We start from the raw sequence: 127105 nt of genomic DNA, 5'->3' as shown, positions 1-127105 counted from the left end.
TTCTGGAAACACACTTGCAGCAGCCCTGTCGTACTGTAATGGGACTTAATGTTTTTTTTTCCCCCCTTGATTTAGACCACACCCTGTGGTTGTTTTGATAAGTCAGTGTTTGTTTTTTGCAGATTAATATCAGTATTGTTTACGTCTTTGTATTGGACGCTGTCACAAATAACAATGACAATTTCCTGTATTTGTAGGTACAATGCATGCATCATTTTTCTGTGAGTCATTTTTAAATTTCTCCTCTGTTGTGAGATACTAATTAAACTGTAAACACAAGATGTATTATGAACCTAAGTCAGACTGTGTAAATTGTCTATTCAGATGTTATTAATAAATATTTCTATATATAGCATGGATTGATTTATGGGGTGTGTGAGAGACACAGAGAAAATTTTTCACTGAGAGTCATAGAGAGTCATTGAATGAAACACACACACACACACACACACACACACACACACACACACACACACACACACTTCCCCCTCACGTCTGTTTTTCCCACCTCACACCTGCACTGTGAGCGCTCCCAAAAGACCGCTGTGATTGAAAGACCTATGAAGAGCTTTTGACAACACACACACACTTTCTGTGGCAGACATACACACCTACAATGAGGCCAGCACAGAGATAGGACCTTTTTTGTGGTTGAGTTACTGAAAGGCAAAATTGTCCATGTGTCTGTGAGTTTGTATTAGGATGATGGTCCTAGGACACTTGGGAGCTGCTCTCTGAATACGGAAGGAACACAAGGAGACATTGTGTTTGGGTCTTTTTGGCCACCCACCACATATAAGTCCAATATTCACTCTGCTTTAAGCTCATCTTTGGTCTTTGGTCAACTCCTTAAGGGAAATACCTTTCACCTTAACTCTTAAATGCCTCACTGTGGTCTTCTGTTTGGTGCTGGGTAGGAAGTGTTTTCATCGGAGCTTTTTAACTTCATACAGCTTCAAACATCTGCTGCAGCTGGGGAAAAAAAGCGTGATGACAATGGTGATAGAAAAGTTGTGGGTCATGAAACCAAGGTCTCTCTGTGAATTTGTCACTACAAGTGAAACGTTTCACATTACACATAATCATTTGATGCATTCTTTATATAACAATAGTGATTACAGCTTTAAGCCCGACGTTTCTCCATCCAGACTGTATAAAGCTCCCTCAAACCCTGGTTATACGTAAATGTACTTGGGCGGTGGTGTTTCTTTTCCTCGTGTTCTGCAGCTGCCTGTGTCACTTCTGGACTGTGCATATGCAGGTGTTTCATTTCCAGACTCTCAGATCCAGTTTTACCAGCAGCTGTAGCACAATCTGCCAGCTACAATCATAACATCATCAAGATTCTCCAGGCGGCATTTACATTTTCTACAATGGTAACCTACTTTCCACAGTAAGTCAAGGTAAGATCATTAATTTCTTTGTTGTGAAGATCTCTCTCCAGCACCAGGCTGATTAATGCTGCTGCCTGCTGCTCTGCATGTGTGACTCCTGGTGGTGAGATTTTTGTCAAACCTTTATCACGCTGCTTCCTATTTTGACCTCACTTTGTCCTACTTGATTCCTGTGCAGACCCACGTGCTTCAGCATTAAAGCATCTGCATGCTTCAAAGTGCTTGTCGGATGGTTGAACAGTGTCTGAAACCCGCTTCCCCGAAACTTCAAGATAATACGCTTAAAGATAAAACATTGTGTTTTTCTGCTGTAACACTGCAAAGTTTAGCATGTCTGGCTAACTAGCTTACTACCTACAGTGGTAACTATACACTACAGTACTCTCAAGCCCAAGAGTTAGCATATTGTTAAGTAACTACATTAGACTGTGGGGTCCGGATGTAAAAAAAGAAAAAAAAAAAAACATGTTCACAACTAGCACATGCACTGTATTGAATTTTCTCCGCAGTGTGAGGGCCATACCTTAATATTACGCCTGTTAGAGATTACAGTAATATTAGCAGCTCTGTCTTGCTCTGAAATTGATTTGGGAAACAATAAAAGCAAAACTTATTTGTTGCTTTTCAAAGTATGGCCTTTGACAAGTCAACAAGTCAGAACAAAAGAACTGCACAATTATGTTCTTTTTTTTTTTATATAATTATTTACCATAATACTGGCACTTAATAGTTAGCTACTGTGCAATATAAGAGCAATACTGCTCTTTGAACTATGATAGGTCACTAGCACTAATTAGAAATTGAAAGGACAGGTACCTCCACATCACTGCATAGACAGCTTGTGAGGTGCAGCAACAGAGTTAGCAAATAGTCAGGAATACAAAGAGAAAACATGTTGCCTCAGTGTTGTCTATCTGAAAATGGAAGAACGTGGAGATTACTGCAAAGTACACAGTTCTTGAGGCACACAACTGTATTGGAAACTGAGAGAAAAAAGCCACAGAAAATCCATCTGAGCTATGAATATATATATATATATATGTGGCTATAAAAGTAAATACTTTATATGTGTGACCTTACAGCTTTTCTAAACACCTGACATAATCTGTGCAGTGTTGCATAACATCACCACATACAAAGTATTTCTCACACAGAACAAGGAGTTCTGTTGATATCTGCAGCAGGACAAAGACAACTACAACACAAATGAGCGTTTCACCTAATTTACTGAGTTTAATAAAACAGCATTCAGAGAAGTCTCTGGATGACCACAGTGTGCCGGAGATTGCAGAGGATAAGGTTAGAATCACAGCGCAGATGTACATGCAGCCTTTATGATACACAGTGAATTCATCTGTGTGACACACACTGAATCATGCAGTGCGTATGTGTTTGAAGAAGTTTTGTAGGTGTGAATTATGTTCACAGTCTCTAACACTGGGTTATGTTCAAAGAAGAAAAAAGGCTTTGTCTTCACAGCCTTCAAGAGACGTGCTAAAAAGGCACTTTGCTGTTTGACCTGTAATAACCCTCTCGCTGTCTGTTAGTTTGCCCCTGTGGAATACCCATGCCACATCGGTGAAGCAAAATGTGGAGAAAATGTTCCGAAAAAATATATTAAGCCATTCAACAAGATTTCCCTTGTTGTCTTGTGGTTGAAAGTCTGACAATGCAGAGAGGACAGGAACAAGGCTCTCTGTGTGAGAGATAGTGGAGCCAACAGACTGTGGAAGCAGCAGCAATGTGGAGTCTGAGTGATGTTTGGGATATTCTGTCTGAGGTTTCCTGTGTTACAAATACAGTGGGATGACACTTCAATTTCAGAGTGCACAAAGGCACCAGGGGAACTGAAAAGTGCTTCCATGATGAGACCGCTATAGATAAAACCAGCTGCAGAATGCTGACACAGTATTTATGCTGATCGTGACAACATTATCAGTCATTTAGATTCACAGTTTTGAGCCACAGATCACAGAGGAAACTGGGTCCCATTTAAAAAATAAGGGACAATTGTGAAGACAAAGCACGTCTTGGATGTTATTCAACGTATCAACAGGCAGTGGAAATGATTCAACACTGAGGCACCTTGAAGCTGCATACAGTGCCTATTTGTCCACCTTATTTATCCCTCTTGAGCCCTGGAAGGCAATTTTCAGAAAGCTGTTGCAAAGCACTTTTGGAGAGGTTTGTGTTGCTCTGTGGATATTTTGTGCAGTTCTTGTGATGGCTGCTGTGGGCACTCGGAGCAAGATGAGATTCCTGGAAATATCTAAAGCCCAAAAATGGTTAAGGTTTAGCAGCTTTGCCAGAGGCTATGCTGTATTTTGTCAGTTGAAATTTTGTTCATCAGTAAGCTGCTGCTTACTTTACAGATGTTTTTCTTGTGCTGTAAATATGCTATTTCACCTCTGTGTTAGGGCACATAAAGTACTGAGAGGTTGCTTCCATTGTTTTCAATGTAAGCATGGCAGCAGCCTCGGAGCTCGGCTGAAGCTGTGTGGCAATCAGAGAGCTGCTCTCGTGAACTTTCATTTGCCTCTGCCCTGTGTGTTCATGAGGGTTTTTTTTTTTTTTTTCTTCCATCTTGCTGCAGCAGCTCACCATGGCAAGCACAGAAAACACAGAGGAACACGATGAGTGAACTGTACTTATGTCTGTACTCTCTAAATTACAAATGTCTTCACTGTGGGGAACTAAATAAGTGAGTCAATAAATGACCATGATGAAAATGAATAATGCCAAAGAAGAAAAAATAAATAGAGCATTGTGAAATGAATCATGAAAAAATGTTAGATTTTTCTCTATGTATTTAATCAGGAGACACGCTTTTTTATTTTTTTAATATATCATGCCCATAAATCACCAGCATTGATCAAACATAAATTAAGTGAGATCATGAAGCAACTCTTCTGCTTTCTGTGATTGTTGATTTTATGTTGTTTCATCTAACTTAAAGTTGGAATGAGCAATTCTAATCCAGTGTACTTTTAGTCAAATTCAGCAAATTCTGTTAGCTAAAAAAACAACAAAAACAAATAAATAAACAAACAAATTAATTAAAAAAAAAAAAAAATCAGCTGTTTGCACACAGTCCTGGCTCTGTATATAGGAAACAAATGGGCTTGGACCAGGCCACACACATGGCTCTGCGCCCATGAATCTGGAGGGCGTCGAGTGCTGAAGTAAGGGAATTTGTTTTGGCTGTTCAAATATCAACTGTCCTTCTCCAGAATGACTCACCATCTTTATATGTGTTGTGAGTTTTTGACCTGGACTCTCTTAGAGACGAATGTCTCAACAGACCTCTGTGGTTAAGTGTGGTTAAGTGGAAGTTAAACACAGTAAATGCAGCAATAAATCAGCTCCCCGGTCGTCTTGCTGGCTCAGGAGACCTCTGCTCTGTAAACACCATAGACCTTACCTCATTTAGCTGATATTTGAACATCCAAGAGGGACTAAATTTGTAACAAAAACTACAAATTTATCTCAAATTCTATCAATGTGTTGGAGTACTTGGATGCTCTCACGCTGTCAGTTACACTTAGGCTTGTTGTTAATTCTACTTATGCAGACGTGTAGGTGTTCAGCTATGGCTTAATTTGAATACACTCCCACACACTGTTGCTTTGTGCTGTTTATCTCCCCATTCCCATTTTAACAGATCACTAAGGATACCACATTCAACCAGCGAGGGATTTATTTAATTCATTCAGTCAGTTATTCCCAGGAAGTAGCTAACTCAACACCATCAAACTTTGATTACTTAAGAGACTCTTTCACTCAAATCTTTGAATACAAAGTCTCTTGAACAACAAGTCTAAAACCAGTAATTGCTGGTTTTCAATCAATTGATCAATTTCACCTGTGTGTGTGTGTGTGTGTGTGTGTGAGAGAGAGAGAGAGAGAGAGAGTGTGTGTGAAATTGGCATTTTACCTGACACTGTTGAGGAGGGAGTGAATGAATGAATCAGTGAATGAATGAATAGATATTTGTATATTCTATTAAGGACCTTCATTACCAGAGGACACGGGAAATGGTGCCCCATGTTCACCATCTTATCTAAATGGAAACACATTACCTCTGAGTGTGCGTGTGCATGTGTGTGTCCATCCCACCAGTAAGAAGCATTTATGTTGAAAGAGCAGCAAATGAGATCACTTAGTCTGCAACTGCATCAGTGGGACTCCAACAAACACCAGCTATGATGCGCACAAACATATGCTTGTGCACAAACACACGCACACACAATGTAATGGCTCAGGCATGCTAATGGTACCACTGTAGAGCTCTATTCTCTTCTTCCTGTCACTGAGCAGTGAATTACTGGCTTGTTTGTGATCTCATGGTGAAAAAAATGTGTAAACATGAGCCGCATACACTAAAAAACATGCAATAACGCAAAAATGCATTGCTATGGAACATAAACTGAACGCATGGAAACATGAGCATTCAAAAGACCATGTAAGTAATATTATCATTTATTCATTCATAATCATTTTTCATGATTCACCTAACATATATGCCACAAGGAGCGTTGAGAATAGATTGACACGAGATGAGATCATGAATATTTCACATCTGCTGGTAAATCAGAGCACTACTCTCAACTTTGAGTCGCTTTCAGCTGTCCACAAGAGCAGGCAAATTTAACTAGATAAAGCTGAACCCACAGGGACCAGCTGACTGATGACAGAGAGCATTCTGGGAAGGAAGCCCTGAATAAAACAGGGACTCCACTGTGGGAAGCAGCACCGGAGGTTCAAGGAGCTGCATATTTACATGTACGTGGCGCATGGTCTTCTCGGGGGATCGTGGTTCTGATTTACATCTTATTTAATCAGCATCCTATAACCTTGTCAGTAATTGCTTGACAGTTCCGCTAGATTTCAGCTGAAATGTTCTACCTCTATATGAGGGGACTGAAGAGCAAAACTGCCCAACAAAGCTTAAAACAAACATTCCCAAAAATATGTTGTTTTTTAAAAGGCTAACAAGGACTCGCTCAGTGGCAGCATGAAGATGGATGATATAGCAGTGGACCTTTATATAGATCTTTTGCCTGTTATTTTCACACATTTCCAGCTATTTCTCATCTAATAATGATTCAGATACTCAGAGAAGCTGCTGATACCCAATTCTGATTTGAGACCAAAATCCAAAGACTTCACTGCTAGAATGGTTTTATTGCTGGCGATGTCAGTGAGCCAGTCGGTCCACCACTTTGGTCCAGCTTTAAATATCTTAATAGCTATCTGATGCATCACTATGAAATTTTGTACAAACATTCCTGGTCGCCAGAGGATGAACCCAATGACTTGACATTTCCTCTAGTGCCACCAGCAGGTCTCATAAACTATTAAAGAGATTCATTCTATTTGGTAGATGTTCCTTTCAGGATGAATTGTAATCACTTTGGAGTCACTTAAAGCAGGTACAAGGGCTGTTATTTTGTGTTGATTTTGAAGGCCCCTGTGGAAAAAAAGGTGGTAATGTTTCCCAGAATGAAGACATACACTTCCCATGAGCACCACTGCCTCATGTCGTAAAGATTGTGATCTCATTGTTAATCAGGAGTGTTAGCTAGCGTCTTGCAATGGATTTCATAAATAAAAAAGACATGTATCCATCTAGGAGGAGGAGGGTCAATTCAGCATCAGTCCCCAGAGGGGACACTCTCAGCTGACTCTATGGAAATCATACATTTTGATAGTGCATGTTTATGAGCATAAAGAATAATGCACAATAATGCACTAAAATCAAGGATGACATCATTTTGGGTTAAAGTTAGCATGACTGTACCTCCGCATAGTTTAAAAGAAAGGTCTCATGTATTTTAATCAATCACCAACTAAACACACCACCCAGTAAGGAAGTAAAACACATCCTGGGTGTTGCGTAATGAACAGGTGCAGGCTGGGTTTAGGTAAATGCTAAATGCTAAAATGCTCATGGTGGATCCTCCAGGGTGATACAAAGCCTATCTCCAGACAGATTATCAACAACTGGACTGTGAATGGAACTATCATTGCTGATAGTGCGGGTGATGGTAGTGATATAGTATGTCATGTCAGGGTGTAAGTATAAAGAGGAGAGTCACAAGCGACAGTGCTGCAAATTCAAAGTCTGGTTTGGAGACGGGCCGCATGGGTGAAGTGAAGATTACAAAGACAAGTGAGAGGATCAAACGCAAAGAGTAACCAGCATTACATTAGCATACTGATGTAATCATTCAGCTCAAAGCACCGCTGTGCTGAGCCACATCCTCACACAGCTGCGGGCAGTATGGCTGTAGACTCTTTGAATTCACCAGGCTCTATGTGACATCACATCTGCAAAGCCGTTTTGTTCCTTCCTGTGTACAGCTTCATACCCAATGGGGAGCATTTCAGAGGCAGAGTGTTTTGCCTGCAATATTTTGTTGACTTGCTCATATTTTATTGATTTTATCATTTTTCCTTGGTTTTTGTGCCATCCTGAATAAATACCCAACATAATTAAATGGTTTCACAGGGTGTTTTATTTTGAAAACTGACTGGATTCTCTATGCCATTCCTATGTCTGACTTCCTGCCTGGTTCAACCTGCTCTGTGCAGCTCGACGTGGCTTCAGTCAAAAATAGACCTGTGGGTATTTTAGGAGGAGCAGAACAGAAAGTCGCTTCTGGGACACATCTGAAAAACATCGCCACGCATCGGGTGGAATCACAAGCATTGTCTAGAGTGGATGCAATCAACTCCGGCAGCTGTGACGCAGCCGGAGCTCGAGGCAGCTGTGCCTGGTGGAATCAAGCCTTTAGTCTTTTTATGAAAGGTAACACGAGGCCATGGATTGGTACTAGATAATGCAGTGGTTGTCCACCTTGACTTAATAAATATAACCAACAGCAGAGACACTGAATTTTATAATTGCGTTGACAAAGAAATTGACCAGGCAGGTCATGGCTGATACTAAATCTATTTAACAAAGGCAGTATCTGCATTGATACTGATATGGCATATCGGATGGGTGCATCTCTACTTGAATCAGTTTTTGTCTGTTAATTCCATTGTTTGGTTTGCCAGCAGCAAAAGATGAGCAATTCAGTTTATGTGAAAAATGTAAACTCATTAATATTGCAGCAAGTAATATTTTTTTATCTCTTTGCACAAAATAGTCATAATTGTTGAGTGGGTGCACACAAGAGTGTTGAATCATCTGCATCAGCTTGCATAACCTCAAATGTTTACATTCTATTTTTAGTTTGTGTTCTATTTTCTACTTTGCTGTATCATCTTACTATTGATGCTGTAATATCCAAGTTTCTGTTTCAGGGCCAGTGTCTTCTTCTCCTTACAGGGAAAAAGGGGAAACACAATGAGCAGGCACACTGACGCAGGACACAATTAAAGCTGAGGACGAACAATGTGAAGTGTTGTCCACTGCTACAGCACAGTCCTCCATCTGTCTATTCAGTTATTCATCCATTACCTCTTGCCAGTACTTTTGCGCTACGAGCACTGTGCTCGTAGCGCAAAGGTGGGAGGAGAGGGTCAACGAGAGAAGAGCCTCGTGCAAAAGAGGCAACACAAGACAAAGTGTTGGTCTTGTGGTGAAAACTGACTTTTTGATGTTGCGCTGGGAATAGACAATCTCAACAGTGTCAGGAGTAACTAATAAAATATAAATGTGTGATGTAATTACATTACAAAATGGATGACATTTTAATCTGTTACAGTTACAGAAAAAGCATGGAATTAAATTACAGTTACTAATAACGTTGGTGATTACAAAGGGGTGACATCCAAATATATTGTTTTCAGTAAAAAGCTTATATATAGAATGTAACATTCATTGTTTGGCTTTGTATAGTTTCACTGTGCAGGAATGTCTTTTTTTGGTCATGTGTGGACAATGTGGGCCGACAGAGTTGTTGGGACAAATCTGAGTGCAACATCATCCAGGGTAGGATGGCTTAAAAAGAGCTGTCTCTACATCGAGGCAGGCACAGTGTGCACTCCAATTTTCAGATCAGTACTTATTGCTCTAGGCAACCATCTGACCATGTAATCTGTAACCTCTTACAGCTCAAAAGTAGCCTGCCCTACACTGATCCACAATAAACGGATCTAACAAATCTGCTCACCTGTTCAGCCAGCACTCTTCACGGTGTAACCACGCCCACCCGCATCACCTGATGCACACCTGCGACTCATCACCAATCAGTTCAATACTTAAGCGACTCTCTCCCACCCACTCAGTGCCAAATTGTTCTTGGTCTTCCTGCCAGACTCTCCAGTGTTATTCAGATTGATCTCCAGGTGCCAACCTTGCCTGGATTTAAGATTCAGTCGAAGTGTTTGTTGTTTGGTTTACCAAAGACTTCCTGGATCAGCTCCCGTGGCTGATGACAGTGGTGGTGGTGGTGGTGGTGGCGACATTGAACAGGGACATGCAGTAAAACCTGCGGTAAGCTGGACTGCTTTCAGCACACTTGTAATGAGTAAAGCAAGCCAACCCCTTGGTAAATCTGATAATGATAAAACGTCAATAACACATTTTTGGCTAATGGTCTATGGCCAGGTTAGTTTGTAATACCTGTATATGCAGGTATTTATAAGACATTGTGTATGTAGCCCTCTCCCTCATTCATGTGTCATCATACCTTGTAAGTTTTCAATTTCTACACTGCTATTTTTATCTTGAAGATTGACCAATAATTAAATCTCTTTCTCTCTCAAACATACATACAGAGTTCAAAGTTCATCCAGGAGTTCAGCTACATTCATCCTTTTGGACTGGGTAAGTTCACAATTTATTGAGTACGACTCTTGGAAGAGTTAGCATCTGATCCATCATTTCTCATCTCTGTTCTTTCTCTTTTCTTCCTCCCTGAAACGCGTAGGTACACCCAATAGGATGAATTCTGCTTAAAGATCCATTACTGTGATGGAGTGGTGGAGTATACTTTTTTTTGTAATGTTAATAAATTACACTTTTTGGAAGTATTTAATGTGTCCACACTCACTGATTCCCGTTAACTCATGGCATGGCTTAAGGTTCATGGTTTTAAAGAGTTGCACAGTTGGTATAAACATTCAAGAGACCGAAAAAACCAAAAAGGTGTGCATTATCGAATGTGGTGGGCCGATCTGGTCCAAAATGCCAGGGCCTATTATTATTATTATTATTATATATATATATATATATTTTTTTTTTATCCCAGTCCGCCCCTGCCATCAAATCACTATCAGAGTCTGACCAATATTTACCAATTCAGCTACTTAACTGGACAAAAGAGGATTAATTTAAACACATAATTTACAAACTATGCAGTGTGACATTTCTAAATTACCTCAAAAAGAATTCAGTTGTTTTGTTTTTCTGTTAATTTTTGTTACTTAAATGCCAATACTGACATTCATGATTAGCTAATATTGGTCAATAATATTGGCCAGCTAATGAAATTATTCATCTGGATCACAATATGATGATTATTATTGATAACTGTGGTTATACATCTGCACCAAATAAAAGAGCAGTCTTCATTTATTGACTGCGCCTACGTGATACGCAATATATAATGTATACTGTAGGCAAGTAAGGAAAGGGTAAAGACCATAGGAGCCTAGTTGTGTTTTGAAATGGGGGGAATAAACATGAAAAGATATCAGAAGATTAAAGTAAACCTGATGCTGCATATGAAAAAATATTAGCCATGTTACACTTAAAACAACCTCTCTGATTCTGTGTTGATGAAAAAATGTGTTGATGTCTGCTGCTTAAATATATTCACCTGATTGCGTAGACTGTATTGTGATAAGTTCATTGTTAAAAGACAAAAAGTTGGGAAGCAAAACTCTAACTTTGTTCTCTCTAAGTGAATAATGGGTATGGATTTGCTCTGCTTGCTCCAATGCTCCATGGTAAACATATTCAGTAACGTTTCCACACCTGCGCGAAAGGTCTTTTTTCACAACTGACATTTTGACTTGTCATAGTAGGAAAAGTACCTGGTATTACTAAAAACATCAATAGAAAATTTTGTCACATTTTATGTGGATGTGCAATCAGTGCTGATGGTGAATGTAGTCATTTGAAGAATGTTTTAGGAGTCTCACACTATTTGTCCTTATATAAGGTTTCATTTGCTCATTTCCTGAATCTGCACAGCTTTGGTGAGTGGAAATTTACCATTTAGGTGAACAGCAAAAGATACAGGTTGAAAATACATTCCCTTTAAAGCAGTTTCTTTAAGAATTTTCTTGAAGGGGTACGACATGAATACAACCACGGGCTGTAGTACTTGGATGCCATCCTCCTGTCTTCCCAACTCCTGTCTTGCCCCCTCCTCCTCCTGTAACACACTCGTGCGTAGGCATACTGATAATGCACACAGCACTGATATTGTTGATACTGCACATGTGTAGATTCTTCTATCTTTGCGCCCCCTTTACATCTCTGGTGGGGTGCTGACCCCATGGGTAATTTTCCTTAATACTGGCCCTTGTATTCCCTAGAAAAGTCATGGTAATGCAGTTTAGTATGCACAAGCAGTGTTGTATTGGCCCCAGGATCACAGGAATGTGAGGGGAATTATGGTAATAAGAAGACAGAGAGCCATGCTCAGAGGAAGTACACATACACTGGAGGAAAAAGACGAGTGAGGGAGAGCAGCATAGTGAATCTTCCCTCTAACACGACATGTTACATAATACTCAACTCATTATGAGCGTCCTAAAAATGGCGGATTGGGATAGTTTATACCAGCTCGGAAGAAACGGATACTGGATAACAGATATGAGCTTTCACAGAGGATGATTCATGTTCTTGGTGGTCCCTTGAGCCTTAGGATTTTTTCTCACTTGGTGCTTTTCAGCCCCCCCAAACAACTCAGAGCGATCAGTCATTTTTTGCATATATGTGAACTAAAGAACTCAGACCCCTCTGAAACAAGGTCTAAGTGAGGTTCGCTTTAAGTCCGCTCAGTGGTTTGCTTAACCTGTACATTGTGAACACAAAGCATTCCAGGTTCGCTTGGTCTTTTGCCATTGGATTTCAGCTCTCCTGGCTTGCTGTAGATCACATACTGTGCAGGAACACTGTAACAAACAAATAGACAGAGCCATGACCATTGTTGGCGCTAGCTAGACAAATGGATGAGTAGTCAATTGGTCTGGGGAAGGAACTACTGCACTTCTCCAGAAGAGGCCATGCTCCCCTTCCCTCCTTCTCTGTGGTGACTCTGCATCAACCATACAAGAAGCTGAAGTGGAGAACAATGAGGGAGACACAGAGCAGGACACGGTCTAAATTCTTCCAATCCATGGCAAACACATTCACTTTTAAGGAGTTTATTATAAGCTTTTCGGAGCCTCTTCAGGTCTAAATCAGGTATGTTTTATACTCTGATGATTTTGGGTAAAATATGAAGAAGCTGTCAGCATGTCCCCTCTTCCTCCAATAAGGAAAACAGTGTTTCCTCTTTGAAACAGGTGGAAGCTGTATTCCTTTAGGATGTCATAGTAGTTCAACACCTGAAGGCAGAGCAGGACACTTGTTACGATCCTACAGACCTGTCCTACTAGTCCTAGTATGTCTTTTCCTGTTCCCCTGTGTTATTGTTGCCTGTCTGTTCTCCTGTGTCTGTCTAGCTGGGTGTTCACCTACACTCAGCCAGCTCCGCCCCCTCAGGTGCACACCTGCAAATGATCCTGATTAAGGCACAGTATAAAAGGGGAGAGTTCTCTCCTACTTGTGGCAGGTTTGATTGCCACTCATAGTGTGCTTTTTTTTTGTGTTTCAGTGTCTTCTGCCATGTCAGTATGTGCCTTGCCTCAAACCCGCTTTGACTGAGCTTCCTTTGTTTTCCCCACTCCTTTTGAGTGCACCTTGTGTTAGTTTTTGCATCCACTCCTTATGAGTGTGTTTTCTGTTTCACCTTTTGGGGTATGAAAATAAATTGTTTTTTTTAATATCTCTGTCTCTGGTCTGCATCTTTGGGTCCTAACAAAATTCTCAGGCGAAGGTCTAACACAACTCATCTCAGGGAAACAACTGACCCTTCAGTAAACCCTTCCTCCAAACAGCAACCATCCAATCTTAGCTCAGTAACCGTAAGTAGTCACCAACAGGCCTGTTAAGCTTTGCATTTCTGTCACATGAGGTCCTATGAAGAGCAACACTCGGGTATCCCAGGAGTCTGAAAAGTGGCATCTTTTTTGGAGCCATTCAAAAACTCAAAATTAGTCTTTATCTGATGTAACATACATTACAAATGTTAGCATGTCTAGTTAACTAGCTTAGCAGTAACCAAGTGTTGCATTCAAAAACAATTAGCTTTCTACATTATTTTGTGAGGTTACAGGCTACGTTAGAAAAATACCTGTTCCAATGTTGATCATTTTCCAGGACAGCACAAGATTTTACTTTTTCTCTCATTTTCGATGTGTTTTCAGTGAAAACAAGATTAGAAAATTGGTCAACCGTTTTCTAGGTTTTTCAGATTTTGCCTCTATTAAAATTGCTAGTGAGAGTCATCATTTCAAGCTGACAAAATCCATGGTCGTCAGGTAGAAATGCTTTTGTCTACTTCTGTGAGGAATTGAAGACTACTTCAAATTTTGATGGTAAATCTTCGTCCTTTATCACTGTAAAATCTTCAGCCGTGTCCAGCTCAGGGGCTGCATCCTTCTGAAAACAGAAGGCTAAACCAAGTGTTAAATGAGATAGTCTGGCCTTACTTTTGCTTTGCAAAGTGCCTTGACAGCTGCAGTTGACAATCAGCGACTGGCTGTGTCCAGACTGTATGTTTTACATGCACACACACACACACACACACACACACACACACACACACACACACAGTATGATATATTGATAATAAATAATCTAGCATTGTGAGGTAGCTAGGCAGACAGAGGAAGAACAGTTAGGAGGCAATGTGCATTTGAGCCCAGATTTATTTCCTTGTTGCAGCAACAGCTAACCCAAGGATGAGGTGGCCCCGGTAAAACAGGCAAACCTGCTGGTTATCTGAACATGCTGGCTATTTCTCTGTTAGCTAATTCTCCATAACATGTCCTGCATCTCCTCTCTCCAGTCATTTTGGTGTGTGAAGTAGCAATTTGCTCAGATAACCCCCTTTCCCCTCCCCGCACCACTCACCAATTACCCACTCCTCAATAAACCCAATGCAAAACAATACACATAAACAGGAACTTACACTCAGTGTTAAGATTCTGTATTCAGCATAAAGGATGATGTCTCTGGTAAACACATTTTGTAATTTCTTATATTTACAGAACTGAATTAAAGACTTTTTAAGGACACCCTGTTTTCCCACTGTATGTACTTAATGTTGTTAATAGTTGTGAATACTGCCGTAAATGACACAAACAATATATTCAAAATTTGTTTTATTCTTAATCATTCATTAAATATTCATTTTAATCCTTCAACTCCAGAAGAGTCTTTCCATTCACTCTCTGCTGTCCTGTGTTCTCTGTCCTCTGTGACATCATATCTTCCCTTATGTGCTGAAGACGTTCATTCTTTTTCTCTAACTGCCACTGGCTGGCTTCTGTCCCCCTCCTGGTCATCCACTACTGTATGTGGCCCTTGTGTGTCCTCAGGGGTGAAGGCAATTAGGACATTTTCTCCAGATTTGTCCCAATCGTGGAGAGAAAACAAGAGAAAAGGGAAACACACAGGCCAGACACAAAATCCCCTAGAAATTAATTTAGTTGGATGCTCTATTGTGGGTTTAAAAAGAAAAAGAAAAAAAGGTGACAGTCACAGCCTGCATCCCTCAGACCGCACTACAAACAACACAACTGAGAAAAAAGGGTATTGCTCCATCTACTGGTTTATTATGGTCTTTGTGTAGGGTGAGGGCTAATTTAAATGAAAAGTACAAGATGGTCAAATGGAGATATTACAAATGGGCTATTACTGCCTTATCTCCAAGTTACTCTTAATAAACTGAGCATTATGCTCCTTGCTCCCTTAAAAAAAAGCAAAATATCAGAATACATTTTTCTTCATGCCACCAAGCAAAAGCAACAATAGCCAAGTTCAAGTTCGCCATGTAATCAATCACTACATTTGTTGTGGATTCTGTTAGTGATATTTAATTGCCTGAAAACCAAGCAGGGTTCTGAAATTGTTCAACTTAGTCCATTTATGTACATAATATTAAGTATGAATTATGTATAAAATCATTACATTCTGAGTCAGATGTAAGCCAACCTTTGAACCTCCTAAGTTTAAAAGTGAAGGCTTCAAAGGTTTTTCTTTCAAAGGCTGTCAGTGATTATTTCATTTTGACGTTTGAAAGCCCCTTGATTTTTTAACCAATGCTCGGAGGATCCAACCATTGCATCCTCCAAAATCAGGAAAAGAACGCCACATTTAAAGGACCCTTCAAAATGGGACAGCCTTGTAGCGGCACTGTGACACCGTCGGTCTGTAAATGCAGCCTTTGAAGGGTGTGGCCCCTGAATTGAGAAACTGCTCGTATGTGCAGTGCTACAACGGTAAGGTTGTGGTCACAAACTGACCATTACATAATGGGCCCTTATGAACCTATCAGCCTGTATTAGTGATTCATTCATATTCTAATGAGCCATATAATGTGCGGCTGTAAATGTTGATAATGTAAGTTGTTAATAAATGGACTTTGTCTCCGATGGTCTTCTTATGCATTGTCGTGCATTAGCTTTTTAGAAAGACAAAGCAAGTTGGTTGCCCAAAAGATATCATTATTAATGGCTTATTACTGATCTATAAAGGTTAAATAAATGACCATTTGGACACCTAGTATATCTTATAAAGTGCAATTTGAGAATGTGGTTTATGGCATTTTTACGTCATTCATGTGGGACGATAACTATGGAACATATGGACACATATAACAATGTATAAAATGACAGTTTTCATTAAAAGAATAGCTTAACATTTTGGGTAATACACTTCTATAAGAATATCAGTATCGCTATCAGTATCGCTGTCATGTCTGGGTGGTGAAAGTATGATTACAGCCAACAGCCGATTAGCTTAGCTTAGCATAAAGACAACGACTTTCTTGCTCCTACCAGGCTGTTAGGATCCTGTTATTTTGGTAGCCTTGTTCCTGTTTTACTTTGGTAGCCTTCCCTTGTGTGTCTTAGTTTCTTTACTTCCTGTAGGTTTCCCGCCTTTGTTAGGTTGATTGGGTCCACCTCTATTTAAGTCTGTGTGTTTCTTTTGTCTTGGTGGGATCATCCCCTTGTGTGTGGTTTCCTTGTTCCCCGTGACTTTAGAAGGTATCCTGGCCTAGTCCTTGTTCTTCTAGTTTGGTTATGAGTTTGTTTTCCTAGAACTGCCTTTTGTTTTTTGGATTTTGTATGTGGTGGATTTTGGTTGCCTTTATTTTTGGCTGAATAAATTACTTGGACTGCCTCCGCTCAGCCTTTTTGTCTTTGTCAAGTCTGCACTTTTGGGTTCACTCCTTGTTTTTGCTCAACGACCACTAATCGTAACACAGGCACCTCTAAAGCTAGAGAAATAGGTCAGAGCCAGGCTACCAGTTTCCCTCTGTTCCGAGTCTTTTTTCCCAGCTTCATATTCATGGGACAGATATCAGTTTGTTTGTTTTTTTTTCTGTTCAACGCAGCCTCTCAACTTTTTGGGTATCACGGTTGGTATTTTACTTGAGTTTTTTTTTTTTTAATGTAACTTTATACTTCTACTCCAGGATCTAGAAGCTTCCTCCACCACTGCTTCTTGTTGTTGAGCTTCTTGTCATTTTCACACCTGACCAAGCGGACTCAGTTCGATTGGGGAGCTAAAAGTCGCAACATTTACTATGTTTACATGCAGTCAAAAACCCTTTCATAACCGGAATATCAGTAATAACCCGGTTGCGCACGGTCATGTAAACACCTTGAATAACCGGAATGTGCTCATATTCCGGTTTTTAAAAACCCGAATATGACCCCTGGGTTTTCTCCTTTTCTAACCCGAATATTTGGTCATATACGCCTATCGGAATATCCCCATCGAACGGAACATTAATTTGTGTTCTGCATGTTCTATTCGCAAGGAATCTTGATCTTTTGAGTGCAGGAACTACTTGTTGAAAACATGGTGAAACAGAGGACACCACACTTTTGGAGCGAGGAGGAGACAAGTCACCTTGTAAGTGTGGTGAAAGACATGAATATTATGTCTTTTGTAGACGGTAGCAAGTACCGGGATAGTGAGATATACAAGAAGGTCAGCGAAAAGTTACACTACGTTAAGCTGAAATGACACGCATTGCGTCATGACGTTCTCCGTGCATCGACACGTTGTCCGTGTTCTGATCGGGATATCCCAACTGATTATAATTACCATGTATACAGGAATAACCCTGTTTGCTCACGCATGTAAACAGGTTATTCTGAATGTTTCAGAAACCGGAATATTGACCATAACCGGAATATTGACTGCATGTAGTCAATATTCCGGTTAAGGTCAATATTGCGGTTATGTAGCATAACTTTTCGCTCACCTTCTTCACTATGCCAGTACTTTCTACCATCTACAAAAGACATGACATTCATGTCTTTCACCACATTTACGAGGTGACTTGTCTCCTCCTTGCTCCAAAAGTGTGGCGTCCTCCATTTCGCCATGTTTTCAACAAGTAGTTCCTGCATTCAAAAGACCAAGATTCCTTGCAAATAGAACATGCGCAGAACACAAATTAATGTTCCATGAAAGACATGAATATGATGTTTTTTGTAGACAGTAGAAAGTACCGGGATAGCGAGATTTACAAGAAGGTGAACGAAAAGTTCACTATGTAAAGCTGAAATAACGCGCATTGCATCATGATGTTCTCCGTGTGTCGCTCTTTTGATCGGGATATCCCAATCATTATATCCCAATGATTACAATTATCACGTATACAGGAATAACCCTGTTTACTCACACATGTAAACAGGTTATTCCGAATGTTTCAGAAACCGGAATATTGACCATAACCTGAATATTGACTGCATGTAAACGTAGTCAGTGTTGCATTGTGCACCAAACTTTCTGAGCAGCATCAAGGAGAGCTTTGAGCTCTTCATTTGTCCATGTCTGTCCTCTCGCTATGTTTGTTTTGGTTTAGAGTGCGTTCTGTACTTCCTCTACCCTAGATGCACTGCGTATGCACTGCGAATAGCATCACTTCGTACGTTTGGTCCTGTGTTTGGTCCGGTGAGCTTTCACACTGCATACGAACCAAACCAGGGTTCACTTGCAAGCGAACCGAGACCCACGTTTTCAGGCGGACCAGAGTTCGGGTGAGCTTTCACACCTGCCCAAACAAAGCGGACTATCTGAGGAAACGAACTCTGGTCTGTTTAAAGCGGACCAAACAGCTCTGGTGTGAAAGCGACCTAAGTAATGTCGGCATGTTGAATGCTGTAAAATACTTGGGCATGCGCGTCGTTAACTCTTTGCGGAAGTTCACGTTCATTAGTTGTAAACTGATACATTCAGTTCACCATTCACCAAAAAGGTGAACACATTCATGAACACGTGTTCAGAGTGGTATGTGAGGCAGTTTGTAGAACAATGTACAGTAGGTGTGTTGTGTGACTCAAGTTGCTAAACCGCCTGAAATAAATTTGCTTACCCAGGTTCTAGTTGAGACTTTAAGTTGCACTTGATGTTCTAAAAATTTCAGCTATTTCTTTCTCTTAGCAAGAATAAATCTCCACTGGCACAAACAATGTACACTGTGAGCACTTAAAGGGCAGATGTTCCCAGTGTCCTTATTTTATTCACTTCAGAGTACACTTTTTGACATCCCATACATGTACACTCCACCATCTGCTGTGAAATATTAAAATCCAACAAGTCATATTTCAAGAGCACCCTAAAAACACTCTAAATGTTTAATGCAACATTTTATACACATTTACTTAGAATTTTAACATTTATTGTATTTGGTATATTTGCAGGAAAATTCTGCTGGTTTGAGCAACATAGAGTAAGTTTGTAGGGTTAAAGATGTTAAATTAATGAACATCTGTACTGACTGTTTTTTTCCCTCCACTGCTTCATGAAGCACATTCTCAGGGAAAGAAAATATTTCAGTCTCAGAGGTTTTCAAGGACACAGACTGCAGCCATTATCATGGGAACTTTCACAAAGTGCTTTTGTCTGATACTGACTATGAGGATTCTCAGTCATCCAGGTCATTGTTATCCAAGGAGGGTTGAATCAAGGGCAACTGGACTTGGGTTGTGGTATCTGTCTGATACTCTGTTTCAATCTAAAAGCATATCTGCAGTAGTTGTTGCTCTCAGCTGAAACACCATGCCCACAACACAACTGCTGCAAAACATCATTCAATATTGATCATTAGATAAAAATGTATTGCACTTCATCTCACATTCATTATTCATGTGCATCCTTCGCTCATAATATGTGGGCTGACTTCATAACACTTAATGTCAAATTGTATTTCACAGCTCGCTTAAACAGACAAAATTTGACAACACTGGCAAAGGTGCAACAGAAACTCTCCGGGTTCAACAGGTTCGTTCTGTTTTCCATCTCTGTTTTTCTGAATTCTCTGTTTTACAATTCAAGCACATTTTGTGATCCAGAAAATATCCAGAATTTTATGAATATCAATGAAGTTGAAATCACATTGTGCTATTTCTAATCAAACAATCTCCAGCAGGACAGCCTAATCAGCTAGCCTGTCCTCAGAAAAAGGTGAGCGCCACAGAAATGTATTCGGTTTTCTACTTAAATAATGGCTTAACCTTAAATTTGTTTTGGAGTGCAACCAAGGATCGTAACTTATTATTAACGTACTGATGTTTACTTTCATCATAACACACATCACAGATCTTAATGTCGGAGATGATTTTGTGTTTCAGTTTAACGGTCTCCTGGTGCACAGCCAGCTTGGTAAAGAAATTATTAAACCAGTGTTTGTTGTGGAAGAGTTTGACTGGCCTGCACAGGGGCCCCCGACCTCAACCCCATCTAACCACTGTAGGAAGAACTGGATAATGTATTAGTGGCCATGGTTTTGTAATGAGACAAACATAAAGTATGGGTGTACAATTTGGGTTTCTATTTAGTTTTGGCAGTGGAGGGTATCTTTTCATTTCCATGTTCCTGAAAAATGAATGACTTACCAGACAGTAGACAGCTAACCACAAGGTCACTGTAAATGACAAGTTTGTATGTGAATCATGTGAAACCTTCCCATAATGTCCTGTTCGGAAAAAAACAATGTGTTTGGATGGTTGGATCTGTGTTCGAATGAGAGACAAGATATTCTTTCCAGTTGAGTTGCTTTGCTGAGCATAAAGGCGGCTGTTCTATGAACCTCGTGCTGATGGTTGAAGGACTTTGTGGTCTCTTGTCCTGCGAGTTTCTGATTTAAAAAAAACAAAACAAAACAAAACAAAACAAAACAAAACAAAACACTTGGAAGTGTAAATGTATCCATAATGATCCAGTGATACCTAATGGATATACAGTTTATATATATACATTTCATATAAATAATTGGAGACATGATTGTATTTTCAGATTGTTTTATTGAGTGACACATGGTTTCACTTATTTATGATTATTCCCATGATTATATCTACAAGCTTGTTCTCACGCTGTTTTGAGGAGACGTAGTTTCCTTCTCTTTTCGGGTCACGCACTTCCGCCGCCTTCTTGACAATGATGGATGGAGGCTCATATGGCCCCGCAGCCTTTTCGGAACACTCACGAACAAGTTTAAGTTCATCAAGCAAAAGACAAAGAAAGGACAATTCCCTCATTGTGGCATGCAGCCAAAAAGGTATTTTATTATTTGTCTGTATATTGTTTCGTTCTGTTGTAAGCTAGCTACATGCAATGTACATTGTGTGGTTTGATGATGTGCTCAGTAGCTAATTTTGCTAATTGTGTTAATTGTATTGTTCTGTACAGTTTTTATGTGTTGATGAAGATTTGGAGGCTTCATTAAATCAGTTCAAGAAATCTACTTATGTTCGTCGTGCCTGGGGGGAATTACAGGACGCATGATTATGTCTTATCACAAGTGTGAGTTTGTAGGTTACAACAACATGGTGGCCCGTGCAGACGCAGCGGCTCCGCTCTGTCCCGATAATGTGATGTTTACATGTTTGTCTTCATCAGTGTGCCCGAGTGATTGTTTTCATTACATACAGCCATGGGACTCTTCTTGACATCGGCAACACTACAACCTGAAAGTTAAACCCAGCACACTCTAAGGTCGCTTTCACACCAGACCTGTTTGGTCCGCTTTAAACGGACCACAGTTCGTTTCTTCGGATAGTCCGCTTCGTTTGGGCAGGTGTGAAAGCTCACTGGACCAAACACAGGACCAAACGTACGTAGTGATGCTATTCGTAGTGCATACGCAGTGCATCAAGGGTAGAGGAAGTACAGCGCGCACTCTAAACCAAAACAAAGATGGCGAGAGGACAGACGTGGACAAATGAAGAGCTCAAAGCTCTCATTGAAATATGGTCAGATGACCACATAAACCCACTTCTGACATCCACTCACAAAAACAATGACATTTTTAAACAGTTTAGTGAGAATATGGGGGGAATGAGTTTGAAACGAAGGAACTTCACATGATGCTCCATGTTTACTGTTGTTTTTCCGGGCCGGGAGGAGGGATTTCCCCTCCTACTTTGTCCAATCGACGAGCGCCCCTTTCAACCACGTGATGCTGCTCAGAAAGTTCGGTTCGCTTTAGAAATGACAGTGAAAGCGGAACCGAAAGAAGTGATAAATGCAACAATGTTGCGACTTTCAGCTCCCCAATCGCACCAAGTCCGCTTGGTCAGGTGTGAAAACGACCTAAGGAGTTACTCTACCTCGGCCTACTCTGGCGGCCTGTTTCGACATCGACCCCCACTACTGCAGCGCACCCGCAGATTTCCATGTGTTGAATGAAAGTATTATTTGACAGCCATATCAGAGCATGCAAATGATTCTTGGTGTGTACCTGATCATCTTTCTGGGTACACTCTGGTTGCCTGTGTTCTAACCCATTCCAGTGTTGTTGTAAGTGGTTCTGCCAGCATTCATCAGTGAAAATTTCATTAAAATGTAACTCCAGAAAACACACCCACTGACACTCGGACCATTGCTCCATGGCTGCATTTCCTGCTTGGCTGTTGTGTGTTTTGGGTTGTTGCTTGTGTAGATGTAAAGAAATGAAATTTAAAAAAAAAAGAAAGAAAACATCACAATGGCAGAAAAGACAGAGATGCATAAAAAATATGATCTCATGAATGTAAAATTATGGTATTATGATAATGTAAGTGATAAATGTGCACTCATACCAATCATAGATAAAATTTGACTGCTACATGAAGGGCCATTTGGGAGCTGACCCAAATGATCTGACTTAGTCAAAAGAGGAAGATTGCCCATCACCACATTCCAATGATTGGAATAAACAATCATGGCTGAGCAGTAGAAGTAAGGTGAGTGTTCTCTGTAATTTGATATTTATGCAACCGGTTTGCATCACATGGAATATAAGCCTTCAACAGGGAGACTGCTCTGGAGCGTTTCCTGCACTGCCTCATTAAGTTTTAGCTTCCAGAGGGGTAAAGGCACAGGTAAACGTGGCAGGACAGATGTGTCAGATATTTTGTGTGCTGTGTCAGGACGACCAGTCCAGAGCATCAGCCACTGGTATCACAAGATCACATTACCCTCTACAACTCGTAAATCATCATGTGGCAAAGTAAACAGTCATAAAATCTGTCTAAATCATTGTCCGTGTGTGTATAAGATGACAAAGAAACATGTTGGAACTATCAAATAAGACACACTGACCGAACAGCAGAGAAAACTGCATAGTTCCACCTGGACAGGTTCACTGTGACCAGTTACTTGGACTTATTGGTTCAACATGCTTACACATCCACATTGTGCCTTTGTATCCAGTTTTTATGGTGATCCCAATATGTACTATTCATACACTGAACAACTGACAAAACTAAACTGCTACTGCTTGTAGCTGCTGGAGAATGATTTTAACAAGACACAAGATCAACCCTGCAGAGGCTGAAATATCATGACTAGTCTATTAATCTATCAGTCTATAATAATGGATCAAGCCTTCGTCCTCCTCACATACGAGAAACAGCACACAGTTTATGGTCTGAAGGGTTGGTGGTGTAGCCCACACGTGGAGTCAAATCAAGTTCATCTTCTGAAACTCCAGGTGGAGGAGTGAAGCGAAAGTGCTGCAGGAGGCTGGCAAAGAAGATGAAGAGCTCCATCCTGGCCAGACTCTCTCCGAGACAAACCCTGCGACCTGTGAGAGGGAATGAAGACAGACGTGAGGCCCACTGCTAAAAAAAATGAACATTGACAAAAAGTGACGGCAAAATTCAACAACCTGCAGAAAAAGGCATGAAGGCATCTCGTTTGACAAACTTTCCATCTTTGTCCAGGAAGTGGGCAGGATAAAAGCTGTGTGGCTTCTCCCACTCATCCTCATCGTACAGGACGGATGTCAAGAGAGGAAACACCGTGGTCCCCTGCGGAAAAAAACACATATTGAACTTTTAAGGATATAGAAATAAAATCAAGTGATGCCTATTGAGAAATCACACTTCAAAAAGTGAATCCTGATAAAGACAAATAAATCATCAGATAGAATTTAAGTTAAAGAAATAATGTGCCTTATTTACTGGTTTCAGTCACACTACAGGGTATAGACACCCAACTGTCGACCACGATCAGCCATGACGCTTGAAATTCATCGCCCACCACAAAATTGTCTCGAAGTCAAGCTAGACACATGTAATCTGACCTTCTTAATGAAGTAACCCTGGAAAGTGACATCTTGGCTCGTTCTGTGAGGAAGTGCCACAGGGCCGATGTTGGCCACCCTCTGCGTCTCATGGATGACAGCGTCAGTAAAGGGCAGGTACTTCCTGTCCTCCACCTGCACCTGACGACTTCCTATCACCCTGCTCAGCTCCTCCTGGACCTGGTCTGGGACATGAAAGGGACAGATGACAAAAATGAAGGAACTCATAGTTTATGTCATCATTACTGAATCGCTGTAGATGAAGAAAATACGAGTAAGTGCCAGCAACTCTACTTTTGTGGGTTTTTCTTTTTATGATGACGATTTTGTTCTGCTTGAAAAGTATGTTTCCAAATAAAAGCTGTACACATTTGCAGCTCCTTACCCTGTATTTTTGGATATTTCGCCATGAAAAGAAGTGCCCATCTGAGTGTCGCTGCAGTTGTATCAGTGCCAGCAGCAAACAGCTGAACAACTGTCATCAAAAGGTTTTCAGTGTGGAAGTGACTGTTGGTCATCCCGGATTTCTGTACATAAAGATCAGCAGTTGGAGGCTTGGAGTTACATGAGTTACGAGCATGGAGTTACAAAGAATCAATGAGATTGTTTTATTTAGTTAGGTGCGTGCTGCAGTTCAAAACAGAAATTGTGCAATTATGATGAAACACGATAACAGAAGTGCTGTCATTTAATTGTAAGTCACGATGTGAAACTGATGCACAACCAATTGAAGAGTTGTGTCGCTAACACAATGTAAAACCTCCCAATGAGCGCTCAGCTTGATCCATTGGCAAGTCGTTTCCCATCAAGCATTTTGCTTCTGCAGCTCAAGACTGTAATGACTAGCTCACCCAACTACAAGCGTTGATTTCCAAGTCTCACGCAGCCTCCAGAGCAAGTTGGACAAAATCACTAACCATCATGCAATGCACTCAGTAAGACGGACGAAGTTGCGCAGGTCTGCATTGATGTGGCTCATCTCATACAAGCCTCATTACAAGCACCACCATGAATTCATGACATGTACACAAGTACACATTGTTCCCCTCACTGTCTAATCTATTGTATCAACTTTGATAAATTCTAAATTTACCAACCTCCAGTTTTTGCTGCTGGACCAGAAATGCGTCCACAAGGCCTCTGCACTGCTCTGGATTGAGGGTCTCTTTCAAATGCCTAAACAGCTCTAGGTTCTGCTTCTTGTTGGCAGCAAACAATCTGTGGACTTCCTTCTTCTTAGGAATCCATTTCAAGTACCACGGGAACAGGTTGTACATCTGTCAAAAAGATATACTTATTAATATTCAAAATAACCTGAACAAATAAGGTTACGGAATAGATGCTCTGTGGATCCTGGATATTATAGACCACTGGGACTGAGGGATACCACCATATTTCTTATCACTTTCAAAGTGAGCCCCAAACTCCAGTTTCGATCAACTGCCCTCAGTGTATTTAGTCAGGCTTTCCGTCTCTCAGTGGTCAAGTTATCTGCGTTTGCTCCCTTGTAACGCATTTGTTTCCTGCCTGTAATATATAGATTTTCTTTGTTTGATGATTTTTGTCCCTGCCTGCTCCTACAATTTTTGCCTTCCTGTTTTGTTTGTCTGGATTCACCTTTGGTTACTAAAGCTTCCATTTTGTTCTTCAGCTTGCCTGCCTTGGTATTCAGCATTTGGGTCCTTTCGAACAATCACAACCTGACAGTACAACCTGACCAGCAGATACAAGCTTTCCACCAGAGGATGTGGATGAGGTTCCGCCCTGGTTAAATTCTTCTTGATTCCTCCAGTGACTCCTATGCTGAACTTAGCATGTCTACCCCAATTTCTCCCTCTGTTGGTCTCCAGCAGCCAAGCCATCCTGTTTCTATCCTGTCCAGTTGACCACCCTCCCTGGCCATCAGCTCCCCTGGACTGATCCATGTTGGTTCATGTCTATCCAGCCCGCACCATTGGTTCGCCCTCATGCTGTTTCCCAATAGTTAGCTATTGCTGCCAGCTCAAGCTTCTGTGTTGCCTAACGCCTAGCCTGCTAACCCTCAACAAGTTCCCATTCCTGAGTTTGCTAGCATCCAACCTGATTCCTCCTCGAGTGATTCTCAGAAATGGGTTAGAGTTGGGGTTTAATAATCTGGGGAAATTAACTTCTTGAGTTGAAGCTCAGGTGCTGTGTCCTGTTTGTCTTTCTCTATTTGTGTGTATTGGTGTGTCTGCTTCAATCGGGGTTTGGCAACTCACCTGCACACCTGCTGCCAATCAACTCACCTGCCTGTAGCCTGCAGTGTACACACCCCGGTCCTTCACTTTACTCTTTACTAGATAGTGGGTCAGACCGGTTCTATGTTTGGCCAACTCGCCCAGTTCTTTGCAGTTTCCTCTTGCTATCCTCAAACTTGCTTAATTGTATTTTGCATGTGCTTCAGGTCCATTGTCGCTGTCTCCGGCCTTCCTGACCTGCTACACCCTGATCATAATCAGTCTCCAGTGTTCTTGTCTTGCTCCGTTGTTCGCCTCTAACTCAATCCAGCCAGTCTCACTCCATCGCTCCACATTTTTTAAAACTAATGTCATAATCAACTGCTCTCGGTTTAACTTTTATATGGACTTTCAAGTCTGAGTTCTACTTTTGGGTCCTGAGTAATTGCCTAAAACTTAAGAGACAAACTGATTCATGCCTTTATTTCAAGCATACTCAATAACTGTAATGAATTATTTACTGGCCTCTGAAAAAAACAGTTTTAACTGTTCTGCTCTGGCTTCCTGTATCATTCAGAACTGACTGTAAGGTCCTCCTCCTCATACACAATGCCCTTAATGGGCCAGAACCGAGCTACATCGCTAAATTCCTTGTTCACTATTTGGCATGAAGAAAACTGCGATAATCTGCTGCTGCCTTTGTCCATGATGTCTCAACGCTCTGGAGCACACTATCTATAGATATCAGGGAAGACGCTCGCTGAACATTTTTAAAAGACAGTTAAAAAATGATCTCTTGATGTTAGATTTTTACTAGCTATGACTTCCTGATACAGGCCTGAAACTTGTGCTTATGCACGGCTGCACTTTCAAAATTTTTATGTATTTTTATTCTATCTCTATATTTATTTTATTGTAATTCAGTCAGTTTTATTTCCGTCTTATACATTCTCTTTATTCTTTAGTCTCAATTCCTTATTTTTGCTTTTACTATTGGTTATTATTGTCCATCTTGTTTTACTTTCGCTCTCTATCCTCGCTTTTATGTTCATTCAGTCTTTTTTATATTTTTATTATTATTATTCACAACAATATGCATCATAATAACATCTATTCCATATTTACATATCAATGCTGAAAGTATAAACTTCAGAAACATGAAATGATACCTGTATTGACGGGGTCCCCAAAAGTTCCATGTTTTTGTATGTTCGATCTACCAGGGATGTAAACTCTTGGTCGTCATATTCAAATCTGCTGCCATAAGTGATGGAGCAGATAATATTAGACGCTGCATAGCTTATTGATTGGGTTGTATCTGCAGGTTCTCCTGCAACAAGGGAAACAGAAAAAAGTGAAATCATTTTGTATGCAAGTGTTATCAACATAGTTAATTAAAATATGCAATTTACCTTTGAAATTCTTTAACACTCTGGTGAGGTGGTGACATTCCTCAATTATTTTGTCCTCACATAGCTTCTTGCCCATCCCAAAATCTCTCAGGTTAGTCATAGCAAAGCGCCTCATCTCTTTCCATGTATCACCATTGGACCACATAACACCTGAGATGGATAAGATAGGATAAGATAAGACTTAATATATCTAATTCCGGGTAAAGTAAGTTGTTTTACGGACAGCAATAATAGCTTGAACCAAAAGGAGACATGAAGTTGTAAAGTTGAAGTAGTTAACAAATGCCTAACATCTGCTTCAACAGGGAAATTGTTTGACAACAGATGTGTGCTTTATTTCCTCACCATGTCCTTGAGTAAAATCATCCAGAATTTGCAACTGATCTCTTTCTCCAAACTCATCGGCGTAGTTGACGAATGCCTCCTTCACCGTCTTGTATCCTGCCAGGACCACTACTTTCTTGGGGCCAAAATACACAGTGAACACTGATCCATATTTCTTGTAAAGCTAACAAAAGGAGGAGAAAGCAGACAAGGTGACAGAGCTGTTGACAGTGCATCTGTTGAGAGCGCAAACGAAAGAAGCTAAAGCCTACTCCAGCCACTGCCTCACCTCCATTAATGTGTTATTTCTCCCCAAGAGGTTCAGCTGCAGCAGATTACCGAGCAAGGGAAGTGGTCTGGGTCCTGGAGGTTCCTTTTGTTTTGCCTCAGAGCTGCTGCTGGAGGAGGACATGAAGCTGACGAGCAGGAGCAGCACCAGAGTCCCCAACAGGGAGACAGAACTGAAGGACTGGAGAAAAAGATTTAATATCTCCATTGGAAACAATCTGCGTCCTTATGCTGCCACTTCGCTCGACAATGTAAGTTCCCTGGATTCCTGCTTTTGGGGATGTGGCTGTTTTATGACTGCAAATTGAGAATAAGCACAGCCCCAAACGAGGCCGGCTCTACGCAGGAGCAAGAGGGGGCAACGCCCCCCTCAAATAAATGTCTTGCCCCCTCAAATCAAAGTTTTATAAGGTGAGAAAGCACATTTTTAATATATTCACAAAATTAATACATTACAAGTTGACAAAAGTATCTGCAGTAGCGGAAAAATCCGCCGAAAAGAGGACACGAAGACGATAGAGTATCAACTTTCTCTCATCTCCCGGTACTTCCGCTGTGTGCGTCTTCACAGGCTGGTCAGCGCACACACACTCACCTCCCCTCAGCCCCCAGTAAACATCCAATCACTGTTAGTATGCAAATGAGCCAAGACGTAGCCAGACAGCGCGCTGTCAGGTTTCAGCGCGGCCACGGGGCGGTAAGACTTGGAAGAAGCAGCTGCCTTTTCTCAGTCACAACAAGCACAGAAATGAGTCCACGTGCACTGCATGTGACAGACTGAAGACAAATGACGGTGTTTGACAGACCCCTACGTAAAGCCCCGCCCCAGGCTGTAGCTCTGCACTGCTTTGTTTCATTTAATCACAGCGGCTTTTGAACTGTTTGGTTGCTAAAAAAAAAAAAAGAAAAAAAGGAAAGAAAACATAAAACGTTCTGTTCTATATCTTTTGTGTTTTATAAATTAGTTTGAGATGTTTATTTTTTTTTATTCATAAGACTACCTTTCAGTTTTGTAAATACTGATTATAGTGTGTGAAGCCTTACTTTAGGTTAAAATTTATTTGAGAATTAGGCCATCCAGTTAAGATATATGTTATGTTGTTGGCTGATAAAATCTGGACGAAGGATGTTTTATTTTATTTTATTTTATTTTATTTTTATTTTTCATTTTCCCCCCTTGAGGGATTGCCACCTTATTGTGGTCAGGGGGTTTGCGTGCCACAGTAACCTTAAGAGCTATACCAGCAGGAGCTTAGTCTTCAGGTGGGACACCCAAGTTGGACAGGTCTGAAGGTAGAGGCCTGACTAAGTGCAATCCACTTCTCTAGGTTGGGGTTGGACACATAGCTAACAACCCAATTCAATGAAGAAAACACTGTTACTATAAGCACAGGGGGGAAAAAGTGCTGGAGCATGATGTGTACATATGATGCCCCCTTCACATTTCTGACTGCCCCTCATATATGCCTGCCTACTAGGGTTGAGCCCTACGGATAAAGCATTTTTGAGTACGAGCATGATACGAGTAAAACTCGTCAATATCCGTGTTCGCGCTGAAGGAAAATCCTCATTGGGTAACTGACTGTCTCCACGCTCTGCTCTGTTCTCATGACTTGTTTCGTAGCGTACGTGGTGCATTTGACAAGACAGAGCTGAAAACGGCTCGTGTCGCGTCGGTCACTGCCTCCACTCCGGTCGGGTTTTTTTTTTTTTTTTTTTTTTTTACCGTCTGCTTGCTCTTAGTTTGGCTGGTGATATAAAGTCAGTTGGAAAACTTTGCTCGTACTGAACGTGGTGTTTTTGAGAAGAATACAGTGAACAAGGCTGACATATTATTTCCCTGTTTGTCATCACTGGATGTTTGCATGAATCACCAAGTTCGCACAGATCATTAAAAAACAAACAGTCTTACAGACCAATTACACACTTACACACATATAAAAATTGATATATTTTTATTGTATATCAATTTCAGACTTAAAATAATTTACAGATTTAAGCCCCACCCATTTCCGAATTCCGATTTACTGCCACGCCCACTTCCATTTAGGCCCCACACACTCCGAGTACAGATACGGATACAGATCATTTAGATGGTTGAACAGATACAGATACAGATAGTGGTGTAATCGCTCATCCCTACTGCCTACAACCGGCCCGGGCCCCAAAACTGAAATGACAGAGTTGGCTCTAAGAGCCAGCCCCCTTTTTTTAAGTCAATTTCTTCACAGAAATGAATGAAATGCTGAGACATGGGTCCACTGCAGTGACGTGCAGTCAGGGGAGGCAGGGAAGGCAGTGCCTCACCTGTTAAAATATAATTTTAAAAAACTTGCTGTGGTTTATAAATTTGTTAAAAGGGGGAAATTCGGACTTAGGCAAGGCAAGGCAAGGCAAATTTATTTGTATAGCACAATTCATACACCAGGCAATTCAAAGTACTTTACAGAAGCATAAAAATACATTGAAATCATACATTTCAAAGAAAGAAAGAAAGAAAGAGATTAGAAGAGAATAGAAAAATAAAAATAAAATACAATTAAAGGAACATTAAAAACAGAAGCCAGTAAAAGACAATAATTTAGCATTTAAGACAATAATTTAGCATTTAAAATGATTACTTTAAGTAAAAGCTGTAGCGAATAATAATGTTTTCAACCCTGATTTAAATGAGCTGACAGTTGGTGCAGACCTCAGGTGTGCAGGGAGATTGTTCCACAGGTGAGGAGCAAAATAACTGAAAGCTGCTTCACTTTGTTTGGTTCTCATTCTGGGAACACACAATAGACCTGTCCCTGATGACCTGAGAGGTCTGGATACTTCATATGGAGTTAATAAATCTACAATATATTTCGGTCCTAGACCATTTAATGCTTTGTAGACCAACAGTAAGATTTTGAAGTCTATTCTTTGACTCACAGGAAGCCAATGTAGTGATCTGAGGACTGGTGTAATATGGTCCATTTTTCTGGTGTTTGTAAGGACTCGTGCAGCAGCATTTTGAATCAGCTGTAGCTGCCTAATTGATTTTTTGTTTAGGCCAGTAAAGACTCCACTGCAATAGTCTAACCTACTGAAAATAAATGCATGAACCAGTTTTTCCATGTCTTCTTTGGACAGACATCCCTTCATTCTGGTTATATTTTTCAGGTGGTAGTAGGCTGATTTGGTAATGAGCTTTAACTGGCTGATAAAATTCAGGTCAGAATCAATTAAACTCATGACTGTTCTATAAATTTGTTTACTGCATGATTTCAACATTTCTATGGTCAAAATCGCAAAATTTACACATTCCCTGTTTCCATGGGAGAAGGGTGGGGTGAGGCAGCGATGAGCTGTGCCTCACTTCTGACAGCGCTGTGCCACACACACTGACTGACACAGGCAGTTGGCACATGCCCATTGCTGTCTGTCTTTATATCGGCCATAAATGCGCAGTGAAAATGCTCCAGGTGAGGCAGAAAGTACCATGCTGCACTGATAAATGGCAGCGCTGAGCTCGGCGCAATGCACGTCGCTGCGTGCTCTCCTATGCAGAGGGCAATAGTGAATGTTCAATTTTAATTAGAAAAAGAGAGATCAGCCAGAAAAACAAAAAAACATTTAAATCTTAAAAAATCAAATTTGACCTTCCATTAAATATTCTTTTGTTTTTCTTGCTATCGTATCATTGAACAGTGTGGAATTGATTAAAGCATAATTAAAAGCTCTTAAAACAACTAAATGTTTTAATTAAGGTCAAAATTGAAATATAAGCTTCTATTTTGGGACCATATAGTTTTACATCTGACTCCAGAGGAGTCAGTGCCTCACCAGTCATGAACCTCACCGCACGTCACTGGTCCACTGTATATATATATTTTCAAAGTTTTAAAATCAAGAAGAACCTCCCATCAAGCAAACAAACCAATCAAAAATCATAAAACCTGAATGCCAGAAGCGGTGCTACATGGAGGGCCATTTGGGAGCTGAAAGAGAAGAAGAAGAAGAAGAAGAGAGAGACATTATTTATCACAACACACAACACAATGAAAGAGTCGGCTCTTATTTGTGAGCTGAGCCAAATGATCTGACTTAGTGAAAAGAGGAAGAACTCCCATCACCACATTCCAAAGGTTGGAACAAACAATCATGACTGAGCGTCAAAGTAATTCATTGCTCTTGGTTCATTTCAGGTGAGTGTTCCTTGTAATGTGTTATTTATGCAACACATGGAATACAACCCTCAACAGGGAGATGGTACTGCAGCTCTGGAGCGTTTCCTGCACTGCTGCATTAAGTTTTGGTGGAGATAGATTAATCTTTGACGTCCAGAGGGGTAAAGGCGGGTAAAGGTGGCAGGAGTGTACAGCCACTGGTATCGCAAAATCACATTACCCTCTAAAACTTGTAAATCATCATCTGATAAAGTAAACTGTCGTAAAATCAATCTGAATCATTGTCTCTGTGTGTAAGATGACACAGGAACATGTTGGAACAAACAAGACACACTGACTGAATAGCAGAGAAAACTGCATAGTTCCACCTGGACAGGTTCACTGTGTGATAAAGTACGAGTCTGCGTCCCTCCTGTCCCACTCCACAAGAGGTGCTACAGGTAGTTCAGGCTTTGGACTTCCTCCCTTTGTTTCCGAACACTTTTTGTTATCATTATCAAGGTGAACGATGACTTGCATTCTTTAACTTATTTGTTAAATGTGATTTATGAGTTTGACATTATTTGAAAGCTGGATTCATGTCATTTTACTATAACCTGTTTCTTTATTTAGAACCATGGCAATCATCATCATCTTCATTATGTTAAAGAAAATAAACCCACCTTGAATTAATTAAGAACTCCTGTTTCTTGGTGGTTTGTGTGGCTCCAGTTCGAACCCAAAGTCGTAACACACTGTGACCAGTTACTTGGCAGTGGCGGAACTAGACTTTTATAGAAGGGGTGGCCAGAGGGTGGGCAAGCCTGTATCAGGGGGTCCATCTACTATAGGGCTAAAATACAGTTGTACAGTTAAAAAACATTATTTAGAGTGAAAACCACCTTTAAATCATGGGATAGTAGCCAAATTCATCTAGAATTAGTAAAGAAATATCTGATGAGTAACTGTGCAAAAGTACAGCCTACAAAAATCAACCTGAGCAGTTTTACAGATGTTTTAACACAGGTGTGTCCAGGCACTCATGTGGGCACATCTGGACAGAGAACCGTTATCTCGTCCAAGCACACAGAGAAACTCCTCTGTTGAAAACACTTTTTCAGCCTTTTTTTCTGCTTGCTATTGTTCTTATCTCTCATAAAAGGATGAAATGCAAATAAAACAGTAAAATAACACCTCGGACTGGTCAGCGGTGTCCTCTGTGAGCGCTCTGTCCATTCATGTGTAAATGCGACGGTGCGGTGAAACTAACTGCGCAGTTACACTGGTCAATAGCTCAGCAACCCATTGGTCAATTTTGATGATTGACACCACTATCAATCAGTCAGAGTCAAGAGATTCGAGGGGCAGCACCCAAATTCACCAAAGTAACACCAATGACGATCCAGAAGGAAGTAACCCCAGAGATAGTATATCACATGAAGAGCGCCCCCCCCCCCACTCTAGAAACCCCCTCCTCTTTATGTAAACAACCAGGACCTTAGTGATTGATCTCAAACTAACGCAGAGTCATAGGAAGAGACACTAGCAGCGTTTTTGTGAGCTGAAATATGACTTTTGACCACAAAACAGCAAAGGTAAGACATACTTGATCGACTCGATGATTTAGCGAAGTTTTTTTCTACTACTCTTTGGCTGCTAGCTCGCCGAGTTTCACAGTGTTCTGTCACAAAGTGAGGAGACAGACATCTTATCAGGGGGTTCTCTGCTTTCATATGATACCAAGCATGTGTGGTTTGTGTGAAGTGGTGAAATGAGCAGACGCTCTAAAGTGGACATCCGCTCTTTTCGTCTTTTTGTTACATGCCCGTGTAATTTCTTGGGGTATGAATTATGTTTCGTTTGGGTGGCAATGCTTGGTGGAGGCTTTTAGCTGAGTTTTTCCTCGTTATTCTGGTCTGCTACAAGTTAGGGTTGGTGCTTCATAGTGTGAGCATTGACCATCTGAACTGTGCGCATCTCACGCTGCCCCCTGTACAGGGGGCGCTCGTATTAAAAACAAAAAACGAACAACTATGCTCATCATCACGATGCTTTCTGATTGATGTTAGAAACAGCCTGGACCTAGGCCTACTGTCTTGTCAGTGACTTGAGACGTTCTGCCTGGGCCTGCCGGGGTCTTCAAGATCATGCACAGAGACCTGCCATCTTCAGAAGTTTTCTGATGATTCTGCAATAGTTGGATGTATCAGTAGGGGTGATGAGGATGAGTACAGGGCTGCTGTGGACAACTTTGTCACATTGTGTGAGCGGAACCATCGGAACCACCAGCAAAGACTAAGGAACTGGTGGACCTGAGGAGAACCAAGGCACCGGTGACCCCTGTTTCCATCCAGGGGGTCACTTACACTTATATTTTAACCGGCGCAACTTTTCTAGTCTTTAAGGCACCGGTTTAGCGGCTCAGGAAACACACAAACCAATTGCATGCGAGTTAAGCCATCCCACGTGATGCTACCCAGCCAATCGCATCTCTGCATTGCGGACGATAAACATAGCAACTCTGACTGCAGTCAGATGAGGAGTGAGAAGCGAACGGAGAGACGATAGAAAATTAGAAAGTTAGAAAGATAGAAAAAGAAAGAAGCGAGTGGGCAAATGCTGGGCCTCTCCAGATGCAACTGGTTGATCTCCAAGCAGATGTGGCCCTGAAGGAGCAGTTTGGAAGAACTGACCCTGCCACATTCTGGCTCCAAATGGTCTCTGAGACAGCTTTCCCAGGTCTGAGGAAAGTAGCCCTGTACATCTTGACCATGTTTGGCTCCACATACAGCTGTGAGGCAGCTTTCTCCACGATGAACATAATTAAAACTAAATATCGTTCCAGGCTCACCAATGAGCACCTGCACGTGTGTATGAGGATGGCCTTGACACCATTCCAGCCCAGGTTTAACAACAAAAAGTGTGGAGAGTGGGAAAAGAGGGAAAGAAAGAGAAACTGTATAACTGTTCAGCTGTTATTTTCAAATTAGTTGAGACTGTTAAGATGTGAAAGTTAACAAAGAAAAAGAAATATTCAAGCTGTTGCTTCACTTTTACTTTTTCTAAAATTAAACACTTTCTTTTATAATGCACAATTTTTCAAAAAACATTTTAATTTCTCTATTTCATTTTTAAATTCAAATCTGCCTGGTTTAATGTTAAGTGACAATAAATACTGTCGAAATGTTTTTGAATTGTACTTTCTTTATTTGATCAGATGTTGATTACATGCAGATGTTGATACAACTACTAGGCTACTTCAGTATATATATCACACAAATCATAACGTTATGACATTATGATGTTCCGGACCTTTGCTTTAGGAAATTTTCTCTAACCGGACCTCTTTGAATTTTAGTTGAATACCCCTGCTCTACATGAAGCTCGAACACATCGGGTTAGTGGGTCTGACAGAGGCTACTGTCATGTTCAGGCAGCGCAGGCGAACTTTTTCCAACAGAATATCTGACTGTGCATACAGCCACAAAGACGCCAAAAACAAACTCACATCTTCCATCTGAGGGTGCACTTCTGAGAGTTTGTTGAAGGGATGAGCTATTGCTAACATGCTGCTTCTCGCTCCCTCAGATGAACTCTTCAACATGACTCTGTGTTCTGTGTGTGTGTGTGTGTGTGATGTACTACTCCTGTTGTGGGGACATAAATCTGTATGTAAATCATTAAATTTAAAGGTGAAGACTTGGCTTAAGGTTAGGGTACAGTTAAGGATAAGGTTAGAGTCAGTCTCCGAAAATGATGGAAACACAACTCTCTCTCTCTCTCTCTCTCTCTCTCTCTTTCTCTCTCTGTGTGTGTGTGTGTGTGTGTGTGTGTGTGTGTGTGTGTGTGTGTGTGAGACACCAAAAAATAGAAGCATAATTTTTTTTTTGTTTAGCTTAGGCACAGTGAAAAAATGCTTAGAATAGTCGCGAAAACCCTGATTTTTATGAATTGCATCTGCATTTTGGCAGTTTCTGAAATATTTTTATGGTTCGTTGTTTTTTATGATCAAAGTCCACAATTCTGACGGTGTTTTTGACATTGAAATCATCGGGACAGACTATACAAAGGACTCACAATCAGGACAGATCAGTCTCTGCTGTTGTGATTTTGACAATTTTCTTTAATGTCACCTGCAAATCTTTCACCTTTACTTAAGTGCAAATTGTTCAACTGCCTCCCTAAAACTTTGTCTTTATGCGTGATGAATCCTGCTGTAATGTTGTTTTATCCATCCTGTTGTTGGTTAATGTTCATGTAAGGAAACTGGTGTGAAAAAAAGAAAGATTTGTGAGTCAAATCACACTGAGGAGGACAAAGAGCAGTACTCACGAGGGATGCCAAGATGGAACTATTGTTTTACATCAGCTTGATTATGAAACTGCTAAGACATGATGTTTGAGTTTGAAGCAGTTCTATGCTGCTCCCACCATCATGTTGACCATGAGTTCCTCATGGTTTATATGATTTTACATTCTTTTAGCTACCTCTAGTGGCGTGACATTGTAAGTACACTACCAGAGCTGAGGAAGCCGTTGGAGCCTCAGACTCCAATGACCATGCAATCAATAATGGCTGTACCCTTATCAAAAAATGAATACATAAATGCCACTGGACAGTTGTTGACACAATTATGTATTTATAAGCAATTCTGTCAACAAAAAAAAAAAAAACAGCCATGAAATAAGTGATAAATATTAGATATGTTGCTAGAGAGCGCCCAAACAGAACATTAGACCTGATGAAAATAAGTCCAGTGACATCATTATTTTCACATTTACATCTTTTATTGTAAAGGTGGTTTCTTAGAAAATAGACAAGTGATACAGAGGCAAAGAAATAAAAGACAGAGGCCTAAAAACAGAAAAGAGTGAATGCAAGAAAGTCAAGAAAACATCTACAGAAAATAAAACTTTGGTGTTGACATTCTTTTTAAAACAGAGGAAAACAACTGCAACATAATCTAAAGTTATACTGAAAAAGATTTTACAGATCACTTTCATCATGGCAATACGGTGAAAAGCGCAATAAAAACAATACACGGAAATGAATTGTGTTGCAACCAAGGCCCCAGTAACAGTCTACTGTATGTTGAGCTGTCCTAAAGTTTTAAATCCTGCAGAAACCTCTGCAATGTTTTCCATACAACCTCTTTTACAGCCAGAACTCTGCACCAGTGCAGCACAGCATATGTGTAAGATGTGACACATCTGAGGCTCTGTCTGTCTGTGTTTTCAGGAACCGGCAGAGGCACACACAGTCAGTTAGCTATCTGTTTTAAGACAATATCTATGGCAGAGAAAGCAGAATGTCCAATCAAACATAATCATCTTTTTCACATGCTAAAATAAGGTCTGACAGAGTGAGAGCTATCGCAGGTTTAATGCTACATCAGCTGAAACGACAGATGAACAGCAGTACAGTATATAAAGACTAATTTTAACAGTATAAAACACCTCCATTTAAATGTATCTGTTTATTAGGGAAAGTGGTTTTTAGTACTTACACAGTCCTGTCATTTAAAAGTGTTGGTTAGATAGTAGATATACAGTACATCCATAAGTCTTTAGAGACCTCCTGTATGAGCATCTATGTCTGCAAAGACCTACATCTTCAGTTTAGTCTGTTTATGCTTTTTCTAAATAAGTGACAGTAACTAAATACTCGAGGCTGGGGTTGACCGTTTGTCTGTGAGTCTAACATTATTAGTTCCTGGGAATATAATGCTGTTTTCCAGGGATTTTCATCCAGATTTTCTGATGTTATTCCTTAGTTTAAGTGGTAGTAGAACAAGTGCTCTTAGAAGTAAACTCTTTGAGGTGGAAAAAATGCACCGTGGAGATCTTCTCCCAGAATCTCCTAAGTGTTATCATTTTCATCTTCACAGTTTTTCCTGTTTGATATTGTGCCTTGCTGTGTGCTATTTGTAGTTGTGTGTTCCCACTTAGCAAACTTTATCGTTTTAGCTATAATCATCCATTTCTTTCAAGTTCATGGGCTTTGAAATGAAAACAATGGACTTTTGTTTGTCCTTGAGACAGTGCTTCTCCCCAGACTTGGTGCCTTTTTAAGTGCATACTTATGTTGCCTGCTGTAAAGGCTAAAGTCACGGAACAAAGGTCTTTTGTGCCCCGACAAACACTCCAGATGACGCGAGTGACATGATTGGCTATAGTCTTGCCCTACAGGATGTACATATCTGTGGCTATTTTAGGAAGGTATATGGTAAATCCCTCTGTGCAGAGGTGGGTATACGATGGGTATTACTCTGCTTCTTTCACACTTAATCTACAAGTATTTAGTCACACAACAGCGGGCTGCCATTTTAACATGAATAAGTATCAGAAGAAACTGCTAAACTAATAAAATGATTGAGTTATATCATGGTGATCATTTTATATTATGGTGATGATGCCATTTCAAGGGCAGACTTTAGCTACAACGCTCGCATGGCATCATTAATGGTGTTGGGAGAAGGTATCTTTGTGTCAGTACATGCCAAAAATCCCAGGCTCCTGTGGAGTTTTTTTCCTCAGAAAATTGCAGCAGAGTTTGACGAGAATACCGAGAAATGCCGGGACCCCAGTCCCAACCTATTTTATACCCCAGGGACCAAAACTACTGAAAGCCAGTGTTTCAGTGTTTTAACGGCAAAGCTACTGTAGTTGTGTATTTTTCTAAAATTCCTGAAAAGCTGTTTTTTGGGGGGGGAAGTCACATAAACTCTAAAAAGTACACTCTAACACTTCCATTGTGGTCTAAAGTAAAAGTCAGCCCTGGTAACTAAACGCCTACAATGGCTTCACTAAACAGCATATTATCTTTTTCTCCTTTTCCCTCTTCTCCTCTCTTTTCCTCCATGTACCTAAACTCATCTCTTTTTTTCAAAGTGTCAAACTAACCCCTCATCTCACCCTTACCTCACTTCCCTGTACTCATAAAATTTCTCCCCATCATCATCTTCTTCAAATCAACCCATATTTTCACAACTCATACATTTAACCTGCTCCTCCTCTCTCCTCCTCTGTAGCTCAGTAGTGCCCCCTAGCAGGGATGAACGTTACAGGCGCGGATCTCCTTCCGGTCCTTACAGCTGGCCATCAGAGTGCCTTTAGCTCTTTTCTTCACCATCATGAAACGTTCCTGGATCCCCCCTCCGCATGGTTTGGTACAGTCTGTCCAGCTGGTCCACGGCTGCATCCTGCAACCTGTTGGAACAAATCATTGATAGCAGCATCTCAACTCTGATCTCAGGTCAGCCTTAATAATAGTAACAACAGATTATTCCCACCAACCTGGCTGCTCCTCCACCGCTGCATCTCTTCCCTGTTTGCCCCTTCTCCTTCTCTTTCCTCCTCCCCCTCCTCCACCTCCACCTCCTCTCTCCTCCTTCGTTTTCGTCCGGCACTTCCTGATCTTGCACTTCTTCCTCTGGATGGTCTCGGGACAAGCGCTGCCCCCGAACTGTGGCTCCAGTTTGATCATACGGGTCCGAATGGTGTGTCCTCTACCGCAGGACTTGTTGCACTCCGACCACTCGGACCACTCAGAGACCATGCAGTCAATGGCTGGAAGAAAGAACACGAGGAGGAGAACCAGTAAAGGAGAGGCAGACGAGGAAAGTAAGAAGGAAACAAATACAGAGCTGCAGATGGAGGATGCAGTCTGTTCTACAGTGAAGTTCACTCTTCCATCACAACAGTCTGAAGACCACAGCTTTAGTCAAAACATGTTAAGTGCTGGTCCAGAAATATTAAAATTCCTTGGTCAGATCCTTGGTATCAAGATTCTGTAACATGAACAGACTTGAACTGTTTACTTCACGATGCTGCCGAAAGATAAAATGCTTGCTGCCATGATGACTTTCCAGAAAACGTCCTGTCTGCCTGAGTATTATAACTGCTGTACAGGGTTTTGGCATCTGAGGAGGCTTCAAACTCATGACCCTGGTATTTAATCTGGACTTATTGTAGCGTATCTTGTTTGTACCTTAAACAAAAGGCTCTCGCTCACGCAGCCCTCTGCACTCTTTTTAATGCAGGGGTGCTTTCAATCTGAATCCCTGTGAATTCATTATTCGTAATTCTCTGACCTGCTCAATAACAGTGTTAACCATTTTCAACCCTCTGCTACCTCTGACTCTACAAGTTGCCACTTCCATGACAAATAGCTCTACTTATTACCAAGGTCAGATGTAAAGTGAAGGGGGCATACTGAATAATTACTGAATGCAGTGTGAATATGGAGAATCCATCCAGGTCATTGGCTATCGAGATGGGAAAGACAGAGGGCCAAATGATATATGGATGACAAGTGTGGCTTGGCCACTGTTGACAGTCAGATTAACACAGGTGCTTTCTGTGGGTAAAAGGAAATTATGAGAGAGTTTTTATACATTTATGTAACTTTGGCCATTGCTCCTGTTTGTAATAAAAAAGTCCATTGGAATAGATTAGATTAATGCATTAATAAATATGAAAAAAAAAATCTTACAAAAATGTGTCAGAAACACCTATCAGGGTGTCACACACATACTGGACAGTTTGCAACCCTCAGTTTAAACTTAAAACTAGTGTCATTTTATCATAATAAACATACTGTACAGTGCAGCACAGCCTTTCAAAGCTGAACCAGGAATTACCTCTACGAAAAATGAACTAATGATTTCAGCTGGAAATTTAATCAGTAATTTCCCTTTTGTTCAGCGGTTTAGACAAAACGGTAAATTTGTAAGAAATCAACAGTAAATCATTCTGCACAAGCAGGCCTGTATTGGTTGTAGTCCACTTTCATTTAGGACTTATTTAAACTCACTGACCTTTCCTTGCTTCTTGACTCGCGCACTGTCAGCACGTTCTTCTTGAAGGTTTGTTAATGAAAGGCTGCAGTTCTGTTACTCACGACACTCAGGCAGCATGCACTTCTCCGTCTGCTCCAGTTCCTCGATGCACTCTGCAGGATCAGACTTCAGCATCCTCTGACGCGTTCGCACACCCCGCCCACACGTCACACTGCACTCACTCCAGTCGGACCAGGGCGACAGCATGCAAGGGATGGTATCTGTTGACACACACAAGCACGAGGGTACAAACAGACGTACCGCAGTTGGTGTGCATTATCAGATTAAACTGTTAGCATTTCTGAGCTTTATGTAATAAAAAGCATGTGAAATATTCATGATTACTTATCTGGACTGATTCATACTCATGTACAGCATCTACAGCAAGACAAATTCCCTCTCAGGGACACAAAGTTTACTTTACTTCACTCTACAATGGCAAAAAATTTGGGACGCTGTGTATAAAATATACATAAATAAAAGAATAGTTCAAAGACAATATATATAATGTTTGATTTCTGTAAATATATGCTTATTCTGAATGATACCAGCAACACGTTCCAAACAAGCTGGGACCGGGGCAGCAAACAAATATTCATGCAAAAAACTCAGGATATGAATGTTTAATACTACAATAGCAAACGAAAGGAAATAAATATTTGATCACTTACGACATTCTGGCATCATGCATTTCTCCACTTCAGCCACCTCAGTCTTACACATGGATCCATCTATGGGAGGCATCTTCACCATACGCTCACGTCTTCTCATACCCAACCCACAGGTGACGCTGCAGGGGTCCCATTCACCCCACTCCGTCACCACACAGCTGCTGGGTGCTGTGGGAAGCACGAAATACCAAAAACTGATTACTGCACAAAGTGAACACTGCCTTTACAGTTTGGTTTTATTTACTTCTGTTTATTACTCTTGTTATATTACTGTCTGTATTTCATGCGTTGCTATTCTTTCTGATTGTGAAGCACTCTATGACCTCTGCTCCAGACAGGACTTTTATAACAAATAGTAGTATATATAATAGTAGAGGTGGAAGAAGTGCAGAGATCCTTTACACAAGTAAAAGCAGAAATACTATCACTGTAAAATTCCTTGATTAAGTTTTCTGTCCAAGTAAAACTATCAACAAAATGTACATGAAGTATTAAAAGTAAAGGCACATATTATGCCCTTTCATACTGTTATAGTATTATGTTATAATATGGTTTTATTATAAACCATATATATGTTTCAACATGCAAGCAATGTTACAGCTGGAGAAAATTATACACACACACACACACACACACACACACACATACATACATACATACATATATATATATATAACTTTATATATGGATGCGTTGGTCTGTCTATAACAATGCATCCTATGTGAGAAGCTGATCATACACTTTGTATGTAAGTTTTTTAGTGAAGTATATAAAAGTACGTTTTTAGCAAAATTTGTAACAAAAGGCACACACACACACACACACACACACACACACACACACACACACACACACACACACACTTGCTGGGATACAGCAACACATAAAAACCTGACTCACAGCATTCATCGTTGACGACACACTTCTCTGTCTCCTCAGTGTGGAGCTGGCAGAGTGAGCCGTCCTCAGGGTACTGTTTGACGTATCTCTCTCTGGACCTCATCCCCATCCCACAGGACACACTGCAGGCCGACCAGCTGATCCACTCTGACATCATGCATGTCGATGGCTCTGTCCACCAGAAAAAAAGAAACAAGAACAAGATCTATTATGCTCCAGATACTATTAGAACATCTTGATGTTTCACTTTTTTCATTTCTCTTTGCTAGGTTATTATTAGGAGACCTTTTGCATCTATACTGTAAGTGCATTGGCTTGTTACCGTTCCTCAGTGCAACCAGTACATAAAGTACTGGTGACATAAAACAACTCGCCAGGCCTCCACATAATGTGATGAACACAATAGATGTAATTAAAGACAGGTGTTATCACCAGTTTGCTTTCAGTGAACTTGCCTTGTTTCAGAAAGCAAACATACAAAGAGGCGAGAGATCAGAGATGTTTAAAGTCAGCCTGTGCTACAGAACAGCACCTTGGAGCCGACAGAGATTTGGGATTTGCCTGAAATGTTATTTTTTATGAAGAGCGATCCCAGCTAAAGCACACAGTGATCGTCAGCTGGCAGTCTGCGGACCTTATCCTGCCAGTCAAAGCTTCCCATCCTGCCTGCACAACAGTAATGAATTCAGAAAATTTAACACCGATGAATCTTTGGAGAGTGTTTGTGCTTTTTGTCCTCTGTCTCTATCACGTCAAGACAAACTGGTGAGTCACATTTTAATTTGTTTAGCAGCTTTTCAATTTTTTCTGGTGTTTTTAATCATTCTGAATGTTTAAAGTTGTGCTTCGTAATCATTTTCTCGAACACTCCGCTGTAGTGTTTTAATGATATTTCTATGTTAAAATATTTAAGGGAGAGGTTTTGATTATTTGGTTATATGTTAATGTTGTACTTAATATTTAATGTGGGTTCACTCATTACTGAAGTCCACAGCAGCGTCGACCATCCTGGATCACAGTACTGCATATATGGGGTTTTCCTTTAATGACAAGCAAATTGTTGAAAGAACACAATTCTGGTTTCATTACATTACATTTTTGTGGCACACTTCCATTTTTTTCAGGCACAGAGAGAGATGCCACCTGCTCAATGACTACAGGCCAGTCTGTGCCACCCCCTCAGCTATAGCCTCTCACAGAGTTCAAAGGTGCAATGGTATGGAGAGTGCAAAATGACTTATTCATAAATAAATGTAAATAAAAATGTTCATTATCAGCTGGAACATAAATAAGTGAATGTCTTGAATTTATTTCTACACTTATGTACATCTGCATGTATTTATTTTAGAATTTTGACAATTCTACTTCTTACATTTCTTCAATTATCTATTGTTGTATTTCCACAATTCTTCATTACTTTATTTATGTATTTCTCCTGCATGATAATGAGGTTGGTGGTCCTTAATATATAGACAGAAAAATACATATATTGCTTATATGGAAATGAAAATAGGAATACAGATTATTACTAACGTCTCTTTTGTGTGATGCTCTCCCCACTGAGTTATTTTAGTTTCACTGACATGTTGAAACCCCCGTCAACAAGCAGGATACCTGACAGGAATACTTGAACCCAGGTCCGCCAGTTACAAGACACTCTCCCTACACACCATTAGCATTCTCTCGAACAGCTACATGGATTTCAGCCTGTTAAGCCATCTCAAAGTTGAAGGTGTCATTTTAAAAAAGCTCTTCTTCAGGAACTCCTTCAACTCTCTTTTAATAAGGCAAATTGCCTGAGGGACAGTCCTATTTACAGCATGGGCCTGAGGGAGTGACAGCCAGTATGTATGACCCCAGCTTGTATCAGCTGAAAAGTGAACTGCAGCTTCTCGGGCTTAACAAGGCTCCATTTTATCACTATTAGCCAGCATGGCACTTCAACATCTCCCTATTCCTCACTTACAGAGTCACTGCACGAGTCTGCCGTTTACTGCCGTCTCCTTCAAACACCTTTTCTGACAATGAAGTCCTGATGCAGATTGTACATGTAAAGTGAGAAGAAGGGAGTCTACCAAGAAGAGGCGATGATGCACAAACAGGTGAACAGGGTTTTATTTAGAAATAATAGATGAATTTTGAGCAACTTTTTTCTTTGACTCACACTTGACTTTCTTTGCTCTCTGCCTTCCAACAAAGAGCATTGCTTACTGTATGTGGCCTAATAAAGCAGAACTAAGTGAATCATTAATAAAAGATGCAGGTATCTCCAGCTTGGATGAGGCCTCCGGAGAGCCAAAGTGTTCCCCAGGAATATTAATCATCGCGGCCCCTGTTCTGCCCCACCGTGGACCCCGCAATTATCAATCTCCCACCGCACGCTAACGGAGCGCTAAATGAAAACAAAGGAGAGGTGCTCAGTAACAAAAAGCTATCCGTGTTGCTGTCTGATAATCGATAAGAGGAGCAGTGAGAGGTGGGAGTGTGTGTTTGTGTGTGCGGCAGAAGCTCCTTTCAGCCTTGAACAGCCTCAGCTTCACTCCTCTGATGGCTGGAAGACATGCTGGGAGAGAGGGAAGAAGAGTGAGGAGGGAGAAGACAGACGCTGACTGTGCTGCCTCTCAGCATTTGTTCCAAACTGACAACTTCACTGGAAATTGGACAACAGCAAACTCCCAGGGTTTGCTGCCTGTGTTTGTTGCGAGATCGGGGGGGTTGTTACTTGCAGTAAAAGAGCATCAAACTGTCAACTCTGCTGAAAATCCGAGGGAAAAGTTTCTCCTTTGACAACAACAGAGAGAAACTGAGAAAAGTTGACATTAATTTGCTTAAAACACATCTGTCATCATCTCTGATGCTGGGATTACCATGAACCGTGAATCTCCGCTTTGTTAAATACGCTTGTGTCTTTGCATCTTCACTTTGTTTCTGCAGCTTAATGAGGTTCCTGAACATACACAATCCTCCTGTTGTTCCTATTATCTTTAACACAACAGTGAAAGCATGGTGCGTTGACTTCTGTTAGTCAAAGACAAACACGATCAAATCCTGGTTTAAGCATCCTGGATACAGGAGGCCGCTCAGCATTAACAACTAATCCACATAATCTGTTGCGTTTCGCTGAAATAATTAGGTTATCCAATCACCGATGTTTACACTATGTGATTAGGGATTTACTGTATTTAGTGACATATCCTCTTGATGCAGCCATAACAACTACAGATACGTATGTGTGAGCTTCACTGTCTTTTACAAGCAGCATCTGCTTTCACAGTCTCCTTCGATCACAAAACAGCCACCTGTTTCTTCAAACACGGTATAATCCTTCACCACAGTAACCCCCCAGTTGTCATGTAATGGCTGCACAATTACATTTCAGGATAAATTAATTCCAATAAGAATTATTAGAAATGCAAATCAGGCAGCGGCTTTGTGTTTTCACTACAGATTTCATCAGTTTAAGGCAGAATGAACGGTCACAGTCACTGACTCTGTTCTTGTCATGATGAGATAAACACCTAAGCTTTAGTCTACTCATTATTCTGAGGGTTCATTGATCTTGTTGATAGGAAATGAACACCCCAACTCTGAAAAAGTTACAGCAAAGGAAGCCTTTGTTTTTTTGATGTCTATTTGTGCGATGAAGGCTGCAGACGACAAGATAATCAGTGTGTTTATGTATATGCAATAAAATCTTCCCTTTTTTTGAAGACCAAAGGAATTTACTTAACACTAAAATCACATAACATATGATCTAAGGAGTTCAACAAGTTCAGCTGAGTACTCTATACAAAGTGCTTGTTAAACTGGTGTGTATGCACATATAATATAAAGTTGGATGTGTATATCTTGTACACTATTAAGAACAAGGCAATGGGGATAGGTGGTTGATCAGTTTTTCATGTGCTGATAAATAAGAAAAGAGAAAAAAGATCTGATGCCGTCCTGTTTTGAGAGGTTTGCTCTTTCTTTTCCAGAAGTAATGGAAGGTGTTTTCTGTTGCTGAGCTTTGAATACTGTTTGCATTCATAACACAAGACATGACATATAGAAGTTAAAAAGCCTCATGCTGTCAGCTCAACAAAAAGAACAGTGATTAAACTGGTTATTTAAAAATCGGTGTGAGAGTGACAAGGGACACGGGCCGTCATGTCACTTATTTTTGCTTATTAAGCATTTTCCATCTTCAACCCATCGGCAAACTATTAACATGACACTGCTATTTTTGCAAAATGATCAAAATGAAGTTAAAGTTGAAGCATAACCTAAGCTTGCATGAGTTATTTATGTTGCGTGTTGTTGTATTGCCAGCCTTTTTTATTTATTGCCAGAATTTCATTAATTCATCTTACTTTCAGTCACAGATGCAGATTGCACTAATAAGGGCAAGCGTTGTTAAGGCATTTTTTTCAGCCTCCAACTCTTGGTTCCTCATGCTCGGTGCCAAACTGTGGCAAGACTGCTTCTGAAGAGCCCTCACAAATGTCCTTTCTGGCACAGACAGTGAGGAGACGTCCACACCCAGTACATGCTCCCAGCCACCCACTGAAAGGAGGGCTGGAGGCCAAAGCCACCGTGTTCATTTAGACATTCTAAATTGACAAGTTGGAAGCCCCTTCACCACTGGTTTCACTGAAAGTTAATGATTTTAGCTGTTTAGCTGATCTTCTGTAATAAATATGACAAACTGTGTGAAAGAAGAGTCACATTATTAAATTATTAATGTGCAAATAAAAATGTAGAAGATTTCTCGGATTATTGACTGAAATGTAAATGTATCAGGAAAGCCATTTAGTCAGATCACAGAATGAAATAATCATGATTTTTCAGAGAGGAGGAATGCTGATTTGGGGCTGACACTGTTGTTCATGTTCACATTCATCTCGTCACGCAGGTGGTGGTGGTATGTGATCCTCTTCCTCAGCTGGACCCACTACACCCACTACAATGATGATAGGAGCAAAGGTGTGATCCACTTCCATGGCTTTGAAGAAGATCCCTTGGCCCTCTCTATAATGGAATGGGCTCTGGCATGGTGACTGTTGAAGCGTACCTCCAATCTTCCCCTCACTGGTTACGGGTGTGGGGTAATGAGGCTGACTGGTGCAGTCAGACATGGGTATCCCCTATCAACAACGATGAAGTAACCAGCTGGAGGGTAACAGCCTGTGACAAACACTGGATTATTTCTTAGCACCCTGGTGTTGTGGACTGAACCAGTGTAACCTACAAATATATCCAGAAATTTGTAAGTGCTGTCTGAGGCTTGAGTTGCAGAGTTTCCTGTTCCGGTAATCTTGTGGCTGAAGGCTAAGAGGCTGTGGGGCAGTATTTCCAGGAGAGACAGGATTGCATCACACACCCAATGTCCATTGTCAAAAACAGTCATCCCTGGCATGGTGTAAGACAATCCATGTGCCAGCCAGTAGACCACCAAGAGGGCTTTCACACATTGCATGCAGCTATGGGTCTTTTTCCTCCTGAGGAGGGTCATCAGTGCCTCAATAAAGGGCCTAAACAGGTGGCAGCCAACATGCATGTCTTTTAATAGACTGAAAAAAATCTGGACAAGATGGACATAAGTGTGTATTTTGCTACTCTCCTGTGAAAGACAAAATAAAGTCAGCCATGCCATCAGCTCTGAGAGGCTTTACACAGTGGTGCTTTGACCTAAATGCTAATGTCAGAACATGCTAACATGCTCACAGCATGGAGTAGCACGTAAACAATTGCTAGCACTAAACATAAAATATATAATGCAAACACCACTGTTATTGCAATTCATCCAAAAGGCACAAAATGGTGGACAGACTGAGGTGGCCATCCAAAGAGCATCACCATTAGCATGGCTGAAAAGCCGCAGACGTGTTTGTCAAAAAGCATATTTATGTTTTCAACATGTTTTGCAGTATTTCTGCTGTTGTTGACAGCAGCTAGCAGCCACTTTGGCAGCTGCTGGACTAATAGTTAAAATCTACTTTTAACAAATGTCATGCTGTGTTAATGTGAGAGTGAGAAAAGGCTTCCTTTTTGGCCCTGTTCAGTGGGAACTGAAGAGCAGTTAGATTCATTGTAATGAGGGAAATAAAAAATGATGTGCTCTCCTACTTCGGATGTGTTACTGGAAGTGCATCCAAACGACCAAATAAATGTTATTTATTTAAAGAAAATTGCCTGCTGAAGCTTGTTCTCTTCCAAGTTCTCCATTAATTAAATTTATGTGATTCTATAAATGAGCCTCTACAAGTACAAGCACAGCTGACCACGTCTGTGGCAGCAATGAAGTGCCTTGCTCAAGGACAAACCTGCCTGTATTTTCTCAGTCAGAACAGGTGAGTAACTTCTAGTGTGTGTGTGTGTGTGTGTGTGTGTGTGTGTGTGTGTATGTTTACCCTCCATACTGCATCCTGGTCCCATGCAGGGCTGGAAATCTTGAGTATGTGGACACGGCACACTGAGGTCCAGCTGGGCCTTTAGCATCCTCTGCCTCATCCTGCGGCCTTTTTCACATGTAGCGCTGCTACACGCCGACCAAGGAGACCAGCCTGAGTAGATACACGTCTCCGGTGTGTCGTCTGAGAGAGAAGCACACAGGGATGTTAAATGAATGGAGCACATATTGATAAAGAGAGCCACTTTGCTATTTTCCTTAAAATCTTTTGCTCATTCAGTGATTGACTGGAATCACGCGGTTATTGGTTAGCAATTACATTTGCTTTTAAAGAAAATCCTTTTTTGTTTTTATTCCCCTACAGCAGCTGAACTGATTTGTCTCAGTAGAGAGGATGGATGGGGGATGGGGTTCTGAGCTGACAATGATTTTTTAACATAGTATCCAAAGGTGATTACTGAAGGCACTGAACCACAGAGTGACATCTGAGGCCAAGAGGACGGAGAGAAGGGATGGAGTTGGGAAAGAAAGAGAAGAGTGTGATTTGTGAATGTCTTGTCCAATTATCAGCAGTAGCAGAGCTACAAGAAGTAGCAGGGCCACTTGCTTCAATTAGTAATGCTCTCTCGGGGGTTCAGAGAGGCAGAGAAAATGAGAGGAGAGGCGAGAGAGAATATGTCGTCGGGCCTCGGGGACAAACCTGAGTGGGTCCAATTCTCTGGGATAAGGTGTAATGACAGAGGCGAATGAAGGAAGAAAGGAGCAGGAGACACTGAGAGGAAGGTAAGAGGACAGTTGGGTTGATGTGTAACTGAAAGTGGTGAAGCTCTGGGTGGACCAATGGGACCAGCCGGAATGGATACTCGCCTCCGTAGTGTCATCTCACAAAGTGAAGAGGGGAAACGAGGAAGAATGAGAGAGCAGGTAGACTAAGAAAGGAGGATAAAAGAGGAGGGAAGGAAGTAAATGGTCTATGACTGACTGAGGAGGACATTTATTAGGCGGTGGGAGATCCTAGTTAAGAATTCTGCTGTGTGGGCAAAATCCTGCACCCTGCTCAAGGCCACTTACAGTAAAAATAAGCACAAAGCACCCATGCGCAACACAAACACCATCATGCACTGGTCTGTCCTGTTTAGCCTGTTAACAAGGAGCTAAAGAACAACTCATCTCATAACTACAAGGTCACAACACTGATCGCACTTCCCAAATGAAAAGCGTTTTTTTTACCAGTTCTGCAGTTTTACTTTCTTTCCCTGACCTTGAAGATAAAGTAAAATATGAAGCTGTAACTGTAATGTAATTTTTAGTGAGACAGAAACAGAGAACTAGACAGGAAAAGAAACTTTTTTTGAGTTCATGTCCAATACTGTTGAAACAGCATTGTCCAAAGTGACATGATCCATGATGCAGCACGTGTTTGATAAGGACAGCACGTGCTCCAGACGTTGTGGTGCTCTGCAGCAGCGGGGCATCCACCTTCTCACAGCAGGGTGCAGACAAAGCTCCTGCACCAGTTGTATCAGTGAAGAGCTATGTGTGTGTCCTTGAGCATCATAAGACACTGAATCCCCATGGTATGCTCAGTCTGTGAGTCTATAGTTAAAGGTATAATGTGCAACAATTATCCACCTCTTGAAGGTCACTCCAAACAAATAGGGGGAGTCTAGAGCTGGAATGGTTAAACGTCTAACTCAAAGAACCAAACCAGAGTTGGTGACTGTCGCAACAGCGTAAAGAACAGATGATTTCGGTGAGTTTTATTTAGCTTCTGTCAAGATAGAATGAAGTGTCTTGTTTGACGAGTTAACTTGACATGTTTTAAACAAAAATTCTGGCTATATCTTGCATATTCATCCTGTAAAGTGAATGTTTTGCAAACACACAATGAATTGAGGAAACAGTAAAGTCCAAAGAACATACAGGAATGCAACATCATGTAATGACAGGGTCTGAATAATCAGCTGAACACTCCATCAAGCCCTTTCAGTTAATCCACTGTGTCTTGTTTAGGGTCTTTCCCTGAAGAACTGTAATTAGGAAAGGCCGTGCGTGTGTGTGTGTGTGTGTGTGTGTGTGTGTGTGTGTGTGTGTGTGCATGCATTTACTGTACCTTCCTCCTTCTCCTCTTGTCCAATATCAGCTACAATGTCATCTATGGTGTCTGGGACCACATTACACTGCTCTCCCTGCACACACGAGAAAAAAATGGGGTCACATACTAACACACACACACAAAAACATATCCAAAGTTTCTTACAAGACAAAGCAACGTTTGTCCATGAAACTTCGTTTTTGACCTTAAAAACAGTAGTTTGGCCACTGGCTCTGTGTGTTGTGTTAACATGGTGAGGGCTGAACAAGTTGAGGAAAATATCTACTGTAAACCAATATTACAGTACAATTTAATTTGCCTACACAGCTTACACAGTTTAAAAACATAATCGCGAAGTTTCCTCCAACATCAAAACAGTCAGAGATAGTACTGCAGTTGCTTGCTGTTGAGGTCCTGCAAGGGTTCCTTTTCAAATATAAAAATGAGTAAAGATGAATTGTTAAGCCCAAGTTCAGCCAAACATTTGTATCAAAAATGGGGTCTTTTTACAAAAACAATATTGTGTGCCCTTTTGTATTATCAGATATTTCTCCCACATTTTAAAGAATTTGAGTAATTTCTAAACTTTTATTTCACACAAGTGCATCTAAACACACAGTCTTACATACTACATTGTACCTTTCTAGCGATGCGTTCCACCACCACCTTGGCTACAGGTGTAATTGCACCTCCCTCGGGGTCGTAGAACGGGCTCTGGGGGTGGTCCAGACTGGTCAAGGGTCGGATCTTCTCCTGAGGAATGCAGGGCTTGTTTGGTGACTGAAACAGGGAGGGAAAAAGATTGAGCAAATTACATAAAAAGTATAGCAAACAAATGTTAAAGCTGCTAGAGATGGTTCTCATGGAAGTTGTTGGCGATCAAAGCAAAGCTAAAAAATGCAGCAAATACTGGGCCGGCATTTGTTAAGTGGGGACACACATGAGTATACATTGCTAACACAGTTGTCATAACAGCTCTATACTGTGAGGTGAAATGTCAGTGCTGTGTTTACAGTGACTTGCTTTGGCCCAAGTAACATATAAGAGCTGATGCCTCTGGAACTCTTTGAGCCTTCAGTAAACGTGCTGGAAAAAATAATATTTGTGTGCAAAGTAACATCTACAGAGCAGAATCCACACCTGCTGCACTGAACATCATAACAGGAAGATTTTAGCACTACAAGGGCTTTTCAGTTTTCACCGTCATCTCCCTCGGTCGATGTGGATCTAAAGGTGACGGCTGTTTAACGATCAGGGGAAAATGGACGTGTGCAATTAAGATGCTACAGGTGAAGATCAGGTCATCATATGAAGGGGAACTATTCCCACCCTCCCACATTAGCATTGTACAAATTATGCACTTGGGGTTGGACTGGGTAGTGTCCTAGAGGAAAACATCTGCTCTTGTATATTGAGTATCAAATACGCCTGAGGGAAGACAGTCTTCCACTGAGCAGTGGCTAGAGTAATCAAAGTTAAACAGCCAAAATTTAGGGCTTGGGAATTATTTGGGGGACTGGAATACTAATCCGACAGCAGCACAATGTGTCTGCGCGTCTGTGAAACCAGCTTTTAAAAAGAGAAAACATGATTTCTCTGGGGGGAAGGAACAGTCGAGCAGCAGTAATTTACGTATGCAAACTAGAATTAATAAAAGTAATAACATTACACAAGCTGCATTGATTTCATACTCCATTATGACCACAAATGGTGAGGTAGGTAGGAGTCAGGGACCTGACAGAGCCACCAACAATTGCTGCTTCTCCCATGAGCCATCTGGTCCTGGGTCTCTTTTCTGTTTGATCTCACTATGCATCATTTATATCTATTTTAACAGCCCTTTAATGAGAGATTCGTGGAATTGTTTCCAGGTGTGTGCAGTAGCATGTGTGAGCTTAAAAAAAAAAAAATCTCTACAGAGAGAAAAGATAAAAACACATGACAAACATGAACCATTCTCTTTGTTCTTACAGGTTAACTCAACGTTGTTGTTTCAAGTTTCAGACCAACTTTTGATTTAATATATGCAGGCGTACTGAATGAGACAAAGGGAAGGCATCTACAAAGGAAGTGTTAGAGGAGATTTGAAGTTACATCCTCATCTACAGTGCTGGAACAACAATGTTCATGATTCCCTTTGTAGCTTGAAGTTGACTAAAAGTTTCTCCTTTGACTTTTGGTTCAAAAAATTTTGTGAGGAATGAGACCAAACAGAAGACATCCATCACTTGCTGAAGACAAACTGCAACTCTATTTGTAATGTCAGCAAACAGAAAGAAACTACAAAGTCTTTGCTTTTCATGCAGTGCAAAGGTCTGGAAGACATGTTCTCCCTTCCTCTGCCTATAGGGGGCAGTGATTTAATGTCTGCTGTACAGTAGGATGCTTGCATTACCTGATGGTATACTAAAAAATATGATAAATAATATGGTAGTTTGGAAACTGTAGTTTCAAAGACCCTCCAGGATCAAGGAAACAGACATGTCTGAGCAGTGCAGAGTTACATATTTGTGTTATATTCTAAACACAGACTGATTCACATGCATTTAGCACAGTACATGTGAAACAATACCTCACAAATCCTCCATTCACTTCAGTTGAGGGGGAAAAGAAATATTCTTGTCTAATTTATGTTAACTTCTTTCAGTGCAATTGCAGTAAAAATTCTAACTGTCTTATTAATTAATTATTGTTATTACAGTCAGAACAATTTAGAACTTAGAATACACATACGTACACTTACTGGACAAAAGACAAATAAAGAGAGGATCAGTGAGGGTCAGAGGGCTGATGAAAGGCTAAAAATGGGCCCAGACTGAAGACGAATGCTTCCAAACTTAAAAAGTACCAGAAGCTGAACTGAAAGAAGTGTGGCTTTATATTAGTGAAGTTTTTGAAAGGTATTTACCACCTCCCCTCTGCAGGGATAAGCTCCTTGCTTATTCATGAAGTTGTAAACTATAAATAAATTGCTGTAGTCTCCAAACACCGGGTGAATATGGATGAGCTCCTTTCATTCTGAGGATGTAGAAAACTAAAGAAGTCTGTCACAGGAAGAGACAGGTGGAAGTCAAGTGTGCTGTGATGTGAAGGTCTGAAATAAATGTTGCTCGCTGCCATTAACCAGCGAGCAGTAAACATAATAATATGCAAGCTAGAGCACAGCGTTATCTCTAACAATGACCTCATCAGTACACATTTAAATAAGGCACAGTGAACATGTGTCCACCACACAGTATGATACTGTGTTCAGTGATGTAACACACCCTCAGTGGCCAGTTTAGAGGTTGGCCAAATCAAAAAAATTAGGATAGATTACCTCATATGTGACCCCACTGTCAGTGCCTGCATCCCAGGGAATGAGGTCTGTCACCAGCCTCTGGACCCAGCCGCAGTCCTTGGTACAGAGGTCCTCTCCTGACAGTCCCACGTTCCAGTCTGGGCTGGGCCCCATCATGGTGAGGAAGGACATCAGGTGACGGGTCCGGTCCACAGAAAACTCTGCTGATGGAGCTGCTCGACTGGTCACAGGGTGGGCAATGCAAAGCGAGAGCAGGAAACAAACAGAAACAAAGAAGATAGGAAGATAATAAATTCCATGTTATACATTATTTTAACAAGACAGCCGGAAGTGTGTTTGAACTTAATCGTCTCAGGAGAAACATATTCCTGCATCTCAGCATTCTGCCACTGAAATGTTGTGTTACTTGCCAGTTCTGATGTCATGACCTCTGACTTGAGCCATACCCCATTGCTAGATAATTAAAGCTCCAAAATATCCAATTAGTGGATGAAAATAGCTCATAATAACATATTCTCTCTGAATGAATAAAACCGACTGAATGATAAAAGAAAAACTTTAAGAGGGTAATTCCAACTTCCATCTTCCTTTCTCTCAATTTCCCTACAAAAACAGCCCTTGCACCTTAATAATGATGTCTTAAGGAAGACAGAAGCGCAAGCACAACTATTTCAACTTGACACTTTGCATGCGAAATTGAACAAAATGAGCTAATATTTCATACTCACAGCGAGTGTGTGACTGTGTGGGTGCGCATGCATGTGTGTGAATGGTCTCATTAGTGAAAATAATAGTGGCATAATATATCGCAAATTACAGAGAACGCTAGGAGGGGTAATTAAACAGATGTTTGGTGAAAGATACAGTACATTATTATTGTGTGCGTGTGTGTTTGTGTGTGTGTGTGTAGTCATGCAGGGCTGAGGGCTGGAATTGTGATAAGTTTCTAATTGCTCTTGAACTAATTCCAAAGAGTGCACAGGATGTGTGACTATTGTGATGTGTGTGACTGTTCAAACAAGTCGGATTGGCTTTTAAGAGCTGGATAAAGGAGGGAATCGTAAAACAATTAGGGATATGTTTTTCTAAAATTCACAAATTATAATGCGAGAGTATCTGAATTTCAATGATAATTCATAGTTCAGTAAGTGTGTCACAAATGTTCCAGCTTTTAAGTATTGTATTTTTCCTGCTAATTAAGAATGTGAGACTGCACATAATGAAGATTAGGTCGTTGTGATGTTTGGAGAGTTCACATTATCAAAGAATTCTGGGACAAAAAATTAAATCTGCGTCTTTGTGTTCATCATCCAGCAGCTCCTAAATGTTGTAAATGTATTTGTTATGTAATGTAATTTATGGATCACTGAACAACATTTTTGTATATCTTTATTTACTTCGAGTCAAAAAAGATTTCTTTTTTTTTTTTTTTTGCTGCAGAAAAAAACACAGAATAATCTTGGTTTGACGGAGCACTCACGCAGCTTCTGTACAGAAAAATGCCATTGTGTATTGTTTTGTTTTCATGAACAGAAAATATCAGCCCTGTTTTTAGCTTGACCATCAGACCAAAACACTTTAGAAAAACAGGCTTGTACAATTTTCTCTACCGACAGAATATTGTAGGTAGAGTTTTCATCCAGAAAACATGATGAATAAATGATCAAGTCATCCATCAAGAGCTCCAGTGTGGACGACATGTTCATGGTCAACTTTGATGAAAAATTTAATAGCTCCATTGGTCAGAGACAAAGGATTTAAAGTTGAACAGAAATGTAAATACTCCTCACATTCTGTGTGAGTTAATATACACGACTGATCCTGCAGGTGCATGTGTTTGTGCATACAGTATTTGCGGAGATGGTGTCTATGTTTCATGCTCTGGGTGGAGGTTTCTCATGGCACAGTGACAGGCTTCCCGCCGCACTAACGACTGAAGCACATCAGAGTCCTGTATTGTCTACGAACATCAATAGAAGATTTATTTTTCAATTAATTAATTCATTAATTCATTTATTCGTTCCCATCAAATATGGGAGGATAGTAACAGACGTTACTATTGAATCCCACTGGATGTTATCTTTCATGTTATTTTAACACCTGCTGAATCACAGAGCACTGCAGGAAGTGCTGCAATTCCAGATGGAACTAAGCTAACTGTTAGCCCTCAGTAGCTTGCCTACTGGAAGTGATGTGATGATAACATTAATAGCTGTTTAATGCCTGGTCCACACACATTGCACCAATCAAATCACAGTAACGACATTTCCAAAAAATCAAGCTACTTGAAGAAAAAGTAAGAAGTCACAGTTCTCGTTTTTGCTAATCACAACTGTGACCAAATAATGCACAACACCAAGGACATACAAATACGTCTTAATTACTGTTCAGCGTTTACGTTGCTGTGTCACAATTTCCTGCTGTTCTGTCACAATTTCTTTTCAATCATATCTCTCCCAGAAGTGCCATTTCTCTTTAGTGAAACTGGCATTGAGTGATACTTACAGGTTGAGCGGCTGCCATGCCGGCCACTGAGCCTTAGTTTTAATGACAGTCAGCACTTCATCTCCCTGCGGAAAGAGAGAGAGACAGGGACAGAAAAAGAGAGAGAGGGAGAGAGATACAGGAAGCAATTTGTCACTAAATGGATGACGATAAAGGGAGAAAAAAGAAACATTGACAGAGAAAAGGCCAAAATTGACAAATTGACATGACTGAGGGCGAGTACTCTCATCCAAGGACAGCAAAGTGTATTCCACTTTTCAAAGGCTTAAGAGTCTGGACAAAGTGTGTCTTATCAGGACAAAATGGCTCTGTGCTGTTTTATGACAGCCGTCTGTTATTCTAGCGGGGAACCTCACTATGCACTCCCACCAGTCTCTCTAGTGTCTCTGTAGCATTACAGCCACTTTATGGACTACACAACACATTATCTATCATAATGCATCGGACGTACAGTAATTACTCGGCCAAAAGCAGGAAGACAAATGATGGAGTTAGTGTAGTGGAGCAGCTGATTAGGATGGAATTGGAATGTGCACATGTGCCCTTTCTGGTTTCATAAAAGCCTGTCTTGTGTTTCCTCCACCTCTCCATCTTTTTGTCCTTCTTGCTTCTTGCTCACACACACACACACGTTTACAAAAACACACAAATGTCAACTTCAGTTTGGAATATGCACCCCCCCCTAAAAAAAAGTCCTTTTTTCTGCTTGACTGAAGGTTCCACTGTCGCCTTGAAAGCCTCCCCTCCTCCCTGGGGCGTTGGTGGGTGGTTGGGTGGTTGTCTGCATGTGTATGTGTGCGTGGATGAAAACAAGTTTACAAGTCAGTGTCCATCTTTTCTCCAGAGGAGCCTCTGCGGCCTTTCTGGGCTTCAGACTTCACTCCATCCTCTCACAGACACACAACCAAAAACACAAACACACACACACACAGGTGGGCACACATTGAGAGGTACATATATGAATACAGACAGCCAGAGGGACAGAAACACAAGCTGGCATGGAATCAGGACACGTAGAACAACCAATGAGCAATGGGGGATTGTCCAGATAGGTTCAGTGGCAGGCAGAAAGACAAGGGTTTTATGTTTGCACTGGCAGCAACACAGAACTGGTTCCTTTAAGTTGGATTTTCAGGTCAGAGGTTGCTCTCTGACCTTTGTTAATGATGTGATACTAAGCTAACGAACAAGTAAATAAATTAGTAATTGTGGTTTATTTATATAGCACTTTTCTTAACAATGCTACAAAGTGCTTTCCAAGAGAAAAACATAAAATCAGATAAGGCTGATAAAATGAGAGCAAGGCCAAGGAGCCCAGCGGAAGTTTACACAGTAAAATGGGAATAAAAACATTCTAAATAAAACATCTATCAAACATTTCCAAAAGCTTGTATGCTGGAGTGCAAGCAGCTGAAAACACTTTGATTGTTTGATTTTCAGCACGCTATGTTTTTATAACCATAAGCACAGTGACACCACAGCGCTACGCGGAGTAACAGTGTTGAGCCTCGTCCATACTAGACAGGAAGCAACTAAAGGCATGAATATATGGACACTGGCATTAAGGAAGCTGTACTTTAGAACATGTGTCACATTTGAAAATGTCACAAGTTGTGAGAAAAAAAAAATGTTTCCATAAATTTATCTAATTTCACATACACCAGTACAGAGATGAACAAACGACATACCCAGTCAAAGGTCAATACACACTGCAGTCCATGTTTTTCCCATTGTAGTAGCTCAAATGCAAGGAAGCCAGTAACATTTTTCTCACTTACAGATAAACATGCTGAAGGTAATTTCTCCATCATTCTTTGACTCCCTCCACCATGTGCCATTATCAGAAACATTCAAAGCTTTGGTTCATTTTCGGCAAAGGGAAGAAAAATCCTATTCCTGTTAAATCCTGCACATCTAATGGCAGCCCTCAGCCAGTATCACGCAATACAAAGTGCTTCACGGAGGCCGGTAGGAAATGCAAATCTTCCTGTAATGGTTTTGTTTGTTTACGGTAATGGCACAAAATGACTGTGATTTACCCATGTTTAAATGCACATTACATTTTCATGAATGATTTCAAGGAGAAGAAAAAGAGTGGAACAGAAAGGGGGGTGGGGTGGGGTGGAGGTAGAGAAGCTGGTCAGGTAAAGACAGAAAAGAGGAGGAGAAAATTGTGGAAGAGTAGAAGAGGAGGAGGAGAAATGACTAGTTTGAGGATAAAAAGTAAGACAAGGAGGAGGAGGAGAGAGGGTGGGACCAGGAAAGTGATATAGCTGAAAAGAATGAAGGTGGCAGGAAAAGAAGAGGAGGACTTTAGACAGTAATAAAAAGCAAAAATGAAGAGAGAAAGAGAGCATGGTGGGAGTGAGGTGGATTAGAAAAGGAACAAGAGAGACACAGCTGAGAGGGAGAGAGGGAGGAAACAACAAGAATGCACTTAATGGAAGGAGAGAAAGACAATGTGAGACAGGAGGGAGTTCAAAAGAGCAGGGCTGAGAAGAGACACACAGACACTCATCCAGGTAAAATAACTTTACATAATAAATACATCCACTCCACACTCCCTAACACTTTCTTCAATCCCGTCCTCCCTCACTTGTTCCATTGTTCCCTCCTTCCCTTTCCATGTAACTCCTTCCTGTCTTTCACACCGCCTTCAGGCCTGTCCATTTTTATTTCCTTTCTTGCTCCTTTCTCATTAATATAATCTCCTTATATCATTTTTACTCCTCCTTTCATTTTATCCTCTTAACACCTCAACTGCATGTAGCCAATATCCAAAGTTAGCTGAGAGTCTAGTAGGAGTCTACAGCCATATTAGCTCTGTAAGGCTGTACTTAAGCAAAGCAGCACTTTAAGATTGATACTAATGCTACCATGGAGAAATTTGATCTGATGATGGCATGAAATGAAAACTCAGCAGATCAAAAGTCAAGTAAGTATCTCCATACATTTCAGGTCAGCAGTGATCCACACACATGCCTGTTTATTTACCACAGAAAGTGTCTGAGCTCCTGCTACAGTGACTGGACTCCACTAAGGTGAGACTCTGTCCTACTGTGAGAGATGTGCTGCCATTCACTTTCTGTCAGGCAGCAGCAGGTGTGACAGCAGTGAAAGCGAAGAGGAAAAGAGCTGATGCCCAGGACACATCTTACAAAGAAATTACAAAGATTAGTAAGTGACACCACCGGTCGACACACAGGTACCTGGTGCTGAGGTGATGGCCTGAAGACAAGAGTGCTGTGAATGACTGCTGTCCAAGCAGCATCAGAGCTATGACAGCAAATATCAAATCTATATCTAGTCCATCTGACAGATGGATGGGGAAATGGTGACAGTGTAAGAGAGAGAAAGAGGGATGGAGAGTGATGAAGAGAAGATGGACAAATATAAAAGCAGAGATGAAAAATGACATAAACAGCAGCTGAGGTTTAGTCCACAAGCTTCTGCTAATAAAAACCTAGCAAATTAAAAGCTGAATGGAAAAGGCAGAGGTTGATAAAATACTTTTCCCATGATGGAAAAAAATCCCGTTACAGCTTATTCAACTGCCCATACAGAATTTATGAGATGTGCTGTGATGAAAATCCTTTTCTTAAGCAAATAATGATGGAGTGAGGCGTGGCCCAGCAGTTTCCTGACTCTTACAGCACAGTAACTCAGTGGCCTTGAAGGTCCATGTTGAGTATCTGACTGTAAAACACATATGGTTTCACAAAATAACCTTAATTCAAGGTCCATTTACAAGTGTTTTCTATTCAAGCACATCTCACAGACGAGTTTGCTCAGTGAAGTATGGAATTCTGGTCACACCATGACATGTGACTGTTTCTGCTCAAGGACGGCTTTTGGCATTGGATTTGTGTGTGTGTTAATTTAGTCTCTTGTCCAGGATCCTCCCTGTTTCATTTATGTTGTGTGTCCGTCAGCTGTCATACACCACTCCAGCCCTCCTCTGAGGTTGGTTCCCATCGTCAGGGTGTACCAGCAGAGCTCTCCATTGAATGCTTTGGGGTAAAAGCTGACTATATCTCTGTTTGGCTCTGTTTTGGTCTCCACCAACACCAAACCGTAATCTCTCATTCTTTAGCTGCTACATGCTCCACTATGTTCACATGCTAGTTGCTAATTTGCTGCTTGCTTTTTGGTGCTGGTCAAGTAGTGCACAGACAGATTTCAGAGCTTTTTCACTGAAAGTGCTTAAGTTCTGTAGGAGTTGAGGAGTTCATCACTTTGAGCCACCCCCTTTATTACACATAATAATCTGAACATAAACCACATGCTTCCAAGATTAAGATATCCAGCACAAAGGGGATTTTGTGTTACCCATGCACTGTAATATTTAAAAAATATTTGTTTTTATTTTCAGACAGAGGTATGAATTTTGACACTTGCCAACAAAAAATTGCTGAATCGCTTTAGAAAGATAACCTATTTGTATGATAGACACATTCCCGTGTTGCTTTTTGTGTGACATTTCCAGAATTTGGATTACATTTTTCTTTTCTTCTGGATAGAAACATACTTGTGTGAACAGGACAGGGGTAGACACAAAGACAGCCTGCACCATTCCTTCCCAAATCCCCTCAGTGGTCTCAGATCTGCCCACTTATCACTCACTCACTTTGGAATGAAGTTTTGCCTGGAGGGACTCAGCAGCATGAGGCTCTGTATTGTCTTTCCAGACGCGGTCTAATAAAGGAAAATGAGCCTGGGGACTTAGGGAAAAGGTGTCTAATAAAAAAATCAACACTGCACTAATGCAATTACAATTGCTTAGGGGCTGTAGAACAGATGGATGACTGGGCCACTATGTTGTAACTCAGTCGGATGAGATTCACAGCTTAGGTCAAAAACACACACACACACACACACACACACACACACATATCCACTCACACATGGAAGTACTCACTTAGAGCCATGTCACACTAAGAACACATACACAGTTTATCTGAAGTTGTCAATATGATGAAACGGTCTGCCCTTGTGGAAATAAATTGCAGTTCACCTCGTCTCAGAAGATGTCTTTGATCATTTGTCAAATATCATTTCACAAAGACACACACAACAACTTCAGTTCAGCAGGTTACTTATCAACCACCTGTGACGTGGATATGAAGAGCCACGCTGTAACATCTGTCCAATTACATTCTAATTTACTTGTCCCCCAAGCTAGCTGCTATAATTGTACTGTACAAAATAACAGCCCGTGTTCCCCTATAGCAAAACCATAAACAGATTTGAAATAAACAAAGCCCATATCTCTGGCCTGAAGGAAAGATAACTGCGATATTTTGTTAATTATTTTTGAGGTATCTGATTAACTCAGAGAAAAACTTGGCTTTTTTTTTATTCCTCTAGTAATAACATGATAGACAAAATGGCGGTTTAGGTCGGCTGTGCAAGCAGGTTATTATGACCAATTCACATTCACTGTTTGGTGGCGACCTCTAGCACAGGAGGAAGTCAAGTGACTTGGAGTAAAGAGCAGGAAAGTCCATATATGGGCTGGATGATGGGTCAAACAAACACAGGACTTTCACCAAAGATGCATAAAATGTGTAGAATCATGACTAAATCACTAACTATGCCTACACATTCTTCTCATCAGATTTATAAAGCAGTGTGTGCATCCAATTCTGTTTTGTAAATCTCCGTCACTGTGGAAATGGGCCACCCCCACAACTGTCCCTAAATGGATGTGGAAATCCCATTTGATTATCAATAATTGTGCTTGCACCACCACTTATTAGACCTGTCAGTGAGAAGAACGACAAGTAAAAAAAAGTGCAACGTAACAAATTGTGTTTGCAGCTGTCATTGTGTGCGACCATTACGCACACTTGTGGGTACTTACAGCACTCGGGCCACAAATTCAGCGCTTCTCGCTGTAAACCATCATTGCGGTAATATCTCAGTCATTTTTATTGAACATCAAAAGGGTGATCAATGGTTAATCTACAGAGCTAACACTGATATAGACCTTACAAAGCATTTATCAGGCTCAACTGAAAAGATCGCTAACGAGGCTAAGTTAGCCTAAGTTAGTTTCTGAATGTGTCTGAGTAACTTTTTACAGAACACTGTGCAGACTGTGAAAGCAACTGCACAATCAGTGAAATTGGCAAACAACATAAAGTCTCTTAACTTAGATTTCATATCAACCTCATTATTTCACCTGCAGCTATCACTTGAAAAACTGTGTACGCACGGTCTGAAGTATGCATGAGGTCTGCACACTCTCACTGCACATATTTCCTTTACAAATACCAGTTTAAGTGTGAGAACATATGTGGGTACACATCGATGATAACTGACTGACTCTGGACAACAAGGCAAGATTTTCTTCCGTCTCTTCCCTCTTTACTATGCCTGGAGCTGAAAGCTATGAAATAAAACAATAAACAATAGTATATAGTTTAATTATATATAACTACATACAAGTATTATTTGTTTTATGAGGACATCATTACAACAGTTTGATGCTGTGGCCTGCTATCACAACCTGACAAGAACATGCTATAAAGTGTGCATGATGATTGCACGACATTAACACAAGAAACTTCTTCATTCAGCAGATGTTGATTAAGAATTATGCCCTCAGACCTTGAATCACAGGTCTGAGCAACATCCTCAAGGCACAGATACAATCATCACACATCAGCTCACAAACAACATAATATGAAAGCAGCACACATAATTATTAAACATGTGTGGACAGGGTGGGGAAAAAATCAGATCTCAGCAACATCCTAAAGGCACAAAATCTTTCTTAACTGTCAACAAAACACGAGGGTAACACAACACACACAACATTGTATTACACACAGATGTTAGCTGTAATTCGCGATTCTGCACCTGTCTGATGAAACATCAGACATCATCAGGCAGAAACCAATCAGGAACATTTTTCAACAGCATTTTTAGGTTTTTACTGATTCAGGCTACTCGCAAATGGCCATCTGAGTGCATTTTGAGGGGTGGAAGGAACAGTCAAAACCATAGACTTATACATTATTAATTAACTTCTGCTTGCTAGGTTGGGTGTATGCCGGGTTGACGAGAAACTCTGTATATTTATTTAAGGAGTTTTATCAAAAGTGAATATTTGCCAAAAAGTTACAAAACTAGAAATATCTCAAATGGAGTTTGGCCTCATTCACTTCACTTGATACAAAACAAAAAAGAAGCCATTTTCACATTCAACCATATTTTCCACTTTGACAGATGGAACCAAACTACGAACACAAAAGTACTGATTAATCCCACAAGCCCCACTTTGTTATTTAATATTGTATTTATTTATTTTAATACTTTAGCAACATAAGGATTGAATGGACAGTTTCTGCATCACCTGTGCATGGTAAATCAAATCCATCCACTTTATACATCTGACGGAGTTTTTGTAAACGAAGAATCCCTAATGGACCAGGCCAAATCATGGCTTTGAAAGAAGAAAGGGTGGAAAAAGTAAGAACGGTGGGACTGTGGCAGCAGGGAACATAGGCCTGGTGGAAGTAAGCCATGGTGCACAAGATAACGTGGTCAGAGGTCTGGAAGGCCAAGCCATTCAAGATCGAGCTCCTGACCCTGTCTACATACCCTCTACCTTTAGCCAAGCTTACACACACTGAATCCTAAAATCACTACGAGGCACGCACTTTAAAATATCAGAACAACAAGGATTGGGTTAACTACTTCCTACATTAAGTGACTATAATTAAGTGGTCAGATAACAGACTCAAGCCCAAACTACTGAACTGCTGCTGGGGTAGTTTCCGCTACAATATTTGTCCTGGTTGTTTCCAGGACAAATATTGACATAAGCCAATGAGGATGCTTTTGGAGGGGTGAAGGCCATACTGGTGGAGTGCTGCTTGCTTCCAATTCTGAAGAACTTTTCAAGCTTGTGGTGGATGTCGGTCACATTGGAGTGGGGAGAGCACTCTTACAAGTAGGTGCAGCTGGACAAGAGAGACAAGTAGCTTATTTCTCTAAGAAGCTACACAAACATCAAAAGACCTCAATGAGGCACTCAGGCACTGAGATGGAAGCTTTGGGTCTTGTCCTGGTGGCCAAGCATTTTGAAGTGTATATGTTTCATTCAGGTCGAGGGGTTGCGATGTATACAAACCACAATCCACTGGCTTTTCTGGCAGTTCAGTTGGGCACTATACAGCCATATAGTCTGGTTGTAACTGAGGATGCATCTAGTCAGTTTCCAGTTAAGTTTGCACATGTAACAAACCTCAAATAACAAACATAAAATCACCCAAATTGTAAATTTGTCAAAATTGAGTAATTGGGTTTAAAGGGCCTTTAAACAATTTGTAGTGTTTGTGTGTCTTCTTCATATGTTGCCGCACTGCTGCACATGTTACTTATGCTTTCTGTTGGTGGAGCCGAGTGTTTATGGCAGTGCTGCAGCCACAACACTGTGTGTTCACCTTTTTTTCTGCACTTTTTCTGTGTGTGTTTCTGTGACACAATGATTTTGTTAGTGTGTGTGTCTCTTTGTGCATTTCCTCCAAGATACTATAACCTGAAGGCTTGGTAATCCATCACACCAGTGTCAGGTGTAATATGTGACACATTCACCAGAGGAAACATAGTCACATTAGTCAGCATGGATCACTGTCATATTTCGTCTTGGCAGACCCCTTAGTTTGTTACAAAGAACCAAACAGCTGCAATTAATAATGGCTGAGGTGGAGTTACAGGTTTTATATACTGTCAACAAATCAGGCAAAAAACTGTGGTACAGCTATACTGTGATTTATACTTGAGGAAAAATAAGAGCAAAAGAACACCCACAGATCATTCCAATTTAAAGTGTTAATGTACTTCTTCCTGCTGATTTGTTTATCTGTTTACTGAGGCATTTAACTTTGTACATCAAAGTTAAATGCCTCAGTAAACAGTTAGGGAAAATGAGCAAAGAAATCATTTAAATCAGTAATGGCATGTAAAAAATGCATCACAATTGTGAGCAAGCAGCACTGGTTCACACACCAGTATGGCTTTTACCCCTTCAAAATCACGCTCATAGGCCTATGTCAAAACAACGTGAGCATCTTTCTTAAGGAGGCTAGTCAACAGTTCAGTAACCACAGGGAGGCTGGGTACAAATCTCGTATAGAATCCACATATACCCAACACTCCCATAACTTCCCATGGGGAGGCTGAGGATGGCTTCCGCTTTTGCATGACAAATGAGAAAATGCAAGAAAAAATACTTCAAGTTGACATTAATCAGTCTTAGTGACAATTTCAGTGTTAACGTTGGTTTTAAGACAGTGCTAACGTAATGCTTTTTGACCACTGAAAGCGTTAATGATACATTAGGGATATTCCCCCTCTCTCTCTCGTTCTCTCTCTGTCTCTCGTACCTCTGTAACTCTAACATTACATTTTTGATGAGGTGCACATCATCTATGGCGTAGCTTAAGGTAGAGCTACCACAGCTCTGTGTGCAGGCTCCATAGCTACACCATAACCTCTAAATGCAGAACTGTATATCCACTTTAAGTCTGTTTTTGAATGCAGAATGGACTCACAGCTGCCCCTTGTGGCTGCTGGCTGAAAAAAAAAAAAAACCCAAGCAGCAAATGCAGTTTTCATCGTTCCTAGATGTAGTGGGTGTTTTCCCCCAGTGGACCACAGGGGGCAATAAATATCCAAGTCCAGCTTGGTGCACTTGAAAACTACTTGAACAAGCCACACAAAAGTGGGATTTAGTCTTTATGTTAAGTATTTTTGTGATCTGCATTAGTTTTGTTTGACTGTATTCTTCTCATAGGTCACTTGCTTTTCACATGACTTTTCATGTTTCTTTGTACTGTCTGTTGCCCTTGCGTGTTTCTTTATGAATTATTTGTTATCATTCATTCCTTACAAGTATCTCATTTCTTTGCTTATGCCATACCTGTAAGAAATAGATTCGTACATATGGTATACACCATATGCACTTGCATTAAGTTAGGGCTCTTGAGCATCTTTGATATGGAACCCAGCATTCAATTTATCAATGCAATGAGGTCTGACGAAGGACAGCGTTAACAAAGGTTAGCTGGTCAACGAGCTGGCATCAGTCTGTGGTGCAACCATGGGTTCTAAGTCAAAAACAGTTGAATAAACTGTTCACTTTTGACCGTAATGATAATGACTAGTGGGTGAAGATAGTCAGAGCTGCAGAATTGATCTGAGGCCACCACTGAGTCTGTGAAATCAAGCATTTGGAAAGCCTGTATTGCAGTGGTCTCCAATCACACCAGTCAGCTGGGGTCTACTCTAGATATCAAATCAGGGCTGATTTCAACGCTGGATACATGAGCACTGCAGCTGACCTGCTGGTGTGGGAAAGAAAACTAGCAATACACAAGGTCAGAACTATGACTTCAAGGCAAGTTCTACAAAGTCCACAATTCAAAGCATGTTGCACAGTACAAGAAAAAAATGAAAAAACATCACAAGAAAAAGAAAAAAAAAAACAAGAGCAATTTATGTGAGCAACATGTGTCAAGTAGAAGGGCAGTGTGAGTGGAGGAAGGAAAGGCGGGTAAGGTCACAAAGTTGGAAAAAGGAAAGAACAGCAGAGAAAAACAAAAAGCACAAGTAAATATGGGTGTCAGGGGGAAAGACTGCACAGGGTGGTGAGGGAGAAGGAAGCAGGGTCAGGAGGGAGTATGAAAAGTAGAGTTTTGTACAGAGCAGAGCAGAGAAAGGGGAGAAGCAGGAGGTCACAGTGGGAGTGAAAGTCCAGTAATTGCTTTGACCTTGAGCTGAGCCGAGGTGTAACTCAGTCAAAGCCAGTGATGAATTCCATGCCCTCGGTCCTGTCGTGGGAATAAAGTCACCGCTCACAGGGATTTCTCTTTCTGACCACGTGGAAAAAAACACGGAGGGAGGACAACACTAGCTGAAACAGAGTCTGGGCGGGTGGGCTTCACAGCTGTCCAGGGAAACTGGACGGCCAGAGAGGGAGAAAGTGCTGTAGAGAATATCTGTAACACGGTTGGGGCAGATGGCTTCTGCTCTGTGTAACCTGTCAGATGGATGATGTTTTGACCACAGACAGACTGAACACTGGTAAAGGATGTGGAGAGAGAAGAACTCACGTTTCGTCTCTTCGTGCTCTTCTCTGTTAGGTTGCAGCAGCAGTTTTCCAACAAAGAATACATTATCAGGTTCTTCCTGCTCATTAAACTTTCAGGAGGCTTATAGCAGCTACAGGAAAATATGTCATATTTTGAAATGGCTTGCACTATGTAACCATCTGTATGAAAAATGATCTTTTATTTGCTACATGATACAGTAATATATAGGCAACACAGTTTGAACAAATATGCTGGAATAATACAGCATCATATGTACATCTACGCTCATCACTTGTTACTATGGTCTTTAAAAGGAAAACAACAGTAAAACAACAGTAAAAACTAGCCTAGAAGCTGAACACCCACTGATGACAGTCATCCCATCTGCAACTATACTGACATGACATTTCTATGAATTTCAATTCGATATTTGAGGTACACATTTCATTACAATGTTGGATGATTCTTCCATGCTGGTCAAGTGATACACTGCCTAGCCTACTGTAGTGTGCACCGTACTGTAAGTGCAACTCACCGTATACAGAAATGGATTAAACAGATGTCAGTTTCTTTGATTTATTGGCTGCAAACTGCAAATTGTAATCCAGCTTGAAGGCAACATCCTTGTCAACTGATAGTGAGCCCACATTGCTCGTCCTGCCACATGGAGGTGTGCAGATAGTTTTCAATTAGTTTCTAAGTGCTGTAGTTGTTTCCTCTTTGTTTATTTATGTTCTGAGATACGGACGCACTCAGAGCATCAGTCAGTCTTGTGTGTCTTTGCAGGTCCGTCTCCTCCATTTTACACCGTTTGGTCAGATCAAAAAGAAATCCAGACAAGTCATCTGCATTTGTTTAAAAAAGGTGCAGACAGCTGTTAGAGCCTGGTCCACTGAAATAGTGTGTCATTCGATAAAGTAGTCTGATATATACAGTATGCTTGCTCTGGGTCTGGGGTATATTCATTTTAATTTTCATCCCATTTGCATTTCACTCAGGGTGTTGGTTGCTGGTGTTGGTGTCGTGTTGCTTTGATTACAGGTTCAGTGTCCCTGTTACAAGCAATCTCTGGTGCAATGGTTTCTGCAACACAAGTCCAGCGTCTCTGTATTTTTGCATTAAGTCAATTAGTTCATTTAGCAGCAAGAAGGCTACATCCAGCTGCATGTCCCTCAACTGAAGTGTCTTGCTGACAATGTTCACAGCAAACAGAACATCATATCATATGACCATAGACATAATGAATTCAAACCTTTGCATTTCATTAGCCGGTGACTTGGCTTCACTTCGCTTGTGTATGTCTCACCGTTATCTTACAAAGTCGCCAAACAATGGCATTGCTTTTGGATGACATTTATGCTACACACTGCATGGTTTGCGGTAAGTCCTGACATTGAGACACAGCATATGGGCTTGGACTAGACTAGACTAGAATCTGGTTAGAGTACACAACAAACATTCACATGATTTAACCATTAAAATCCAGATAGATAGATACTTTATTCATCCCCAAGGGGAATTCACAAGCACACAACACACACGGAGCTGCTGGAAGGGCTGCCACTCGTGATGGCGCCGGAAACTATAACTATCTCCTCCAGTAGTGGCAGCGTGAGAGCGTGAGACTGAAGCTGAAAGTATGTGTCACAAGCCAGAAGCATGAGAATTGGCAAGCTGTGCATCTGGGCCCATAAAGAAAGACTGATAATGCTAACTAGACCCGTTCCTTTTTATAATGTATGCCAAAACTAGTAACCACCTTCAAGAGTGGAATACAAAATTAACAGCATGGCGGTTTCTCCTGAATGCTCAGTGTTATAAAGAAAAGGATGGCTTAAATTGCTCATGGTTGATAACCTATGTAAGTAGGCCACTTCTCGAATAAAACTGAAAAATATGCGTAATATCTGCAGTATCATGACTTTGAGTGTATAATTCCTTACACAAAAGTGAGAAGACTTTAATTAAAAGTAGTCGTACCATAATGCTACAAGACGCTACTAGTAAGCGCCCTGCTGTCACACAGTACCAATGTACTTCTTTTCTTATTTCATTTTATCAAATTATTAGCAAACTAAATGCTAATGCTAAATGCTCTTGTCCAGGTGCCCTGCAGCAGGTTAAATCCAGCTCGGACTGTTTGGTGGTTTGATACAGCGAGCATCATATTGTATGTAAAATCTAGCAAAGAGTGTAGTAAAAAGTCCAACGTTTCCCTCTGAAATGTAGTGGAGTAGAAATACGTAATGGAACAGAATGGAAAAATGGAAATATTCTTGTAAAGTAAACATACATCTTAGTCAGATTATTTATGAGCAGTATTACAAGTCTTATGAGCACTCCTTAAGATTATTAGCTACTTCATAATCTCTGCAGTGACCTGCACTTAAAACATTCCACCTACGCAGACTCAGAAAAAACCCTGATTAAATTGATGGAAATATAGTTCCACTGTGCTCTAATGGTGCCACTGCAGCTAAAACTTCTACTTGAGTTCTGTGGTCCTCCCCACCACACGTCTCCCTCTGGAACCCGTGGTAATTATCTTGTCACAGGGCTAGATTGGTGTGTTGAACACAACTGATTACACCGAGGCCGATTGACACAAAATATAACTGGCTCCAGTTCCCCTAATGAAGAGGGATGTGAACTGGTGTCAAGCCGCTGTCACGTAGTAAATGCCAACCCACATGTCAGCACTGACACAGGCACTGAGGTTGAGGCAGGGCCCTGATTACGCCTGATCGTCCAATATCCGGCTGATAAGTGTTAAACAACGATGGAGTGACAAGGATAACACAGAGCAGTGGAATCCAAGGAGTAAAGGAAGGGGGAAGGAAATAACAGTACGGACAAAGGTGTGTGTGTGTGTGTGTGTGTGTGTGTGTGTGTGTGTGTGAATGTGTTGAGAGACTGAATACCCTGCATCTAAGCAAATATCACTCATGTCAACTCCCAGTCAGTTTTTTTGATACATTCTATATCACATGGGGTTTGCAACAGTGATAACTGCTGGTTAAATTATCACACACATGGAAAGATTTGCTTTAAGCTGAGATGGTGAACATGGTAAACATTATAACATCAGATTGTTAGCATCGTCACTGTGACCATGTTAGCACGCAGCTCAAGAAACATTCGCTCGCTTCCAAGGGTGAACGAAAACTCACAGCACAAGATCAGCAAGTATATTAGTGTAATATTCTCATTTTTAGCCAATGTCTAACTTTTAATGGCGTAGGAGTAAAAGTGCTCATGGGATATGAAAAGAATATAACAAGACACGAGGTGACACAACCGGTGAAGAGCGAGTTCGAGAGCGAGAGAGAGATCAGGATGGCTCAGAGTAGAGTAGGTGGAGGGGGAGACCATTTTTCTTTCCAAGAATCAGTCTTTAGTTAGATATAGGCCTTTTATTTACACACTACAACCTTCCCTGTGACTTCTATTCCAGTAGAATACAAAATCAGCCTCTGCTAAGCAATCCGCTCGCATTATCTCTGCCATCCTCTGTTAAACTCTGTTTGTTAGTCTTGTGAACCTGTGAGTTTGACACAACTTTAAAGCTCCTTGACGGCAGTAAACACATTTAGACTAAAACTTATACATCGCTGAAAGAAATCAGCCATCGATGAGGGTGTGTGTGAGGGCAATGAACAAAGATGTGAGTATATTTTGGCAGGTTCTGCTGCGTGGCCCGCACACAGAGCAGCAATCGATGCAATATGCAGCTCCTTATAATCTCCATTTGGAGTGATGTTCAAAGCAAGTTAAGAATACGGTGAGAATGCTGAAATAATGATAATGTTGACTGCGCATTGGTTACAAAAAAAGGAAATGAGGGAGGGAGGCAGGGAGAAGGGATAAAGAAAGCAATGGAGGAGTGGAGGGAGGAAAGATTGAGGAATAAAAGATTAGGGAAGGAAGGAAAAGAGAGACAGTAAGAAGGAGGGAATGCAAGAGAGGAGGAAGTTGCAAGAAGCAAAGACAGCAAGATGTGAGCGGATGGATTAATTTCAGAGAATAGGAATGAAATGTAGCAAAGAAACAAAGGTGTGTAGGTGATAAACAATGCTCTGTTTACCATGTGTCAATCTGCTGATGTGTTGGGGATTAAAGCTTCGGTCCACATGAAAGAAGCCGCCTCATTATAAAACTCTCAACATATTGCTACCTGTTTGGCATGTGAGGCTAACAAGCTACTGTGCATCCCCTACTTAATGTCAGTCATCTGTGTATTTCTGTAACTAACAAATAATAGAACTTATTTTAGCATCTCCTGCAAAAACCCACACATCCACACACATCTTCTGATCAAACCCTAACCCTTCTTCTCCACTCTAATGAGATACAACGGAAAAGAATAATTAGGATGAAAATCTATGGTGGGAAGTGCGGTAATAGCTTAAAAAAAAAAATCTTTTCATTATTTCGAAACTGGAAGAAAGACTCAGATCTTGCCTGAGGGCAGCAGCTTGGGAGATAATTGGGGATTCATGATGTGATTGTGATTATTGATGAGAAAGGAGAGGGGATGGTTGGCCGCTGTTAATCCTGACCCGCCTCCAACAGAGCCGCCGCTGACACAAACAACAGGTGTGGACTTGCATTTTAGTGTTCATCCAGGGCTTTTAATGAATACAAATTCCCAATTAGGAGAGGATGGAGGCACAAGACACACACACACATGCACACAAACTCTGCAGATGCAGACATATAAAGTGACAGGTGGAGAAGTGCAATAGTGTTCCTCGGGGAATAGAAAACCTGAGCAATGGCGGTGCAACATGGTGAACTCCGTGGAAGAGGACCGAATCCCTCTGTAGGCATAAAGACGTCATTCTAAGGCAATGGAAACACAATGATTCTGATTTTGTGGTGATTACACACTAATAAAAATTCATAATTAGGAATATTATATTCAGTCTCTGTCAATAGATGCCCCTAAATCCTACACACTGGACCTTTAATGTACAGTGTACTTTCTTTCTCCCTTCTTTTGCTAATGTCTCACTTCCTTGATTTTGACCAACAGGCTTGCACATTGCTAGAGAACCAGCCTCCCACCCAACTCGTTCGTGTAACACAATATGGGTGTGTAAGCTACTGCTGACAGTGACCCTGATGAAGATCAATGCTGGTTATAACACAGTAATTTCAAATACATATTGCCATGTCAAATAACGGCTTTTAATTTTGCACAAATCCTACAGTGTGCCTTGGATCATTTTTGAAGGAGACTTTCATTTAGCATTTTTTTTATTAAGACTGTATTTCACCCATGCAATAAGCCCTTCACAGTATGGAATAAACTGAATGTATTACTTTACAGAAGTGGGTACAAATGATTAAGAAATTGATGTAGCTTGTTAAACAGCATTACACAAAGTATATATAAAGATTCTCCTAAATCAACAACTCACAAAACTCAGCAATTTTTTTAAGGGAATCTGGTACTTCCTCTCTGGGTGGCAAAGGAATATAATGAAGTTACGATGCTCTTTAGATCGTGCCACTGTGGTTATTACAGCCAATAGCACAACATACAGTCTCTCTCTCTCTCTGTCTCTCTCCTATCAACAATGTCCAAACACTGGGTTGGAAAATAGCACCAGTCCGGTGGTAGATTTCATATTGTACTGTTTGTGAGCTGATGTGTGATGATTGTGTCTGCGCCTTGAGGATGTTGCTGAGACTTGTGATTTATGGTCTGAGGTCATCATTCTTAATGAACATCTATTGAATGAAGGCATGTTTAGTATAAATGTGTGGTCTATATACTAATGTCATGCAAGAATTATGCCCACTTTATAGATAGCAGCAATGTTATTTCCACATTGCTAGCTAGCGGCTGCAAACTCCTCCCGACTTGGCAGCAAACCGTCGTTGTGTGCGCTGGAAGTCATGGTCGATGAAACCAGCAGAATAATGTCATCTGCAAGAAGGGATGTAATCCTGAGGCCACCATTCTGTCCATATTTCAGCTGCGCTTGGACATTCTGTCTGTGAAGAATCAGTGACAAGGCACAACCCTGGCAGTGTCCAACACCCACTACCAATGAACTAGACGCCCTGTTGAGAATGCAGACAAAGCTCTTACTGCAGGGCTGTGTGTCTGGAATCAGTCCCTTTTCACTTAATCACTACTTAATGTATAATAGACATTCAGTAGTTTATGCAATAGTGAGCAGTAAATAGAGATTTAGGACACTTACTAATCATCATCATTTAGCACCATCACTGACGGCTGCATATACTCACGATGCAAATTTTTGAATCTATAAAATGTGGTGCATTGAATTGTGGGATTATTGTTCATGCCACGGCTACTTTTATTTTTCCACTGTTCAGCAACCTGAACAGAATCTACATTGCTCCTCCTGAATCCAAGGTCCAACAATCGGCTTGAGCGATATCGCAAAAACAATGAGGGATCTGATAACAACAATGATAATATTTGTCCTCAGTCTGAGCAGACCTTCAGATGAAGGCGACTCACCTTTTTAGAAACTCTCTCAACTGGATTATGACACTGGACTGTAAAATGACACTACTCGGTGAAATAAATCAAGTAAATGAAGCTGAAACTGGAGGAGATTCTTTGGGTTTACCCTCATGTCAAGCAGGATTGTGGTCACTTCATCATCACATTAGCAACTTCTCTACAATTCACTGTCCTTTTTCCCTTTTCCCTTTTCAGTCAGGCTTAGGCAAAATCCCTTTAGCACCCTTCCTTCCAAAAAATGAGAGAGAAGCCTGACAGAGAAGTAAAATGACCAAACAAAATAAAACAAAGTAAGACATGCCAAGGACAAGACAGGCCCTGCGGTGCCAGCCAGCCTAACAAACTGTCTCGCTACAGCCTCAATCTCTTCCATTGATTTGCTGACAGGGGATCTTTAGCCCTGAGAAAAAACAATCCATTCTGGACACCACTTTCTGTCAGCGTTGTGCATTTTGAAATACCTTATTAAACATTTATGACTGGGCAAGAGTTATTACAACCACAATTCTATTAATCTCAGTCATCAAATATACATCACTGGTTTATCCATTTGGCTCTGCTGTCACATTAACTTTACAGACAAGCTATCAGTGTGGCCTTTTAAAAAAAACATTCATTTATAAGGATCACATGAATTCAAAAAGTATCAAGTGCATCATGACATGTATTTGTAGGTGACTCAACAGACAGTTGAAGTGTAATGTGAGGCATTAAGGAATTAAAATGTGGGCACACTGAAGAAAAGGCAATTTAGAACCAGCAGTCACAGCAAAGAGGAAATGATACAACAGTGACTTGTGAAAGCAAAAACTCCATCAGTGCACCTGAGCATTGATCTTAAATGAAGTCCCATGACAAAGTAAAGCATTAAAGCCTTTCAACATTAGATGAAAGACAGAGGCACGAGATATGCTAAGAGACATGTCGTCATCCTAACGCCAGAATGTAACTGAGTTGCAAACCCTCTTAGTTAACTGTCACCAATGACCTGCTGTAAATCCCATTTGGATTACATAGTAATCTGTCTAAATAATAAATATATTTGTCCCCAAGCATTCTGCACGAAAAGTCACGTTGGAAGCTCCATATGACATTAAGAGGACACAGATAACCAACAAGTCTGAATTTCCCGAACCCCCCCGGGTGCTGATGTCGGTATACTGCACATGAATGTCTGCCAACACAGCTGATGTGTGCTGCTTTATACCAAAGGGGATGAAGCAGAGAAATATCTCATGTCAGTGAGTCCAGCTGTCCGTGAGTGCTGCTCACTGCTGTTTACAACAGTTTGCATTTGACTTTTCACGTTCGGATTTGTTTCTTCCTCTGGGGGCAGAAATATCTACATCAGACACCAGAATTCAATTTGGGCAAACAGAGCATGTTCAAACAGAATAACAGCCATGCTTGCAGCTCTGTGAGGCGGTTAGCATGCTAAAGTACAGGTTATCTGAGTTGTTTCCATTTTATCTGTTTTAATAGGATAATAGGATAGGATAATGACAACAATTCAGCTCGCAGAAACAACTGAATGATGATCACTGAACCGATCGCAAACTGAGGTCAAGTTGCAGCCCCTCCTGATGTTCTGTGTCCTTCAAAAAGCATCAAATTAACGCAGATTTTTAACGTAAACTGCTTTATTCAGTGCTTTAATTATTGGGTTAATTAAATGGCGTTGCAGTAAAGAATGCATGAACCAGTTTCTCAGTTTCCATTTGTGATGTGAGTCTTTTTAATTTTGATATATTTCCCTGTGGTACAATGATGATGGAGAAATATTTGATATGTGATTTTCGAAGATAAGGTCAACCACCAGGATGACACCCCGGTTTATGACTGAGAGACTCCTGTGGCAGAAAATCACATATTGTGAGATGAAGTCTCCCAAATCCCCACCCCATTGGTCTGACCTCATTAACAAAGGGTCAGACCGCGAGCCAATAGCCACAGAGTTCCTCCACCCAAGTCAAACTCATAGCATTCTGTAGAGGACGGTTACATTTGTTTCCTCAACAACAAGCAGACAGACTTGGAACTCAATCAACTTCATTGCAGGGAAGCTTTTGCAGCCTTTTTTTTTTTTTTTTAAAGCACAAGAAATGAGCGATAACTGGTTCATTTTAATGTGTGTGAGCTGAACTTTGAACTTGCTTTTCTAAAGTATGAACCTGCACAACACTGATTCCTACGTTTCATCCTGAGCCGAATATGACTGAACTGCCATGATGGCAAAAGTCATCAGCATTTATCCTCTGAAGACTTTGTGCTAAAACTCCAGGAGGTGTTGACATATTTCACTGGATAAGTGAATTCTTATCTCTATATTAGAAGTCATGGGAACATCAAAGTCATTCGGTTTAATCCTCTGTAGACCGTTGACAGCTGTTCCAGATTTCATGACAATCCAATAGTTGTTGAGATATTTCTGTCTTGACCAAAGTGATGAACAAACCAACACAATGGCATTGCCATCCCTGGAGCCAAACAGCTAACCTGGCTAAAAGGCCAGGAAGGAAAAGTCCTGTAATTGAAAGGAAACTGAACAGATGTTGCCTTGTCAACTGCACTGATCCCATAAGTTCTTTCATTTTTTTTTTAATTAAAACTGCTGCTTAGTATTAAGTCAAACACATTCAGCAACAAACAGCATTAACTGGGGTGCCAGGCTTTAATGATGTAGTGTTTATTTAACCAACAGAAGAAAAGAGACCAAATATTGCAGTTCTCTGTGAAATAATAATAATTAAAAAAACCCTTCTGCTTTACAGAGAAGTGATATTAGAAAGAGTGCATCCTGTGGTCATCACTGTCAACCTCGAAATGGATTCAACATGCTTCCATTTTTCTATTTTTCTGCTTCTAATTAATCAACAATAAAGAAATCTGTGGTACCAACATTTTTTCTATCAATTACCTTCCTTCAATTTTCCTCAGAATTTCTATGGTGGCCCTCCTTCCTCTGCCAAGAGCAGAGAACTTCCAAATAAAACTACAAACTGTAAATATGTATGTGTGTATATATATGTATACACATACACACACACACATACACATACACATAAACACATTGAAGGGAGTTGAGACATTCTACACTAGCAAAAGTGTCTTCACCACTTCATGCAAACCTAGACTGGACACATGTCTTTTCTCATTTACTTCCATTTTTCTTGTTGACTGCAAGTCTCTAAAGATTGTGTTCAGACTTTTTTCAGTGACAGTGCAGAAGGTAATAAAATATCAGAGAGACAGTCACTGATTGGTACTAGAAAGCTGAAGTTGCAGAGCACAAATGAAATAAAATAATCTTTCAAACTAGGAAGGATGTGTCTTGGCTGTCACTGTCTTCATCCTCCACTTCATTCATCCAGTTGTCTCCCTCCTGAAACTCTCAGCCAATTAGAGTTAGTTGTGAGACGCTGTCCGTCTGTCAGCGGCAAAAAGCTTTCCAAGACTCCCCCAGGACCTCCTCTATGCATGTATTTTTGAGAGTGTGTGTGTGTCTATGTGCATGCATGTCCCATTGTCATCAGCTGCTCCCTGACTTAACCACCTCTCACTCTTTCACAGCAAGAACTCAAGATAGCACTACATAATACTACTCCCACGTGTGCACAAATCACAAAGTTCCACAAAGGGGGAAAGACATGCTCACACTCAGACACACACATACACGCAAAGCCAGTGTCGGGCTGAGCTGTCTCTCTTTTTCCACCCACCTCTCGCTCTCGGTGACAAGAGAAGTCCAAATATAGTGCAACTGACAACACCCTTCATTGCAACCTGCTGTATGACCAACTTGACAAACACTCTAAAATCACCCCGAGGCCCAGTGAAGTGCAGCACAGACATGCATGGGTGTAAAATCCATAACATGTGCAAAATAAAATATGTGAATCACATGAATAAACAGGCAAAGAATCATTTTCTATAGAGAACCAGAATTGGGGTTAAAAGGGTAATCTATTCGGTTTTTATAGAAGATGATATGTATCTGATTAAAAAGAAAATGCCCTGCGGCAGGAAGAAGTGCGAGGCGTCAAGTCCGTGTAAGGCAGCAGCGTGAACTCATCAAGACATCTCCAATCAATAGATATCAAGATGGGAGTCTTTCCATGATGAATAACAAGCATGCACTAAAAATAAAATTATTCCCCACGTTTCCATCAAGACGAGCTGTTGGTGTCAGCGTGTCATTATTTTTGAAGGCTTGACAAGCTGCCTATCACCTCCCGTTACCCAAAGGGACAATGTGATGTGACACAGATGCTCAGAACAAATAATTATGTCCATCTGTTAAAGTTTTCATGGTACAAAGCATTACTGCAGTATGACACCCATCTCCACCTTCCCAGTGTTCTCTAATCCTTTTACAGCTTCCACAGATGTTTATTCATTTATGAGTAAAGGATAGCTTATAAAAACAATATATATGCCAAAAATACATTACAAATTTCAAACAACAAAAATTAAGCAATGTAAAATATGGAATAATTCTCGGATTAATCAGCAGTGTCTATTTGTACAAGGGTGAGAATAGCCACATGGCAGCTTTTCATGGCGGCTATTTACGCCTGTCACCAGGTAGTATTAAGAGTAGCAAAGTCCACACAGGGAGGAGGACAAGATGGATGAATGGGCCAAACACAGGACTTTCACCCAGGAAAGTGGTTAAGGTGAGGAAACGTTCATTGTTTGGGTGCAATAGTATTGTTGGCTACGGACATTAATCAATGAATGTTTCAATGCAATTGCATTGTTTTGATTCATCACACTGCACTTCTGCAATCATATCTTTCTTTAAACATCTAAAAACATCTAAAAACCATTATAAAAATATTTGCTAACATTAATGCAACATTATGAAAAGCCGCAAATGTACCGTTAGCAATGTATTTATTTACCTTATCCTTTGTGTTTATGGGCTATCAGTATGTTAGCTGCTCATCTCAAGTTAAAGTGAAGTCAGTCTGTTGTTAGCACAGAGCAGAGTTACATGAACGTTGTATGTGTGAACTACTGTGTGATACTGTATAAACAGAAAGCTAACAAAGTTACTGTAGCATCAGAATGGTGAGAAGATATATTATACAAATTGTAAATGCATGACAAAACTGAGACTAAAAATGTACTAACTTCAACTAGATAAAAACGGCTTCAGGTTTTCTTAACTAACACTAATATTAAATAATTAAACAAGGTCTGATTTAAGCAAATTTCCATCAAAAAACCAAATTACATCAAAGTCATGTCATAATTAACACTGAAATTATATTTAAGTATAAAAAATGTTCATGTCACACAAATAAAAACTTGTAATGTTTTAAACACAATTCTGCATGCAGATATTTTTCACTGTGAAAAAGAAAAACTACAGTGATATGTGCATGAGCAGGAGAAAATGAAAGGACTCAGAATGTGAAAGGCAGATAGAGAGGGAGAGAAGGAGCTGACGACTACTCCCCTTCACTGCACGCACGTTGAACAGCAACGCCGGCTAACTACCAAACTGAAGGAGAGAAAATTTCCCTGCTGAGACATTTTGAGCAGCACCACAGAAAATATTTCTCTCAATAGAGTGTAGATGCTGTGACGGCTTGACAAAACGTCTCGGAGAAAGGCAACGGTTTGTGAACATGCACAAAGAGATACGCAGAGAAAGTAAATCACTTAGCATTACTTCCTTTGCTCTTAATCTGACAGGTGTCAGCCATGAAAAAGGAATGGGAGGGAGACGTTGGAGTGCTCTTGTCGTGCCTTGTGTTTTATTTTTCCATTTACTGGTGCGATCTGGACTTCTACAAGGGGCAATAAAGATGTTGGGGGTGTGTGTCTACTTGTGCTTGCTACATAGTGAGGACCGGGACAAGTCTTTAACCAACAGAGTGAGGACAATGTGAGAAAGTGAGGACATTTTGGCCCGTCCCCACAACTTCAAAGAGCTGTTTGAGGATTTGGTTTTAAGGGTTAGGTTAGAATTAGTGGTGATGCTTAATATTAGGATAAAGGGCTGGGAAAGCATTTTGTGAATGATGGTCCTCACAAGGATATACAATTGTGTGTTTGTGTGTGTGTGTGTGTGTGTGTGTGTGCCTGTGTGTGTTTGCCTGCCTGTATGCCTCTCTGTCTATCTGTGGTATGTCTGCAGCAATTTCCTGTGAAGTGTTTTGAGTAGAAAGATGAAAGTGAAGGATAGTTCTCTTGCTCCTCTTCTCCCATCCATCGCCTTCTCTCCTTCATCTCACCCTCCACCCTTCTCTGACAATCTGTCTGAAATAAGGCCTTTCAAAACTGAGAAAATAATAAAAACACAAAGCGGAAATAGAAAGAAAGGAGGAGTGAGAGAATAGGAGAGGCAGAAAAATAAGGCAGTGCTCATAAAGGCTGCGTTGGGTATTCACACAGTGATGTCAGTCAGTTAGTGGGAGGTGTTTGGAGAAAATGCAGTGATGGAAGAGAAAGCAAAGAGAGTAGAAAACAAAGAAATAGAATTAAGGGCAGTAGAGTGACAAATAAGGAAGTAACAGAAGAAGTATGGAGGCAAAGAAAGAAGGACTGTTGGACGGGTGGAAAAAGGAATGGACCAAAGTGTCCGGTAACGTTAATTAATGTTCCTGATTCATGAAAGGAAAACAGTATCAGACTTATTAATGTTTCAGATGGATGAAATTAATGGAAAAATTGGAAGGAAGGCTGGGATAAAACGGGAGTAAGGAAGGAGTAAATAAGTAAGACGAGAAGGAGGCGGGAACAGAAGAGAGAGGAAAAAATTCCAAACATTGAAACGACTAAGAAGGAAGATGCAAAAAAAAATGAATTAAAAAGATAGAAAGGAGGGAAGAAAGAAGACATCAATGAAGAACATTAATAACGCTAAGTGAAGAGGACGGTTGCGCAAGCAAAGCAGCCTCAGACCAACGGTGGAAACTGCTGCGCCTGACCCACCGCTCAAAGATCAGAGCCACCGAGAAGGTCACTGTGACACTTTTCACATTTCCAACACTCAAACTTTTTGTCAAACTGACACTTTGTGATGGAAAGAAGTGTCACTTTGAACAGAGGAAATATCAGCTGCTGCTTTCCCCAGAGAGGTGTGATAGATACTCGCCCAGGGCAATATGTGGCGAGGCCTATGGCTCCGGGCAACGTTCGGAGGGAAAATGCGCGGCTGCTTGTCCACCTGTCTTTATTCTGCCTCCTTTGTGTGCCTGTTTTAAAAGGAAAATGGAGCTATTGACTGCTCCCTACAGTGCTAAAAGGGGAGCCACTTTTTTAAAAAGATGTTAAACTTCGACACAAAAAATGGCATGCCAAATGGCTTTTCACAACAGCTGTAGGCCTGACAGGAGGGCCTGAAGAGCCTGCTGAGAGATGCATGCGGAAAGACGAGGAACCCAACTGACAAATCCTTTTAGAGGTGAGCAAGAGTGCACCGTGGAGCCAGCCGGCTCCGGCAGACCTTGAGATTTTAGATACAGGAATCACTATGGAAGCAGAGAATTGCATTGACTTCATTAAAATCTAATTGACTGGGCCTGTGATCACACTTCTCCCCCTTTAAAGTTGATACAAATGGCTCATTGGCCAGCCGCTCTTGACATTTTGCTGTCTGATCTTGGTGTGATCACACCTGGCTAAGAGCATGTGGCATTTCCCAGGGAGTAATAATTAGGTAGCTACAGATTTTTTTGTCTGTGTCAGTGCACTGTGGCATTAAAAGGGTTGAGGATTTACTTCTTGGCTAGCAGCTCTTCAAATTTAGAACCTCCACTCATGCGATTGTCTTGCACTCTCTGCTGCATCTGACATTTCCAAGCCATCAATAATTAGATGTGCCGTGTGATTTCATTTCTCGAGTAAGAGAGTGGTGACATTAAAAAAATACTTTTAGTTCCTCTGGACAAAGAGACACAAATCTGTCTTATTTGTCTGTTCTTAACCTAATGACACAAGCAGCTGCATTCAAAATGAGCTCAGGCAGCTGTCCTTTGCTTGATAAAGACGAAGTGAGAGGTGTAAATGAGAAATCACACAAGTTGGCCATATAAAAACAGTGCACCATGCAGTTTTCTATAAACAGGTCGCTTCAGAGTTTTTCATGGTGAAGCATATCTGAAGACTCCCGTTCCCCAACAGCCTGCAAGACACTCAGCGGGCCTCATGGAAAAAGTCATACAAACAGATTTGGATGTGATTTAAGAGAACTTGTGTTCACTAATTTTCTCGTATATAGAATTCCTGTATTTAGAGTGTTCCAGGACTGTCATGTACAAATAGTCTTAACAATGGAAAAACACTTCAATAAATTGGGGAACTTCACCAGTTCTACACATCAAGGCCTATTTGCAGGTCTTGAGGAATACTACTGCATGTGTGAAAAAGATGTATAAAGCCTTTGTGTCTCCAGAGTAGGAATTCTTATTTTTCTCAAAATTGAGATTTTTTCTGGCCACAGAAAGCACACTATCCCTGGGAATATCTGGATCTGCACTTGTTTTCAAGGTACAACTTCATTTGTTATAATTCAATAACTATTAAGGCAAAAGAACACAGTTTATGTTACATTAGAATCAACATATAAACTTTGCATGCAGCTTGACTTTTGCTGTAGCTGCGAGGAATATGGAATGACAAGTGGATTTTTTGATTATTCTTCATTGTATGAACAAAGAAAATTCATTTTATTAAGTAACTTTTCATTTTCAAATTCATTCAATAAAGCTGAGACAGATTTCATATTCTGCCAGCATTCACAGGCTGCTACTGTCAGCCTTCTGTAATAGCCAAGCAACATTAGATATCATAATTAAGTCAATGATCACTCCAAATTAAAAAGCAAAGCTCTCAAAAAGCTCTCACTCACTTGTGTGAGATTTTGGATGGATTCTTTGGGAGATTATCTTCCTTCAGTGGTGCTCTGAGATAAGCACATTTAACCATACTGTTGAATGTGTTCATCACTCACAATAAGCTTTCAGTGTCATGCACACAGCTACTGCATATTAAGAACTGAATCTGTAGGCATGCATATTTTCTAAATATATTCCATACATTCTAAACGGAAAAAAAAAAAAAAAAAAAGAAAGAAGAAGAGTGAATCCTGTTTCCCGGGATTAAACCCTATTCCAGAGGGAGGTCTGCAAAATCTGATGTGATGTCTCCTCTGCAGCTTAGTGTCTAACATTTTGTATCTCATCTGTTTAATTGGTACATGCATGAACATTGTGAAAATGACAGCTTTAAGTTACATGCTGTAACTTTTTCTTAACTCCCCTTAAATCCATGGCTTAGTTTGTTTGTTTGAGCTTCTGCTTCAAAAGTATTTTGGGTCAACTAATACCACCGCAGTACTATTTATTTGTATTAAGTCCTTCTCTGTCAATCATGTTAAAAATCACCGACTTCCACCTTCTTGTGTACAAGCGACTTGAAACCAAGTTGATACGAGTACTTATGAACTCATTTATAAGAGTGAAGTCCTCACCGTTCAGGTCTTTTTGTCTTCCAAGGATGTGATCTGACAGCTGCAGCGAACTAACAAACACGCTTTAGGATCTTGGCACGTTTGAACCTGTTCCTGAATGCTGCCAGTGTTTTGAGAGATCCATTTTCAGAAAGCAGTCCGAGCTGTGACTCTCAGCTGGTGTACCCTGCGGTATGAGCTTTCAAAATGAGGTTTATCACACATTTTTTCCAAAACTTCATGCATGCCGGGCCCTGTGCAGTGGCCTTTGTGCTCACATGCTTACCGGGGAGAATTTGATGGACGGCATGATGGCCAAGTTTGACTTAAACTAACAATCAGTAGACGATGGAGCGCCGTCATGCATTTGCAATGCATGCAGCAGCAATTCAACAAACACCACAACTTTGACTTCTCCCTGTGTTTATACTGCTAAGATGGAGCAAGCAGTTGTTGTTGTGTCAATATCTATTCAGCCTCTAAATATTTGCTTTCAGATAAAAACCTGTGTGTCGTTTCTGATTGGTTACTAAATGCTGCCTCATGACTTCCTGAACAGTATGACCTCTTCCTGCAGTGTGCTGCAGTTTGAAGAAGCACCTTTTTGACACCACCATTGACACCAGTGAGAGCTCTCAAGTCTCTCTTTTGGCTGCCTGTCTGTCTGCGTCTCTGTCTGCCAGTCTGCCTGTCTTGTGCCGGGCTTAGGCCTGTGTTAGTTCGGGGAGCGCAGGTCGGCGCTGGGATGGAGAGGTTGGTCTTAAGGCTTTGTCCACACATCACCACAGCTGATTGCTCCTCTGGATGGTTGGGATTCTCATCTAAGACAGGGATTACTGACCCATGTCGGCTTCCCACCTTTACAGCAGCCACTTCGATGTTCTCCCAGGCTGAACTTAGACGCCCCAGAGAATTGAAAAGATGTGAGTGTGCATGTGTGTGCCTTAGCTTGCTTGTGTCTAAGACCTTGAAAAGACAACTTCAATATCTTTTTCAACAACCAAAATGCTGTTTTCTCTGCAAGAAGTATGTGCATGTACATGAGGACACATACAAACACTGGAATGATGCTAGTAAATATTGTGTATACGTTCTATGTTTGCCTGTATGTTAATGCTACTGCAACAAGATCATTTCCCAAATTGGGATCAATAAAGAAGCAGTCTAAGTCTAAGTATGCTGTTTAATACACGTGTAGTTTGTTTCCATTTATGTAACAGCATTTCTTTTAATTATCACCTTAGAATCAGGCTGCTGGTGATCTGGAGATGGTTTGCCTCTCACAGGCCATCTGGCATGCTGTCACCTCAGTGTTACGTTGGTTATTTATCACACATCCACACCTCAGTTGCAGTGCTTAACATAGATTCAATATTCTCATGAGACTAAACAATTAGAACTTTTAGAAGGTATAACTCGTATATCAACATCCACACATAATCCCATAGAGAACTGAAAATGACTGATTTTAGTTTTGGGGTTCTGTCCAGATTAAACAAACAAGATATAATATGCAATTTACTGAGCTTTAGATGTTGGTAGGCAGATTCTTTTTAACCCCCAAAATGTAGAACTATTTGTTTAATGATGTCAAAACATGACATGCACAACCATTGTTATTCTAAAAAGTTAAGCTACTGTCAGCTGGAGTGGAAATTGCTGAAAGACTGTCAATAACCTCAACCTCAACCCTAACCCAATCCTAATCAGTGATTACAGACCATCAGCACAACACCAGAAACACTGGTGTTGGTTTCAATGAATATTCTGTATGGCAGAAATTATGAGTTGATTAATCCATTGGTCATTAGTTGTGCAATCTAATCATTTTCATTAATGAGTAATTGTTTTTGATAATTGTTCACTTATTCAAGCTTCTCAAATATGATGAATGAATTTATTTAATGTCATTTTAAATTTAGTCCTTACACACTGTTCAGGTCAAATTTAACCCCGTTTGAGTGAAAACACCCTTAATGTCATTCTTTTACCCCGACATTTGATGTCTTTTTCTCATGTGGCCCGAAATTCACAAAAAACGAGATGTTTAAAATTATTATAGTTTATTCTCTGTACTACAAATGTTTGGACATTGAAGCTGTTCTGGGTCAAATCTGAGCCATAGGAAAATGGTGATTTTAGGGAAACTGTACATGCCGTGTGTTCATTTTTTGATACAGCAGTGAGGACAGTGCTTGATGTTTGTAATGTTATAAATGGTTATACAGTAAACCCCAGAGCTCCCAACATGCTATTTTCTGTTTTCATAAAATATATTCAAATCATTATGGCTGTTATGTTTTTCATGTCTTTGGTAAAATACGCAGGACCTGATATTGTGTGATGTTTTTTCTCCAAAAACGAGCAGTGTACAACCTAAAAAAATACACTCTCCCTGCTTTCTGAAACACTCATTAAGGATTAATTTTATTTTGTTAATGTGAGATATAAGATATTGTGGACATTCTGTGGTTCAAAATTTGGTAAAGATGCTTGTTATGATGATTTTTGGGCTGGGTCAAAATTGTAACGGTTCATTTTGTACTGCTGCTCAGATTTTATTTATTTATCTTGAGAGGTATAAATGATATATTCTGTACATTTTTTTCATTGTATAATAACTAATCAGTGAATCCATACATAATCCATAATCTAAGTAAGCATTAGTTGCATCCCATGAAGTGAAGCAGCAGTGATTTGTCTGTTGCAAAGAAGATCCGGACAGGTTCTTAACTTGCCTACAGCTGTTGCACTGTTAGTATGTGTAATGTTTTAGGATGTAAAATGTTTTAAAGTCTTTTTTATATGATTTTATTTTACTTTTTGTATTTTTGGACTAATAATGTCAGCCTACTATATTGCCAGTGACAATTATACACACGGTTCTCGTCCTAAAAGAAAAGACACTAAACACATTGTGAATGCGACGTAGGGCAGGACACAAAACTTTATTGATTCACGGATAAAAATAAATTTAAGACTCCATGTTACTAAGTCTGCCAACTCAATAGCCAACATTCCAGCGTACCGTGTACAATCGAGCTGTTTCATTCTACAGCTCAACTGCTAACATTCCAGTCTACAGTACACAATCAAGCCATCTCATTCCGCTATGAAATAGGCTGAAGTCTCCATTGTGTCGGGGTAGTTAGTAGCTCCAGAGACAGACAGAGCCAGCCAAGAGAGGAGTTAGGGCTGTCCGTCAGCCTCTAATGTCTCCACACAACAACCCAAACCTAAACTGACAGGCACACACCACACTGACAGCCCACTAACAACATCCTATTGTTCCCTCGCAAATGGCCGGGACACACCTTTCATTGCCCACAGAAAGAGAGAGCATGGCTGAGAGAGGACGGACAGAGACGCCATATACTGCAGGCCTGAGCCCAACCAGCTCACAGGACGTCCAAGTAACATTTAAATTAGGGTTGGTCTGCATTGATAAAGACTTCTAATTTTATACTGTGATACTGATACTGTGTATCGTGATGAAGTACATTTTCAGGAAAATCATTTGAGAAATTGATTGTAGACAAAATAACCAGAAGCTAATGTCTGTGTTTGGGCAAATTAAACACCTGACAAATTCTGCATCGATGGAAAAATGCTATAGACCCTATACTGCCATAACAGTCCCACTCACTTCCATAATACAATCACAGATATTAAAGAGAAACGTACCAATAATTCCACTGCTCTGAGTTTCTAAATTATAGCTACAAAACCTTGCTGAAACACATGTTGTGGTGGTTCACATAGAAGGACACTGAAGCAATGACACATCTGAGGTACCTTACGCGGCTGAGTCACCTTTTTTTTTTTTTTTTTTTTCAAAATTCACTATTCAAATGTGTAAAAAAATGTTCAGCTAACCAACTGTATGCACTTTTCAACTAAGCTGATGTTGTTCTCTTTGCTAATGCAGAACGGAGAAAGCTAGCAACTCGTGTTGATCAGATTATCGTGACACTGGACCACATAAGAAGTCATATGTGAGAGTATTTCGGATTCAACAGCACAGAAAAAATATATGATAAAGGTAATGTCATGTAACTGCTGTACTGCACGGTTAGCTTGTCAGGTGAGACAGCAGAGGCAGCACGAGTGAATATTACAACATCTCTAACTCTATCGTACGCTACATTGTTTTCACATTAATTCAAATAAATCTCGTGCTAGTTGCAGTTCATTCTTGTCCCTATTCACTGCTATCAGGGGGTGGGAGGTGTGTTAAAGCTGCGTACCATACTACAAATGGTATGGCAAAATATCTGATGGTAAACCAGTTTCTATCCTCTCAATTGGCTAAATGTTGTCACGTTACCCAGTCTTATATGCATATGAACAGACACGCAAGTATCTGACTCACCCACACACACACACAGACACACACACACACAGACACACACACACACACACAGACACACACACACACACACACACACACACACACACACACACACACACAGTACGCTCAAGCACATCTCTCAGCTGTGTCCTGTCATGCACACTTCCTTGTCTGTGTTATGTTTCACACACACACACACACACACACACACACACACACACACACACACACACACACGCACACACACACACACAATCTTGAGGAGCTGAGGATACAGCCTGTCCTCTCCGGGTGCTATCCAGTGGATGCCTTCCAAAAATATCTGATCCCCTAAAGGCACAGTTCACTCAAAAGAAGTGTGCTGATGTTTTCCAAAGGAATCTCATTTCAAGCACAGTGCAAGTCAGGCACGCACTGTCAATATGCATCTGCTTTAATGACACATGATGAGAGGGGGAGAGTAGGAAGATTACCTGTGTTGCAATGTAAACACTCAACGTGGAAATGAGAATTTCACTGTGTTGCACATTCATCAGCTGCCATTTTGACAGAGCAAAATTAGTGTGTGTGTGTGTTTGTGTTTGTGTGTGTGTGTTTGTATATGTGTGTGTCACTTCAGATCTTTATTGCCTCAGCTTGTCATTAACCTCTCAGTGTGCCCTCCTAACAAATGACAGGGGGCATGACAACATGCTGAGATATGATGATGAATGACTGCAGTCCTTGGATTTTAGTTCATTATTTTATTTGTCTTTTGATGCATGCCATTTTTAGCCTCTGCCACTTGGTCTCAGTCCAATAGGCAGATCATAACACAATTGGAAAGGCATGGAAATAGTGCTGGTACATCAAAAATGGAGCGACAGAACCAGCAGCCTCCATCAGATGTCCACCCTACCTTCTGTCGAATCTCTTCCTCCATCTTAATGGGGGAGCCAAACTCAGCGACCTGGCGGACGCCCTCGCTGGCGTAGCCTCCGTACTCCCACAGCACATAGCCTCTGGAGTGAGATGCACCAATCAGAGCTGACCAGTGGTTGGCTCTTCCTGGAAGACAAGAGAAGGAGAGACAAAAAAAAGTAGGTTAAAACTCTGAGAAGTAAGTCAAAAGGAGAGTGACTGCAGGAGTAGCTGGCTGGCTGCCTTCAGTCGTTCATCAATTTTTTCAGACAAGGATGATAAACTGGATATTATAGGTTAAACCATACATTGTGTTCACTGTAGCCCATTTCCTGCTTCTACCAATCAGAGTGATATATCCATGCCACTGGCGTCATATTCAGCTGATATTTCAGAAATAGCAGTAGTGGTTGCTAGGAGCTACTTATGTGTAAGTTGTGGTTTTATGGGCAGGGTTGTGTGCAGGACTTTCTCTCGGCTGGGTGCAGTACCAGGCTGCCAGTGGAGACTAATACAAGTCGCCTCATCTGACCGAGAAATGTGCACAGTGTACATGTATGCATTAGTGCATGGCCATGGTTTGAACTCACTTGGGTAGTCTTTGGGATGTACTTTCTCTGACCAGTTGCCATAGAAGGTGAGCCTGTACTTGGCTGTTCCACAGGCGCAGCACTCCATGGCAGGAGTCTCTGTGGCTTCACCGGGCACACGCTCTACAGGGAGACAGGACACGAACACTCAAACACACACTCATATGCAAAGATTTAAGGGCAGGCAAGACGAACAAGCCTAATAAATTATAGGAAACACAGATTAGGAGCAAATAGACAAAGCCGGCGTGAGAGTTGACACGGATGCACATCTGCATAAATTACCAGTTGAATGACTACATTTTGGAACCGGTGAGAATGTCACACAATTACAGTGCTGCAATAAACTGGTATTTAAATGACACATTAGCCTGGACGCATACTCATAAATATTCAAATGCTGGCCTCGACCAATGTTTTGCAAAGATAGGTCAAGGGGAGTGCTTGAATATTTATGAGTCACCAAATTATTCTGAAGAAATTCTCACTTGACATCTAAGTTATAGCAGGATGAGTAAGCAAATCGAAAACAGGGTGGCTTGATTGGCTTGCATAATAGCCTGGAAAATTAGATTTTGGTGAGGAGAGGGAGATTTCATAAAAGTAAAATCCCCCTGAGATTATATTTTAAAAACTATTCTGGGGTTCTGGTTTTTATTGCGCAATAAACGTGTGCATCGGAGCTCAGAGAGCACCATCACCTCACTGTCTCGCAAGAGTTCAGTGTTTATGTGGGGAGTGGACAGCTTTCCAAATCTGGTGTGGCGTTTTTCTCTGCAGTGAACAGGTAACATAAAAGCTGTGGCGCTGCTCTGTGGCAAAATTCAAAGGAATATTTGAATTCCATGCCATCCCAGGAGAGCCATGATTCGTTGTCCTCACGCTTTTCCCCGCTGCCTCTGTTGGCTTCATATTTTTTTAACCACGGTACGAGAGAGAGAGAGCTGTTCTGCCTCGAAAGGGGAAAAGAAATGACAGAAGATAGAACAAGCGATAATGGCACCATGATGCACAGTCAAGGATGAAAAGATGAGCAGCCAACAAGGGAGAGGGGGAGATGATGGGCAGCTGTCATTACCTTTCTCACACAGTCGAATGGTGAGAGAGCCTTCGTCCTGGAAATAAATGATTCTCTTCTGGACAATACTGGCCCTGGAGAAACATGGAGAGAGGGAGGGAGAAAGGAAGCGAAAAATTGAGAAACGAGACAAAAAATGGGAGAGAAAGTTGGATAGTAAGAGGGGTGCAAAAAGGGCATTAGATGGGTAATACTGTGCTTTCTTTTTTTTTTTCCCATTATCTGATCCATGTAATCCGTGGCAAGAGGGGAAGGTAATGGGTTCCCCGAGGTTTCACAGTGGACATGGAGTACACATCTTTTCACAGAAACAGTGCCGTATTTTCCACATCTCATGACACAATCACACTGCTGCAATGTGAAATGTAACGGAGCAATCACACTCACGGACATGAAGACGAGACAGACGGAATTACAGTCAGAGGCAGGAATATAGATCTTTACACAAGCCGCACACACAGCCATATTCTGACTTATGAAATAATATTGGCTGAAAATGAAACTGCGCCAATGAGAATAGGTTGTCCTGCCAATACCCTTTACTTTCCTCTTCAGTTAAAATGAAATGCATTTCTCATATTGCGCAGATAGTGCCTGTAAAATTTTGTATGATGCCACTCCTATGGAAATTCTGTCAGAGGAACAGTAAGCTCTGGTGGCCTTGCAACACTTTTCCAATGACTTTGCAATAGTTCTACATTCCATCGCAGTGGAGTTGCATACACTCCCAGTACTTTTACATTCCCTTTGAACAGTTCTGCAAGTTTGCACCTACATTTTTCTCAGATAATATACTTCCTATTACTACTGTGCTGTCATAAACTGTTGGATGAGCAGGAAAAAGATATGATTGTTAGCTCTTGACACAGAGAGAAATCTGGGCACTGTTTCATTTCCAAACCAGGCTCCTAAACTTTTTCATCTTGAAACCCAAAACTGAAAATTAGTTCGCCCCAGGGACTTAAACTCATGAATGCATAATTTCAGCATAAGCCTAGAAGTATTTATTGAAATATTGTAATTTATAGAACTACGGTAAATCATGTCACTTGTAACAAACCTTGCTGTACATTTTTGAATTAAATTGGCGAACAAACCAACTCCAAAGAAAAATCTGAATTAGCACCTCTGTCAACCAGTCAAGCTGCAGTTTACATCCATGTCTGTCCAGACTCACATAATGAAGTGAAGACGTTGATGGAGAGGAAGGCAGTGGTGATAGACGTAGCAATCCCAAGCGAGTTCATGGAGAGACACTTAGAGACTATTTTTACAGAGGAGTCCAGATAACTGGCAGCTTCACTACATGGTGCAGTGACAGAACCAATGAGCTTGTGGTGACTACAGTGATTTAAATATGGATGTTGCTGCAAAGAAGCTACAAACTGTAAAAACTCTACACACATCTTCAAGCCCACAGCACAGAAGATCTTTACAATGAGCACAGATTCAAGATTAGTGGCACAAATTCAGTATATTCAGTATAATACGGCAACGAGTGATGGTGTTGAATAAAGGCCAGAAAAGTGTTTCAGCAGAACATTGTGATGTCACAGTGAAGCTGACCTTTGACATTTTGGATATAAAATGTCATCACTTCATCATTTTATCCTCTGAGATATTTGTGTGAAATTTTGCCATAATTAGCATGTGATTCTTGAGTCATGGTCAAAATGTGTTTTATATGGTCACAGTGACCTTTGACCACCGTGATCAAATCAGTTCATCCTCGAATCCACGAGAACATTCAAAGAAATTCCCTAACAGCGTCTGTGAGATACCACATTCACAAGAAGGGGACGGACGGATGGACGGACGGATGGACAACCCAAAACATAATGCCTCGGGTCATGGCTGCCACTGGCGAGGAGACATAAAATATTCTCCTGGGGAAAATAGCACCTAACTTACTCTTCCACTGTCTTTCAAACACCTGCAGCTTTTTCTTATAAAGTGGGTGCATTGTGCGCAGGTGTTATAACAATCTATTGCTTTCACAGCTCCTCGTTGTTTCTAATTACTGCGACACACTATGCCAAAGATATCCATCTTCACATTCTCCCTCTGGCATAACTGCGTGACTACAGTTGGTTGTACAGTTCTTGGTTTTGACATGACTATTTCCCTGTGATATGGTCCAGTGCAGCAACAAATGATCTGCAGAAGCTTGAGATTCAGAATCAAGTGGCACATCTGGTCCTGATCTCTTCATTTAAACAGGATGGGGGGCGGGCATGCTGGTCTGTCCTGGCTGAGGTGGAGGAGAAGCTGGTGTTCAGTCTTGTGGGTAAAATGTGCGAGACAGTGACTATGGATAAGGCGGCTACCCTACAACCTACAACAAACACTTTCAAGAAGATCGTCATTTCCTGAAATAATTTACAATCATTTATTACAAAATCTTTGAATGAGATTATTTCTAATAACAGCAGAATTGATTGCTACTAGAGTTAAGGCTCTTAAGATTGTTACATGTTTTATATAGTTCATAATGGAAAGTATGGCCGTGCTGCAGATTGTATTGCAGGCTAGTACTGTACGTATTTATTAAGTGAATTACCTGTCAAATATACTGTAAACACATATGCTTCCTATTTATGTGTATATATATTTAGATATGTATGTGAATGTGTAAATATAATTACATAAAACTGTTGTAGTTCAGTTTTCCTGTGGACAGCAGAACATAAATAAACATAATCATAAACTTTAGTTTGGGCTTTCAGCTAAGTCTTGGTTGTGGAGGGCCTGAATCTGACTCACACTGACAGCACACCGACAAACGTCAATCAGGCAGGTGATTGACAGGCCGGAAAGGAAGCACAGGAGAAAACGTGGATAAAAATGTTGTGGTAACACACAGTTGCCTGTATAAGCAGAACCCTATGTGAGGGAGAGAATCATGAAGGAAAGAATCGTAATGACTGTCCTGTAGTTTAAGACACACTGCCATAGAGAAGCAAATTTAACAGTATTTATATACACATCACTACAAACAAGATCATGTCTTTAAACTGCTGTGCAGTGTGGCTGAAGACCAATTTAGAGGTAGAACTGAAAGAAAAGAAACTGTGCTAAAATCCCAGTAGCCTCATGTGTTACAGTGGATTCAGCTAATCTCAATTTTGATTTTAAAAATCCATCATTTAAATTACCATAAATAAAGTATCATTTTTAAAGTAGTTAATGTTTCCAATCTGTTATCTTTAAGAGGCAAAGTTTGCAGACAGCAGAAAAGCCCAGATTAACGACTAATCAAGCTTCACAGTCAGAGCGCCTAAAATTTAGTTGATTTTTGCATCTGAAAATGCCACAGAAAGCTGTACTATATAATATATAACCATGTGATATAAATTGAAATACATAACGTTTATAAAAGTGCTTTTTCTAAAAGCAGCCTTATTGTCACAACAGCAACGTCTTCACCTCATACAGTGGAGAGAAAGCGGGATATGAAAGTGAGCTGAACAACACTGCGTCGAGACAGAGGAGGGACTGGCGACATTAAGTAGGAGTTATCGGTTATATTGCCCCTATAAATCTTACACAGACTGAATGGTGCAATATACCCTGCAACATGGGTAGACTGCTTGAAAAACAAAAGTGAAATATACAGACTATTACTGAACTATACTTGATGGTTTTTAAGTAAATTCTGTGATAGTTTCAAAGATGAAAAAGGCAATTGGATATTTTAACAAATAAATTAACAAATAAACAAATAAATCTGGTCATTTGGGACAAAGAATTGACATTTTTTTTCACTGTGAGCTTTCAGTAAAATTGATTCATACCTACAGTGACGACCACTACCTGTACCTGGAGACGTGAAGGAGGAAACAGGTTCTAACAACACCGCTGCATTTCCCTCTGGTCCTGAAGAGATGATAGATTACCTTATATATCTTTTTCAATAGTCTACAAGTGGAAAGTAAGGCCTTGCCGCTAGAATCATGAAAAAGCATCTACTTTACATTTACTTTGAAATTCTGCAACTAGTGTTGAGTTTACAACCCACATTATGACGTTCAATGTTATCAGTTTTAATTGCTATAACCAAAACTACAATTTTTCAAATGCCTACACGCTGTCCGAAAGGAGCTTTACTGGACTAAACTAGGCATTAACTCCACTTCTAATTGTCAAGTAGTCCTGATCTGGTCTGGTCTGGCAATCATTAGTAAAGGAGTATCTGATATGAAAGACAGCAGCCTTCGCATTGTGCTCTCTTGTGCTTTTTCTTTTACGATTACATTCACTATGGAGGAACTGTTGAATTGCGTGTAACTTTCAGAGCAACAGAAAAACATGGAATTCCTTGTACAGTATGTGTGCACATACTTGGGCAATAGCCAAAGCTACATTCATTGATTTTCTTTCCTTTCTTTTTGACCACTTGGAGGCAGGGAAGCATGTGGTAAACACAGCATTGAGATATTATCACCCTGTTACTATCACCCTCATAACAACTGTTTCTGCATTCATTTTTAGTTGTGTTACTCGTAATCAGATGAATGTACATCCAACAGCCATGTTTTGGCTCTGTTTTGTTCTGCACCAACTCCTGAGAAAAGCATGTGGCTCTTTAGGCACTAAACACTGCACTATGTTCACCAGATTAAAATGTGTTTGTTCAAGAGTGCATTTCAATAAACTGTCAATCAGAAAAGACAGAGCTTACCCAAGTTCTTTGCCTCTAGCAGAGAAGGCTTATCACCCTGACATCCCCTCAAACTGTGAGACTTGATCATAGTTCTTTTCTTTTCCCTCAAGATCAGGACTCTCACATTGGGTAAGCACATCCAGTGGAGCTTCTCTCTGGAGATGTTGGCTCTCTCTGATTGGTCTGTCAAATAGCACACCCATGGAGCTGCTCAGGCTACATGCCTCTGACATCTCCTGATATACTGTAAATGGCTGCCAGCAAAAAGTAATGCACATGCCTATAAAAATGGCACTTGAAACCACTGAAAAACACAACAACAATACCATGTTTGGCAATTGTAGAAGAGAAATGTGTCCTTATGACACACACCAATCCTGCAACATTTGAAACAAAGAATATTAATGCTTCCAAATCTATATTTTTCCATCTGTCTGCGATCTGCCATAGTGCTGTTGACAGATTTTCTTATTCTCTGTACTTCCCTGGCTCCCTCTATTCAGGTTTCTTATTAATCACACTTCCATTGGCATCTTATGCCTCATGCATTATATATATTCCACATCTCAGCGACATGCCTGCTGACTTCTTTTCTGTGTACCCTGGAGGCTTGGACGGCACTCCCTGCTGAATCTTCAGCATACTGTTTGGATTCATGTGGGGAGCTCTCCAGACAGCAGCTCCAACACATGCAACTGTGTTACTGTTCATACAATAATGTTTTCACTCTGTGACAAGTGCTCCTGACTGCAATAATAAATGTCACAGCATCACACATGAATTTACTTGAAAAAAAAAAAGAAAAATCACATCATTCTTCATGTTTAATTGGTTTAATTTTTTGATGTGTAAACGTCCACATTACTGGGAAAAGCAATGGTACATTCAATTGTAATAAATATCAGAAGCAGTAGAGATGTGCTTGAGCGTACTGTGTGTGTGTGTGTGTGTGTGTGTGTGTGTGTGTGTGTGTGTGTGTGTGTGTGTGTGTGTGTGTGCGTGCGCGTGGGGGGGGGGGCTCTGATATATCAGTAGCCTAACTGTGCGGTGTGTTGATACATCCATGCTGCTGTCTGTGGTACTGAAGGAACACACGGATTTGTAACTAATACTGAATACTCACATCTATGCTATACTGTAGCCTGTGGTCTCCTTTAAGTAGAGTCACTTTCATGAGCCGAGAACTATGACATAAAACCATGAAACTCACACATGCGCAACTCACACATACATATAAAAATCCCCCTCTCACCCCCCAAGGGAGGTGGTGTGTGTCTTTTTCCTCAAGCTCCCAGAGGCCTGGGAGTTTGAGGGTTCTGCGCAGCTGTTCCTGGGACTCTTCTGGACAGAGACCTCAAATGTTGTTCCTTGAATCTACTGAAGCCACTCTCCCAGTTTGTGGGTCACTGCCCCCAGTGCTCTGATCATTGGCACCACTGTTGCCTTTACTTCCCACATCTTCTCTAGCTCCTCTTTCAGCACGTGGAATTTTTCAAACTTCTTGTGTTGCTTCTTCTTGATGCTGCTGTCGCTCGGGATTGCTACGTCTACACCACTGCCTTCTTCTGTTTGTCTATTAATCACGACGCCTGGTTGGTTAGCCACCACCATCTTGTCAGTCTGGATCTGGAGGTCCCACAAGATCTTGGATTGATCGTTCTCCACCACTTCAGGAGGTGTCTTCCATTTTGACTTTGGGGCTTCCAGCCAATACTCAGTACAGATGTTCCTGTATACTAAGTCTGCTACTTGGTTTTGGCGTTCCATGTATGCTTTTCCTGCCAGCATCTTACACCCTGCTACTATGTGCTGAACTGTCTCAGCTTTCCAATAATCACACAGTGCCAGGGTGCAAATTGAACTTTACTGTCCACTGGTGAAATTGCTAGTGAATGCTCAAATTCTACCAGCCACTCCTTACCATTGTTGTTTTAGCTGGTCAGTGACACAACTCTACCAGCCACTTGCAGATTTTATCAGCATTTGGTTGGTGGCTGGTACTAATTTTGTGCCTTACACAGTGCCAGCTTCAAAAAGCAACTAAAGCCTGCTCTTTAACACTCATATTGCTGCAGGACCTGCCAACATCCACAGCCTGATTACATGCTGCCTTAAAATTCGTGAGTAGCCTGTTCATCAGTTCAAGCAGAAACTGTGACTTGACAGCCCTTAGAGAGGGCCTATGATAAATCAAATTCTAGGAAAAGTAATACCTCTCATTTTACTTATATTCTGAGAATCATCATCAAATTTACCCCCCTTATTACCATCACTTGGAATTGGTCTGTATCACAAAGATCAAGCATATAAGAGGAGTAAAATTAGCAGGGATGGTGAAATACTGGGTACAAACACGTCAGAATGATCTATGATTTGAGCTACCGTTATAATTTTGATGGCGTTGCTAGTTCAGAGTAATCTAAATCTCAATCACATCTAAACCCTAAGGGTGTGTTAATTGAACGCAAAGCAAATTTTAGAGATGGCTAAATTGCATACAAATATCATTGCAAAGACGTGATTGCATGTGAATTAACCCTGGATGGCACAAATTGCAGTGAAGACACACTTGGCGTCATGAAAAGGAGACCGCTAACAGCTTCTGTACAGCTGGTACATTGGCTGTTTTAGGAGAGTAATCACAGACCTTTAAAACACTCCAAATTAGCACAAATAGCACAGGGCAAAAATCTGAACACCGTATAAATAGTAATAATTTTCACTGACAGGCAGCAGCTGCCTCCACCAAATAAGGTTTTTTATTGTATTGTTGGTACCTTGGTCGTGACGCCATTTTCATAACTGAACTGAAGATTACACTGGTTAAAAATTGGAGACAAACACTGGTTAAAATGTGTAGAAAAGAAGGCATGAAAGACATTTTCATGCAAATACTTCTGAAAGATACCAGTGGACGACCAGAATGATGTCCAACGCAGCAGCCCCCATTGCTGGATTGCTGGTCCAAGATGGCCGACAAAAACAAGACCCAATATAGAAAGAGTAAATTCATAGCTCAAATTAATTTCTGTATTTATCATTCATGGAACTTTAAGGTTGACATTTAGTAGCAGCAAATACCAAGAAGCTGTGGTTCCTGACAGCTGCGCATACTTGAAACAATCTAGTCCTATGATCAATACAAAAGACTTGTCTCTGTCTGAGACTGCATCAAGACGGAGGAGTTTAGATCCTGCTGTCAAGCAGCTTCACAGAGTCTCACTTTCACAGAGTTGTCACTGAGCGAGCAGACGACTGGTGGCCTCTTCCTCCTCCTGGAGGCCTCCCGGTAACAGCAGCAGAATACTGATGGGCAGAATGAGCAGAAGGTCGATGTGAGGTGAAAATGTGATGAACAAATGGCCTGAGGGCATAGCTGGAGCGAGAGGAGAAATGTAAGTATAAACTTGATAAGGAGATGAGAAGTGATCAACAGGACAGCAAAACTTAGATTGGAAAACAGTCGACCTCCGCCTCTTTTCACTCACACACACTAACTTTTCTCCCTCATCCCCCTCTCTCTATGTCTGTTTTAGCTTTGGGTGGAAATGCTTCCAGACACTGAAAGACTTTTCCGGAGGTTTTGGAGATTAAAGAATAGATTTGGGCTGAGCTCATCAGAACTACCAGGAGGACCTTGGTGACCTGGGGTGAAAAACACAAACACATCATCTCTCTCATCCACACACACACACACACAACCTCACATGTACATGCACACCCTGCACCCCGCGGAGCATGCAGGCATGTCACACTTGCAAAAGTTAAAAACAGGAAAAAAAAAAAAGGCAGAAATTAAAAAAAAAAGAAGCCTTTCTGCAGAAAATCCTCCTCATAAGATGGAGCAGTTGAAACTGGATGATGTTTTGAAGCTGGAGAAAAGAGGGAAATTGTGTGGGTGTCTCACCATCATTTTAGCAATCGGAGAGCATTTGACACTTTTCCCATGAAACAGAAATGTAATCAAGTTGTTTTTACAACAGAGTCTTCAGATATAAAGTGCCAACTGTTTTCATCTACAGAGGTTGTAAAACTGAGGTGGGAAGATCATTTCAAAGATCTGTGCGTGTGTGTGTGTGTGTGTGTGTGTGTGTGTGTTTGTGTGTGTGTGTGTGTGAGAGAGAGAGAGAGCTGTTTTCTTTAGAAACTGAAACTGTCTGTGGGTAAAATCACATATCAGTGTTTACAACCCAGCAACTTTGCTTTTTGCTTCAAAAAGATGGTAGTTTAGCCTTACAAGAAAACATAATAATTCTTAAAGTCGCACTTATCAGCAGCAATGGATGAAATGACAACGTGCAACGTATAAGATGTCGGTCTTAGAGACAGTAATCAGTTCCCTGTGGACGTTTCAGCATCTTTTAGTGCAACTTTAATTTTGTGATCAACTGTTACTGCTCTCATCAAACTCATTTCAAGCAAATACAGGCAGCAGTTTTCAACTAAAAACACACCAATCAGTCACTACCTGTCCAAAACCAAATGGTGGACAGGCACAGTTAGCAACAAGCTGGCGAACAAGCATTTAGCTTCTAAACAGCCAGAAGTTTCACCATAATGGAGCAATAATGAGAGTGAATATTAGACTGACACCCACCGAGTGGCCAGAAACATTATTATATATGAATGCTAATGTTAGGCCTATTTACTGTCTGCTGAATGTATAAACAGGCAATTTTGCGAACACATTAGTCATAACAACTTTAAAAGTTGCTAATAGTGTTGTTTTAAAAGATTGTCTCTCTGCCCCTGTGTGGCAAAAAAAAAAAAAAAAAATCTCTTCATGCAGCTGTCAGGATGTGTACTGTACTGTAAAACCATAAACACATTCTAGTTTTAATGTAAATGTGCAATATATCTTAGATTACATTAAACTACAACTACAGGAAGTACTTGTTTATAATTGGCCGACAGGATGTCTGTTAATATTGCATGACGGGACACCACAAACATTATTCCGCTCAGCAGATTTTCCACTTTGAAAAATTAACACAACATCTGCTATGTGTTACATTAGCAGTTAACTATCACTTGTTTCTGGCCATTTCAGGTTCCCAGTTGGCAAAATGGCTGGATTCATTAAGCTTTAATGCGAACAAATCTCTCATCAAGCCTCCCTGCTCCTTTCCACGAGGAAAAAACAATATAAATAACATTCATGTAACACTTAAAACGTTTCTCAGTCATCACTGGTTCTAGTTTATATCAGCTGCAATTCATTTCCAAAACAAAACTGTTTGCCATGGTGTACTTAATATAACCTCTGTAAGCCACTGCGCACCAAAAATCAAGAAACATCATATGTCTCTGCAACCAAATGTAGTTTGACAGCACCAACAGAGTCTTCCTCACTGAAACAATCTGGCTGACTGCATCACAATCCTCTTTTTAAACATCTGAATCAGAATGGCCATTATTTAGATCAAGTATGAAACATGAGGCGCAAAATGTTGCGTGTCTGATACATATTCAGTCAGCATTTCATATCCTCTACAGCTTGTCTTAATTTCAGGTTGTAGATGCAGGTTGTCAATATTAATCAGACCACAACAAAAACAAGACGACCAAGGAGTTACTTCTACTGTAAATGTTGTAAACATTTAAAGCTTAAACTTAACTGGATCCAATGAGGAATTTCACTCAAAGCACATTTCATACTGGATTCATATTATATAAAAAGCTCTTAAAATCACACTAATAAACTGGACCTAATCATGGGTTAAACTGGCAAAAAACACACTTTAAAAAATAATTGAAAATTTAGCACAGCTTCTCTTTTCTGTCTGGGTTAAGTGGCTATTTGCTCGATAAAACTCAGATAATGAACTCTGGAAGAAGGAAAGGCTGCTCCACTTCACCTACCAACACACACTGTTTTGTATTATCACCTGTATAACAATAAGTAAATAGTCCAAAGTTCCTGTTTGCCTGTTTACCAAAGCCAAACCTTAGGTAAGTCACAAGAACAGCAAGAACGGAGGAAAGCAGTGCCAGAAATAAACACGGCCATGCTAAATACGTGGTGGAAAAGTTAAAAACATGGTCAACTCAAGCGTGGACTTCTTCAGCGCCTGTGGAGGCTTCGCAGTTGCTGGTTCCCTCCGCCTCAGGCGGACATGTTGTTTCAAGTCAGACAGCTCCACAGGATGAATGACAAGAGTTCAGCTGAAAACCTGACCAGCTGGGGAGGAGGAGGGCAGGCCTGACAGTACGCTTCCTGCCTCAAGGAGAAAAGTTGCACATTGTATCTTGGAGTCGCTGTTAGTTCCAGTGCCAGTTACAGCTGAGCCGAGCAGAGATAGCACTTGATAGAGAGGGCTGTTTGAAAGCTGCTGACACGTTCTGCTTGCCAAGAAACTGATGAGCAAGTTTTAACAGCTGACCTCTTTCGGGTGTTCAGTTCACACATCACTTAAGCGTGTGAATGGCAGAAAATGAAACGAAATTCTCTAAGATCAAGGTCACATGATTAGATTGCTGTTTTGTCAATCACAGCCTAAAACCTTTATTTTCATATAGAAAATTGTTTTCTAGAAATTGAATTGAAAAATCAGGTGAAGCCGCATTTGTAATGGAGTAAAAACATTTGTTATCCGGTATCATGGGAGAGAGTGGTTAGTAGTTCAACAAAGGCATTCACAAACTTCCTTAACACAAACAGCATCTGATGTGTGAGGTCATCTGGAGGGAGCAAGAGAACCGTGGCAACCATGAGATTTCCACATTGATCTCCACAGAACAACTGGGTACACATCAATACTGCATCCATCCACAAATCAGTTGGCTTTCAGAGGCATGCTGGGTGCGTTTGGCAGTATGTGGGGGTCAAGTTGTAAAAACCATTCCTCACAATGCAACTTATACCAGTCATGACATGACCATGTAGGAGTGCCTACCCGTGAAAGCACCGTGCCCCCTTGCTGAACTGTCTGACACCGACGCTGACACCGACACCGGTCAGTATGAAAGAGACGTGACTCACAGGAGACAGCTGCTTATGTTGTCCACTAAAGTGACATTTTATAACACAGATCTACTGCAAAGTATCTCTCTGACTGATGTGAATTCACTGCTAAAGACTGTGCCAGTAGCACCTCTGGAAGAAAGGCAAAGTGAGAGCAGAGAGTTAAGGAAGAAGACAGAGTGAGACAGAGAGGTGTACGCATTAGATGAGGTAATGCTAAATCTCTATCTCACCGCTGACAGACAAAAGTGACAGTAATACGAGTTGAATTTGCATAACAGATGTTCCTCGGCACAGGGCTCAATTTATTGGACTAGCAAACACTGGGATGGCTACATGCCATCTGTCATACAGCAGCAGCAGATAAATTAAAAGCAGCAGCTGTGAGTATACTGTGGAGGTACGGGCAAGTTATAGCATCTCGCTCCGAAGAGGAAGAGATACGTGTCAGCGAGGTTATCCCTGTCGGACAAGAAGATGGAAAGACGAGAGAGGGGAAAAAAGGCGAACTGTGGAGAAAGACGGAGGGAGGCAGGCGGAGGGAGAAACAATTTCAGAGGCGTGTTCTCTCCAAGTTATCGGCTGTTTATCATTCGTATTCTCCATTTGTCAAAAGTGTCCAGCAGCTACATATTGCTGTGACTCACTGTACCTCTACAAACCCAAATGTGATTTGTTTGTGCTCGCACAGGTGGCACGAATTACACGTTGCACTTCTTCATGAATCCATTTAAAGAGCGATTTGTTATCAGAAAATATTACAGTTGTAGAAGCATACATCAGAGTCACTGTATATAAAAATGAATCCTTCACTTCCAGCCGGTCTTCTTGCTGTCCTTGGCTTTCTACCTGATTTTCTCTTAATTTCACAACAGCCCATGGCTCTTGTAAAAACATCAAGAATGAATGTGTTCATCATGACATGAGCATCAAAGTATTGTAGTCCAGGGGCTAAACACAGACCTGAGTGCATTCCATTGTATTCAGTTAAATTCAAACCACAGAGCAGCTGAGGTGAACAGTGAACAGAATATATATAACTCTGGATGTGAGCATAGCTGCTGTAAAAATATCTCATTAATAACTTTTAATCAAGGGTTATTGTGGTGCTTTTGTGAAACAGAGCAGGGAGAAAATGAAAGGTTTTTCCCCTTGTATAAAGTTTTATCTCTTACCGAACAGATATTCAACTTTTCAAAGCTGTCAGTCCAGGAGTGTTAAGAAGAAGAGAGGGCAGATAGAGATGAAGCAAAGCATCATTAAAGTCAGCAGATAATCATCAGACTTGTCTCATATGAACTTCAGAAAAACTTCACATCAATTCTGGTTGACTGTTGTGCGTCGGACTTAAAGAAATGATAATTAGTGCATCAACCTTTAGAACCTATTGCACATAGTTTGCATCTCTGAATGTAATGTGTTACTATTATTACTACACAGGAGTGTAGTTTCCTCTGTAAAAAAAAAAAAAAAAAATCAAAAAATAACAGCAAATATCCCTTCATTCAGAAATCAGTGATTTGCCTTTGTGGAAGCATCTGTGCAGCTCTGCTCTGAAACATGAGTCAACCTCTGTGTCACTGCCTGGGAAGCTCTGGATGCAACTACTAGTGTTCCCCCCATATTCACAGGGCACAAGAGTACTTTCAGTGAGAGACTCATCCCACCAAAATGCACGACTGAACGCCACAGGAAATCATTCCTGCCTGTGGCCATCAAAGCGTTCACCTCCTCCCTCTGAATGGCCCACGGACTTTTTCACTCCCTGTCAGATCATTCATATTTAAACTGCAGTTCACTGCTGACTTAATACAATAATCATGTGCAATAACCAACAGTGTAATTACGCTGTGCAATAATTCAACTTATGTAATATCCACTGTCATACATTATTTATTTTTTACACTGTGCTAACAAAGAGCCATATCAATGTCAATGCTAAGGTTAGAGCTTGTTCTTATACCATGTTTTTTTAAAAAATCAATTAATACAGCTTTTAAAAAATACAACATGCCTATATTTGCTAATATAATTTCTTATATAACTGTGTAACAAACATTTTCATAATGATCTCTTAAATTTGATAATAAAAGAAGTGTGGGCATGATATTTACTGACGTGGGACATTTTACATTTTTATAAAACTTGTCAGTGCCTCTGGTGGACGAACTATGCAATGACAGCATTGTTTCCAAACGACCTTTTATTATTGTCTTATCTGCAATAAGATAATATCAGCTGATATATCAACTTGGCTGATTTCTCAGTCAGGCTGTTGTTTAACACCTGAATCATGTTCTTCCTATCACTGATATTCATAGCATACACAAAGCTTCAGTTACCACCACACCACTGGTTTCACAGCACAGCATCCACTTTCATGAAGAAACAGTAAAACCACTAAAAAAACGAGCAGTCTCACAGCCATTTTATGGAACCGTTAAAATGACGGAGGGAGACACAAAACTGTGAGTGCAAATCAGTAGAGCCGGTCCCTTACACAAGCCTTAGTGTGTCGTGGCTTCTGGAGAAACACCTGGCATTAGCTTACTTAATGTGCTGCCTATAACCAATAACGACTACCTGTAAAACCAACAATGACCATGCCAGGGTACAGTGTTCACTGGTGGTGAAGAAGTCCAGATTTCTACTTTCTGCTACGTGAGTAAAGTGTCGATAAAGTGTTCATGCTGTTGTCGAATTATATAACTTGATAATCATACCGATGGCTTTTCATTTTTCAGTATAAACTACTCTCCATTATCCAGAGCACACCATATGGACTTTAGATTAATTTCCTCTCTTTTAGGCAGCCGCTGATTTCCATTCATTTGGTGACAGGATGAGAGTCAATCTGTGGATACTTGTAACTCTCACAGTTACCTTTTCTCACCTTTATTTTTTTTGTCAGGACATCATGATGAGTGAGCAGGGACTGATTTGAACTCATTTGAAACTGTCTTTGCTGCTTTCACATCTGACCCTTGAGAGATGACGTCTGAACAGCTTTTTATTGCTAAAGAAAAACACGTTCACGCGATCATTTCGCTTGGTGCTTTTAATTTATTTTATCTTTTATTAAAGTTTTTTTGGTAGCTGAATTTGAAATCAATCTTGGATTTCGAAGCTTTGGAGAGTTTTCAAAACAGTCCCTGTTTGGAAATGCATTGCCATGTGAGGTAACTTGTGTTTTTTTCCTTTCCCATGAATAATCTCATGATGCCTCAGATTTATCTTGTGACCCTTTAGGACGGGCCTGACCCCTGTACTTTTACTAAAGTAAGGTTATGAATACATGACTTTTACTTGTAATATAGTATTTTTACATTGTTTGTTGTGTTGGTACTTTTACTTCAGTAAAGGCTCTGACTCTTCCACCACTGATTTTACAAGTTTCTGCAAACTGATTTTGATATTCGATTTTTTTTCCGTCTGACAATGGCACCATATTAGACAAAAATCAGACTCACTTCAGTATAACACAGCCAGTCCCAGAAGGCGGTGCTGTCCAGAAGACCTGTATCCTAGTGCGTCTGCGAGGTGTGCTCTCTGTCACCGCAGGGGCACAGTTGGTCATGAACTGTGTGTCGTCCTCATCGATGATCTAAAAACAAAAGTGGGGGGGGGGTTTAATATTAACATATGAACAAGTAAATGGCATTGTTTTTGAAAATGTTGCCATGATCAGTCATGGCTGCCCACAACAGCTCCTCTCTTACTGCAGTCTGACAAGGCTCAGTATAATGACTGATAATTCTTTCCATACTCATACATCAGCTTTAAACTTTCCAATACTTAACCAGACGAACGCAGCTGAAACAAGTAAAACACAGTAGAAATATAGTTAGAGCTCATTAACTATCTATAAAATTCACTTCCTGAAATAATTTGAAATAGAAATTGTTGTTAATTAAAAGCCGACAAGTTATGTCACCATCTAATATACTGTAGTTGGAAGCTTGATGAGGTACAGACCTGGGTTGATTAAGGTCATTCTCAAGTGCGTGTAACCACACTAGCAGTGTACCTCTATGGATGGCAACATCAGAAGGTCAGTCAGTCCAACATTTTGGTACAAAATGAATCAATTAGAGTGCATTGCCATGAAATGTGGTGCAGATATCCATGGTGGCCACAGGAAGAATCCTACTGACTTTGGGGATCCCTGACTTTTTAATCTAGCGCCATCATCATGTCACTCTTTCAATTAGTCTATATTTCACACAGTTTGTCAACAATGATCATTATAGCCTCACAGAGCCGCCACTGTGGCTTTAGGCCTGTTCAGAGCTAATTCCTTAAGAAAAACATTTGAGCTTACACGAGTCAGTTTGGCTTTGCAAATTTAGGAAACAACAGTGTGTAATGTAATGTAAATCTGGTCCCAATTTAGTAGAATACTAAAACAAGGTAACTGTCTGTTCATTCATTTGACAAATATTAATGTTGAAAAATTCTGCTCAGAGCGCCTTTGGCAATTAATTTATTCAAAACAACTTACCATTGGACCATACATATAATACTCTGTAGGTTTATCAAAAGCAGTACAGTAAATTGTGGATAAAGCTCTGTTTTCCACCAATGCCTCCATGAGGGAACTGGTCTACAACTAAATTAGATAGAATAAGCACAATCAAAGCAACATGGCAGTACAACTAATGCTGCTAGCTGCTATTTTGTGTTTGTGCTGTTTCTGTCAAACCCACAAGGGCAGGGACTTCGATTTAAGATTTTATCAGAGGAGAACTGACGCCCTTTGCTTCCTCATAAGTATGTTGTGGTGCATGGAGTGAGTAGTCTCTCATCTTCATCAGTGATCAGAGAGGCAGAAAAGCAAAACGTTTCATGTAGTGTATGATGGGAGCTGGAGAGTGCAGAGATGAGAAAACTTTGCTAGTCTATTTTCAACATGGTATCTGTTTGGGCATGATGTGATTCATTAACAAACTCATGTCAATACGAATCTCAATGGTTAGCTGATGGCTAAACTTGATTTTAACACAACAGCAGAGGTAGTAATATGCCCATCAACAATCCTTCCTTTGTCTTCACTGAATCTCAGAGGTCACACCAGCAAGAGCCAAAGCAAAATCATGTGAAAGAGGACAATTCTAAGAGTCCCTAAGTGGAGCTTTGGATAATAATCTTGTGTATTCAAGACGTGTCTAGCCCACTCCCTTTGGTACATGCTAGACATTTTAAAGACAAAACACTCACACAGGCAGACGCACACAGGCGCACACCTTGTAGCTAGTGTTCTCCAGCTGCCTCGGCTCAGCAACAACAATGACCTAACACCCACAGTCCTGATAGGACATTAAGGAGACAAAAGTCACAGACAGCTCTTTCCTTCTTTCTTTCACACAGTGTGAACACACTGAAGTCAACACAGAGCAGGAAAACACATAACCACACAAACACGCAAACACACACACACTTACATATACACACTTCCATGTCTCTGTGGATTGACTTCCTCATGCCTCCTTATACACAGTTTGGTTTACTTTGTGTCACCAAGACTGAAGTTCTCGTAGTCAAAAGCAGGCATAAACAACTGGCTAAAAGCCATAAAAACAGAAAGAGTCAGAGAGCGGGTAAAGAGACATAAAGGAGACAAGGGAAGAGAGAAACATAAAGAAAACGTAGGCTTAAGGAAGAGACAGACGCACAGTTTTATGGGAGAGAGGAATATGGAGATAGATTAAGGGTTCAACATGATAAATTGAAACAGAAACTGCACATGGATAATACTTAAATAAAGAGCTGCTGTCTAGACATGAGAAAAGAACAGCTTATTTTCTGCAGTGATGCTCTCCACTCAGATGCTAATGCCCACACTTAACATCAAGAGTAATAGCACAACAGGATGAATGTGAATTGGATGATTGTCCATCATGTGTTCTCTCAGACTGAATTTGTCTACTGGACAGTAGTGCAGTACATCTAATAAAACAATAATAATATAAGATAGCCAAGTTCTAAATCAAGACCAGAGTCATGACAGCCCAGTCCTAAGTAATGTTCCAAGTTAAGACAGTCAATGCCTAGTCAAGACAGACATGTGAAGTCCAAGTCTTGACCCAAACAGTCAAGTCCTCTATTAAGACAGGAGCCATGGCAGTCCAGTCCTGGGCAATGTTACAAGTTAAGATAGTCAATGCCAATTGAAGACAGAAACGTAAAGTCCAAATTCAAAAAAGGCAAGTAGCAATCTAAGATACTCAGGTCTGAATTCAAGCCCCAAGTCAAGTTTCAAGTCATCTTCCAAATCAAGAGAGTCAAATCCAAAGCCAAAGAGTTGAGTCCCACAACAAGACCGATGAGTACCAAGTCCTACACTTTCAAAGTCATGGTCAATGTATTTTTTTTCCTTTGTCCATTCAAATACTACACAACAAAGTGGCAACTCATTTTAAAACAGACAAGTCTAAAGTGAAGTGGTGTCAAGGCCAGCTTCAGTTAAATTCCAACTCAAGACAAGCAAGTTTAACTCACAAGTCTCAATCACAGCCCCTCAAATATTAAATTAAATTAAATTCTCTTCTACCCTTCTAAATTTCTTGTTCCTCATTGAAACTTGTTTGGAGTCTGGTGAATATAAGCAGCTGTTAGAATTATGTCCTCCTTATTACAGCCTTTTGAGCTCACTCAAACTTTGTGGTCATGTTATTGCACTCATTTTTAGACAATGTCACCAGTGCATTGATATTGGTGCCATTGGCAGTAAAAAAAAAAAACAATCCTTTGTGTAACTGTGTACCAGCCAACGGTTTTTATCATCAGCTGTTTAAAACTTTGTTCTCTGGGGATTTTAATTTTCATATGGACATTCATTCAAAAGCCAGTACCACTGGTTTTCTTGGAATCATGAACTCTTAATTTTACTCAGCTTGTTGCCAGCCTAACAACTGTGGCTGTACCTTCCACTTATAATTTACACTTGGTGTGACCACTGCCTCTCTAGATTTGGAGAATTTGGGTGTCTCAGGCTCTCCACCTTGTTACAGCATAGATTTCAAGGTTCTTTTAATTTGTTTAAAGCCATTCATGGTCGGGCAGTCCTGTTCATCTCAGAACCTCTCTGCCCCTATTGCCCAACTCTAGGTCTCTTGGATCCTAAGAACCATTGTTTTAAACTATTCCACAATGAAGGCCAGTGGGTAAGGGAGGTTGCTATTGTTCTGTTGTTCATTTGAATTTCTACAGCACATTGGTCAACTCTGGTTGTTTTTAAATGTGCTATTCAAATAAACTTGACTTGTTAATCAATCAAAAACCAACACAGTCAAATCCAAAGATGACACAGTCAATCAAATCTCAAGTCTCAAGTCCAGGCAGCATACTACAATACAAGCAAGTCTCAAGTCCTAAACTTTAGTCATAGTTGCTGCATTTCTTTTTTGAAAACCAAGCCAAAACAATCAAGTAAGACAAGTAAGTTCAAAGTCAAGTCCCATGTCCTTACCACTGGGTTCAAAGTCAAGACAGCCAGTTTAAAGACAGGCAAGTCCCTACTTGAGACCCAAGTCATGACAGTGAAGTCTAAATTCAAGACAAGCAAGTCTCAAGTTCAGCCCCAGATCAGGATTTCAAGTCAAAGAGTCGAGTCCCAAGTTAACACAGTCAAGTTGAGAAAAGTCAATTCCCACGAGTAAGAAAGTCCCAAGTCCTGGATTTTGGATTCAGAGTTGTAGACTCTGCATTTTCATTAAAATTTGTCTTTTCAAAATGGTAACCCCCTGTTTGAGAGCAGCATCCTTCCCTGCTCCGTATTTGTGTGTGTGCTCGTCACAAAAGAGGCCTCCAATGTGAGCTTAGCAGGAGATTGGGCCTGAACCTGACAACTTGAAGTCAGGAGTCAGTGGTGTTCAAGAATTTTTTTGATTTTGCTAATTCAAATCCAAGGTTATCAGTTTTGGAGCTCAAGTGTGACTCAATTCAAAGCTGTGTGATTACATACCGTACACAATAGTGGTGTTGCTGTTGCGACTTTTAGACAAACAAAGAAGCTATAAACGAGACAGACACATTGATTTTTAAAACCATATTTTTCTCTCATTTTTAAGAGAGAATGTGTGAGAGATGGAAGGGCAGACAGAAAGACAGAGACAGATAGACAAAGAGAGGAAGAAAGGGAGTGTGGGAAGACTGGCAAAGGAGCGTTTGTTTTCACTGCAGAGCCTGGCATGTCTGTGTGTGCCCACAGTTTGTCTATCTCAATCTCCCTCGCTCAATCTCTCGCTCTCTGTTGAGACGGTAAACACAGATGCTTCAGAGTGCCTGCACAAGTAAATGCAGAGCCCTGTTCAAACACACACACACACACACACACACACACACACACACAAAGAGACAAAGTGCGGGAGACAGAGAAGGCAAACCCAGGCTTGAACAGACACAGGATCCCTGGAGAAAACTGACAATAAGAGTGATACAAGTGTGTGCATGTGTGTGTTTGTGTGTGTCTGTTGGTTGGTGTGTGCACACTTTGCAGGTTGGTAATTAAATGCAAAGCAGTTACAAAAGAATGAATACAGTTAAAACCTTCGGGACCTGAGTGTGGAGATGAAACTTTTCAGAGGAAAAACATAGGCAGACAGACACATAGATTGAAATGTCACATCAACACTTGAAGACGAGCTTCTTTCAGAGAGGTAACTAAGTTCTCTTGCTCGATGAAGACCTCGAAGGCGGAGACATTTTGCCTTGAGCTTTCCATCAATCAAAGCTGTACTATTACTGCAGAATACCGCTGAGATCTTGGGGCTATCACAAATATTGCATCATATTACATTTTGTGTCTGAGCCACCCAACCAAGGCAGCGGTGTCACATATCCAAATAGCTACTCTATAAAAGATGACTGTGTTTGTGTGTAGGTTTATTTCCGAGCAAATTGAGCCACTTCTCTAGCTTTTGGCATTCAATAACACAAACCAACATAAGAGAAGAGGAAGTGTATTGCTCATTGGGTCTGTTTAATATAAAAATGACCCCAAGTTCTTTTTAAAATCCTGTTGTTACAGTTATATACACATTTTAGTGCTGCCATGCTTTGTAAAAGTACATTTAAGAGAATTGTTTAAAATTTCTTTGAGCTGGTATGCTGTCATAGCTGTCAGACCAAAAAGTGTTTGTGTCTTGCGTTCATGCAGACGAGATACGTAAATGGTCTGTCTCTTGTAATGAAAGTTCTGATGTCCTTCCTTTCGTTCTTAATGTCTGTTATGTCCTTTTCTCATCTCTGTCATTCTTGTGTGAAAGCTCTGATGTTATTGGGGGTTTGGTGCAAAAAGCTCTGACAACAGCCAAGTGTGTCACCTTGACTGAAGAGCAGACTCAGAGAAAAGACTAAATGGCACACACTGTAGAGACATACAAAAGCAATGTAGTGAAGTGAATTGAAAGACTTTCTATGTCAGCTAACCATCTCCAAACAGTGAGCATTCACCTTTTGACCTGAAGTCTGTCTTTATCTGACCTGTTTTTGAACCTCAATAATCCAATAAACATACAGTGTTCACTGACTTTGTGGCATGAAATTGTCTTGACTCTTTATCCTTTTGACTTCTGCTGTCTGCAAGTTAAATCTGAATTAATGAACACACATTGTTTCCAACTGGTGTCATCATTTGTTTCCCGTAAATGCCGAGCCATGCTTAATTGACAGCTGTTTTGAATTTTAGAGCTACCTTATTTCCACTTTGTCTACATTTTTCCTCAGACCCAAGTTACATACAAATACATACAAAACAGTTTGGGGTTTTTAATAAGTTTGTTACCCCTGTCAATCACTGCATGGTTGACTTCGCTCCAGACAAATAAAAATAACTTATGTGCCTGATCAGTGGCTTGAAGCCAAATGAGTGCATATTTTTTCATGAGATTCCTGGTTATTGGTTTATTCATAGCAACAGGGTGTCATGGGTTCGTGTTAACAATTTAACCTGACTAAGACCTTAACCAAAGTTTTGGGCTATTATTATTCTGCACATGTACACATAGCCATTGTGCATGTGTGTGCATGAGCATATGAATAGGGTTGACTTTGTGTGTGTCTATTTGTGTGTACATGTGTGTCTCCAACCCACTTTAGTTTGTTTTGGCTATTGTCAATGAGAAACGGCATGAATAAACAAGAAAGGCTCCTGCTCAGACCAAGGCTATGTCACAAAGCTGTTGCAACTGCAGCAGTCATCCTCAATCTTTTTGGCTTCCAAACACTAAAACTAAGTGGTGAGATTTGCTATGACACCAAAGAGAGGTACCTTTTTCAAATCATTCAGTTTGACCTTGACCAGTGCTGCAAACTATTCTAAAGCATCACAAAACAGACAATATATTTTTGTATTCATTTGGCAAAATACACAATGTTTTTTAATTAACTGATCTCCATCTTTGGTGTTACATTCTCTTCACTGTTACGTTTTTTAATCAGACTTTGTGCACGACAATGTGTGAGCCTAAAATCCCACCACAGAGAACCAAGGTTTTATTGCCAGAACTGGTGCCTCCAGCTTGATCATGCATGCAGTCCATCAAACAACTCTTTCTGAGCGGGAAGCTAGTGAGAGATCAGACCCTTATTGCTGCACTAGTGGCGTCTGGTCACTAGTGGCATGAACCTCCTGCGCAACACATCATTCTGGTTGGTGGTGTCTTTGTATTGGACCCACATTCCAAATCCTGGTTGCGGTAAAGATGAATGTTCATGGGAGGGAAGCCAGTGACGGATCAGATCCTTGTTGTGGCTTCTGCCTGTTGTTTGGGATGACTACATGGAGGTAGTTTGTAAACCTTAGCATAATCACCATTTATTTTTATGAAAACATTTTGAGTGACTGTAAAAATCCATTTTGCTCACATTTCTTACATAAATTCACAGTCCCACCAAAATTATTTGTCACGTCCTTGTGGAAACTCATTTTCTCAGACACTTGAAGAGCCACAACTGAATCCCTAGTGACTCACTAAGTAACAAATAGCTGCCTTACGCTCACAGTTTTGATGCATTATGTATTTGCAATAATAAGCCATTATCAGTGCAGAATACAACATTATTCATGCAAACCTCAAGCATCTGAAGCAACCAGCTTGTCAAGCATAATAAATAAAGATGTTTTAAGAATCTGCTGCCTTCACTGGAAGTTCTTTGAAGAAAACAAGCAGATAGTTGTCCTTGTAAATTCCTGTTAATCCAAAAAACCAGTGAGGGGCGCGAGGCTTGGGTTCCAATCTCTGGATACTTAGAGGGGCAATAATTACTTTAGGATCACATTTGAGTGTGATTATACATTATTATTATCATTCCAACTCTACACACATCCTACATGTCCTTTTCTTTAAAGCCCTCTAAGATCTGCTTGGCTTATGTAATTGCCTCTATCTGAAACCTATGACTTAGCTGTGGCACTTTAAACTTATTGGGTTTGTTTATCCCCAGCTAAACTCAGAACCCTAGATAATCTGTGCAGAAAAAAAGAAGATAATATCTCATGTCTGCTCATCTCTCCCCTTATCCAAACAAGCTCCGTTTGTCTCCCTGAGCAATAACACGTTGCTGGCCTAGATAAATATGACCCACGTCCCACACTAACACAAGGAGGGCTGGGAAAAACACACATGCAGACCCACACGTATATCCGCATGCCCATTGGTGCATATGTATATAAGCACAAAGACACACATTTCCAAGCGGACAATGACTGCAGGATCAGTGGGATCCTGAGTCGCACACACACACATGCACACACAGACATACTCAAGGTCTGACACATTAAGACAGAAGTCCTTTAATGGTAGTTATGGGGACAAAGAGCAGATTATTGCTTAAGGAAAAAACAATGAGCGGCAACTCCGAGTTGTGGTGTTTTAGTGAAACAGCAGGCGGGCACATTCCAGGACAGCTGCCAGAAACAACCGAGTACCAGAAAACAAGGAGAGAGAACAGCCGTACAGGGAACCACAACTGTGTTCATTTGGCTTTTCTTCCCCTGCACAATAACAGTGGTGACACTGCAAAACTAGACGCATAATTAACTTGGAGAAAATAAACTGTCAGGAATATGAATTGTTGCGTAAACTTCATTTTACATAAGTATTATTATGTAAACCTCTCTGATAAAGAGAATCTGAATTTGATGGATTGAGGTCATTTAGATAAAAAGCCAGACTCGCTGTCATGCTGCATCTTCTCTTATCAGCCCGCTAATAAAACTAGGATGCAAAAGGATGCCATATTTAATAAATAAAATCATTCTGAAAGTAATTTCTCTTACTACATGACTCCAAAGTAAAGTTTTCACGGATTTAACATAGTGTCCTTATAAGGCAAATATGTTCATTCTTTAAACACTTGACAGATCTTTGACAGCAGCTTATCTCTAGAGGCCTTAATCTTTTTCCAGATATGGATAAAAGTGTCTATTACAACTGTCAATTAGAGAACAAAAAGTTTCTGATGGATTTACCAATATGCATTAAACAGATTGTAAAGCCAGATTGTCAACTTTAATTTTGTTCAAGCTCAGCCCACACTGTTCCAGTTTCTGCTCACTGCCTCCTCTCTGGTCTCAGCCTCACTCCAGACTCTGCTGGGACTCTGAGGTTGAGACTGTGAGGTATTTATTGTGTAGGGAGCAGAAGTCAAATAGAGCAGAGTGAACTGAGATGTTTGAGTTTGAGCTGTTTAAACCAAAATGATCCAGGCAATTCAGACAAAACCAAGGTCCCGCTGTGCAATAGAATACAACATGGATACTCTGTTATCGTTTTCATACAACAAGCTGGTTTATCCTCACTGAACACTGCAGCAAACTCAGGTAATAAAATAACATCAGTCCAGACTTCCCAACTTTATCCATCCAGCTTGGCCAACTCACACAAAATCGCTCTCAACTTTTATAACTTAAGAACACTATTGTACAGAGCAGTTTATTCTCCTGTGTCATCAATGTTCATGTCTTATTTTTCTTCATCACATGGCTTTTGCTTCATCATTTGCTGAGCAGTGCATAAACTTGCAGCGTATTTTCATTATAATTAAGGCCAGAGATGAGAGACTTTAGTCCATATAAGAGGCAAAAAATACGCTAGCAAGAGAAACACTGTGAGTGAATGAATGAATGAATGAACAAATGTAGACATAAAGAAATGGTTTCCCCAGTTTGGTTTGGATCAACTTGACTGGCAGAACTGACTGGAAAGGCAACTATGAGACATGTCTTATCACCTAACATCAGCGCTGGGTCTCACCAATGTTCTTGTAGCTGAAAGGGAGCAAAGTCCTGCTACCAGGTTCTAAAATCTGTGGGAGCCCTTTCCAGAAGACTGGAGGCTGCTAGAGCAGCAGAGTAATGCCCATGGTTTTGGAGTTGGTGTAACGTTGAAGTGTCCATATACTTAGTTCCACCTTCCCTGATACTTCCAGTCATATAGTGTACACTGCACTCAGCTGCAAGTTTATTAGACGCACCTAGCTAAACTTAATGTAGCCTAATACAATAGCCCTGCAATAAACTCTCCCTTCATGCAGGTTCTAATGTTCAGTTTTTGTTGAAACAATTTAAAGATGTGTTGGTTCAACTTTATGACCATCGTAGATGTTGTAGTTTGTGGTGCTGTTGGAACTGTATAGCATTATACTGTGTGTGAATGTTCTATTCGTAATATTACTGCTGTTTATTTTATTGGTTTTGTTGCGTTCTTTCTTTCAGATGGCCAAACAGTATTAGAAAGTAAGACTTTGACATTCAGAAAGCATCTTTATTATCACAACAGTGAAAAATGGTGCATGTCAAAGAGGAATAGCCCCTGTCGAGCATGCTCATATCAATCATGACACCTTAATGAAATAAAAATTGCAATACCAAAATCCATTAGGCAAATCATGGGCCCTTGAAGGTACAAATGCTTAATAATGAAAAACTTATTCCAAGGGAAGCCCAAAGACAACGTTTGGTTAACTGGGTGTATGAAGATATCACACAGGTATGTGCAGCAGGGAAAACCCCCTGCCTGGTATTCGTTCCCACAGAGCCTTGTCCTCCTTAACAGCTCTCCTCAGAGGGATGGCTGTGGAAGACATACGTACAGCAGCATAATGGCCTTCACCGTGTCCTTTTAACCGGCTCTATCTGTGTGATACACGTCTGAGTTTTCTGTAACTCCTTCAGTATTGAACATTATACACACACACACTTGTACAGAACCAATAGATGCACTGGAAGTTGTCATGTGCTTAAACTCTCTTGAAACTAATTTGCTTTTTTTTGGGACTGCCACAGTGCATGACCAACCATACGGCTCTGTAAATGCATTTGCTGTGTGAACCCACACACCATGCGATGTCCTCCTCTATTCACACCTTTGTGTTTCAGTGAGTTATTCTGCCCCCAGTTCTAGCTCTGCTCGTGTTTTGGGACTTTTACAGCACGTAATTATTGTCTCTGCTGTCTCACTGCAGCAGGTATGTCATGTGAGTTGAGTTTAATGCTTTCACCCTGACCATTGAAACAAGGCTTGGAGCATGGGAGAGACACGGTGCAGCTTGTGTTCCCCTTCCCCATGTTCCCCGCCCCCATTACAAATATTAAATAAGAAAGCGTTTGGTTCAGTAGTGGAAAGCTGTTGATAGGGATGAATCCTAATGACTTTGGAGATCCTCTGACTCTTCCTCTGATACCACCATGAGGTAGGCTTTTTAGCTTTTTACTGAAATCTGTAAGTGCTGTCATTGTGAGCATGTTAGCATTCTGATGTTAACATTTAGTTCAAAGCCCCACTGCATTCATGCACAGTTTTGCAGAGCGCCAAAGTATGGCTGTACACTCGTAGTCTTGTTTGAGCATTTTATATCCTGCATTGTTTACATTCATGTTTACTTGCTTGCACTCTTTTTATCTTCCCGCCATTGCTGGCAATATTTTTTTGCATGTTGCTGGTGCTAGCTGTCAATCAACTGGCGGTAGGAATGTGTATTACATTGCCTGTATGTTCACCCACTCTTAAAAAAATTGCTCCACAGTGCTGCTAGCGGCCAAAAAAAAAAAAAAAAACCCACACGGTACCTGTAATGTCTGCTTGACATTTAACTATGAACAAGGACACTCAGAAAGCTGCTAATACTGCTCTGCAAAATGTCAACACACTGAAAACACACAGTCACCCTGGATTTAGCACATTTACATCTTGTACCTAGTAGTCTCACAACATGGGTGCTGATGCCGTCAAGGTACCATTACAGTCAGAAGTACTATTCATCACATCTCCACCTCAAAGATATACTCTCTCAATGTTTTCATAACACAACTTTAACACTGAACCAGCAATAAATCTCCTTTTTTACAAACAATTTTTACTTTTAACATTTTCTTTCTCTTAACAGATAACTCATCTCTTTCTCTCCTGTCTCTGTCCTTCCTTAACAGGAAGAACGTTCTCCATCTGGGGGGGGGGGGGGGGGGTTTACTTACTCGACATAAGCAAGAGACAGTAGCTGTCCCTTGTGTGTGTGTGTAGCAGCTGCTCTAACTAAGGCATCTGTGTTTGTGTGATTGTTGTTTGTTTCAGTCCCAGAATCCTCTGACACCTCTACTGTAGCCCACTCCTTAGATGTAGGTGAGTGTGTTGGTGCTATGGGTGCACTCAACAGTTGATGTTGGTTTTGCCTGTACTTTCCTCCCATAGCTCTGTCCACCACATAAGATCTAGGAGTGGAACTGGCTCCTCAGACAATACCTTTAGCAAAGGTAGATTTCCCATGCCGGTCCTGCAGTTGTAGTGGTGTGCTTGTCTCTGCTTGGCAACTACATCTAGTTGCCTTCTTCCTTGTCTGACCATTTCCAGTCTAAGTTCTCAGGAAGGGTGGGTAACGTTGTCTGAATTGTCTGAACCATCAGCAGCTCTGGATGACTGCCTTTGATAGAGGATAAAGGTGTGGTCCTGTGTATCACTACAGCCAGAAGAAATCTTCTTGCCAAAGAATCCCTTTTACTATCTGTACAGCCCTCTCAGCCTGTCCATGACTCCGGGCATAATGTGGTCTAGATGTTACATGAATAAAATCATATTTGTCACTGTACTCTCCATACCGTCGATTCCATGGACTCCTCAGCTCTTTCTTACTAGAGCCAAACATGGCAGTGGTATGCATCTAGCAGAGAATGATTTTAACAGGTTCAGTGCTTAGCAGTCCACTGGTTTCAAACAACAAGGTGACATGCTTCACTCTTTTCATTAGACCCATTTTAAATGCTTCTGGATGACTGAACAAACTACTGCTGTTCCCTTTAATCACATACATGGGTAATGCCCATTATTTGCTGTGGACAGTATTAGAACCAGCCAATACACTTGAGCTTACCCAGTGGGCAAATAAAATGCTTGTCTGCAGGACTCATTCTATAGGCTTTAGGCAGTGTCAGGAATGTCTTTTCACTTATGACAGTCACATCTGTCCCTGTATCTAGATCAGGGGTGTGTTACCAATAGCCAGAATAAAAATTGTTTTATCTGGGCCTGCTGCCTTGCCCGAAAAACTGAAACTGTCCCACACTCTCTGTGACTTTGTCCAGAACTTTGGTACGACACACTTGTGCGCAATGTTTTGTTGCACTGTTTCCATGTACTCTGAGGGCACTTCTTTGTATCATAGTGTTGGGTGCCACCCCTACTGCAGTTCTAGAAAATTTTAGAGGCTCTTGTTTCTTGTGCCATGTTTCCTTTGCTGTGTTTCTCTCTTCCTTGTTTCCCAATGTTATCATTATCTGCAGCTCTGGACTGCAGGATAATTTGTTTTGCAACTTTCTCAGACTGGTGCACTGGTTGAATGAACTGGTGCTAGCTTCAAGTGTGTGGTGAGATGAAACTTCTGACACATCTCCTTAAGTGTGATGCCCACAACCAGTCTATAACCAATGTGTTCATCTCTTTTGTCATCAAACTATCTGCTAGCTCGTACAGAGTCCTTTTATATACGATCATGTTCTCAGCAGTCTCTTTTGATAAAAGCATGCCCTTTAATGTATTAGGTTGTAATCTTTCGTTTATTCCTCCTCAACTGTATATCTTTTCGGCTTCACTGTCCATGGCTTAAATGAGTGAGCAGACCTGGACTTCCCTGTCCTCTCTGTTTAGCTTGGTGGCTGACTAGAGGCTCAAAAATCTTTGCTTCCACTCCAGCCATTTTCCTAAAGTAGCAAATTTAAACTCCTCTGGAAGATAAAACTTCAAAATGTCGATCTATTCTAGTTACCTGTGCCACTTCTGACGAAATGCAATGTCTGCTTGATTCAACTAAGAAGAGGGACACCCAGAACACTCAGCTATGTTTAATACTGTTCTGCAACACATCAATACAATGAAAACACACAATCTTTCTGGTCTTTAGGACACTACATGTCATACCTAAAAGTCGCAGGACAAGTGTGCTGATGCATTCAAGGTACCGCTACAGTCTTAAACACCTGTCATCACAATATCTTTGTGCTTAGACAAATCACATCCAACACAAAGCCACACAAAACTCACAACTGAGTTTATGGATGGAACAAAATCTGTTTAACTAGAGTGCAAAGAAATACAGATGTTGCCAACATTATAAAAATGATCATAGTTAAAGATAAAGAATTGGATGAATACCTTCCACTCACTGTTGTGTCTGCATTGGAGGGGAAGCAGAATCACAACAAAATTTCAACAAGCATGACAATTTGTTTCAAAGTCAGTGGGCTGGTGGAACCAAGAGGCAAAATCTTCTCAGTGCTTTCGTCAAACTGATTGGCTGCATGAAAACTGCCTCCTACTCTGTTTGGTAAGAGTCTGGTTAGGATCAGCATGTGGAAACACAGCTACAGATGTGTGTTCCTGTTTACACTGAGCGGGAGGTAATTGAGGAAGTCTGGCTCTCTCCTCAGGAGATCTCTGCTGCTCAGTGGGAGCTGTGTTACTACTGAACCAAACATCTCACATCACTCTCTCCTGCTTTCTCTAACTCCCTCTCTCTGTTTATCTCTTTTCTCTCTGTCCTCACATGCCTCTTCCTATCTCTCTACTCCTTTGACTTTGCCTCCCTTCTCGCCTTCTTCCACTGGAGGAAAAATCTGCTACTTAGTGAGGATGCCATGTCTGTCTCACCCTAGAAGAGCTGCACCAAAGAGGCAACCAGATTCTCTCTTCTCTTCTCTGCCACAACAGGTGAGCTCAGTCTTCTAGCTTCATCCAGGGGAGCTGTGTTGCATCTGTCAGCAATACTCCTTTAACCTCCATATCAGAAGAGCTGCTAAGTCGACTCTCTTGTGCATTATAGCATGCAAATGAGCTCATCTTTTACAAACTTCCCCAGAAAGCTCAGAGCACATTCAGTATGCAGTGATTCTTCCTTTCCTCTCCACACCTGCTTATCCTTACCTGGAACTGGCCGGTGTAGTCATCGTCTGTGGTGCCCTCTCTGCCCTCCTTCAGGGCGATCAGGGTGAAACCTCTGAAATAAGCAGGGCTGGTTGCCAGGAGGACCACTGTAAAGCAGGGAGAGAGTGTGTATTTATTCCACAGAGACACTGAGCAGTAAAGAGACATATATTGACACATCAGGGTCGCACCACATGACGCAGGGTCACCCTGGATGCTGCCAGGGAAATACACATGAAAGCAGCATTCTTGTGAGCATCCAAGCAAGGTGGAGGAGTGAGGGCTGTAAATAGAGGTTTAGCATCTCCCACTAGAATAAAAGAGAGCCTATAAATCTCATGCAAGGAGTTTGATGCTGGGAAAAGGCCAGGAATGGGAGCCATATAATGAGATGTGGGTGGAATTTTATTCGGCTCACCCTTATGCCCTAACCTTGCATTTTCATACAGCCCATTTTATCTTCAAAGTTGGTCCCGGCGCTCAGAACAAAGATGTCAATATTTTCACTCTTATCGTTTCTTTTTTTTTTTTTTTTTTTGTTTAAAGTTAACTTATTTGTTACTTAAGGGCTGTGAAGGTTTGGGCAATAACTTCCTTTTTAATCCCTCAGGTGGTGTCCTTCACAGGCCCCTGAGAGCAGATTAGAATTATAGCCGTGAACTGCTAAATGTGTTGTCACAGCCAAAAAAAAATTGCGTGATCTGGAGTATGATCTCAGTTTAAAATGAGGTGACCCTTGATTTTCAGCCTTTTTTTGGAAGCCTGTGTCAAAACTGCAGTCATTGTGTTCAGAGTAAACATGATCATCATATCACTAGATTTATTTGAATTTTTATGAATGAAGTTTTGATTTATGAACAGACAAGGAGAGCCAGTTATATTTTGAGTTGAAAAATGCTTAGTGTAATTTATAAACTCATCATGAGGTTCTTTGAGTGAGCCAGACCTGTTTTATGTGGCCAAATCCACCAGGCAGGACAGGGGCTTTAAATTTGTCAACTTAATTGGTGCCAGAGCTCTCTCTCTCTCTCTCTCTCTCTCTCTCTCTCTCTCTCTCTCTCTGTGTGTGTGTGTGTGTGTGTGTGTGTGTGTGTGTGTGTGTGTGTCTTCTTGCTTGCAGGAAGAGGACAGGAAGTGAATATAGGTCAGACATTATAACACTAAGTAGCCTTATCAAACCACAACTCTCCCTGTTGGAGCCAGAGGAGGCAGCTTGACTAGTGTCTCCTAGGTTGCAATTTGCAGTATAGATTTAGATTACTGTGGATATTACTTGTGGTTAGACACACTCAAGTTATCTGGGGGAGAAAAAAAAGTAAATATCCCGATGAATTTCAGGGTAAACATGCACTCTTTTTAAACTTCATAAACAGTCCACTTTTTAAATTTCCCGCACGTTTACGCACTGATTGTGCAGATGGACTCTGAAAAACTCTACCTCTATAGGTGCTGCCAGGCTGGTAGGTCTCCGGGTCCCCCTCAATTCTGAGCCTGAACTCATGGTGGCCATCCTTCCGAGTCCCATGTGTCTGCGCCCGGAGGATCCGGCCGCAGTACCCGTCCGACCTGCCCCCGGCGGGCTCCTCCACGAAAGCGACGGCATTACACACGAAACTCGAGACGAAATAGTACTGCAAAAGCAGCAGATGAAAATACATTCCCATTTCGGAGCCCGAAGACAAGTGTAGAGAGGCAGTTCAATCAAGATTCTAAAAAAAAAAAAAAAAAAAAAAAAAAAGGAAAGGCGAAAACCACGGGTAGATCAGTCCCAGCTCCCTCGCTTAGAACTCCCACAAAACTACAGAAGCGTCACAATCAGTGGAAGAGGTGAGGAGAAGACGAGTCCATCCTGAACTGGAGAGAGCGCGTCTAGGACGCACAACGGTGAGGCGGTGCTGAGAGAGAAGAGAGGAGCTGCTGCTGCTGCTGCTGCTGTTGCTGCTGCTACTGTTTCCCGGATCAGTGTGTGATGTTGATAGTGAGCCTGGAAGCAGCGCGGGGGGGGCAACAAATAACCCAGCGCGGGTTCACGCGGCTGTCTCCTTGACTTGAGGCGAGGGAAGGTCCAAACTGGAGCTCCACACTTTAATAAGAGCCAGCCCTCCCTTACACTCGCACACAGTACACACGCTGTCTGTCTCTGTGGAGCTCACACACTGAGCTGCCTCTTACAAATCTTCTGCCTGCTGTTCAATAACGTCAGCGCATTTTACATTCTCTATGCACTGTCGGCTGGATGGGAGTTGTCATGAAGTCAGAAAGTTAGATATGGACATAATAACCTCAAAAGAGAGCAACATAGTAAAGAAGAAGGAAGAGGGAACAGGGCTGGGTGTGTTTAGTAATTCTCATCTTCGGCAAGAGCGCCTTTTTGTTCCATAGTTAGGCGAAATTACCAGGTTCTATGAACAAATGAACAGTGTCAATCACTGAATGTTCTCAACTGTAGGGATTGTGCGCTGCATGAGGCTTGAAAGACATCATGAAGTTAGATAAGGTATTTCTAAACTCAACGGTGAGCATCGTATTTATATTGGAATGTTTGGGGTTCTGTCCTGTGCGTATTTACGCATTTTCTGTTGCGTGGCTACGCGAGTTTATCGCCTTTCAGTATCAAAGCAATGGAAATCACTGACTGACAAGTACAGAGTGACGTCGGATGCTCTGAAATGAAAACTGTAAAACAGCGTGTGCGCTTTCTAGATATGACGCAAGCAAGGACACGTGAGCAGAAGCAGCGGAATACAGTCTGAGCTGGTCGCCCTTCTGATGAGGACAAAAACGAACTGTTGTGTCGATTCAAATGATTGCTCCACACTGATTATATGTCATTTTCATTCCGGTAACCCTTACAGTGCATGAACATGAACCTCATTATAAACTGCTGGAATTCTATTTGATAAGTTCCTCGTAAATGCACATTTTTCTGTTAGGACATTCGGTGTACGTGAAGCACGCTTCAGCTTCCCTCCCATCTGCTCACACAAAGACTAAAATCCCTTTGAAACACTTTTACGAAATACATGTGCATTTGCTCTATAGGCCAGTGGGTGTCGCCAAAGTATCTTCGCACCTTTCGGATTCTGGAAATGCAGATCTCATTAAATGTGTAATTAGCACTCTGATGAAACAATAAGTTAGATGATCCATTTTATCCACTTCCATTTTGTAATTTATTGTCTTCCTTTACGCCATTTTACAATCATCGTTTAAATCTGTCTGAATAACAGATACGTACAACTTTATCAACGTGAACTTGTATATTTAAAATACTGCAATAAAATGATCAATGTCCGTTTTTAAGTAAGTGCGTGTGTGTGTGTGTGTGTGTGTGTGTGTGGATGCATGTAAATACTAAAACCTCAAAGAAATGAGCTTGATTAAATCAACTTGTACCAAACTGATTTGCTCACATTCACTCACATGCCTTACGTGTGTGTGTTCATGGGTTTGTGAGTGTGTGTAAACCTAGCTAGTGTTACCTAACTGAAAGCAGTTCTCAGGGCTGGAGATGGTTAAAGTAAACAGCATCAGCCTGGATGTGTGATGGATCCCATCTGGAGTGACTCTGCACTATAAACTGTCTGACGGATGGCTGACGTCTGGAGCGCACCCTTGACCGAGATGTGGAGTCAAAAACAACCCAACGACCTTTCAGAATGAAACCAACCTGCTTGCACAGCAGACAGTAACATTCCTGCATTCAACCATCCAACTTTTTTATTCAGTTTGAAGAAATCACTATCGTATCGATGTAATATCTTCTAGTCTGTCCCCCTGAACATAAAGAAATGGTCATCTTATTCAAAGTTTACATTCCGCTGACTCAGGGTAGTTTTCTCTTATGCAATATTTACTCTTATACACATTAATAGATGTATTATTATTTTTAGATATTTTTTCAAAGTCCTGCAGCAACTCTAATAACATATGCATTTGTCTTTAGTTAATTTGGCTGCTTGAATAAGACTTTCATGAGAGCAATAAGGTTCTGATGCAGGAAGCACGGGCCAAAAGGGTGTATTAAATATGAAAATTGCACTGATCTTAGTGTGTGGAAGTCATTTCCTCTAATGGACTATAAGGGTCCTAAAAAAGCCCTTGGTATGGTGCTCAAGTGTGTAGTAGACTTTCTAATCATTTTTTCATCATATTATAAAAGCTTTTTTTTTATTCCGCTCACAGAAGGCATTTGCTTCTTTTAGGTCCTTGTTTCTATTTCAAGTAATGAAAATGGATTGAATGTATTGAACTGTATAGGCTAAGTGCTTACAGTTAAAAGAACATGTTCCTCATTCTCATTGTCTTGTATTTCCATTAATAGCAAAGGAGACATATTTTACTGAAGTAGAAGTGCCATGACTGCATATTAATTCTACTCAAGTCAGAGTGCCTGTTTGGAAAATAGACATAATCAAAGATGCTTCCTCTACACTTAAGTGCTCAAAGGTCCATTGATAATTTGTGTTACAAGTTGACTGATACAAAAAAAATCCAGCCATGTCTCATATTCATTGTCCATGCTAAAGCTTTACACAATTTGACCCCGACTGACTACAATAACCAATTCAAATCTGAAATGCAGTACTAGTTACATATGACAGGGATGCTCTGCTACTCTCATGTTTTGGTTTATTGTCCCACTAGTAGTTGGATGCAAGGGTTAATGTCAAGTCTGATTGCAGCACAGAGGCTTGTCCGGTACATGTTAGCCTGGTGCAGGAGGAATAAGCCTCCCAGTCACTTCAAAGTTGTTGTATTGATGTGTTGTGTGTTCTCAGTTGGCTTGCTAAAGTTAGCCACGGGTAAGTGTACACTGTGGAGTCACCCTGGAGACCATTTCTTTTAGGATTTTAAGATAACCTGAAGGATTTAACAGTCTCTGTTATGATTTCAGGATTATTTTCTATGTCTTAAATTGGAAAAATTTCTTTCTTTATTTCACGAAATGTTGACATTGTATAGATAGATATTTCAGTGGACTACAATGTAGGATCTCAAATGCTTAAACAAATACATCTAAAAATGAAATCCAGCCACTTGTGGGACCACATAGTCATATCACTGCAGGTAACTTTTAAAGTAGTGTAGGAAGCTGGTTGCTATTTGAACTTGAGTTTTGCAATGACTTTCCCCACTGTAATATAGGATATAGGCTTTCGACGTTATCCATTTAACAGTGCAGGGCACAGAGCCAGGTAGCCATCAGAGATAAATGAGATCTATATATCAAATTAAAGCACTTGATGAAATCTACTGAATCTAACGCTGAAAGCACTTTGGCCAAAGTTGAATTAAGTGGTAACAAACTGAAAGCTGAGGAAGGTGTAAGTATATTGGCTATCTTGTATAAAGTTAGTTAAATGACATTTGTAAACTTTTGGCCTCAAGGCTGAGCACCAAACTCTGTTATCTCTGCTTTGTTGAGGAGACATCCATCAGTCGTGTCATCATGTTTTTTGTTAAAAACAAGCACACTGAAGAGCACGGGCATGCTTGCTCACATGCACACACATTCACGTGCGCGCTAGATGACCACACACACCGCTGACATGCTCCCAAATAATCACTGATTGTATCACTGCACAGATAACATCAAGCAGGAGCAATCAGCCCTGATCACCAAATATGATTACAACAGACAGTGTGTGTGTGTGTGCGCGTGTGTGTGTGTGTGTGTGTGTGTGTGTGGGATGAACATATGTGTCTGTTTGTATTTGCACATGCATGAGGGCGTTATTCACTACTTTATAGTCATGTTGTAGTTTTGTTGCAATATATACATGTTGTAATGCGTGTCGGTGC

At 40.8% G+C, this 127105-nt stretch overlaps 2 protein-coding genes across 3 annotated transcripts; both read right to left on the bottom strand.

Annotated features, from left to right (window-relative positions):
- Positions 1 to 20940: 20940 nt before the first annotated feature.
- On the bottom strand, positions 20941 to 28748 carry LOC143322052 (cytochrome P450 2K4-like). Its single transcript, XM_076732935.1, has 9 exons — positions 28438 to 28748; positions 28170 to 28332; positions 27825 to 27974; positions 27582 to 27742; positions 25312 to 25491; positions 24600 to 24741; positions 24215 to 24399; positions 23798 to 23939; positions 20941 to 23713 (listed from the first exon to the last, which is right to left on the bottom strand). The coding sequence occupies exons 1-9, from the start codon at positions 28642 to 28644 to the stop codon at positions 23526 to 23528; spliced, it is 1518 nt and encodes a 505-aa protein (XP_076589050.1). The 5' UTR covers positions 28645 to 28748; the 3' UTR covers positions 20941 to 23525.
- A 10537-nt stretch (positions 28749 to 39285) lies between these two features.
- spon1b (spondin 1b) lies at positions 39286 to 123093 on the bottom strand. Of its 2 annotated transcripts, XM_076733583.1 has the most exons (16): positions 122739 to 123093; positions 121301 to 121407; positions 106361 to 106494; positions 91264 to 91337; positions 90186 to 90308; positions 89594 to 89742; positions 57275 to 57339; positions 54788 to 54989; positions 52108 to 52248; positions 51487 to 51562; positions 49375 to 49557; positions 42983 to 43153; positions 42083 to 42250; positions 41474 to 41632; positions 39868 to 40140; positions 39286 to 39780 (listed from the first exon to the last, which is right to left on the bottom strand). In XM_076733583.1, exons 1-16 carry the CDS (start codon positions 122962 to 122964, stop codon positions 39617 to 39619), a joined length of 2415 nt encoding a protein of 804 aa, XP_076589698.1. In that variant the 5' UTR covers positions 122965 to 123093; the 3' UTR covers positions 39286 to 39616. The 2 variants fall into 2 exon arrangements, 1 of the variants encoding a protein (XP_076589698.1); XR_013077288.1 differs by lacking the exon at positions 39286 to 39780 and having other exon boundaries at positions 40023 to 40140; positions 41391 to 41632.
- Between the last annotated feature and the right edge of the window lie 4012 nt (positions 123094 to 127105).

The sequence above is a fragment of the Chaetodon auriga genome, chromosome 6 (assembly GCF_051107435.1).
Source record: "Chaetodon auriga isolate fChaAug3 chromosome 6, fChaAug3.hap1, whole genome shotgun sequence".
NCBI classification, from domain to species: Eukaryota; Metazoa; Chordata; class Actinopteri; order Chaetodontiformes; family Chaetodontidae; genus Chaetodon; species Chaetodon auriga.
Note: the sequence above shows the minus strand (reverse complement) of the source record. Positions and strands in the feature narration are given on the sequence as shown.

Bases quoted from the DNA above. Each gene is read 5' to 3' on its own strand.
- LOC143322052 (XM_076732935.1), bottom strand. From the start codon at position 28,644: ATGGAGATATTAAATCTTTTTCTCCAGTCCTTCAGTTCTGTCTCCCTG. The intron at 27,975-28,169 runs GTGAGGAAATAA...TATCCATCTCAG, and splicing joins TGATTTTACTCAAGGACATG to GTGTTATGTGGTCCAATGGT. The intron at 24,400-24,599 runs GTAAGGAGCTGC...TTCATGTCCCAG, and splicing joins GAAATATCCAAAAATACAGG to ACCAGGTCCAGGAGGAGCTG.
- spon1b (XM_076733583.1), bottom strand. From the start codon at position 122,964: ATGGGAATGTATTTTCATCTGCTGCTTTTGCAGTACTATTTCGTCTCG. The intron at 106,495-121,300 runs GTAAGGATAAGC...TTTTGTTTTTAG, and splicing joins ACTACACCGGCCAGTTCCAG to ATCATCGATGAGGACGACAC. The intron at 57,340-89,593 runs GTAGGGTGGACA...CTCTTTCCGCAG, and splicing joins AGGAAGAGATTCGACAGAAG to GGAGATGAAGTGCTGACTGT.